This window comes from Sus scrofa, chromosome X, assembly GCF_000003025.6.
Source record: "Sus scrofa isolate TJ Tabasco breed Duroc chromosome X, Sscrofa11.1, whole genome shotgun sequence".
NCBI classification, from domain to species: Eukaryota; Metazoa; Chordata; class Mammalia; order Artiodactyla; family Suidae; genus Sus; species Sus scrofa.
In genome coordinates this window covers 46003558-46122857 of record NC_010461.5, presented here as the reverse complement: position 1 = coordinate 46122857, position 119300 = coordinate 46003558, and the positions used below count along the sequence as shown (strand labels likewise).

General features: G+C 48.3%; 1 protein-coding gene and 1 pseudogene across 11 annotated transcripts; one reads left to right on the top strand and one right to left on the bottom strand.

Annotated features, from left to right (window-relative positions):
- Positions 25697-26547, bottom strand: LOC100523761 (annotated as a pseudogene).
- Positions 27880-111472, top strand: IQSEC2 (IQ motif and Sec7 domain 2). Of its 11 annotated transcripts, XM_021079683.1 has the most exons (17): positions 27880-28754; positions 55232-55261; positions 68201-68296; positions 88648-88909; positions 89780-90181; positions 92582-93477; positions 95183-95344; positions 95818-95940; positions 97502-97668; positions 101401-101540; positions 102564-102689; positions 104836-104935; positions 105154-105282; positions 105540-105701; positions 107828-108001; positions 108505-108554; positions 109158-111472. In XM_021079683.1, exons 1-17 carry the CDS (start codon positions 28048-28050, stop codon positions 110121-110123), a joined length of 4692 nt encoding a protein of 1563 aa, XP_020935342.1. In that variant the 5' UTR covers positions 27880-28047; the 3' UTR covers positions 110124-111472. The 11 variants fall into 11 exon arrangements, with proteins under 11 accessions (XP_020935342.1, XP_020935343.1, XP_020935344.1 ...); XM_021079684.1 differs by lacking the exon at positions 68201-68296 and having other exon boundaries at positions 27881-28754; XM_021079685.1 differs by lacking the exon at positions 105154-105282 and having other exon boundaries at positions 27883-28754.

Sequence of the window (119300 nt, the reverse complement as noted above, 5' to 3'; positions counted from 1 at the left end):
CATCCGAAATGTAATAGTTTGTATCTATTACCCCTAAGCTCCCAGTCCATCCCTCTTCCTCTTCCCTCCTTGGCAACCACAAATCTGGTCTCTATGTCTATTTTGTAGATAGGTTCATTTGTGCCATATTTTAGATTCCACATGTAAGTGATATCATATGCGTATTTGTTTTTCTCTTTCTGACAATTTAGTATGAGAATCTTTAGTTGCATCCATGTTGCTGCAAATGGCATTATTTCATTCTTTTTTATGGCTGAGTAATATTCCATCATATATATGTACCACATCTTAATCCATTCATCTGTTGATGGACATTTAGGTTGTTTCTAGCTATTATAAATAGGGCTGCAATGAACATTGGGGTGCATGTATCTTTTTTTTTTTCTTTTTAGGGCCACACCCAAGGTATATGGAGGTTCCCAGGCTAGGGGTCAAATCAAAGCTACAGCTACCAGCCCACCCCACAGCCACAGGAACTTGGCATCCAAGCCGCATCTGCAACCTACACCATAGCTCACAGCAATGCCGGATCCTTAATACACTGAGCAAGGCTGCATCCTCGTGGACACCAGTCAGACTTGTCTCGGCTGCACCACAGCAAGAACTATGTGTGTATCCTTTTGAATCATTGTTTTGTCCAGGTACATGCCCAGGAGTGGGATTGCTTGATCATATGGCAATTTTTTTTTTTTGTCTTTTTTAGGGCCGCACCCGTGGCATATGGAGGTTCCCAGGCTAGGTGTCTAATCGAAGCTACAGCTGCCAGCCTACACCACAGCTACAGCATCATGGGATCCGAGCCACGTCTGCAACCTATACCACAGCTCACGGCAACGCCATATCATTGACCCACTGAGTGAGGCCAGGGATCAAACCCGAAACCTTATGGTTCCTAGTCGGATTCGTTAACCACTGAGCCATGACAGGAACTGCTGGTAATTTTATTTTTAAAATTCTGAGAAATGTCTGTACTGTTTTCCTCCCCCCGCCCAACATCCATGGCATCTGGAAGTTATTGGTCCAGGTATCAAACCCTTGCCACAGCTGTAACCTGAATCACAGCAGTGACAATGCTGGATCCTTAACCTGCTGAGCCACTAGGGAACTGTTTTCCATAGTGGTTGCACTAACTTACATTCCCACCAGCAGTATAGGAGGGTTCTTTTTTCTCCATGCCCTCTCCAGCATTTGTTATTTGTAGACTTTTTAATGATGGCCATTCTGACTGGTGTGAGGTGGTACCTAATTGTAGTTTTGATTTACAGTTCTCTAATAATTAGGGATGTTGAGCATCTTTTCATGTGCCTGCTGCCCTCCATATGTCTTTGGAGAAATATCTATGTAGGTCTTCTGCACGTTTTTTGATTGGGTTGTTTTTGTGCTGTTGAGTTGTATGAGTGGTTTGTACATTTTGGAGATTAAGCCTTGTAGGTCACATCATTTGCAATATTTTCTCCCATTCCATAGGTTGTCTTTTTGTATGTTTTTTTTTTTTAATGTCTTCCTTTGCTGTGCAAAAGCTCGTAAGTTTGATTAGGTCCCATTGGTTTATTTTCACTTTTATTTCTATTTCCTTGGGAGATTGACTTAAGAAAACCTTTGTATGGTTGATGTCAGAGAAAGTTTTGCCTAACTTTCTTCCTGGAATTTTTTTATGGTGTCAAGTCTTAAAGCCATTTTGAGTTTATTTTTTTGCATGGTGTGAGGGTGTGTTCTACTTCATTGATTTACATGCAGTTGTTCAACTTTCCCAGCACCACTTGCTGAAGAGATTGAGTATGATCATATTTGTTGATGTTACTATTAGCATAGAAAATGTATAGAGAAAGACTATATAAAAAACTATTAATAGTCATCTCAGGGGTGTGAGATTATGATGGACTTTTCACTGCTTATATTAAATGTTTAAGTAATGTTCAAATTTTAAAATGTGTATGTATAACTTTAATAATCAGGAAAAATGAATATATATATATATATATATATTTGTTTTAATGCCCTAACCACCTATATCCTTTACTAGTAATGGTTCTTGATTGCAAACAATGCATTGTATCAGCAATGGCTTTGGTTAACTGTAGCAGAAAATGAAATTACTGGAAAGTGTGGCCGAGTCACTTACTGTTTGCTGAATATCCATGTGCTCCCCCACATTTCCAGTCCTTTTAGCGTTAGATGGGACCATGTGACTAGTTCTGGCCGATAGGCTGTGCATTTAAGAACTGGTACTCAATCCTGCTCTCTCTTCTTCTGCTATGGCAACCAGGGGGCCTCAGCTGCTAGATGAGACAGTCACAAGGTGTCAGCCTGTGTCCCTGAGTTACCTCTTAGAGAGGAGCCGTCTTGAAAAGCCACTGGACTTGCAGTAGATTTTACAAGAGCAAGAAATAAATTTGTATGTATTAAGTCATTGAGATTTGGGATTTATGTATTATCAAAGCATAAGCCACCCTATCATGACTAATACAAAACGGCATAAGGTAATCCACAGGATCCATGAGAGGCCTGGAGAACCAGGCAGGGTCAGGAACCGAGTGGCATATGACACAGCAAAGATTTTGCTGCCAGAATTGTTTGATAGGATGACGCTGTTGCCTCCATTGCTAACTTTACACCACAGTTGGACTCTGATATCCCTTGACACTACTGGTACACTATCAAATTTTTAACTCTGCAGTAGTAGGTTGAAAGTATCATTAATTAACCCTGCATACCTTTGTATGCCTCCTTCAACATTGAAAGTTCCAGGCTGGATCATGTAATTTGCCATGCTGAGATCATGTGCCCATTCACTAGCCACCTGGGGATGGGGAGAAGAAATATAAGCCCCCTCCACCTGGTTTCAGTAGTGCATGGCAGGGCCCTGCCTCCAAAACTATCTTGGGATTCCACCCAGGTAGGAAGAATGTTTGAATGCTGAGCAGCCAAAATACAAATGTTCACTCCAGTCTTCAGATCCTTCACTGACCAACTTTCACCTCCTGACTTAACTGAAACTTGCCTCCCTCTCCTGAAAAGTGGAAATCTACCCAATCTGCCATTCTCCAGCCAATAATGTCCTCAGTCACATGCCTTGTTGTTTTTCTAGCACATCCCTAGATCAATACAATTCTCCACCTTCTCGCTGTCAATCCTAGGCTTATGCAATTGCTCAGATGAACACCACTTAAAAATCATGGTCCCCAACCTCTACTGGGTCCTGGAAGTCCTATTTCCTTGCTCTGTTCTCCAAGTCTCAACAGTAGGTTTGCTAATTCCTCATTTCCTCAGTCCTCCTACATCTTCCCCTCTTTTTCCCCATCACTTCACCTCCTACTGCACTTAAAAATAGAAAACACCCAAAGCAACATTACAACTCCTCACCACAAGCTACCTGCAAACCCATGAACATCACCACTTGACCTATCCTTGCTCTTTCCCTCCCATCACAGTGGAATAGGTGCTTTTTTTCATGCTGTCTGACACTTCCATTGTTACTCTTTGACCCATTCCTCACTCAGAAGAACCTCGATACATGTTTCCCCTCTCCCTCCTGTTTCTTAAGTCTCTCTCTTTCTCAATTCAGCCTTTAAACATGTTCAAGTCTCTTGTACCATAAAAAATTACCATATTTACAATAGCATCAGAAAGAATATTTAGGAATAAATTTAACCAAGGATGTGCAAGACTTGCATACTGAAAACTACAAAACACTACAGTATAAAAACGACCTAAATAAATGGAAAGACATCCTATGTTCATGGATTGAAAGATTTAATATTAAAATAGCAATACTACCCAGAGCCATCTACCGATGGAATGCAATTCCTATCAAAATCCTACTGATCTTTTTTTCAGAAAAGGAAAAGCTGAACCTATACTCATTTGGCTATGAAACTCACATAGTCAAAACAGTCTTGAAAGAGGAAAGCAAAGTTGGACTTACACCTCCCAGTTTTAAAACTTACTACAAATTGACTAGTCAAAACATGTGGTACTGGCATAAGGATAAACATATAGATCACTGGACTAGAACTTAGAATACAAAATAAACCCAAACATCTATGGTCAATTGATTTTCAACAGACCTGCCAGCACCATTAAATGGAAGAAAGAACAGCCTCACAACAATGGTTCTGGGAAAACTGGTTAGCCACATGCAAAAGAATGAAGTTGAATCTTTTACCTTACACCAGAAACAAAAATTCACTCAAAATGGATCAAATACCTAAATGTAAGAGCTAAAACAATAAAACTTTTGGGTGAAAACATAGGGGTAAATCTTTGTGGCCTTGGATTTGGCCATAGATTTTTTGTTGTTGGGGGGGGGGGACTATACCCATGGCATGTGCTAGTTCCTGGGCCAGGGATCGAACCCACACCACAGTAGTGACCCAAGATGTTGCAGTGACAATGCCAAATCCTTAACCATCTGTGCCACAAGGGAATTCCTGGCCATGGATTCTTATATATTACACCAAAAGCACAAGCAACAAAAGAAAAAGGACAAATTGGACTTTATTTTTAAAAAGTCTTTTTTTTTTTTTTTTGCATCAAGGGACACCATCAAGAAAGTGAAAAAAATGACCTAGGAGAAAATATTTGTAAATCATCTATCCAATAAGGGACTTGTATCTAGAAAATAAAGAATTCCTGGAGTTCCCATCATGGTGCAACGGAAATGAATCCAACAAGGAACCATGAGGTTGTGGGTTCAACCCCTGGCCTTGCTCAGTAGGTTAAGGATCCCACACAGACGTGGCTCGCATCCAATGTCACTGTGGCTGTGGCTGTGGTATAGGCTGGCAGCTGTAGCTCTGATTGAACCCCTAGCCTGGGAACCTCCATATGCTGTGGGTGTGGCCCTAAAAAGCAAAAAATAAAATAAAATTCCTACAACTCAACAACAAAAGACAAACAACACAATTGAAAAATGGGCAAAGAACTTGAGTAGAAATTTCTCCAAAGAAGATATACAAATGACCCTGAAGCATAGGAAAAAAATGTCCAGTATCAATCATCAGGGAAATGCGAATTAAAACCACAATGAGATACCGCTTTATACCCACGAGGATGGCTGTAATAAAATAAAGGAAAATAAGTGCTGGTAAGGATATAGAGAAATTAGAACTTTTGTACATTGCTAATGGGAATGTAAAACAGTGTAGCCACCATGGAAGTTGGTTTGACATTTTTTCTAAAAGATAAACATAGAATTGCTACATGACCCTGTAATTCCACTCTTAGGCATATGCACAAAAGAACTGAAAAAAGGTATTCAAACAAATACTTGTACATAATAGTACTATTCACAATAGCCAAAAGGTGGAAACAACCCAGATATTCATCAGCTAATGAGAGGAAAACAAAATTGTGGTATATCTATAATGAAGGAATATTATTCAGACATAAAAAGGAATATAGTAGTGATACCTTCTTAAATGTGAATGAACCTTGAAAGCGTTATGTGAAGTGAAATAAGCCAGACACAATAAACCATATATTGTATGATTCCACTTACATGAAAATGTCCAGAAAAGGCAAATTTTTACAGACAGCAGAGTTTGGGCACGGGGAGGGAATGGGAAGTAACTGGATAATGAATATAAGGTTTCCATTTGGGGTGAGAAAATGTTGTGTAACTAGATAAAAGTGATGGTTGCACAACATTATCTATGTACTTTCAGTGAACTGTACACTTTAAAATGGTTACTTTTAGACACCTATGGTCAATTAATCTTCAACAAAGGAGGCAAGAATATAAAATGGGAAAAAGACAGTTCTTTTGAGAAAGTGGTGCTGGGAAAACTGGACAGCCGCATGTAAATCAGTGAAACTGGAACACAACCTCACACCATGCACAGAAATAAACTCAACATGGCTTATAGACTTAAACATAAGACAAGACACCATCAGACTCCTGGAAGAGAACATAGCCAAAACATTCTCTGACATCAACCTTACAAATGTTTTCTCAGGTCAGTCTCCCAAGGCAACAGAAATAAAAGCAAGAATAAACCAATGAGACCTAGTCAAACTGGCAAACTTTTGCACAGCAAAGGAAACCATTAAAACAAAACAAAACAAAACAAAACGACAGCCTATGGAATGGGAGAAAATAGTTTCAAACGATGCAACTGACAAAGGCTTAATCTCTAAAATATACAAACAACTTATACAACTTTTTTGTTTCTTATACAACTCAAAAGCAAAAAAGCCAACAATTGAAAAACGGGCAAAAGACCTGAATAGACATTTCTCCAAAGATATACAGATGGCCAAAAAGCACATGAAAAAATGCTCAACACCACTGATTATTAGAGAAATGCAAATCAAAACTACTATGAAGTACCACCTCACACCCGTCAGAATGGCCATCATTAATAAGTCCACAAATAACAAATCCTGGAGAGGGTGTGGAGAAAAGGGAATACCCTTGCACTGCTGGTGTGAATGTAAATTGGTACAACCGCTATGGAAAACAGTATGGAGGTACCTCAGAAAACTACAGATAGAACTACCATATGACCCAGCAAGCCCACTCTTGGGCATATATCCGGACAAAACTTTCCTTGAAAAAGACACATGCACCCATATGTTCATTGCAGCACTATTCACAATAGCCAAGACACAGAAACAACCCAAATGTCCATCGACAGATGAATGGATTAAAAAGATGTGGTATAGATACACAATGGAATACTACTCAGCCATAAAAGAACAAAATAACGCCATTTGCAGCAACATGGATTGAACTAGAGACTCTCATACTAAGTGAAGTAAGTCAGAAAAAGAAAGACAAATACCATGTGATATCGCTTACATCTGGAATCTAATATATGGCACAAATGAACCTCTACACAGAAAAGAAACTCACGGACTTGGAGAAGAGAGTTGTGGTTACCAAGAGGGAGGGGAAGGAAGTGGGATGGACTGGGAGTCTGGGGTTAAAATATGCAAACTATTGCCTTTGGAATGGATAAGCGATGAGATCCTGCTGTATAGCACTGGGAACTATAACTAGTCACTTGTGATGGAGCATGATGGAGGATAATGTGAGAAAAAGAATGTATGTATGTATGTGTGACTGGGTCACTTTTCTGTACAGTGGAAAATTGATGGAACACAGTAAACCAGCTATAATGGAAATAAAAAAATGGTTACTTTTGTGCATTTTACCTCAATTTTTAAAATAATTTCCTCTATTTCTTAAAAAGTTAAACATAAATTTACCATGTGACCCAGAATTTCCACTCCTAAATATTACCTAAGAGAAATAAAAACATATGCCTGCATAAAAAATTGTACTTGGATGTTCATAGCATTATTTATAATAACTCAAAGATGGAAACAACCCAAATGTCCACCAACTGGTGAATGCAAGGACAAAATGTGATATATCCATACTACTCGGCAATAAAAAACAATGAAGTGATGATACATGCTACTCTGTGTATGAATCTTTAAAAAATTTGCTCAACAAAAAAAGTCAGGCATACACACACAAAACCATGTATTATGAGTCCATTTATATAAAATTTCCAAAAGTTGCAAATCTATAGAGGCAGAAAGTAGATTAGTGGTTGCCTGGGGCTGGGGGTAAGGATGAGGACTGACTATAAATGGGCACAAGATACCTTTCTGGGGAGATAGAAATGATCTAAAAGTGGACTGTGGTGATAGTAGTACAATTCTATAAATATGCTAAAATTAATTGAATTATATACTTAAAGCAGGTGAATTTTATGCTATGTAATTATACCCCAGTAAGGCTGTTTTATTAAAAAAACAATAACAATACAATAAAATTCCATCCAATAGAAGTGAAATACATATTCTCCTCAAGCCCACGTGGAACATTTTCCAGGATAGGTCATATGTTAGGCCACAGAAAAGACTTGATAAATTTAAGATGATTGTAATCATATCAAGCATCTTTTTCAACCACAATGGTATGAAACTAGAAATCAATTACAAGAAGAAAACTGGAAAATTCACAAATATGTGGAGATTAAACAACATGCTAGTGCTTGTTCTCTTGTGGCACGGCAGGTTAAGGATCTGGTGTTGTCACTGCAGTGGCTCAGGTCACAGCTGTGGTGTGGGTTTGATCCCTGGCCCAGGAACTTTCACATGCAGCCGGCACAGCTAAAAACAAAAAAACCCCACCATGCTGCTGAATAATCAATGGCTCAAAGAAGAAACTGAAAGAGAAATAAATGTCTTGAGACAAATAAAGTGGAAAGACAACATACTTTAACTATGCGATACAGCAGTTCTAAGAAGGAAGTTCATAATGATAAACACCTCCACTAAGAAAAAAGATTGTGGCGTTCCTGTCATGGCTCAATGGAAACGAATCTGACTAGCATCCATGAGGACGCAGGTTCGATCCCTGACCTCGCTCAGTGGGTTAAGGATCTGGTGTTGCCGTGAGCTGTGGTGTAGGTCACAGACGCGGCTCGGATACAGAGTTGCTGTGGCTGTGGCTGTGGCTGGCAGATGCAGCTCTGATTTGACCCCTAGCCTGGGAACATCCATATGCCACAAGTGCAGCCCTGAAAAGACAAAAAAAAAAAAAAAAAAAAAAAAAAAGATCTTGGGAGTTCCCATTGCAGCTCATTGGTAACAACCCCAACTAGTATCCATGAGGACATGGGTTCAATCCTTGGCCTCACTCAGTGGGTTAAGGCTCTGGCATTGCAGTGAGCTGTGGCATAGGTCTCAGACATGGCTTGGATCCTGTGTTGCTGTGGCTGTGGTGTAGGTCGGCAGCTGCAGCTCTGATTTAACCCCTAGCCCAGGAACTTCCATATGCCTCGGGTATGGCCCTAAAAAGCAAAACAAGAGAAAAGAAAAAGAAAGAAAAAAAAGATCAAAGATTGTAAATTTTAAAATCTAACTTTACACCTCAAAGAACTAGAAAAAGAAGAATAAACCAAGCCCAAAGTTAGTAAGAAGGAAGGAAATAACAAAGACCAGAGTGGAAATATATGAAATAGAAGCTAAAAAGACAATGAAAAGAATCAATGAAACTAAGAGCTGGTTTTTGGAAAGATAAACAAAATAAACAAACCTTTAGCTAGACTTACCAAAATAAGAGAGAGAGAAAACTCAAATAAGTAAAATTAGAAATGAAAAAGGAGTCAGATGTGCACAGGATAAGTGACTACTATGAACAAGTATATGCTAATAAATTGGACAACCTAGAATAGATAAATTCCTGGAAACATACAATTTACTAAGACTGAATCAGGAAGAAATAGAAAATCTTAACAGTTTAACTACCAGCAAGGGAATTGAATTAGTAATCAGAAACCTTCACCAGACCAAACAGCCTCACTGGTGAATTCTACCAAACATTTAAAGAAGAATAAATGTCAGTCCTTCTCAAATTCTTCCCAAAAATAGGAGAAAATGCTCCCAATCTCATTTTATGAGGTCAGCATTACTCTGATACCTGTCCAGATAAGGACACTAGAAGAAAAGAAAATTATATGTCAATACCCTGAATTCAACACTACATTAAGAGGATACTACATGCTCAAGTGAGATTATTTCAAGGATAAAAGGATGGTTCAACATTCACAAACCAATCACATTAACAAAATGAAGTATACAAGTCATATGATCATCCTAATAGATGCAGGAAAAGCATTTGACAAAATTCAACATCATTCATAAATAAAAATTTTCAATAAACTGGGTATAGAGAGAATGTCCTGCAACATAATAAGAGCCACATATGACAAGTTCACAGATAACATTATATTCATTATACTCTTACAGAAAAAGCTTTCAGTTTTTCCTCTAAGATAAGGATGATCACTTTTGCCACTTTTATTCAACATAGTACTAGAAGTTGTAGCCAGAGCAATTAGGCAAAAAAAAGAAAGAAAGAAAGGGTATTCATATTGGTAAAGGGAGAAGTAAAACGGTCTCTATTTGCAGGTGACATGATAGATCCAAAACCCTAATGATTCTACATACACACAACAACAATTAGAATTTATCAGCAAACTCAGTAAAGTCTCAGGATACAAAATCAATACACAAAAATATTCAGCTATATTTCTATACACTAACAATGAACTATCAGAAAAGAAATTAAGAAAACAATTCCACTTACTTTTTTTTTTTTTTTTTATACACCATGCCTGCAGCAGGTGGAAATTCCTGGACCAGGGATCGAATTCATACCACAGCAGTGACCTGAGCTAATTTAGTGACAATGCTGGATCCTTAACCCACTGCACCACAAGGAAACATTCTCATTTACAATTGCATAAAAAAAATACAATAAATAAAATACCTAGGAATAAATTTAACCAAGGAAGTGTAAGATCTGTACCCTGAAGGCTATAAGACATCTATGAAAGAACTAGAAGAAGACACACAAAGAATGGAAAGATATTCCATGCTCGTGGATTGGAAGAATTACTATTATTAAAATGGTAATACTGGAGTTCCAGTCGTGGTGCAGTGGTTGACGAATCCGACTAGGAACCATGAGGTTGTGGGTTCGTTCTCTGCCCTTGCTCAGTGGGTTAAGGATCCGGCGTTGCTGTGAGCTGTGGTGTGGGTCGCAGACAGGGCTTGGATCCTGCATTGCTGTGGCTCTGGCGTAGGCCGGTGGCTACAGCTCTGATTCGACCCCTAGCCTGGGAACCTCCATATGCCGTGGGAGCGGCTCAAGAAAAGGAAAAAAAAAAAAAAAAAAGTGGTAATACTACCCAAAGCAATATACACATTCAGTGCAATCCCTATCAAAATTTCAATGGCGCTTTTTTCATGGAAACAAAACAAACAATCCTAAAATTTGTTGGAACCGCAAAAGACTCTAAATAGCCAAAGCAATCTTGAGAAAGAAGGACAAAGCTGGAAACATCACCCTCTGTCATGGGCAAACAACTTGAGAACATTGTTTGCATTCCTGTCCATATTTCTTGTTCACTGTTTTCTTCTTTATCTTTTTTCCCTCTGGTCACATCTTAACTCTTGCATTTTGCCATCCACTCCTTCCTTCTTAACCCACTGTAATTTGCCATCTACCCCCATCTCTCCATGTTCTCTACAAGACTGCTAGTGTCCTTGTTGCTGCATCAGCCTTATTTTTATGTAATATTTGGCACGTTGACCACTCCTTCCATTTTGGAAGATGATTTGCCCTTGGTTTCTATGAAATTACACTCTCCTGGTTCTACTCTTTACTCTGTCTCAGTGAATTGTTCCATCATTCAGCCAGCTACCTCAGTCAAAATCTAGGCTTTCTCTTTGACTATTAACTACCACATGCAATCCATTCACTAATCATGCTGATTTTCACCTCCTAAATATTCTCTTATTCAGAGATTCTACCAGGGGTTCATGGACTCTGGAAGGTTTCAGAGAATTTATGAACATACTGAATTGTAGGCAAAATTTGGTAAGACTGTGTGTGTTAGCATTTTTCTGGGCAGAATGTGAAAGACATAGCTTTCATTACATTCTCAGACAGGTCTGCGACTCAACAAAACAGTTAAACACCATTGCAATAACCTCATCCATTTATCTTCACCTATACCCCCTCCACTCCACTCTGACCAAATGTAGTCACTACAAAGAACTGTTTTTCTGCAACTAGAGATTTTCATACTAAGTGAAGTAAGTTGGAAAGAGAAGGACAAATATCATATGATATCACTTACGTATGTGGAATCTAAAACATGGCACAAATGAACCTATCTACAGAACAGAAACAGACTCACGGACATAGCAAACAGACTTGTGGTTGTCGGGGGTGGGGGGGGAGGGAAATGGACTAGGAATTTGGGATTAGTAGGTGCAAACTATTACATTTAGAATGGATAAACAACAAGGTCCTATTTCATAGCACAGGGAACTATTTACATTCTCTTGGGATAGAACATGATGGAAAATAATACAGGAGTTCCTGTAGTGGCTCAGCGGTTAATGACCCCAACTAGCATTCATGAGGACCTGGGTTCGATCCCTGGCCTTCCTCATTGAGTTAAGGATTTGGCGTTGCCGTGAGCTGTGGTGTAGGTTGCAGATGAGGCTTAGATCCCATGCTTCTCTGGCTGTGGTGTAGGTTGGCAGGTGTAGCTCGGATTCAACCCCTAGCCTGGGAACCTCCACATGCTTTGGGTAGGGCCCTAAAAAGATAAAAAAAATAAAAAATAAAAAGAATTACTTAAAAAAGAAAATAATATAAAAAAGAATGTATGTATAACTGTCACTTTCCTGTATAGCAGAAATTGGCACAACATTGTAAATTGACTATAATAAAAATATTTTTAAAAGAACTATTTCTCCATATAACAGTCTCTCTGCTCTCTTAGGTCCACAAATAAGGAGGGAATATTGCTGAAGACATGGACCAAGGCTAGCAGGGATGGATGCACTCTGTTTCAGGGGGCTCCTGTGTGCCACTGTGGCCTGCTCCTCTCCCATCTTTCTTCCAACAGATCATTTACTCTTTGTCTTTTCCTCCCTTCCCCTCATCTCTCCTTCTTCAACTTCTCCTTTTCTCTTTTATGCATTCTTTCTCTTCCCCAGATTCTCCCTCATGATTTATTAACCTGTTAATTATAGGATAATCATATCTTTGACCACAGTGCTTGAAGCCTCTTAAAATCAAGACTAGAGAGGCAGCATTCACCTAGCTCATTAGCTCTTACATGCAGAATCCCCAGCACACTCTCCATAGATGAGGAAAGGGGAGTTGGGGTGGGGAGTGCTGAGCTTGGAGATATGAGGTCAATAAGTAGGGAGATCCTAGGAGTTCCCGTCGTGGCTCAGTGGTTAACAAATCTGATTAGGAACCATGAGGTTGTGGGTTCGATCCGTGGTCTTGCTCAGTGGGTTAAAGATCCGGCATTGCCATGAGCTGTGGTGTAGGTCGCAGATGCAGCTTGGATCCCGCGTTGCTGTGGCTCTGGTGTAGGCTGGCGGCTATAGCTCCGATTAGACCCCTAGCCTGGGAACCTCCATGTGCCTCAGGAAGGGCCCTAGAAAAGGCAAAAAAAAAAAAAAAAAAAAAAAGTAGGGAGATCCTAGCCCCAGGTATAGCTGTAATGAGTTAGGAGAAATATGTGGGCCAGGTCAAGGAATCATAGACCTTATAGCTTTTTTTTTTTTTTTCATAGACCTTATAGCTTTTTTTTTTTTTTTTTTTGTCTTTTTTTGCTATTTCTTGGGCCGCTTCCGCAACATACGGAGATTCCCAGGCTAGGGGTCGAATCGGAGCTATAGCCACCGGCCTACGCCAGAGCCACAGCAACGCAGGATCCGAGCCGTGTCTGCAACCTACGCCACAGCTCAAGGCAACGCCAGATCGGTAACCCACTGAGCAAGGGCAGGGACCGAACCCGCAACCTCATGGTTCCTAGTCGGATTCGTTAACCACTGTGCCATGACGGGAACTCCCCTTATAGCTTTTAATTCAAACTTAAAATCTGGAAGAAATTTTAAAAGGTATCTAACCCAATCTTCCTCTCATCCCATCCTTCTTTATTCTTTTCTTTTCTTCACCCCATACATCCATCAACAATTTTTTTGCTCCATCTTAAAATTTATTCCATTCTGTTCCTTTGATTTATGTGTCTATTCTTTCTTTAAAACCATTGTCCTATGTACTGTAGTTTTATAGTACTGTAGCTATCTTAAAAATTGGGTAGAGTGAATCCTCCAAATTTGTTCTTGAGTATTGCTTTGGTTGTGCTAGGTATTTTGCTTTTCCATATGAACTTTAAAAGTATTTTGCCTATATCTACAAAATAGCTTAGTGAGGTTTTGACCAAAATTATGTTGAATCTGGAGTTCCCGTGGTGGCTCAGTTGTTAACGAATCCGACTAGGAACCATGAGGTTGCGGGTTCGATCTCTGGCCTTGTTCAGTGGGTTAAGGATCCGGTGTTGCCATGGCTCTGGCGTAGGCCGGTGGCTACAGCTCCGATTCAACCCCTAGCCTGGGAACCTCCATATGCCGCTGGAGCGGCCCAAGAAAAATGGCAAAAAGACAAAAAAAAAATTATGTTGAATCTATAGATCAAGTTGGGAAAAACTTATATTTTAACAATATTGAGTCTTCCTGTCCATGAACATGGAATATTCCTCCATTTATTTAGATCTTCTTTGATTTCTTTCATTAGTGTTTTGTAGTTTTCCACATTCAGATACTGTACGTATTTTGTTATATGTATACCTATTTCGTTGTTTTGCAGCTATTGTAAGCAGTACTTTTTTCTTGAAATTTCAAATTATAATTTTTATTATTGGCATATAGGAGAGCAATTGATGTTTGTGTATTGGCCTTGTATTCTGTAGCCTTGCTATATACACTCTCATTAGTTGCAGAGAGGTGTTTTTTCATAGATTGTTTGGAATTTGCCATAATCCTACATATTTTGATAAATTGCATTTTCATTTAACTCAAAATATTTAAAAATTTCTCTTGAGACTTCTTCTTTGATCCATATGTTATTTAGAAATATGCTGTTTAATCTCTAAACATTTGGGAATTTCCTGGAAATTTTTGTTACTGATTTCTAGTTTAATTCCACTGTGGTATGAGGGCATACTTCGTAAGATTTCTGTTCCTTTAAATTTGTTAAGATATGACAATTTCCGTTGTTGCTCAGTGGTAATGAACCTGACTAGTATCCATGAGGACACGGATTTGATCCCTGGCCTTGATCAGTGGGTTAAAGGATCTGGTGTTGCTGTGAGCTGTGGTGTAGGTTACAGATGCGGTTCAGATCTAGCATAGCTGTAGCTGTGGTGTAGACCAGCTCCGATTCTACCCCTAGCCTGGGAATTTCCATATGCCATGGGTGTGGCCCCTCCCCTCCAAAAAAGACAAAAAAATTATTAAGGTGTGTTTTATGGCCCAGAATATGGTCTTTCTTGGTGAGTGTGTATTACAAGCTTGAGAAGAATGTACATTCTGCTGTTGTTGGAGGGAGTCTATAATTGCCAATAAGATCAAATTGATTGATAGTGCTGTTCAGGTAAAAATAGATACCAAATCTTTCCTCTTATCTTTCTCCATCATCAGTATCCTAGCCCAGGCTATCATGGTCTCTTGCCAAGACCTCCTAACTGGTCTCATCACTAGCTTCCTAACCTGTTTCCAGTTTTGCCCCCACTATAATCCATTCTCCAGACATCAGACAGAATGATCATAGTCAAGTCACTCTCAGTTCAGAACCCTCCAAAAGCTTGTTATTGTACCTAGAATAAATACCTTACCATGCCTGATGTGGTCCTATACAGGCTTGCTCCAGAATTTCTCTCCTACCTCATAGTACCAGTCTGCCCTCTTGCTCTCTCTAGTCAGACTTCTTGAAATCCTTGAATACATCAAACTCATTGCCACTCTTGGGCTTTTGCTCTTGTGTTTCATCCTCCCTGGGATGGTGTGCCTCTGGATCTTCCTGCCTTCTTGTCATTCAATCTAGCCTTAACTGTCACCTCAGAGAGACCTTCCTTGACTACTCTATTTAATCTTGTAGCCTATAAGTGCCAATGCAATCAAGTTGATTGATAGTGCTGTTCAGGTAAAAATATATCCCAAATCTGTTCAGGGATTTTTCCCTGACTATTCTATTTAATCTTGTTCCCTAGTCACACTACCTTTGGACATCTTTTTTTCATTCGTCTTCAGAGCTTTCTGAAATGATCTCATTCCTGTCTTTGTTGGTTGTTTGTATCTGTCATCTTTCTCTAAAATGTGAGCACTGGAAGAGCAGAGACCCTCTTCAACACTGAATTGTCAGCACCTAGAACAGTCTGGCACCTAAATATTCACTGAATGGCTGCACTTCTCTTTGAACATTTCCAGTAACTTGGAGCCGATTACTTTGATCCATGAGGCAGCCAATGCATCTTTGGATGATTTTGAATGTTAGAAATTGCGTCTTTCTACTGAGCTAAGTACTGGATTCTTGACCATATAAACAGATTAGAAGAGGGGAAAAACGTATGATCATTACAAAAGATGCTGAGAAAGCCTCTGATGAAATTTAACATCTGAGAGTGACTGAAAAAAGCTCTAAGCATATTAGGAATAAGAGGGAACTTCCTTAAGCAGATTAAAAAGCATCCTCTAAAATCCTACAGCAAACATATGTAATGATTAAACATCAAAACTTTTCCTTTTAAGATAAGCAACAAGACAAAAATACCCATTATTGGCCCTTTTGTTCAGCATTGAATTGGAGATCCCTCATATTAAAGGAAGGAAATGAAATAGCAGGAATAGGGATTTGGAAGGAAGAAACAAAACTCTCATTTTATTTTATTTTGTTTTTTTTCTTTTTTAGGCCTCACCCGCAGCATATAGACATTCCTAGGTTGAATCAGAGATGCAGCTGTCAACCTATGCCACAGCTACAGCAACTCGGGATTTGAGCCACATGTACGATCTATACCACAGCTCATGGCAACACCAGATCCTTAACCCACTGAGCAAGGCCAGGGATCGAACCTGAATCCTCATGGATATTAGTCAGGTTCTTAACCCGCTGAGTCACGACAGGAACTCCAAAACTGTCATTTTAATCTGCTTTCTCATATCTTTCACCCACTGGTCTTTGGTTTCCTGAAGGCCCACAGACCAAAGCAGTCCCTTCTTCATGACAGTCCAGGTCTTCTTCTGGCTCTGGGCCTCAGTCACTTCATCTTGAAAATGAAGGGTTGGACAAGGTTATCCCAAAAGCTCCTTGTGGTTCCATCTTTCCATAATTCTTTGAGCCCATACCATCTCTCCTGCAGGCTAAACATCTCTGTTTTCCTCAACAGTCACCAATAGTGATGACTTCCAGAGCCCTCCTTTTCTATCAACACACTCCATCTGCGGGAGGGGACGGACACCCGGACTCATATGGAGTTCCCAGGCCAGGGATCAGATCTGAGCTGCAGTTGTGACCTATGCCTTAGCTGCAGCAAAGCTGGATCCTTAACCCACTGTGCTGAGCTGGGCATCAAACCTGCATGCCAGTGCTCCAGAGATGCCACCAATCCTGTTGTGCCACAGCAAAACCTCCACAATCCATTTTTAAAAGAATATATGGTACCCAAAACTGGGGCAGAAAGTGAAAAAAGGATAGGGCCCAAGAAGATTGAAGTTGAGGGAGTTAGATTGAAAACACAGTATAGAAATGAAATGGTAGAGAGAGGCAGCAGAGGGAATGGATCAGGATGTGGGGGTGCAGAGGACAGCATCTGAGGAGAAGTTACCTGGTTGGGGGAGAGCTCCTTGACCTCTTTCCCTGGGGTAACAGGAGGATCCCCGGCATGGTTTGGGGGACAGCAATGGGAACCGAACTTGTGGTTCTGTGGCACTTGGTGGTTCTGTCAGTCCTTCCTTCCAGCTACCCTTGGGCTCCAGGACCCTCCCTCCCCATAGCTGGGGCAGAGGGAGAAGGAATGACAAAAGCCAGCTCAGGATGGGAAGGGAGGCTGCACAGAGCCAGGTCCCTGTCCAGGAGGCAGGAGCAGCCGCCACAGTGGGAGGGAGCAGCAAGCCAACAGCTGAGTGAGACAAGGCCTGGGTTATTTTTTTTCCAGTTTGTTGGCATGTGGGTGGATTTTTCTCCTTTTTTCTTTTCTCCTGCTCTCTGCCGTTTCCACAGAGATGTGGGAGTTTGCAAATTTGTCTCAGTGGAGGGTAGAGGCAAGAGCTGATTTGGGGGGTCCTTGTTAGGGACCAGGGGAGCAATTCAGGCAGCAAGAAAACTAGGATCCATTCCCTGATGATATCACTGGGGTGAGAAAGGCTCTCACTCCCTCTCTCCTTTTCCCGTGAAGCAGCAGGGGTGACTTCTCACCTCTGTTCAACTCTTGGCTCTAAAATCCATCCCACTTGGTTATTGCAAAAGGCTCTCTCCACTTCTTCCCTTGCTCTGCAATGCCAAAGGACCTTTCCCTCAGGGCCTTGGACAAACTATGGGCACACCTGAAACTCTTCTGCCTCAAGGCTTCCCTCCTTTCCAGTATGACCAGGGATTGGGAGTGGGGGCTGAGGAGCTTTCCTTTCTTCCTAGTTATACATTTAAAGATTAAAAAAAAAAAGAGTACTTATAGCACATGCTAAGTGCCAAATGAGTGTTTCAGGCTTTCAGAATTAAGGGCTGAAAGAATTGAGGTCTGGGTAATTTACGGAAGGCTTCTAGAAGGATGCAGGACCTAGAAAAACTGAGACAGTAGGTGAGGGCATGCCAGGCAGAGGCAAAGAGCGCAGGGCTGTGGGTCTGGATACCTAGATGCTGATCCCGGTTCTGCCATTAACTTGTGATGTTGAAAAAGGAAGTTACTTCTCTTCTCTGGGGCTGTCTTTCCTCATCTGGAAAACAGGCTGAATCTCTAAAGCTCTACAGATTTGTGGAGTCTGAATCCTGATTCCTGGCTTGGGGGTTATGCGCCATCTAATGAGATCATGTGTATCCAGAATGTGTTGAACACTGTCGAGGGGTTATATGACCAATGGTCGCAGTTTGCCTGGGACTCAGAGGGTCCCTGGGAAGCAGAACTTCAGTGCTGAGACAATCCTGGGCAAACCAGGATAGTTGATCACCCTTGCTAGGAGACCCCATCCACTACCTGTCAGGATCCTTATTGCTATCATTATCATCATTATCATTATCATTACCACTAGAGGGCAACACTCTCTTATGCCTGAAAACAGGTCTTGCCCCCCCCCCGCCCCCCCCGCCGCCAGCCGAAAGGTACAGAACTATCCCCTCATTCCAGGACCGACCAAATCCTCTCAATCCTTCTCCTGCAAAGGAGAACACGAAGGAACAGAGAGATCTGTGACCCTTGAATCTCAGGAGTCTCCTTTTGGCCTTGCCAGCTGCTCGTGCTCTGATTTTACCAACTGTGAGCTGGCTTTCTCCTTCCTAAAGAATTGATTTCCATATTAACCTTCCAGCTATTATTACATCAAATTGTAGTTACAATTTACCTATCTACGTACTCCATTCAATTGTTGATTCATGCATTCAACAAAACTGGAGTGCTTATTGCTTACCTACCATTTTGCAGGCTTTTCGCCAGACTCGTGGTACTGTGTGTGTGGGGGGGGCACAAAACAGACGGAATATCTGCCCTTGTAGAGCTAACAGTCTAGTTGAGGGAGGTGGGAGGGAAGCAAACAAAGAACCACACAAATCAATACGTAATTACACGCTTGCTAAGTTCAAGGAAGGAGAAGGACTCACCGAAAGCGTATATCAGAGGGATCTGCCTCATCTGGGAGTGAGAGAAGGTACCGCTGATGAACTGACATTTGAACTGAGATCTGAAGAATGAATAGGCGGTAAGTAGGCAAAGGCAGCAGAAAAGAGCTTTCTATGCCAAAAGAACAGCAGGTATGCAGGGCCTGAAAGGGGAAGAGCCCAGCTCCCAGGAGGAGCTGTTTGCTTCTTGAGGGCACAGCCTGTCTCTTGTTCATCTCTTGTTATAGCTCCAGGCCTGGCATACAGACATGCCAAATAAATGTCTGTGGAATTGAATTGGATGAAATTTTGTCATGGAAATTATCATAGGTTGGAGGTCAAAAGATGTAACCTCTGGTTCCACCTGTTCTGGGCAATTTGATTTTCCAACTGCTTACGGCACACAAACCGTGGGCTGGGACCTGGGTCTTTTCCAGGTGGGGGGACTGAAAGGCAAACGAAAGGGTTTCTGTCCTTCAGTAGACAGGCTCCTTCCACTCTCTGGGCCTCTTTTTCTTTGGTTCTAAAATGAAGGATTGAGGAGTTCCCGTCGTGGCACAGTGGTTAACGAATCCAACTAGGAACCATGAGGTTGTGGGTTCGATCCCTGGCCTTGCTCAGTGGGTTAAGGATCCGGCGTTGCCGTGAGCTGTGGTGTAGGTCGCAGACTTGGCTCAGATCCCACGTTGCTGTGGCTCTGGCGTCGGCTGGTGGCGGCAGCTCCAATTGGACCCCTAGCCTGGGAACCTCCATATGTCGTGGGAGCGGCCCTAGAAAAGGCAAAAGGACAAAAAAATAAAGTAAAATAAAATAAAATAATAAAATGAAGGGTTGAGGTTATGGACCTCTAAGGCCCCTTCAGGCTGTCATAGTCTTGACCTGCCCCTCCCAGAATACCTGCCGGTTAGATGGGGTTAGATGGCAGTGGGAACAGTGGAGCAGATGCTTCCATTTCTCCTGCCCTCTGGGGTGCCACATAGAATAGGATGGGGGAAACACAGACTTGGGTTCTGTTTATGGATCATTCTCCCTTTTACAAAGCTCTCTCGGGAGCAGTTAGGGTTCACTGCTTTTGGTCAGAATGTTCCAGAATTCCATGAACTTTTGGTCCTTTCTTTCCTGTTTTCTCTCCCCATCTGCCCCCCTCCCCAGCCTTCTTTTCTACATCTAGAACTGTGTTTTGCAGATGTCATCTTATCCAACCAGTGTTTACATTCCCTATGCAATAGACCCTCCAGATGAGGCTGTCCAGCCACTATTCGAAGACCTCCATTGACAGTGAACTCACCCTCCTCACTAGGCTTTGCCTATGAGAAGTTACTTCCCTCTGGGAATCTGTCTCCCTGTAATTTTCACCCAGTGCTTCTGGCTGTGCCTTTCGGAGCTAAACAGAATAATTCCTCTACATTGCCCCCACTCCCGGACAGCCTATTGGACATTTGAAGCCAGAAATCACATCTTCGTAAGCCTACTCTCCTCCGGGCCAAATATCATCTGTTCCTTCAAATGTTCTTCATTGGTTCAAATCCCCTTAGCATCTGTAAATATAGTTTAGTTTATGTAAGATTTATATCCCACCTACTTGATGGAGGATATTAGGCGACTCATCAGTTACAACATGAAAGAAAGACAATTAGGGATAAAAATGTGGAAGAAAACAGACCAGAGACCATGTAAAGGAAGCACGAATAGATGTTGCCAGGTACCTAAAATGAACTGGATTATAATTGGACTCTGAATTTGGCTCAAAGTTTTATGGCAGCTAGGACAAAATTGGAAACACATTGGGTTATGTGGTTTTATGTTCTGACAGAATCGAGCTTACAAATCATCTTCAGAGAGAAATTTTTTCCTAAAAGGAAACCCAGACTAGCCTATTAGGATTGCTTTCTGTGAGACTGTTGGAGACTGACAGGCACTTTGCATACATCTTGCCCCTTCCCCCACTAGGGAAAAAGGGGCTAGAAGGATAATTAATTAATTAGTGAAATGCTGTCTCAGTTTTAAGCACCGCTCTCTTTAGGGATCCCCACAGGGATGAATCTTCCTTTTCTGTTCCTTTTTTCTTCTTCTATGTTCCTCACAGATGGTCATTTTCCTACCGTTCTGCTCTTTACAGTTGTCAGTCTTAAGTCCCTTTGGAATACCCGTCCTCAGGAAATAGCCCAAGTAAGGACTTGTAGCCTAGTGGTCACACAGCAATTATGTGCGAATCATTTCTCTCTGGTCCCAGCATCCTCATCTGAAAAATGAGGTAATATCTAAGGTCCCTTCAGCTTGAATAGTCTGAACTGTAAACTCTTCGAGGGAAAGACCAATGATTTTTTTAAAAAATTTTATTTTCCCATCTTGTGTCTGGCAGCTAACAGTATAGGAGGAGATCTGCTTGTGGATAGAGCTGTGAGAATCCAATAGGAAAAACCAATTCGAACAGATGCCACCTTTGAATCTGAGGAAAATATTTCATGGCTTTCACCATCATGAGGAGTTCTTGTTGACTTGTTACTGGCAGCGGTGAGGTGTGGTTTTGGGGGTTCTTTCCTGCTTTAGCTCTGCATTCCTTGACAAAGCTGGCCCTGGGGTAAGGGAAATTGGAACAATCACACAGGGGGCTGAGGCTTCTGGGAAATGGCTCTGGGAGGCAGCAGGCAGGAAAAGAAGCCAGTGCCACAGCCTCTGCTGAACAACAGCTAACCAATACAAAAGTCACCGTATAGTGTGAAATATTTGGTACTCCTAATATCCATGTGGAACCCCCCTCTCCTCCTGCTCTAAAACCTTCCATGACTTTTCATAGCCTATAACAGAAGGTCCAGATGCTCTAGTTTGGCTTGGGCGTCTTCTCTAAACGGAATCAACCCATCTCTTACAACGCACACACATGCACGCAGGCAGGCACGCATGCATGTGCTTCTCCTTCTCTCCTCAGCCAAACTACGTGTGGTTCCTTAAGCGCACAATTTTCCCGACTCGGTTCCTTTCGCATCCATGGCACATGGCTCCCTTCAATAAGTGTTTCTCAACTCTACCACTTCTACCTGTAGAAATCCTAAGCTCAGCTCAAATACCTTTACATCTATAAAGACCTCCCAGCACCTCAGTCTTGGCGTCTCCAACACCTGTGCTTTGCATAGCCTGTCTCTTTGTGACTTACTAATGTAATTCTCTGACTAGACTGGGAGCTCCCTTAGGGCACGGGCTGTGTTTGATTCACCCAGACATCTCCATCTTCCTTCCCTGCTTTGTCTTTCTCCAGAGCGCCTACCACCATCTGGGTTAGTTTCCTGGGGCTATGGTAACAAAGTACCACAAACCGGCTGGCTTAAAACAACATTCACTCTCTCACAATTCTGGGGGCTAGAAGTCCAAAATCAAGGTGCTGGTAGAGCCATGCTCAGGTCTATGAAAGCTGTAAGGAAGAATCCTTATGTGCCTCTTGCTTAGAGACCCCAGTCTTTGCCTCCATCTTCACATGGCGCTGTGTGGGTGTGTATGTGGGTGTGTGTGTGTGCCCAAATTTCCCTTTTCTTTTAAGGACACCACTCATTAGATTAGGACCTATGCCAATAGAGTAGGACGTCACTTTAACTTGATTATATCTGTAAAAACCCTAATTTCCAGAATAGGTCACATTCATGGGGCAGACATCAAGTTTGGGGAGATACTATTCAACCTGGTACATCATATGACATGTTCTGTGGGTCTTATTCTTTATTGTCTCTCTCCCCGACTAGAATGTCAGCTCTATGAGGTTCAGAACTGTTGCCTATTTTCTTCATTGCTAGAATACTGATTGACACATAGCAGACAGTCAATAAATGTTTTGTGACCGAAACTTTGTACCTATCTGCCTCTGACTCTGCAAGGGTATCTGAGTGAGAGAAGCAGGGATAGGGACAGGAATGCAGGCATTGCCTAGAACATCATAAATGCTCTGTAAATGTTTGCTGGATAAGAAGTTCCCTTGTGGCACAGTGGGTTAAGGATCTGGTGTTGTCACTGCTGAGGTTCAGGCCACTGTTGTGGTGCAGGTTTGATCCCTAGCCCAGGAACTTCCACATGCTGTGGGCTTGGCCAAAAAAGAAATGTTTGATGGATGAGTATTAGTATTTGATTGATATGTCAATTTAACCTTTATGGAGCACCTATGTTGTACAAGGTACTGGGGAAAGATACAGAGAAGTGAGAAGGAAACATCTGAGCATCCTGGCTATGCATATGTATGACCTCTGGGTTTCACTTTCCTCATCTGTAAGATGGAGGCAATGCCATTATCTACCTCATAAGATTGTCATGCAGATTAAGCATGTAAAGTACTTAGCACAGTGCCCAGCACAGGGTAAGCACCATAGATGTGATATTATTACTATAGTTACTGTTACATGCTAGACTCTATGCAAAGCGTTTTTAAAAATCAGCTTTATCGAGACACAATTCACAGACCATAAAATTCTCCCTTTTAAAATGTACAATTCAGTGGTTTTTAATTAACAGGGTTGTGCAACCATCACCAGCGTCTAATTTTAGAAAATTTTCATTCTCCCTCCCCGAAACCCCAGAGCAGTCACTCCTCTTTCCCCAACCCATGCCCTCACCCCTGACAACCGATACTCTACGTTTTGTCTCTATGGATTTTCTGATTCTGGAATTTTGTATAAATGGAATCATGCAGCATGTGGACTTTAGTGTCTCTTTTAGCATAATTTAGCATAAAGTTTTCAAGGTTCATCCATGTTTTAGCATGTATCAGTACTTCATTCCTTTTCTTAAAAATTGGGGTATAGTTGATTTGCAATATTATATGTTTCAGGTGTACAATACAGTGATTCACAATTTTTAAAGCTTATACTCCATTTATAGTTATTATGAAATATTGGCTATATTCTCTGTGCTGTGCAATATATCTGTTGCCTAGTAATTTTATACATAGTAGTTTGTATCTTTTAATTCCCTATCCCTATCTTGCCCCTTCATCCTTCCCTCTCCCCATTGGTAACCACTAGTTTGTTCTCTATATCCGTGAGTCCATTTCTTTCTTGTTATATTCACCAGTTAATTCTTAGGTTTTCCATATAAGTGACATGATACAGCTTTTGTCTTTCTCTGTCTGACATTTCACTAAGCACAATACCCTCCAAGTCCATCCATATTGTTGCAAATGGCAAAATTTCATTCTTTTTATGGTTGAGTAGTATTTCATCTTGTATATATCCCACATCTTTTTTTATCCGTGCATCAGTTGATGGAAACTCAGGTTGCTTCCCTATCTTTGCTATTGCAAATTACACTGCTATGAACATTGGGGTGCATGTATCTTTTCAAAGTAATGTTTTTGTTTTCTTTGAATACATACCCAGGAGTGGAGTTGCTGGATCATGTGGTAGTTCTATTTTCAGGAACTATATTGAGTTTTTTGAGGAACCTCTATATTGTTTTCCACAATGGCCGTACCAATTTACATTAAAGAAAAGGGTTCCCTTTTCTTTAAAATTTTTTTATTATAGTTGATTTACAATGTTCTGTCAATTTCTGCTATACAGCAAAGTGACCCAGTTATATGTTTATATACATACATTATCTCCCGTCATGTTCCAGCACAAGTGATTAGGTGTAGTTCCCTGTGCTATTCAGCAAGATCTCGTTGCTTATCCGTTCCAAATGCAATAGTTTGCATCTACTAATCCCACATTCCCAGTTCCTCTCACTCCCTCCTCCTTCCTCTTGGCAACAAGTCTGTTCTCCCTGTCCATGAGTTTGTTTCTTGGGTTCCCTTTTCTTCACATCCTCGTCAACATTGTTATTTGTGGTCTTTTTGATGATAGCCATTCTGACAGATGTGAGGTGATATCTCATTTTGGTTTTGATTTGCATTCCTCTGATGATTAGTGATGTTCAACATCCTTTCATGTGCCTGTTGGCCATCTGTATGTCTTCTTCGGAAAAATGTTTATTCAGGTCTTCTGCCCATTTTTAATGAGGTTGTTTGGTTTTTTTGATATTGAGTTGTATGGGCTGTTTATATATTTTGGAACTTCATTCCTTTTTATGACTGAATAATATTCCACTGTGTGTCTATACCACATTTAGTTTACCCATTCATCAACAGAGGAACATTTCATTGTTTTCACTTTTTGGCTATTATGAATAATGCTGCTATTAACATCATGTATAAGTTTTTGGGTGGACCTATGTTTTCATTTCTCTTGGGTATATTCCTAAGAGTTGATTCTAGGGTTACATGGTAAACCTACATTTAACATTTTGAGAAACTTCCAAACTGTTTTCCAAAGCAACCACACCATTTTACATTTCCACCAGCAAGGATTGAGGGTTCCAATTTCTCCGTACGTTTGCCAATACTTCTCTTTGTCCTCTTTTAACTATCTTTGTGGGTATGAAGTGGTATCTCTGTGTGCGTGTTTGTGTGTTAAGAAACTGATGTTTATTTTTCAACAGCTTTATTTCCATTTTCTGTTTAAGAACCTGTGGAAGACCAGTCTAAGACCACCCAGTGGTCGTTCCTACCCATTCAGTGGCTTGGGCAGCAGGAGCAGTCTTCAGTGGAGGGCTGAGCATTCTAATCTTCAGCAGAGAACTGCTGGATAGGCACAGAGGGCACTTACATGCTTTCAGACCAGCCTGTGCTCTCAGGATGGGTAGCAGTAAACTCAGGAGCTGGAGCGGTCCGTTTACCCTGAAAATCCTGCTCAGTCACAGCCATTCCCGCAGTGGCCTGTTTATCTTTTTCCATCTCTTTAGGGTCTCTGTAGAAGCTGAGATCAGGCTTGACCTCCTGTGGTGCTCACGGGAGATGATGCCACACACACGCAGAACTTCTCGGGCCACCATCTACCACATCAGACTTGCTGAGGGGGCTCCCTTGTTGTTGCACGGGGTGGCAGTGTCCACATGGCACAGAGGAGAATCTGTGTCACACAGAGCAACAGTGGGCATGGTAATATAAGACGCCTCTGTGAGAAGCTGGTAGTCAGCCGTGATATCAGTGACCACTGGAAATTGTGGCTCACAGAAGGCTGCCTGGATCTGGTTAAGGAAGATTCCAGGAGCGAAGTGGCCAGCAATAGGAATGGCCCCGGTGGCAGCAGCAAACTTCAGCACAGGTTGCTGGCCAGTATTCCTGGAGGATATGACACTGACATCAGCTGGGTTTTCAGTGGTACAAGCCACCAGCAGAACCTTCAGATTTATGATGTAGATGCCATCACTTTGCCTTTTGTATACATACTGTTCCATTTGTCAAAGTTGGTGCCAGCTAAGTGGGTTCCTGCTGCAAGGAATTTAAGGACCCCCTCCTCCTTCAGCTGCAGGACATCAAGGGCACTGGACATTGTGAAAGTTTCTCTTTAGGTTAGAACGGAAAGCTTGTTGTGGTTTTGCTCTGCATTCGCCTGATGGCTAATGATGTTGAGCATCTTTTCCTGTGCTTACTGGTCATTTGGACATCTTGGAGACTAAATCTATTCAAATCCTTAAAGGGGCAACATTTTAAAAAACGGGTTGTCTTTTTGTTGTTGAGCTGTAAGACTTCTTTACATATTCAGATACCTCATTTGCAAGTATTTTCTTCCATTCTCCAGGTTTTCTTTTTTATGCCAAATGTTTTTGCATGCTTTTTTCCCAAGACCACCCCTGTGAGGTAGGTGTTATTGAAAAGGAAATGGAAGTTCGGAAAGAAGCTGGAATTTAAATCCAATTCTGCCTGACTGAAAAACTCATGCTTTCTTGCTTTCTCTTCTACCCCGACCTGTTCACAAAGATGAAGGAAGACATGTTTCTGGCTTTAAGGAGCTTGGTCTAGCAGAGGACATGAAACAAGAACAAAAACGAATGCGCTATAAAGCAGAGTTCCACTTGTCCCACAAGCGTGGAGGAAGAGAGCACTTATGGCTAGGGAGATCAGGGCTGGCTTCAGTAAGGTGGCATTTAAATCTTGAAGGATGGGTACAGTTTCTTTGCATGGAGGTGAGCATTTCCAAAGGAGAGCAGAAAATGCGGGTTGAGCGCATGAAGGGAGCTTTGCTCCTAAGACTGGCTATGATGGGGAGTTCCAGGGCTTATTGGGGGGGGGGGGAAGATCCCGGGACTGCCTGTGATGTGGGCTAGAGAGAGGTCACCTGAGATAGGAGGTCCAGGAGTTGGACGGGATGGGGAATCTGACACTTGGAATTGGCAGACCTAAGGGATGGGGAGTCTGCGGTATGCCTGGACCTGGCATGGCGGTTCCTGGAATGTTTTAGAGGAGGATCTTGGGCCTGGTGGACCCTAGGGACATTGGAACAGAGTGGGATGGAGGGCTTCTTTAGGCTGCATTAAGTACGACCCTGGAGCCGGTAGAATGGAGAAATCTCCCGCAGCCGCAGCCTGTGATGCGGCTGGCCCGGGTGCCTCGGGGCGGGTCCGGCTTCGACTGCGGGCGGCGGCGGCGGCGGCAGGTGGGACGCGCGGGGGCGGGCCGGGCGCGCGGGGTGGGAGCAGGGGTGGGGCAGGGGCGGGGGGCGGGCCGGCGGCCGGGGCGGTCCCGCGCGGCCGCGCTGCGCAGTGACTCCGCAGCGGGCGGAGCGCCGTGGGCCGCGTCCTCGGGAGCCGTGGCGGTGGCGGTGGCGGCGGCGGCGGCGGCGGCAGCGGCAGCGGCAGCCTCAGCTCCTGCTCCCCGTGCCGCCGGCCCCAGCGCTGTCTCCCGGGCCCCCCGGGCCCCCGGGCCCTCGAGCCCGGTGCGCGCCCTCGCGTCCCGCCGGCCCCCTCCCCCGGCTGGGCCCGGGGGAGGGTGGCGCCGTGAGCGAGCGGGGACCGGGCTCTCCTGCCCCTTCCCCTGCCCCTGGGCCGCCAGGATGGAGGCGGGTTCGGGTCCCCCGGGCGGCCCGGGATCCGAGAGCCCTAACCGGGCGGTGGAGTACCTGCTGGAGCTGAACAACATCATCGAGAGCCAGCAGCAGCTGCTGGAGACCCAGCGGCGGCGCATCGAAGAGCTGGAGGGCCAGCTGGACCAGCTCACCCAGGAGAACCGCGACCTGAGGGAGGAGAGCCAGCTGCACCGCGGGGAGCTGCACCGGGACCCCCACGGCGCGCGGGATAGCCCGAGCCGCGAGAGCCAGTACCAGAACCTGCGCGAGACCCAGTTCCACCACCGGGAGCTGCGGGAGAGCCAGTTCCACCAGGCGGCCCGGGACGTGGGCTACCCGAACCGGGACGGCGCCTACCAGAACCGAGAGGCTGTGTATCGGGACAAGGAGCGGGACGCCTCTTACCCACTCCAGGACAGTGCCGGCTACTCTGCCCGCGAGCGCGACGTGACCCAGTGCCACCTGCACCACGAGAACCCAGCCCTGGGTCGCGAGCGTGGCGGGCGGGAGGCCGGGCCAGCGCACCCGGGCCGCGAGAAGGAAGCCGGCTATTCGGCGGCGGTGGGCGTGGGGCCCCGGCCACCGCGGGAGCGGGGCCAGCTGAGCCGTGGCGCATCCAGGAGCTCCAGCCCGGGGGCCGGCGGCGGCCACAGCACGAGTACCAGCACCAGCCCGGCCACAACCCTCCAGAGAAAGTAAGGAACGCGTGTTTGTCTCCCCCGGCTCTTCCCCGCTAGTTCCCTCTCTAACTTGTACGGCTGGTAAAGTAAGAAGCCGGTGCCTGATTCCATGTCCACCTCTCCTGTCCCAGCCTGTCGGGAGAAGCCAGGTCCCTCTCATGCAGCCAACACCCCTTAGCTCTTCCAGAGAGGGTTGGCCCGACGAGTGCAGGCATCTCTTCTTTCTCAAAACCGTGGCCAGTGAGGGCCAGGAGCAGTCATCACCCCCTCCACTTCTTCACCCTCTCGCTGTATCCTTGCCAGAGGATGGCTTTTCGTTTATTTATTTATTTATTTAGGATGTTCTGGTCGGGATTTTTATTGTCTGCGACGGTGTAGGCTCAGAGCCCCAAGGGAAAGACACCCCCCCCTTCCCCCCCTTCCGGTTCAGGTCTCCTCTGCGGGTCCTGAGCACAGGCCTGATCTTATCTCCTCGGGCGGCCTCAGCTCCATCCTTGCCCAGAGAGGCAGGTGGGGACTAGAATGGCTGCTGGAGGCTGAGACAGCTCTCTGAGGGGAACTGCAGCACATCCTGGCTGGGGGGGGGGGGAAGCAAAGATGGAGGCCTGGCCCTTGGCTAGTTTCTCAAAGACCACCCCCTCTCCACCCTCAAGAAAAACACCACCCAATTAAAAAGCGTGCCAGAAAAGGAAGTCTACAGAGCTTCCTTCTTGTTGGATCAGTGCCAGTTTCTGTGCTGGGGTCTGCGCGTCTGCCTATTTGGGACACCTTGGCAATATCTCTTGTGTTGATGGGGCATGGGCTGGGTCCACTTCTTCCATGCAGATAACCATGGTGAGCTGGTTGGGATAAATGTCAGGTTGAGAGAGTCAAGGACATGCGGGCTCACAAGGCTGCCCCAAAGGCTCCCTGATTTCTCTTCTGCTGGATTGGAAAGAATACTGAACTGGGAGTTAGGAAACCTGGGTTCTTCTTCCAGCTCTGCTGCAGGTTGGCTTTGTGACCTTGACTGAGTCCCTTCCTCGTTCAGGTCCCTATCTTTTTAAAAGGCAAGGTCTGCCTTGAATGCTCTTTAAGGGCCCCTCCAGCTTAGATTTGATGGTTCTGTGACTAATCCAGCCACACTACAGAGCAAGTCTGAAGTCCTCTAGCGAATGGACAGCTTTCCCCCTCCTCTCACGGCTCAGCTGGTCCTACCATGTGCCACAACCAGTGGAGTGTCTCCTAGAGGCTGGGCTGGGGGTGGGGAAGCCTTCTGCCTCAGGAAATCTGCCGGGAGACAGCTCTCTGCAACTCCCCCGTGGTGAGGCAGCAGGCTGGGGTGCTGGGTTGAGATGGCTGGGCCCCAGGAGCAGCAGCTGCAGCTCAAGGGCTCGACTGGGCTTCACTGCAGCGCACCCTCAGCTGAGGTTTGGTGTGGGCTGCCCCAGAGGGAGATGGGCTCTTCTGCCCAGGTGGAGGGTTGCTGGGAGCCCATTCCTGAAGGACTGACTGTGCGCAGCTTGGGGCCCCACACTGGAGGGAGGGGCCAAATGGACCAAGCAAGGCCCTTTCAGGAGAGGGCCACGGTGGGGTGAGGGCAGAGGGAGACTGGATGGGCATTGTGGTCCTTGAGCCTGGCTGCAGAAGACTTTTCTAGAGTGGTCAAGCCTGTGACAGAGGAAGCAGCCTCATTATGGGTGGCTCCAGGGAGCAGAACCAGGAGCAATGGGAGATTTGGGGGGATATAGCAGGAAGAACTTTCCAACCTGGCTGTCTGGTGATGCAGTGGACTGCCTCGAGGGGATTGGGGAGGGCTGGAGAAAACATCATTCTGGAATCAGTGTAAAACCCAATGAAATGACCTGGGTCTTCCTCAATTCCAGGATCCCATTCCCCTCAGATTGCTCCATCCTCTAGACATGGGTCTGAATCTCTTGGCTGGCTGGAAGCCTGTTTGCTCTTGAGCTCTACGTTTCTGCCATCCGGGCAGGCCTGCCTCTCAGTCCTTCCCTCTTTTTGTGCACCCTTCAGGCTGTTTGTTGCGTTTCCTTGCTTCGCATTTCCTACTGGATTACGAACGGGATTGAGATAGTACTTTGAATCTCTCCTAACCATATATTAAATATTTGTACGTCCATTGTAATCTCTTTTGGGTCCTCACAACAGGCCCTGTGCAGTGGGCACTGGCAACTCCATTGTAGAAATGGGGAAACTGAGGCCCCCCCAAAAAAAATTAAGGGACCTTGCTCAAGGTTACACTGCCAGTTCCTAATGCAGCTGGGACTAGAACCCGAGTCCACCTGTCTCTGAGGCCTGTTATTTTTCCACTCGAGCTTTTCCAGCCCACAGGAGTCTCTTGGCCTCCGGACCTGGCCAGGTCACCCACTGGGAGAGGCCAGGAGAGCCTTAGGTATCTAGAGGATTTGAGCAGGGGGAGATGGATCTGGGATGAGTGATAGAGGGGGAGTGGACAGGGGAGGGCAGGAAGCCTTGTCCTCCCTCCTTTCTGCACCCCTCCCCATTCCAAGGCATCAGGAGGGCCTGTTGATGCAATAGCCATTGTTGTCACCAAAGCTGCTGCAAGTGACTCCCCTGCTAGGCCTGTTCTGGGTTTGTAAGGAGTGGGTGAGAGGCTGCCGCTGGAAGCCAGGGCAGGCAGGGTGGGAGTTGAACAGCAGAGGCTGCAGCATTGGGGGAGGATAGGTAGAGCTGGTACAGGCTGGGTGCTCCTGGTCCCCCGGCTCCCTCTGGTGGAGGAAGAGGGGAGAGAGGGGCCTGGGCCCAGCTGCCGCTTGTTGAGGGGCCCCTCTGCTCAGGGACTTGCTCCCGTCCGCCCAGTGACCCTGTGCATCTGTCACCACCATCCACATTTTATAGCCCAAGCAACCGAGGGCTCAGAGGAGGGAAGTAACACACCAGAGGTCACAGTAGCCGCGAGACAGACTCCCTGAGCCTGGGAACTTGTCCTCTACCGCAGTTGATAGCAGCTGTCACGTCCACCCCCACCCGTGTCATCCCCCCAAGGATTCCCACATCCTCTAGCACTGTCTCTTCTGGACAGGTTCCCGGATGCCAGTCTGCCTTCTGCTGTGCTCTGGGTGTGGCCTTTCTAGTGCAGCATAGAGCGAGATGAGGCCCAACCTCCTTCTGGCCGCTGGACCTCGGTACATGAGGTCTTTGCTTATTTGTTTGTTTGTTTGTTTAGCAGCTGCTGGTCTCTGCTGATGCTCAGATCTTTCTCCCTGAAATTGTTGACACTCCCCCCCCCCGCCCCGTGATTAGCGAAGAGCTGTGTTTTCCTTGTTGATCTTGGCCTGCCCCCCCCACCAACCCCTTGCAGTTCTGGTGCCTGGAATGATTTATAGGCGTGCTGGGGGCCACTGCCGAGTGGCTCCACACTGAAGAGAGCTGCATTTCCCACGCCTTTTGCCCGGGCCCAGCTCTGGCTCTGCCGTAGGCGGTGGTGGGCTGAAGCTGGTTTGGTGGTAACTCTCCATCCTTGGCCCACCTCTCCCCGCCCCCAGCCACCCACCCCAGCAAGCTGGCTTGCGATGGAGGATAGCAACCAGCAGGGCCGGCCTGGCGTTCTTGACAGCCAGGGCAGTGCGTGGTCTAGGCACAGCTGCCCAGCTGGCTTCCTGCACTGGGGTGTCAGTGTACTCCCTGCAGGGGGGACGAGGGCCCTCAGAGGGAGGGAGGGAGCCCAGGGAGGGGCCCTGGGGAAGTCTGTCTCCTTTGGGGTCTTGGGTACTTTTCTCTCCCCTCCAGTGTGTTGGGAGCATTATACTCGTGTGGGAGGCAATGATAACGTCAAATTGAATGAGAATTAGAGGAGTCTTGCTTCTCCGTCTAGATCTGGGGCAAGAATGGGGCTGTTGTCATCCACAAACATTTCTTGGCTGTGTGCACGGAGCAGGAGGGGCCACCAGCCTGAGCAAATACCATACTCTCTGGGCTTGAGAGCTCCCCCACACCCAGCTAGAGACATGGGTCGGGGGCAGGCCCGACCCACCATTGGTGCTGGTGCTCAGGACAAAATGAGTAGCAGGGTTCGGTGAGGAGCTGGGAGGGGGACTTTGAAGAGACTGGGTATCTCCTGATGTCCGATGGAGGGGGAGGTGGGAGGAAGACGAAACCTAGGCTTGCCCTCTGCAACTCTTTCAGCTGTCCCACCTCTGCCTCCCGTGGCTTCTGAATTTGTTGGGAGCACGGGAAAGGTCTGGAGCATGGAGAAGGGGCTATACATGTGCTGAATGAGCCTCAGCCTTCTATGTGCCAGGCACCACCCTGTGTGGCTTTATGTAACAATAGCCAACATTTTTTTTTAAACTGCATTTACTGGGTGCCAAGCACTATTTGTTCTAAGTGCTTTCCATGTATTAATTCATTCAATCTCCACACTAATCCTTTGATGTTTATATTGTTATTAAGTCCATTTCACAGATGAGGAAACTGAGGCCCAGAAAGGTTGGATAACTTCCCCAAGGTCACTCAGTGAATAAGTGGCAGAACTGAAAAGGGGCTAGAAGGAGCCCCGGTGGCTGGGCTCCAAAGTCCATCCACAGCACTCTCACCCAGCCTTCAGTACTGCCTCTTATCTCATTTGCATAGAGTCACTGCCAGATGGGTGTTTGTATTATCCTCATTTTTCAGACAAAGAAGTGAGGATCAGAGAGGTACGGTGACCTGCCCAAGGTTACACAGCCATGTGGGGCCCAGAACTATCTGGCTCCCGAGCCTTTCATCCACTGTTGCCTCCTGCAGGCAGGCAGGGTATGAAGATGTTAAAGATTCTCTGGGCATGGCTCCCAGCTTTCCCCAGCAGAGCTCCTAGGATCATGGCTGGCGTCCGGCTCCCTTTCCTGATCCCCTCGTAGATTTTGACCACAGTCTTCTAATCCGTGTTCTCCTGCTCTCATTCCATCAGGCCCTTGATGAGACGCAGCCAGGCCAAGCTTTGTGCAGGGCGCCCCCAGCACTTTCCCTCTGTCTTGGCCTGCAGGAGAAGGTTCAGACTCCTCTGCCTGCCATGCACAGGCTCCTTAGGATCTCACCTTTCTCCTTTCATTTTTTTACAGTCCCCCTCATGCAGGCCGTGTTCCAGCCAGACTGGTCGATTGTGTCCCATTGTCAGCCCACTCAGCCTCCTGAGAGCCTCTGGGTCTTTGCTTATGCTGTTCCCTTCTCCTGGACTATTCCATCCAGTGCCTGGGCTGCACTCTGCTGTCACCACCTCTCCCGGGTTTGCTCACTGCTCTATTCCTGACCCTTGAAATGAGCACTTTGTCCCCCTTTTATACCACTATTTATTTCCATCTTGTGTTGTGTCTACTAGCTTGAGAACTCCTCCAGATGGAGTTTTCATGCACATCTATCAAGTGCATGTTGTGTCAGTCCCTCTGCTAGGTGCTGTGGGCATGAATGAAGGAACGAGAAGCTTGGAAACACATAGCACAGCACACAGTGGCTGCTCAGTAAGTGTTGTGTAGACAGATGAACATCAGATTAAGTCCTGGTGCGTTAATGGTCAGGGGTGCCTAAGGTTTCTTCCTTCCAGGACTCCTGTAGAGAGACATGACTCAACCTCAGAGTTCTCTTGGCTTCTGCATGGCTTTTTCCGCCTGTTCCCTGGAGCTGTTTGGCCTCTGCCCTCTGTGTTCCTCCCACTCGCCAGCCTCCCAGTTCACAGGATGTTGGAGTAGCAGAGTCAGATGAGACTTTAGAGACGTTTAGGCCAGTCTGCGCATCATTACCTGTCCTTCCCATGCCTGGCCATGTCGTACCATGGTCTTCTCCCTCCATGCAGGATCTTCTGTCCTGAAGGGAGCAGAGAGGGGTGCGTAGGACCTGTGTGTCATCGGCCCCATCCAGTGGGAGGTTACTTATGTATCCATCAAATCTTTATTGGGCTCTGACCCTGGGCTGGGCACAGAGTCTTGGAGCCAGAATAAGAGGTGGTCCCCCTGGCTCATTCCCCGCTGTATTTCCTGGCAGAAGAATCAACACTGGTCACAGGGAAGAATGATGAATAAATGACTTATTCCTCTTCTGTGGTAAGTCATGTAAGGTGGTAAGTCATTTAGGGCAAGATCATTTGCTAGTTACTCTCACTTCCTTGTGAGTGACAAGGTCTCTCCAGGCATCCATATTGAAAGCACTCATACAGGGACGCCTATTCTTTTTTTTTTTTTTTTTTTTTTCATTTTATTTTTTGTCTTTCTCCAGGGCCGCACCCGCGGCATATGGAGGTTTCCAGGCTAGGGGTCTAATTGGAGCTGTAGCCGCCGGCCTACGCCAGAGCCACAGCAACGCGGGATCCGAGCCGCATCTGCAACCTACACCCCAGCTCATGGCAATGCCGGATCCTTAACCCGCTGAGCGAGGCCAAGGATCGAACCTGCAACCTCATGGTTCCTAGTCGGATTCGTTAACCACTGAGCCATGATGAGAACTCCAGGGGGATACCTCTTCTTAAGCCCTTAGGAGCTGAGCCCTTTGGGACATCTGCATTTGGAGAAAGAGGTGTCGTGGGAAGGAGTACTCTAGGCAAGACACTTAACATTCAGAGCCTCAGTTTTCTCAAGTAGTAAATGGAGGTAAAACTGTATTTTCTGATATGTAAGATTCCTGTTACCCATCCACCCCCATCCCCCTTCCCCATAAAAATGTATCAGAAAGTTTCCCGGCTGCCTAGCACATCCAGCAAGGTCCTGATCAGGATGGAAAGCTGAGGAAGAAAGATGACAAATAATAGGTGAGGCTGCCCTGCCCTCTAGAGGTGAAAAGTAGCAAACCAAACAACCCAGCCGAGACCTGTCGTTGTATCCCATCCTTTTCAAAACAAAGATGACAAGCCAGGGCCACATAACAGAGCAGGGTGATTTCTATAACATCTTAGAGGGAAATTTATCACAGTTATCACCTGATGTGTGCCATTTCACTAATATCAAATGTATATCTTTGAAGCTACGTGATTTTTATATCTTTTGTTGTGGTTGTTGTTAAGGGATAATAAGATTGCATATCTGGGCTTTGTGATTTCCTGGTGGTTCTAGGATGTAGTATACTGCATTCACCAAATGAAACCAATGTTTTCCTTTAGAGGACCACTTCAGAATGATTGCCACTATGTCTGGGATACAAAGTATCTAATTCCTTCCTTCCCCTAAGTTTGGTTATAAAAGCGGGAGGCATCTCACACGGCTGTACATCTGATATGCTAGACAATTCATAAATGACCCATCTTAGGATCGTCGGGAGATTTCAGTGAGATGACATATTTAGAAGTGTTCAGCAAAGAGTGTGTGTTTACTCAGTGATAGGCACTCGTGTTATTACTAATAACTTTGCAAAATTCTGTGCCATAGACAGGCAGGAGGGAGAGGCCATGTGGGAGCTCACTACATTTCAGAGCCAGAGGGGGGTCTGTCCAGGGAATGTTATGCCCCAGGGATGTTCCACGGCTTGTGCTGTTGCAGGCAAGGAGTTAGTTCTGTGATTGATACACACTTCCTGGCTTCGGGGTGCTCACAGTCGTGTGGGGAAGACACATGTGACGTGGCGTCCTGTGTGCTGTGCCCGAGAGGAGTACGACAGGCCACAGGTGCCCAAAGGAGGGTCATTTACCCGGACTGTTGGGGAGGGCGTCCCGAAGGGAATGGCACCCAATCCCGAGGCTTGGAGGATGGGTAAGGGTTGGTTAGGTGAAGAAGGATGGCATAGGGAAGGATGTCGGTCAGTGGGAATTGGGAGCAAAAGGGAGGTTAAGGCAGAGGGGACAGCATGAGCAAATGAACAGCACCGTGGGACCAGCGGGGTGTGTGAAGCGGGTGGCTGGGGAGCATCCTTACCAGGTCAGTACAAATAAGAGCACAAACAGGGAGACAGGGAGGGTCCGGAGAAGAGTCTGAAGACTTGGCCAGCCCAGGTGGTGAGGACACTTGAGTAGCGAGATAAGGAGGTTTATTCTGTTGGGAATAAGGAACCAACACAAGAGCTTTAAGCTGAAGGGAGAGATATGAATCGTAGAGTGTGAAGTGATACATTGAGAGCCATGTTTTGGAGAGATCCTGCTAGAAGGCAGTGTGGAAGATAGACCAGAGGGCATCCAGGGGTGAGGCCAGTGCGACAGTCTAGATGAGAGGTGATAAGGTCTGAACTCGGGTAGTGGGAGTAGAGCTACAGCAGGGAGAAAGACAGTGACCACACATTGTTAAGCGTTGTGACAGAGGGGAGTGTAGCCATTCGTGATCAGTAGGGTTTTAATAATACCAGCATGAACGTCAAGAACCTTCCAGCTGGAGGGACCCTTCAAAGTCACCCAGCTGAGGAGTTCCCTGGTTGCCTAGTGGTTAAAGATCTGTCATTGTCTCTGCTGTGGCACGGGTTCAGTCCCTGGCCCCAGAACTTCTGCATGCCTTGGGCACCCCTCCCCAACAAAATCACCCAGCTCATGCTGTTCATTTTACAGATGAGAAGACTGAGGCCCAGAGAGAGAAAGGACTTGCAGGAGGCCATGCAATGTGTGAGCAGGAGAGCTCTGATTAGAAAAGTCCCTCCTAGTGTTAATGCCAGTGTTTAAAGCATTGTTCCTTACATGTGCTATTTTATGCCTTGAAATTCTATGAAGAGGGAGTTCCCAGCTCAGCGGTAATGAACCCAACTAGTATCCATGAGGATGTGGGTTCACTCCCTGGCCTTGCTCAGTGGGTGAAGGATCTGGTGTTGCTGTGAGCTGTGGTGTAGGTCACAGATGTGGCTTGGATATGGCATTGCTCTGGCTGTGGCGTAGGCCGGCAGCTGCAGCACCGATTCGACCCCTAGCCTGGGAATTTCCATATGCCTCAGGTGCAGCCCTAAAAGAAAAAAAAAAAATCCTGTGAAAGTTGTAAGGATCATTATCTTTGCCCCACAGATGAGAACACTGGGCCTCAAGGAGGCTGGGTGATTCTCTTGGGAAGGAAGCCAGAAAGAGGAGACATCACCTTAAATAAAGGATCTCTTGCTTCACCGGCAGCTAGATCCTCTGCTCTGGTTCAGCCCCTCAGAAATCAGATCGGCTAGATTCATAGCTGGGATCTATGGTTTCCTTTTCTTGACGCAGGCCCAGCCTTCTTTCTGCTGCTTCCGCCTTTGAGGTCTTCATTTAATATAACTGAGGCTGCTGAGAGGCAGTTTCTGGCCTAACAGCCAGGCCTGCCATCCCCCTTTATCTGTTTTCATAAAAGAGGGCAGGCCTGTGTCTGTCATCACTGTGTCTCCATTGCATTGGGCAGGGTGTCTCCAGCCTGGATGCCTTTGTTTGGAGGCCTTGTGGCATGATATGTAAAGAAGGAGCTTTGGAGACAGACAGACCTAAGTTTGAATCTAGGCTCTGCTGCAACCCACTGGATCACCTCAACTAGGTCATCTTACCTTCTTCTCTGAGGTTTAGTTTCTTCATCTGTAAAATGGGATGACAATGCCCATCTCTTAGGATTGACTGAAATCATTTGAATGGCATTCCCTGATACTTTTAGGTGCTCAGTAAACAGTTATTTCTGGGGAAAGAAAACCAACGACATAACCCATGATTTTTGCTGAAACATATGCTCTTACACCTCGTTCCAAAATCATATTACCTGGGATTCTTTAGTTTTTATAGGCAATAACTCATCCAAATATCTGGAGAGCCCATCATTAAAACAGGACAACTCAAAGTTTAACAAAACAAAAACAAAGCAAATCAAAACCAGTCATTTCCTCCTCCTTCAGGAAATCTCACGTGGACAATGACTTGAAGAATTCAGGGCTCAGCAAAGGTTTGCTTCCCCTGAAAACCGGTGTATTTCCTCCTTCCTAATATGATGCTGTCATGGCTCATTGTATCGTGCTCTCTGCCTCAGCTACCAGTTAATTTGAAGTACAGCTCTAGCATCTTTGTTGATCTCTTTTTCTGAGTGCCTATTTTCTAGTTTAATTTTTGTTCTTTCCTTATCCGTGTTATTAGAGTAAGCCACCTCAAATCCTTTGTGACTCAGGCAGGTATAAATAACTAATGGGTGTAAATAGTTGACTGAATGGGAGGCTGGCGAGGCTGGACCTGTGATGATGGGGTTTGAAGACGACCAGAGGGTGGGGCAGGCTGGGGCAGCCGAGAAGGCATTTGTAATGGATGATTGTGGTACTGTGAGGAGTCGAGGGGTTAGTTAGGGGAGAGTCGGTCCTTCAGGTGCCTGTCTTTTTTTTTTTTTTTTCCTTACTTTAAAAAAAAATTAAACTATATAGTTGATTTACAGTGTTGTGCCAATTTCTGCTGTATAGCAAAGTGACCCAGTCCTACACACACACATACACACACACTCCCTTTCTTGTATTATCTTCCATCATGGTCTATCCCAAGAGACTGGATATAGTTCCCTTTGCTATACATATACAGTAGGACTTCATTGCTTATCCATCCTTTTTTTTTTTTTTGCTATTTCTTGGGCCGCTCCCGCGGCATATGGAGGTTCCCAGGCTAGGGGTTGAATCAGAGCTGCAGCCACCGGCCTACGCCAGAGCCACAGCAACGCAGGATCCGAGCCGCGTCTGCAACCTACACCACAGCTCTCGGCAACGCCGGATCGTTAACCCACTGAGCAAGGCCAGGGACCAAACCTGCAACCTCATGGTTCCTAGTCGGATTTGTTAACCACTGCGCCACGACGGGAACTCCTCTTTTTTTTTTTTTTTTAAATGGCCACATCTGAGGCATATGGAAGTTCCCAGGCCAGGGGTTGAATCAAAGCTGCAACTGCTAGCCTATGCTGCAGCCATGGCAACACCGGATCCAAGCCACATCTGGACCTAAGCCACAGCTTGTGACAACACTGGATCCTTAACCCATTTGGTGAGGCCAGGGATCTAACCCACATCCTCACGAAGACACTAACCGGTCTTTAACCTGTAGGCATAGCAGGAACTCTGCTGATCCATTCTGAATGTAGTAGTTTGATTGCCTGTCTTGCTCCTGCTCTAGAAAGAAGCATGGATTGGAGAACAAGATCTCACATGGCCTAGAGTTATCAAACTCCCCATTTTGTATGGACCGTGCAGGAGACTCAGGTCCAAAGAAAGAGGTGGAACTTCTTTTTAATAACAAAAAAATTTTTTTAAATAAATAAAAAATAAAAAAAATAAAAACAAAATCAGGAGTTCCCATCATGGTGCAGCAGAAACAAATCCGACTAGGAACCATGAGGCTTTGGGTTCGATCCCTGGCCTCGCTCAGTGGGTTAAGGATCCGGCGTTGCCGTGAGCTGTGGTGTAGGTGGCAGATGTGGCTCGGATTCTGCGTTGCTGTGGCTGTGGTGTAGGCCGTCGGGCTACAGCTCTGATTTGACCCATAGCCTGGGAACCTCCATGTGCCGTGGGTGTGGCCCTAAAAAAAGCAAAAAAAAAAAAAAAAAAAAAAAAAAGGAAAGAAAGAAAGAGAACCTATCTGCATATCTCTATGTAGACCAAATGAAAACCTACCTCTGCATAGACCGAGACAAAGTCCAAAGGGGGAAAAAAAAACTAAATCAAAGCAGTACATATACATAGTTTTAAAAGGGCAAATAGTACATAAGGACATATATAATAAAAAGCCAATATCTCCCTGACCCCTACTTCCCAACCCCCAGAGGTGACCACTTTGAGCATTTAAATTTTCTGGTGGTAATTTCATATCTCTAAATAAACATACTTTGATGGTTATTTCTTCATTTATCAACTTTAAACATCATTTGTCTGTTGACTTCTTCCCACTATGTCAAATGAGAATTTAGCTTATTTACAACACTTGACTTTTTTCTCTCCCTCCCAAGCTTTAATAATTATGTTGATATTTTGGTTCCTCTGTTAGTTTCCTTTGTAGCTCTGTTAAATACTATTGGGACTGTAGTTTCTTATTCCATCAGTTTTCCATTGGTATATGTTGATCACTCAGTTTGTAAGACATAGTTATTAGTGCCCCCATCCTTCCCTCTATCTCTCTTCTACCTTTCCACATTCCACTTTCTGTGTTCTGTACTCTTGCATCCAAAAAGGTTGATTCCATTTGCATTCTGTTTTGTAACAATAATTAGGTCTTCAGTGCTTTATCTGGACAAATCGATTTTAAAAGTTGACCATAATACACGGTGTTTATGTGATTCTGACTGTGTCATATTATTCATTGCAGAGCCAAATAGTGTACTATAATCACACCTCACTTCCCTCAGGTCTACTGTCCCCACCTCTGTACTTCCAGGAAAATGTTCCTAGCATCAAGGTCAAATGAATTTTCCTTTCTTAGGCTCTACACATTGTTCAAAATCATGCCCCTTTTTACTTTGTCTCATTTTTGGACCAGGACTTACTTTCTTTCCACCTTATTTATTTACTTAACTCAAACTTACTGTTGTGTGGAGTTCCTTGAAACCACAGGATAATCATAGTACATCTTCTGGGGACATTTTACTTGAAGATTCTTCAGGAGGGGGATTTAAAAAAAAAAACCCACTTCATTCTGATATAGAATACGTATACAGAAAAGTGCTCATATCACTAATGAATATAGTTTGGTCAGTTTTTATAAGCCAAACACACCTATGTATCCAGCACTCAGCTCAAGGTTTGTTTTTCATTCACCCTAGTGGGTACTCAGTGGGCCCTTTCAACCTAATGTACCTTGTCCTTCCTTATACAATTTCTTTGGTGGTTTCCTCCTCTTCATTTTCTCTTTTCCCTCTTTCTGGGATGTCTCTTAATTGGATGTTGAACTTCCTTGATTGATCTTCCAGGCTGCTTACCTTTTCTGTCATATTTTCTATATTCTAGTTTGTTGAATGAGTGAGATGTCTGTATATCCAGCTGGCTTGTCCATTTGCTGGCTTTATTTTAGGTGGACCACCTCCTGGCAGTTGTAATAGGGGCCCCTCAATGCCGCAAGGAAAAGCACTTTATTCAGAGAGCACCAACATCCACTAGGTGCCCTAACCAATCCCAGAATAGTTTAATTCTTTTAGCTGGAAGTTCTCTGATATTTTACCTAGGGATGAATTCTAGGCAGTTTTGTATTTTGGATACAGGAGTTGGGGGGGGGGGGCGGGGAGGGCACAGGGGAGGATTTCATATGCTTGCCTTCAGTTTATCCTCCTATTTTAAGCCCCTGATCGCTCCTATCCTCCCTCTACCATCTCTAAGTCTGGACTCACTCTGGGCCTCTGCTGGCCTGACTGGCTCCCTCTCTGGCTGCAACCCCCTGAGTGGTGTTGCTGGCTCTCCTTTAACTGTGAACACTCTTCTCTTTGTTTTTTGCTCCCAGAAATTAGTTAAAAATCTCTCACCCTCTCCCATCCTCTTCACTGTTACCATTTCATCCCTTATTTTATTCCTTCATATTCATTTTAGTGGGGTCCGGAGAGAGGGAGGAGATAAACATTTATGCTCTTAAGGTCCAAACTAAGGCTAAAGCTACTTTTAAAAAGGGTTGTTTTGCTTTCTCAATCCAGATTGAGCATGGAAGTCATTAGTAAACCTCCAAAATACCCAACCCTATATGGCCTCATTTTGGAATGTGTTGCCTCTGGCTCCAGCCCTGTCCTGAGCATTCCTGTGGCAGCCTCGCGAGCAGCCCTTTTCCTCAACCTCTGCCATCTAGACCATGCAGCCAAGAGAGCCCTCAGCTGAGGAACTGGAGACCTGTGTTCTGACCCCTGCCCTGCCACTGCCTCCATCTGAACCCTCCAGCCAGCCCCTCCACCTCTCAAGATGACCTCACCCTGGCTTAAGAGGGTCTGGGTCTGCTGTGAGCTGTGCTTTGGCAGGATTGGGTGGGTGCTTAGAGAACAGCCTAGCCTCCTTTGCTTAAGCAGTGGGAGCAAGTGGGCCCAGGACAGGCCCCAAGTGCACAGGAGGGGGCTCTGAGGCTGAGCTGAAGCTTCGGCAATAGCAGGCTGCTAGAGCTGCAACCCCTTCCGCCCACTTTCTTTCCCGTCATGGCTGAACCTCCATCCTTCTGCCTCCAGCAGAGGGAAGCAAGAAGGGAGGGCTGGAGAGCCAGTTCCATTTTCCTCCTCTTCTCTCTCTCTCCCCTCCTCTCTCTCTGTGTTATAGTGCTGGGCTGCTTTGGCCTGTAGTACCTGTGCCTAACGCCACCTTCCCTTTTTGGTGACCCCTGCTTCCATCCTTCAGTGATTGTCTCCTCCAGCAGCATCCGCTGGATGCTTATGCTGTGTGCGTGGGGGAGATCAGAGCCGGGTGAGGGAGAGAGGCCAAGCTCGCGGGCTGCTGTGGGAGACGAAGTGCTGCCTAGATCTGGCATGACCGAAGGAAGCCACAGCAGGAGCAGTGAAAAGCATTGGTTTTGGAATCAGACAAGCCTAAACTTGAATCTCGGCTTCTACTACTTATTGGCCATGTGACTCTAGGTAAAGCACATTGCTACTCCGAGCTCCAATTTTCACATCTACGTGATGAGAAAAAGAAAAACGACCTTGCACAGCTATTATGAAGATAACACAAGTCCTGTACCTGGACTGTCGGTGCTTAATAAATAATCACTGAATTCTTTTTGGATTATGAGAAGGCAGAAATGCCAAGGACCAAATAAATCCTGCTTTGGTGATCGAAAGGAGTGGGAGGTTAGGAAGGCAGCATTTGACCTCCTTGGGCCGGGCCCCCCAGGGGCTCCCTGGCAATTATACAGTGAAGGTCACACTCTTGCCTGGTGTTTCAAGGCTGTTTTTGTTGTAGTCTCTACCTGTATCTTTTCCTTAAAATAAAAGCATGAAGTGATACCTGCCTCTTTATTTTCTGAAAAAGACACTTTAAAAGCAGTGGGCAAATGTTTCCTTGGAAGTATGCAGCAGTCTTTATCATCTTCATCATCATCATCATCATCATCATCATCATCATCATCATCATTGTCCTCCCAGGACTTTTCCATGAGTAGTGGTAATGAAGGGCTATAGGACGACTAATCATCAGCAAAAAGATAACTGGCAACTGCAACCACCATGGCCTTCATTTTGTTTCCCCACCACCATCTTGGCCTGGGGATCATGTAGCTCCAGATCCATTCAATGCTGTGTGGATCCATGGCTGAAAATGGTTACATTATCCAACAAGGTTTCTGATTTGTCCTGTGGTTGATTTAGTTGTTCTTCTCTTTAACACTCATCGGTAAGATTTTCTTGGCTGTCACCCTTACCTCATCCACATGACTTCTGGACCTGCTGTTTGTCATTTCTAGGTCGGATTCTTGGCTCCATGGGCCCCTGAGGAAGGAGGCTTCCTCTCCATCTGAATTATCTTTCAAATGATTTTATCTTTCGCCTTCACATCATCATGACTGAGGTGGCAGTTGAACTTGGGAGGCATCTTTCTAACCACTTTATTCCCTTCCTGACCCTGCATTCAAGCTGTACTGAACTGTCTGCGATACCTTCGGCAGAGTGGACTTCTTTATGGTTCCATGCCTGTATTCTGGCTGTTCTCTTGGCCAAGAATACCTTTCTACTCCCGGTTATGTAGCAACTATATACTTGACTATTGAGGAACATCTTCACTCTCTCACTGTTCCAGGCACTTGGAAACAGGGAACAAAACAGACAAAACATCTGCCCTGCAGAGCTGACATTCTAGTGTATGAATGTAGGGGGCAGGAACAGAAATAAACAAGAAGATACAAAATGTGTCAAATAGTGGTAAGTGCTATGGAGAAAAATAAAGCTGGGCAAGAGGATGTGCAGAAGGCTCGGTCAGCCCTACCACAGCCAAAATTCGCATGGCGCTTTTATCAAGTAACCTTTTCTTACTTAGATATTTTCTGATGTTATTGTGTATTCATTATGGTCATAATCCTTCCAACAACTTTATCAGTTTAGTGCTATTATTATCTTGTTCATATTGGTGAGCAAACTGTGCCTCAGAGATATAAATCACATAATTAGGAGGGGCAGAGCTGGCATGGTCTGACCCAAAGCCTGTGCTCATAACCACTAAGCCACTGGGCCCTCAGCAAGGCTCACAACAACTCTCTGAGGTTGGAATTATACCTACGTTATGTTTGGGGAAGCTGAGCTTCAGCGAGGGAATGGACTCATCCATGGTTGCACAGCAAATAAATGGATTTGAACCCAAATCTGTCCAACACTCAAGGCTAGGCCTTTCTAACAATGTTGAGACCTAGGGACCTATGGCTTTCCCTGCCTCTGTATTTCTGCAGCCCATGCAAGGTACCCCGTTGAGGCCACTGGCCTTTCCCCCTTCTCTTTCCACCTATAGTTCATATGGAACCTTGAGATATGCGTATGGACACCCAAGCCCACATTCAAGCCCTGTCTATTTTCCCTTCCCATTGGCCATCCATCTGCTAGGATGGACCTGGATAATAAGATCACACAATTCCTGCAAGTAAGCTCAAGAACCACGGCCAGGGGAGTTCTCTTGCGGCACAACAGGTTAGGGATCCAACCTTGTCACTGTAGCAGCTTAGGTTGCTGCTGTGGCTCGAGTTCAATCCCTAGCCCAGAAACTTCCACATGCCATGAGTGTAGCCAAAAGGAAAAAAAAAAAAAAAAAAAAAAAAAAAAAGAACTAGGAGTGGCCAGGGAATTCTAGGTACTTGGAGTGCAATCTAGAAGGGAGAGGGCCAGAGATCCTGATGGTCATGTTCCCATGGCCCCACAGACTCATTACCTCACAGAGGGGGCCTCTAAAGTGTGGTGTCCAGGAATTGCCATTGTGGCTCAGCGGTAACGAACCTGGCTTATATTCATGAAGATGCAGTTTTGATCCCCAGCCTCGCTCAGTGAGTTAAGGATCTGGCATTGCTGTGAGCTGTGGTGTAGGTCACAGATGCGGCTCTGATCTGGTGTTGCTGTGAGCTGTGGTGTAGGTCACAGATGCGGCTCTGATCTGGTGTTGCTGTGGCTGTGGTGTAGGCCAGCAGCTGTAGCTCTGGTTTGACCCCTAGCCTGGGAACTTCCATATACCGCGGGTGCAGCCCTAAGAGTAAAAAATAAAAAATGAAAAAAAAGAATGGTGTCCAGCGTAGGGGCTGATGTTTCCCAGTACAGTCTATGATATTGCAATCTGTGATAAGCGGGGCTCAGTGACCCTCCTCCTTTGGCTTCCCAAGCTGGATCCTGCTTTGCAGTTGGGGTAGGGGCAGGTGCAGGGCTGGTGTTCCATGAGCCTGGACTTTCCCAGCATGTGCTGTTGCAAATGTAGACAGACCCTTAGGTCTCCATCACAGTATTTTGCTCCTAAATACCTCAGGATACTTATCCTCATTTCTTAGGAACTTAGGAAAAATTATACACTTTATGCATTCTTCCAGTTGAAAATTTAGAGAAACTTGGAAAAGTAGAGAAGAAACACATTACCCATAATTAGGACACACGGAGGCAGCTACTCTGAACATTTGATGTATTTCCCTCATTTTCTGCATTCTTTTCATGTAGTTGAAATGATACAGCACATATAATTGTTTCTCGCTTTGTTTGTTTGAGCATTTCCCCATGTAATTGCATATTCTTCAGAAGCATCATTTTTCATGGCAACTGATATACCATAGTGTACTTAACCATCCTCTCAACGTAGGACATAGACACTGCGCTCATTTTTTTCACTGGTTTAAATCATGCTGCAGTGGGCATCTTTGCACACACAGCTTTGAGGGAACTTACAGCTTTGAGGGAACTAGCCTTGTATAGGAACAATTGTATTCAACTCATTTCCTTTTCTAGATGGTCCCTCTGGCTGGGTCTGATTCATACTTGTAGTCATTCATTTATTCATTCATTCCATCACCGCTTGTTTACTCTGTACCTCTGTGGACCAAACCCTGGGAACTGGGGACACAGTCATGACTAAGATGCAGCCCCACACTGCCAGGAGGTTCCAGTCTGCAGGGAGAGTCAGGGATGGAAACAGACACGTTCAAGACAGTTTGATCAGGGCTGTGATGGGGGCAAGAAAAGGATCCTGTGGGAGAACAGAGGAGGGGCTCTTCATCCAGCTTAGGGACATTACAATAAGCTTCCTGGAGGAGGTCTTGCCTAAATGAGTCACAGAGGATGAATAAGAGTTGGCTGGAATAAGAAGGGGAACTTCCTGTTAAACACAACAAATTGAATAAACTTATTTATCTCTGCTGCTTCCCCAAATCCCACTGAAATATGAGTAAGGGAATAAAAAAGGTAGAAACACAAGGTCTGGGATGCTGACCAGAAGTAAACGCCTTCCACCCAGAGAGTCCCAGAAATGCTCAGGAATCAGAGGTATTATGAAACGCAGAAGGCACAATGAGGCATAGAATCGAAAAGAAGGAGAATATTGAAAGTCTGTGAACAGATCCTTTTGGCCCCTCCACGACGAAACCCTATTCAGTCTGGGACACCCCTCCCTCCCTGCCCCCACCAGCTCTATTTCTCTAGATGGAGGTTGATTCTTTGGAGAAATCGAAGTTAAGAGGCTCCAGGCTTGGAGATACCAGGTACGGTGGAGGATGGAGTGAAATGGCTGCAAGCGAGGGGACTAAAGCAGTGGAACCTCAACCTCCTCCAGCTTCCCTACTTCTAGCACACCAGTCAGGAGGACACGAGAGAGAAAAGGATCCTTCTCTGGGGAAATGGAAAAGCCCCCAGAAAAAGGCCTTCAGAAAGCTGACATTTGGGAGTCTTCCAAGAAAAGAACAGGCCCATTAACTCTGTAGTGAGGACCACCACCTGGCCTGCTCCATCTATACACAGAGCTTCCCTTCAACTTGTTAGTGTCGTGGGACCTGATCACCAGGGATCACCAGCCAAGGACTCTTAAGATAGATATATTTCATTTTATGTAGATTAAACTTCAATGTAACTGGCATTTAAAAAAAAAAAAAAAAGCAACCTGGGCATCTACCCAGAGAAAACCACAACTCGCAAAGACACATGTACTCCGATGTTCATTGCAGCACTATTTACAATAGCCAAGACATGGAAACAACCTAAATGTCCATCAACAGAAGAGTGGATCAAGATGTGGTACATATACACGATGGAATATTACTCAGCCATTAAAAAGAATGAAATACCAGCATTTTTTGCAACATGGATGGACCTAGAAACTATCATGCTAAGTGAAGTCAGCCATACAATGAGGCACCAACATCCAATGCTTCCACTGACATGTGGAATCTGAAAAAAAGGACAGACGGAACTTCTTTGCAGAACAGATGCTGACTCACAGACATTGAAAAACTTATGGTCTCCGGAGGAGACAGTTTGGGGGGTGGGGGGATGTGCCTGGGCTGTGGGATGGAAATCCTGTGAAATAAGATTGTTATGATCATTATACAACTACAGATGTGATAAATTCATTTGAGTAATAAAAAATTAAGAAAAGAAAAACAAAAACAAAAGAACAAGCCTAGGTAGCCAGAGATGATCAGATAGTACAAGGCTATTTGGGGAAGGCCATCATCCTGCAAGAATGACCCAAAAAGCAAGCAAGCAAGCAAATAAACGAAAACTTGGAAGGAACAGAGGTAATGAAGGGAGGAGAAGGAACCTGGGGAAATTAAAGCTAGTGAGAGCCAGCATAAAAATTTCATCACCAGGATTAGAAAATAAAAGGTCGTGGGATAACAAGGTGAAGAGATGGACAACAGAAAAGATGAGAACATGGGAGGATCAGTTGAGGAGCTCTACCATCCAACAATAGGAGTCCCAGAAATAGAGAACGGAGGAAATGACAGGAAGGACAGGGTTAAAGACGTGACACAAGAACATGTCCCAGAACTGAAGGAATGAAAATCCCACTGAGTAACCAGCAAAATAAATGATAAAGAGACCCTCACCAAAGTTCACTGCCGCGCAGTTTCAGCATACCAGGGATAAAGGGAAGATTCTAAAAGCTTCCAGAGAAAAAAACCTACCATACACAAAGGATCAAGAAAAAGAAGGGCATTGGATTTTTCAACAACACTAGAAGCTAGGAGACAATGGAGTGGTGTTCTTAAAACGCTCAGGGACCATAAATTCCAACCTAGAAGCCTATCCTCACTTGAATTATCAATCAAGGGTGAGGGCCTTATAAAGACAGTTTCAGACACTGGAGGGCTAAAGATTTTCCATCCTATGTCTTTCTCCCAAAGCACTTGGAGAGTGTGCTCCAGCAAAATGCCGGTGTAAACTCAGTATAAAAAAAAAAAAAAAAAAAAAAAAAAAAGGCCAGTGAATCTAGGAAGCAGGAAATGAACACAGAAGAGAGGTGAAGAAGAAGAGAGCAGATCTTAGGGCAACCGTTCTGGATTGCATCGAGGACCATGTCTGGAAGGAAAAAAAAAAATCTGATGGATTACCTGATGTGTCAGAACTTTTAGAAGGGGTTGCACTTCTCACAGGGTTTGGGGGGAATTGATCAGGTCTATGAAGAAAACTGATCAAGCAAAACAAGACAAAAAACCAGTTATCAATATCAGGGAAAAGAAAAAGTTATATGGGAAAGGAAATGTATTTCTAGCATATGATGTGATTTATTCATTAGTATTGATGCAGTCATAATAATGTAAGCCACTAATATTGATTTAACCAAAACTTTATACTATAACTACAGTGGTAAGAATGAGAAGAAAGGACATGTGTACCTGCCTAAGAACTGGGGGCTGAAAGTGGTGGTGTGTATAAAAGAGCCTCATCTTCTCCCTGCACATAGGAATTCAGTACGTGATATACAAAACTAAAAAAATAAATCAAGAAATAGAAGTATATATGTGTTCTTTATTTTATTTTATTTTTGGCTGTGCCAAAGGCACGTGGAAGTTCCCAATCCAGGAATGGCACCCGTATCACAGCAGCAACTCGAGCCCCTGCAGTGACAACTTAGTGGGATCCTTAACCCACTGAGCCACCAGGGAACTCCATCTTTTTTTTTGCATATGTTCTTTAGAAATGAGGAGGCAGGAGCTCCTGTCATGGCACATCGGAAACGAGTCCGACTAGGAACCATGAGGTTGCATGTTCTATCCCTGACCTCGTTCAGTGGGTTAAGGATCCGGCGTTGCTGTGAGCTGTGGCATAGGCTGGTAGCTATAGCTCTGATTAGACCCCTAGCCTGGGAACCTCCATATGCCATGGGGGCAACCCTAAAAAGCAAAAAAAAAAAAAAAAAAAAAAAAAGAAAGAAATGAGGAGGCAAATCCCCCCCCCCAAAAGTAGTTAAAAGACTTGAAAACAGAGTTCCCGTTGTGGCTCAGGGGTTAGCAAACCCAACTGGCATCCATGAGGACATGGGTTCAATCCCTGGCCTCACTCAGTGGGTTAAGGATCCGGTGTTGCTGTGAGCTGTGGTGTAGGTTGCAGCTACAGCTCCGATTCGACCCCTGGCCTGGGAACCTCCATATGCCGCAGGTGTGGCCCTAAAAAGACAAAAAAAAAAAAAAAAAAAAAAAAAAGAAGACCTGAAAACAATTCGTATGAGAGTGGGAGCTGAGGGTGAAGAAGGGTAGAGTGGGGAATTTGTGGGCGTTTTTTGTTTTAATCTTTGCAGTACTGTGTGACTTGAAAACCTATCTACATGTATTACTTTGGTAAAAAAAAAATTTTTAAGGGCACACAAAAATATTTCAAAAATGGATTAGCAATATGAGCATATACTTTAGAAATATGGAAGAAAACTCAGAACAAAGAAAAAAGTTGAAAAGGCAACTTTCATTTTTAAGATCTTTTCACATTTCGACTTTTAAAACTATTTCACATATCCCTTTAATAAAATTTAGAATAATTTTTAAAAACATAAAGAGGGGCGTTCCCATTGGCGCAGAGGAAGCAAATCCAAGTAGGAACCATGAGGTTGCAGGTTCAATCCCTGGCCTCCCTCAGTGGGTTAAGGATCTGGTGTTGCCGTGAGTTGTGGTGTGGGTTGCAGACACAGCTCGGATCTGGTGTGGCTGTGGCTGTGGCATACGCCGACAGCAACAACTCCGATTAGGCCCTTAGCCTGGGAACCTCCATATGCTGCGGGTGCGGCCCTAAAAAGACAAAAGACAAAAAAAAAAAAAAAAAAAAAAAACCCAACCAACCAAACAAAAAAACATAAAGAGGAGGAATAGTGTTCCAGGGAACAAATGTGCCAAGAAAGTGGATGGGAGGGCAGAGTGAGATTTAGACCTTTGGAGAGTTTGGGCTTGACCAGCATGGAAGTCAGTGGGAAAAGTATGGGTAGGAAAATTATTGAATGTTTGAAGCAGCAGAACCACATAAACTGATTTGCGCTCGAGAGATGTTCCCTTCAGCAACCAGTGGGAAAGGGTGGTTGTCCGTTGAAGAGAGTTGCAGTTTGGCAAGTTGATGCTTGGGAGATAAGGTGATAAGGTGCCTGGCTGCCCCCTGGGCTGGGTCTTTAGAGAGACTTGAATGATGGGCCAGGATACCCACCTCTTAATCCTTAGGACACTTCCAGGAGGAAGCCTGTACACAGTTTCTCTTCAAGTTTCCTTGTAAAAAAATCTACTTTCATTCGTGTCAGATCCCTTTTCTGTTGGACACTTGATTTTGTAGACATGTTGCTCAAATTCGGGCTTGAAGACGTCTCTCTTTTTTCAGGTCACTTTGCATATCTCGTTTCTGATGCATTTTTTTTGCTAGTTTAGCTCTCAGAGGACAACCTCGTTTATCTAATTCCAGATTCTTGGGAGACAGGCCCCTTATTGTTTCCTCAGGTACTGTTTATAAGTGGCTTGGAGGATCAAAACGAGAGGCAGGGAATCTAGTTAGGAGGCAAGAGCAGAAACCCCAGTAGGGCAACTCGAAGGCCTATATTCTTTTCAGTTATTCTGCCCTGTTGTCTGCCTAAGTCCCCCAAAGTTTTGAGAACTGTTGATATTTTGCCATTTATTCTTCCATCTGCCACCATCTGCCAGATTGCCCCCCTTGTACCTGGAAGCAGCAATTTCAAAATACTTGGTCTCATTACATGTTTTTGGTTCAGAAAATATGGTCACTATACTCATAGGCTTGGATGGGCATAGACATAGCCAAAGTTTTTGAGAACCCTGGGGTTCAAAGTGGCCTCCCATTAGGAGAGGCCATGGGAATAGCAGGAGAAAGGCATCTCCTCTCCTAACATAGATTGATAAGGGGAAGCCTGGTACTCTGGGTCTTTGCTTCTACTCATAGACAGCTGAACCTGGTTAGTAAAAGAGGAAAATTTGGTGTTTTGTTTTGTTGCTTTTTAGGGCCACAGGTGCGGCATATGGAAGTTCCCAGGCTAGAGGTCGAATCAGAGCCACAGCCACAGCAATGTCAGATCCAAGCCGTGTCTATGACCTACACTGCAGCACATGGGAATGCCGGATCCTTAACACATTAAGCGGGGCCAGGAATTGAACCTGCATCCTCGTGGATACTAGTCAGGTTCGTTTCTGCTGAGCCACAATGAGAACTCCCAACTTTGGGATTTTGAAAAAACTAAATATCTTAGGGCCTGAAGACTGGAACTCAGCTAACACAGCTGCCTTGTTTTATAGATGAGGAACCAAGGTCCAGAGAGCAGTGATTTGTCTTTGTTGCCAGTTAGGGAGTGAGCCATAACAGAGCCCAGCATGCTTTCAACATCTGTGCTACCTCCCAGAAGAAGAGCGGCCCAGCTTCATGGAGTAACAGGTGGATTGACCATTGGGCATTAGTTCTGAAGTAGGATAGCACAGTGTCAATGATGATTGCTCTCTGGATGTAATTAATAATTTGTATACTAAGCACATAAGGGCCTGGAAAGCCCAGAGGTGGCGTGCATCCCCACGTTGAGGGTCATAGGATGCCTTGTACCATCAAACTAGTAAGAATCTGTCCACAGTGAGAACTGGCTAATTCACTCTGCCTCATGGCTTAAGCTCTTTTGCTCCCCTTAGCTGCCATCTTGAGGACTGTAACATCATATAGAAGTGCTTTGGGGGAGTTTCCGTTGTGGCACAGTGGAAACGAATCCGACTAGGAATCATGAGGTTGTGGGTTCGATCCCTGGCCTTGCTTAGTGGGCTAAGGATCCGGCGTTGCCGTCAGCTGTGGTGTAGGTCACAGACGTGGCTCAGATCTGGTATTGCTGTGGCTGTGGCCGGCAGCAACAGCTCCAATTTCCAATTTGACCCCTAGCCTGGGAACCTCCACATGCCGTGGATGCAGCCCTAAAAAGACCAAAAAAAAAAAAAAAGAAATGCTTTTGGGAGCAGAGGTACATATCTGGTAACCTCTCCTGAGAAAGAGCCTGGGCGGCAGGGTCTGTCTTGACATTGGAAATAGGGTAAGGGAACTCACCTTAATGGTGCACAAGTACCTGGCCCTGAGCTACTGGGGCAGTGGACCGTGGTGGTGAGCGCATGAGCTTTGGGGCTCAGGCCAAGCTCCCCTACTTGTGTGCTGTGAGGCAAATCATTTCAACTTCTCTGAGTCTCGGTTTCACCTTCTTCCAACTGGATGAGTAATTCCTGCTTTGCCAGGATCGAAGGAGGTGATGTATGGAGTTCCCTTGTGGCGCAGCTGGTTAAGTGTCTGATGTTGTCACTGCAGCAGCCCCAGTTCGATCCCTGGCCTGGGGATTTCCATATGCCACAGGTGCAGCCAAAACACCCCCCCAAAAAAATGAAAACAAACAAACAAACAAAGGAGATAATGTACAAAAAGAGCTGCCACTGTACCTGGTACATAGTAGTACCCAGTGGTTGTTCACGTCCTAATGGAGATGATTATATATGTGGCTTATGTTCTAAAGTAGATTGGGCAGGGGGCCAGTGTGAGCAACTGAAGGGTTTATATTTCTGAGTCAGGGCCTGGTAGAGATTGAATAAGTGTGTGCTGGGGGTGTGGGGGGTGGTGGTAAGGAGACCAGCCTGCTTGGAGCAGAGGGTTTTCTTAGGGAAAAAAGCTGAGAGGCTTGGCCTCAATTCTATGGACAGTTGGGGAGTCATCGAATTAGGCTCCTCTGATCTGGTACGTGCGCACTATTGAGCTAGGTCTCCAAAGCAATCTTGTTGCTTCAGAGCGAGATGGAAAGTTTTAATAAATGTGAAAAGGTGCTCTGAGGCCCCGGTCCCCTGTCCCTTCAGGGGGCTGTGAAGGCCCATTGTCATTGGCTGAGCAGGCCCCGGGCTGAGCCTCACAGCCACCCCACTCCCATGCCCCCTCCCATCCCTGTCATGTCATTTTGCAAGTGAAAAAGCTGAGGCCGGCCATGGGCCATCCTTCAGGGAGTGCCTTCCCCAGGATTATATGGCTAGTAAGTAGCAGAACTGGAAGCACGGGCCTCACCCACTGTCTGCACTCCTGCACCCCATGGGCTGGGGCAGGGGTTGGGGTGGGAAGGGGGATGGGGTGTGGGGCGAGATGGGGGGGGCACTCCATTCATTCTGAGCTCCACCTCCCCTCCCCTCTCACTTTGCGCACAGCATAGACGACTCCCCCCGACTCAGGTCCCCTCACTAAGGTCTCTCCTTGGTTCTCTCACCTGAGGACCAAGCCTGTGACATCTTCATCTCTGCTTCCTCCACAGTCCTCAATAGGGGAGAGGAGGAGGAGGAAGAGGACAGAGAGGACAGGAACGCTGCTTCACACGCTCTCCCCGCTCCTTCCAAGTGCCCTGGTCCTTCTTCCTCCCCTTCCCACCCCCACTGTCCCTCTCCTACACACACACACACACACACACACACACGCACACGCACACGCACACGCACACACACACACCCTTTTTAGGGAGGAGCAGCCAGAGGGCTGTGGTTCTGATTTCCCTCATTTGCTCAGTCCCCTCAAAGCTGTCCCCAAAGCCATTCTCTTCTCTTGCCCTTCCTTTGCCTCTGAGGTGGGGGCTCACTATGAAGAAGGCAGACCAGTGTAGTAGAAAGGAGCCCAGCAGCTGACTCACTCACCCTCTCAGCCTCATTCTCTTCATCCGGAAAATAAGCAGGTTGGACCAGGCAATTGGCAAAGCCTTTTCTATGTTGTTAATAATACCTGGCATTTGTCTGCTGGGTTCCAAAGGGCTTAATCATCCCAACAGCCCTGCGAAGATTGGCCTTGTGTTACAAGCGGGGAGACTGAGGCTCAGATTCCAGGCAGGGAGGTGACTTACCCAGATCTGGTAAGTGGCAGAGCCACTATCTGAGCCAGGTCTCTCTGTGTTTAAACCTCGGGCTCTGCCTCTTCCTGCAGCTACAGGCTGCCTCTCAGCCACTCCAAGGAAGACCCCTCACCATGAGCCCACGAGGCTAGAACATGGTTGGTTCCTGGCACCTACTCGACCTCACCCCCAGCCACCCTTCCCCTCACTCACTCCACCCCAGCCACGCTGTCCTCCTCTTTGTCCCAGCAACTGGCCAGGCCCTCCGCCATCTCATGGCCTTTTGCACTGGCTATTCTTTCTGCACGAAATGCCCTACCCCTCATTTTCACGATGCATATTAGCTCTCAAGGCTGCTGCATAGGGCAGAGGGAGAGGGGGAATAGAGGGTATGTGCTGACTCTTGGTTTTTTCCTCTCTTTCTCTTTCAGATCTGATGGTGAGAATTCCAGAACAGTCAGGTCAGTACCTCCTTTTTTTGATAGTAGTTGGGAAATGGGGCAGGGACTGGGGTGGGGACCTCTGGTTTGTCACTTCAGGATCCATGGGAGGGGCAGGGGGGCCAACTCCAGGGGTTTTGTCCCACTGGCATTAAGGGTGGAGATGGAGAGGAGCAGGAGGGCCAGGGTGAATGTGGCAGGTGCGGGGACGGGGTCGTAAATGGTTCCTTAGTCTTTCTGACCCTAGCCGACTCGGGGGCTTGGTTGGACACTGAAGAGGCTCATGTGAGCTGCCCAGATGGGAAAGCTGACCTGCAAAGAGGTCGGCTCTGGACCCAGGACCTTCTCCATCTCTCCTCCCAGGGGAAGAGGGCACGATAGAATTGCCGTTTCCCTGATCTGGTGTTTGCCCTTTTCCCTGAACTGTGCTAGCCCTGAGTAGTGCGATTCGGATGGGCTTTTGATGTGACACATTCTAGGCATTAGAAATATGCATTATGGTAACAAGAGCACTTTTTTTTTTTTGCATGCTTGGTGAAAAAGGCTTATAAGCTTCAGTGAGTTTACAGGGTGTGATCGATCTGCCATTTGAAGAGGTGGGGGTAAAACTGGGGTAGAGACAAGGGCTGTTAGTCGCATTTCCCAGGCCTTAACCCATCAGAAGCTTGGTGAAAACACAAGGGTCAAGGATAGGGACTATGTGGGAGTGATGGGGGGCTCAGGATAGAGCCCAGTTGGCCAGCATCCAGGCCAGGGGCTATGGACTGGGCCTGTGAAATGAGATGGGTCCAGGCAGCAGCAGCATGAGAAGGACACACTTGGTCCCAGCCAGGGCTGAGACTGAAATACAGCACCGATGTGAAGAGTAGAATCCTCTGAGTGGATCAGTTGGAGGCATGTTCCCTTTCCACCAGGCTCCTGCAGCCCCTCATCAGGGTTCCCCGGCTTGATGAGCCGAGCACAGATTGAATTTCAGCCCAGACTCATGCCCTCTCAGCTGCAAACCCTTGTGTAAGGCACAGCTTGCCCGGCCATATGCAGCGGCCCAGGTCCTGGCATCCAGGCGGTGGATATGGGAGGGGGGCCGAGGAGCTCAGCATACAGACGGTGATGCGTGATGAGACACACCGAGTCTTAGCATCCCAGGCAGAAGGGACGGGATGAGCACACCGGTGCCCTGGGCCAAGGTAGGGGCTGTGGGATGGGAAGCACGCTCTGTTAGGCCAGCAGGAAAGCAGGGGAAGCGTGATAGATGCCAGTCAGGCCCAGTGTTCCAGGCAAGGGGTAGATGACGGGATGTGATTAGTGTGGCCTGGGCACAGCCTATCCTAGCATTTAGGAAGGCATTAACCTAGCAGAGGACACTGATCCCAATGTCCCACTGTGGGTTTGGAGAAAAGCAAGTTGAGCTGACTCCAAGCATAGGCCCCCAAGGCACCCCCGTTGACATGCCTGCTACTTATCCAGGAACTCGACTGACAATGTCCCTAGCTCTTCCCAGCAGAGGAGTTCCTAGGACCTAAAGCTCAGGGTGTTTCATAATTATCATAATCCTAAATCATATGATGACATACTTTACAACTTACAGAAGTTGCCAGGGACTTTCTTTTGTTTGATCCTCCCAGTGACACTGTAGGTGGAACCTGGACTGGCCTTATCATCATTATTTTACAGTTGGGGAAACTGAGCCCCGGGCTGGTTCTAGGTTTTGCCCATAGCCACGCAACTGATTTTTGGCGGAGGCAGGATTCAAACCCAGGTCTGCCTGGCAACAAGCCCAGAACCCTGCCCACGCCCATCCCTGCAGGAGCTCTCGACAGCCTTGCAGATAAGAATAGTCCTCCTCATCCTCACCCTAATATTAGTAGTCATAGCAGTTAGCATCTCCTCTTGATATACTAAGAACTCTGAACATGATCTTATTTAATGCTCACGAGAGCCCAATTAGACGCGGACTGGGATCCCCGATTTACGAATGAGGAAAATGAGGTTCCCCAGAGGGTCAGTGTCTTGCCCAAGGAAGGAAGAGCAATGGGGCAGGGCGGCATCACTCTGACTCATACCCTGGACTGTCTGCTTCCAAAGCCAGCACTTGTCTCACTAAGATGTACTTCCCGACAGCCACCCTGGACTCCAGTCAAGGAGGCTACAAGGGGCCTTGAGGACACAGCAACTGCCGGGGAGCAAGTGTCAAACTTGGGCTGTGGAAGGGGCCTAAGATACCACTCATGGGGCAAAAATCTTGCAAACATGGTGGAATAGATCCTTTACCTTGGAACCAGGGCTGGGTGGGGTCTTCTGAGGAGGCTCTCAGGACCTGCATGGAAATTCTTGAGCTCACTTCAGTTAGGGCTCAGGGAGAGCTTTCTGGAGACAGTGGGTGTCTGAGCTGGGCTGTGAGTGACTGTCACGCAGACTTTGTAGAAGGAGGGTGTCCCTGGAAATGAAACAAGCAGGCATCGGGGGCGGGGGGGAAGGAGAGGGGGCCAGTCAGTCAGGCTAAAACAGATCTGGGCAGGAGAGGAACAAATGTCAAAATTCAGAAGGCTGGTCTGGTCAGGCCTGGGCCGCAAGACACCTTCTGTCATCAGTGAGAGCTAGGGGAAGCTGGGCTCTGCAGCACAGAAAGGGCAGCACCTGGATCTAGGCATCGGGTTCCAGGGTCCTGATCTAAACATCGTGTGTGTGGAGGGGAAAGCTTAAGAAGGTAGAAGAAACACCAAGTAGGAGTTCCCGTTGTGGCTCAGCAGTGACGCATCTGACTGATATCCATGAGGACGCAGATTTGATTCCTAGCCTCCCTCAATGGGTTAAGGATCCAGCGTTGCTGTGGCTGTGGTGTAGGCCGGCAGCTGCAGCTCCAATTTGACCCCTAGCCTGGGAACTTCCATGTGCCGTGGGTGTAGCCCCCCCCCCCCAAAAAAAAAAGGACCAGAAGAAGAAGAAGAAGAAGAAGAAACACCAAGTAGAGGAGCTATCCCTCCACTGTCGTGGGAGTAGAACAGCAAGGAGTGGTCCCAGGCATGAGGACTTCCAGGTATGGGGTGCCAGGGGAAGTGTGGAGTCTAATTAGAGCTGAACAGCTGGTATCTCGAGAGGACTGTGAGCAGAGGAAGGTGTCTGGACCTCCTATAGATCCATGAGAAGTTGTCAGACCTACAGGCACCTTAAACCCAGGTCCAGAAAGGGACTGGCTATGGCTCAAGGTCACACACTAGCTCTCAGCAAGGCCTGCTTCCCAGCTGTCTGTTCTTTGCCAAGTCACTTGGCTTCTCTGATCCTAACTTTCCTCATCCTTAAAATGGAGTCAATAATTCTGACTTCTTTGGGTTGAGGAGAGAACTTAAAGCGATGCTCAGCATAAAATAGTGGCTCAACACACGGCAGTGCCCTGCCCTCCGCTGTCACTGTCCACTAACCCAATCCTTTGTCATTTATGGGATAGTCAAGCTTGAGAAATGTGGAGAGGGGTAAAACTTGGAAACGGAGGGGCAGGGGCTTCTGCCAGCAGCAGAGGAGGTCAGTCCAGTCCTAAAGGCATTGCTGATGCAGTAAGGGTCAGGCTGGGGCGCTGGGGACTGGGCTGGGGTTGCCAGGCACGCAAGGATGAGAGCCAGAGGAGGTGGCCTGTTGCTAGGGAAGGAGGGAGGGGGTGGGGGAGCTGCTGACACCCGCAGAGCCAGGGACGTCCCCATGGCAACGGGAGCCGCTGCTGCCGGAGGAGAAGTGGGAGGAGGAGCCAGCGCTGGCTCAGTTCCCAGAGGAGGCCTCCCACTCTGGGCCTCAGTGCCCCCATCTGTCCAACGGGAGTTTGGATTCGATAGTCTCTAAGATTCTTCCTTGTTTTGACCTTCTGGCAATCCAGGGTGGCCGAGACCTCACGGACCTTCCGTGGCTCCCCCATCCACATGTCCAAGACACCACCAGTCCCCAGGGCTGCCCCAGCTGCATCCAACTCTTCCCTCCCGCGCTGCCTCCTGTTCTGCGCAGCCTGCTTGCCCCTCCTGCCCAGCTCTCTGTTCCCACCTCTTCCTTTGCCTGGAATTTTGTCATAGTGCCTGCTGAATGCTCTCTGCCCCCCCCTGGGGGGGGGTTGGGGAGGGAAGCAACCTGGGGAAGCCTTCCCCGAGTTGCCCCCTGTCCACCCTGACTGCTTCCTCCTTCCTGGGTTTCTTTGGCCCCCCAGGTCTGAGCTCCTCCTGCTCCCCTCAGTGATCATTGCTGCAAATGCATTGCGCTGCTTCTGAGAGCTGAGCTCCCCTTGACAGGTTCAAACCTTTACAGTAAATCTATGGTGTCACATCGCGAATCTCTGTTTCTCCATATGAGCCAGTGCTCTGGGAGCTTATGTGGCTGGTCTGAGCTCCCTCAGGTCCTAGGTGGTGGAGCCAGTCTTGGAACTGCGTAATTGCTGCCTCCTCAGGCCTCGGGTGGGGTGTGATTTATCAGCGTCAGCAGCCATTTGCTTAGTGACAGCTAGAGCCCATATATGCCGGCCACTGTGCTGGGCACTTTACCTGTATCCTCTCATTTCATCTTCACAATAATCTTATAGGCTATATAATCTAGTCACTTTATAGGTAAGGCAACTAAGACTCAGAGAGTTAAAATAATCCTCCCCCGCCCCGATAGAACTAGGATAGGAATCCAGACCATTAAAGATGCGGTCATGGTCACCGTGCTATACCAGTGTTAACCCAGTGGTATTCCAGAAGCACGTACAGAGCATTCTCTCTGTACCAGGCCTGTGTTGGCTGATCTGTGGGGGAGGGATGGAAGCAGGCTACAGACATAGATGAGCCAGCTCTGGCAAGCCCAAATGGGAGTTTGTTGATGAGGAGAAGCCAATTGTAAGGATGAGAGGCTGGAGGGGGTAGAACTGGAATCTGACAGTGGGACAGAGGAGGAGGGAAGTGGGGAAGTGGCGGGGGGGGGGGGGAGATGGGTAATTTTCCCAAAGGAGGTACCTTTCCAGGAAGCTCATGAGGGGGAAGGGGGTCCTCCTTCCCCTTCCTGTTTGCGTGCCCCTGCCCCTGCCTTGTCCAGCCCCAGGAAGTTGGTGACCCCTAAGCTGGCTGCATGCCTGGTTGGCACCAAAATAAACTTGCCTTCTCTCTTTTCCCCCTCCCCTCCTCTCTGTCCCCTCTGTCCTGGCTTTAATTAGCAGCCCTAGGGATGAGTCACTTGGCAGCTGGGGAGGGAGGCTGCTCAGAGCCCAGCCGAGCCTCTCTCGACTCCTGGCCCGAGCCTGGAGCCTCGCAGGCAGCACCACTGTGTTCTTGCCGTGGCTCCAAGTCTATGCAGGTGTGAGGAGCGCAGGGGCAGCTCTGCATGCTGGCGGGTGTCCATGCCCAGCTGGATGTCTGCATAGAAGCATATCTGGTTGTTGCTGCATTTGTTTCAGTGTCCACTGAATGTCAGTGTGTATGCGTGTGTGGCTGTCGCATATGTCTGTGGTCGCAAGTGTCAGGAAATAAGGGAGCATTTGGGTGAACAAACACAACGCTTTATAATTGCATTCGCCCCCCCAAGTGTTCTTTATGCGTTTTTGCTTATGCGAGCCCTGCACTTATATCCCCAATTTTCCTTTGTCTTAATTTGAGTACATTTCGTTGCAGGGAACAGAAACCTACTCAAACGCACTCGAGAATAAAGGGTGGGGAGGGGACTGTCGTGAGGCCACATCTCACAGAATCTAAGAGCAGTAAATGACGTGTAGCCAGGTCTCACGCCAACTGGAAGTAGGACCAAGAAGTCAAGGACCAAGATTGCTCTCTCTGTCTGCTGTCTCTCTCTCTCTCTCCATCCCCTGGACCCACATCTGTCTCTCTCCATCTTTCATGGCTAGCGCTAGCCTGGTCCCTGTCATCTCTTTCTCACTGACTCCTCTCTCTAGACTGACTTCCTCTGCTCTCAGGCGGCCTGATGTGGCCATCAACCTGGAAGTTACATGACCTTCCAGCTTTGGGGTCCACCTGTATATGACTGCAGCGTTTCTGTCCATCCTATGGTAACACAAGGCAGCAAGGGGCTTGTAGGTGGCAGTGGATTCTCTCAGAAGTGGGTGAGGGTTGGAGTTCCCGTTGTGGCTCAGTGGTTAACGAATCCGACTAGGAACCATGAGGCTGCGGGTTCGATCCCTGGCCTTGCTAAGTGGGTTAAGGATCCCACATTGCTGTGGCTCTGGTGTAGGCCGGTGGCTACAGCTCCGATTAGATACCTAGCCTGGGAACCTCCATATGCTGCAGGAGCAGCCCAAGAAATGGCAAAAAGACAAAAAAAAACAAAAAACAAACCAAAAAAACAAGTGGGTGAGGGTAGAGGTCAAATACTTAGTAGCTGGTGTTTCTTCTACAGTGATTGCAGCTTTTATGTGTTCACAAGTGAGGTCAGAGTCTGGGGAGCAGTCTGTTTAGAGGCCCACAGTTGTAAGCTTGCCTTGTCCATCAAGGTTTTTGTTCCCACTCTAATGCAAGCCGACCTTTGCTCACTGTGCTTTTAAGTTCCATGCTCTTGCATCAAAACATCTCGTTTTATCTAAAAATTTCCCCTCATTTTGTGCCAAAATAGCTTTTAAGTGCACCGCGAATATTACCATCACTATCAGTGTGCGGTGGTTTTCAGAGCCTCAGAACAACTGGCACAATGCTATTCATGGTACAGCTGCTATCAAGTTCTTGGTTGTTTCAGGAATTTCCACATTTTATTAGTGCAGTGGCCACATTTATAGTTATCTCTAGTATATAATTACAAGCGCACATTATCAATATCATCAGCTTGACGCTTGAGCTTACTTTTCCATTAATACAAACCCTGCAGTTTTTACATTAATTACAGAGGGAATTAATGACCCCTTAGACAAATTTTCACCTATGAGTAAAGAGTTTGGAACCAGCTGTGCGCGTAATGACTATTCTCCAGACGCAGGGGCAATGCCCATGGCTCTGACCTCGGCCCTGGCCTTGCATCCTCTGGCTGACACTGGAGGCTGCCCACCACCTCTTTGCAGAGCTCCTTCTTCTGGCCTGGCACATAGCAGGTGCTATTGTTATTTCTTAACACACATGATAATTTTCTCATTATCATTAAAGCCATCTTCCACGTGTAGATAGCAAACCTGAGTGGGAGAGATCATCGCAGAGTCAGGGCAAAGCCTCCTTCAACTCTTTCAACTAATAATGGCTTTGATTCAGAAAATGTGTACTATGTATCAGGTACTGTTAGGGAGCAGACACTGTATTATCTTTAATCTTCCTGGCAGCTCTGCCAAGTAGCAGTGATTGTATCCATTTTAAAGTTGGGGAAACTGAAACCTAGAGAGGGAACTTTTCCTTGTCTGAGGTCATCCATCCATCCATCCATCCATTTAGTCATTCATTCATTCACTAAAGGATAATTTCTCATATGCCAGGTACCGTGCTAGACTAAATGTGGTTGATACAATGATGAATAATGGAATCCTGCTCTGAGGAAGCTCATCATCTGGTAGGAAAACAGATAAGGAAACAGACAATTACAGACAATTACAGGGAAGTGTAGGGCGCTGTGGGAGAACCTCAGAAGTGTACCCAGCCAGCCTCTGGGTCAAGGAGGCTTCTTCAAGATGACTTCTAAGCTGAGACTTGGTGGATGAGTAGAAGCTAGCCTGGTAAAGGGTGGGGCGAAGTGGAGGGTGTTGAAGGCAGAGTTAAAAAAAAAAAAATATGTGCCCGGGCTGTGGGGGCAGTGTTTGGTACCTGCATTCGTGGAGAATTAGCTGTATCTGCAGTGGGATGGGGCTGTTATGAGAAATAGTGTGGAAAGGGGGCAGAAGGTGAATTGGGAGGCTGAGATCAGGACCCTGGTCAGTTAGATGCAGAGCCGAGGAGCTACAGGATCCAGGAGCAGAGTTTTCGTGCTTCCCTGCCTACCTGGTCCCAGGGCCTGCCTGGGTAGGCATGGCCAGCGGCAGACTGGGATTCCAGTGGCCACAGTGCCCTCTAGTGTCCACCAGCCCATCTTGCAGCCTCCACTTCAGGGTGGATTGTCTGACTACCAACACCTGCTAACCTGTGTGACTGGGTGCCCTGTGCCAGATGCTGGGGACCCTGGGATGCATAAGACATGGCCCTTGTCCCTACCAAGCTCCTGGCCCAGAAGGAGCAACAGCATGTGAACAGAAAGCACTGGAGAAACTCAGGGTGGGAAGGACACAGGGGAGGCATCTCAGAGGCAGGTCCCCAGAGGGCACCACCTCTGAGTAGACTCGTTTGGAACAAGGGGGAGCTAGTGAGGTGGTGAGTTGGCAGTGGGGCAGAGTGGTGGTGAAGGGCCTTTGGAGCAGAAGCAGAGATGAGGGTGGACAGCAGAATGTGGCAGAGAAAAGCAGACACTTCTGTCTGCGTGGAGCACAGGTTGAAGATGGTAGGGGGGCTGAGACCAGCTGGAGGGGGCTGAGGGGCAGCTCACAGAAGGTCCTGGGTTGCCTAACCCTAGCTCATAGTAGGCACTTGGTGAATGGAATCGCCCAAGGAGCTTTTGTGTCCTTTTGGGATCACAGACCCCCTCTGGGGATCTGATGAAAACAGTATTCTTAGAATCGTGGCACAGCAGAAATGAATCTGACTAGGAACCATGAGGTCGTGGGTTCGATCCCTGACCTCACTCAGTGGGTTAAGGATCCAGCGTTGCCGTGAGCTGTGGTGTGGGTCGCAGATGAGGCTCGGATCTGGTGTTGCTGTGGCTGTGGCGTAGGCTGGCAGCTACAGCTCCAATTGGACCCCTAGCCTGGGAACCTCCATATGCCACTGGTGCGGCCCTAAAAAGCAAAAAACAAAACCAAAAAAAACAGTATTCTCTCCAGAAATACGTCCTTACCAATATTTTTTCATACAACCTCAGGGGCTTCAAAGATACTCCCCGCCCTGGGCCTATCCACTAACCACAGGCTTCCAAATTCCTCTCATCAGGGCCTCCGAGAACTCTGTGTGATTGGGCCCCCGCCTACACCCCCAGTCTCCCCTTTGCTTTTTCCACTCAGCCATTTCAGCCTCCTTGCAGTTCCTGGAAATACCACCTCAGGTCTTTTGCCCAAGTTGTTTCCTCTGCGTGGAAGGCTCTCCCCCTGCCACCTCCACTTTTTTTGTCCAGCTTCATTCCATTAGCAGTTGAAGAACGTCTGTCTCCCGTCACTTGGATCGGAGCTCCATGAAATCCGGACATTGTCTGCCCTTAGCCACTGCCCTGTCGGCCCCCAGCTCAGTACCTGGCTCACAGTGTCTGCCCTGTGTCTGGGTCATGCTCCTCACCCTTAACTCCTTCTTTCCTTCGACCCCTAGTAGGTTATCACACGAATCTACCCAACAGGTTCAGATATGTCTGAATTCCAAGAGTGGCCCGGATGAAGAGATTATCTTCCTAGAAATCTTCCCCTGCCCGAAATAAACAGGCTTGCCAAGAAGAATCTCCCCTAGCCTCCCTGAGAGTGGATCCTCCTCTCTCAGGCTCAGCCGGAGGCTCTTCAACATGTGCGTATCTGTCTCACTGAAACCTCACGAGAACCCATGAGGCAGGAATTGCCACTCCCCTTTTACAGATGAACAAACTGAGCCTCAGAGGGGTTACCCAGCTGAAAAGCAGTAGTGCTGGGACTTGTACCCTGGCTCTGCCAGGTGCCAACGTGTGAGTTCTTTGCCTCACCAGCGAGGGCAAGCAGCTTGCCCGAGGTCACACAGCATCAGTCTTAGGGCTGGGCCTAAGTCTGTTTCTCGACTCTAGCCAGGCTGAGGTGAAGGTTTGGGCACAAGCTGCAGCTGCCCCAGGAGCCAAGAGAGTTAGTGAGGGAGAGAGGGGGGAAAAAAGCAGAGGATTAAACCAACACTCTGAGGACCAGGGGGCTTTAGGGGGTGGGCAGAGGAAGAGGAGGCCAGGAAGGACCCACAGATGCCAGCTTTGTGGTGATTCAGAGGACCTATCTCTCTCAACAGCTTTGGCTTTCTTGAGAGGAACCAGCTGCCCCGGCAGGGAGGCAGGAAGACAGGAAGGCTGGCCTATTGCTTGTCAGCTCCTATTCCTTCTAGATCACTGGCCCCCTGGCCCCTCCCAGGGCCGCCTTCTGCTCAGAACCGCCAGGGGCCAGGGCTCTGGGGCCATGAAAGGACAGGAGCCCTCTGAGCTGGATCTGGGGTACTCTTAAGGAACCCTGCACCCTTCAGATCCTCAAGCCTCTCCTTTCTCCAGCTTTTCACATAAGGAGGTGAGAGAGATTCCTGTGGTAGGTCGGTGGGGAGTAGGGCACCTGGATTCTAGTCTGACTGGCTATGTGAACTTTAGTAAGACTCTTCCCCTCTCCAGGCCGCAGTTTCCCCCTCTGTAAAAATCAGGTGGGGCAGTTTCCTCGGAAGAACAGCTTCTTGATTGTGAATGGCGTTTCTTCTGATCTTTGCTTTTGTCTTCAGGGAGCATTTCTCTTAGCCAGCCCAGAAAACAAGAAGAGAGTGAGAGCTAATTGCAGTGGTCAAGAATATGGGCCAGGGCCTCATCTTCATTTCCCAAACTGGGTGATTTGAATTTTACTTGATCTGGAGCATCCCAGCATAACCACCACACCGAGTTTCTTTAAACTGGGTGGGAGATGAGAATATTTGTGGAAAGCTTCTATGGAAAGGTTTCTATGTGCCCAAGGCATCCATATGGCTGAGGGGGCCAGAGTCCAGATTTGAGAATGGCCAGACCAGGTCCCGATCTTGGGGTTCTGCTACTTAATAGCTGAGTTGAGTTACTTAATGTTTCTCCGTCTCAATTTTCCCTTCAGGAAAATAGGACCAGTGACATGTCCTTGCCAGGGTGCTTGGGAAGGATCCAACAGAGGTACATGTAGGGAGCCCAGCCTGAGGTTTGGCCCAGGGGAGCCACTTTGAGCTCTCAAAGCTGTTTCCTCTTACTAGGAGTTCCCAGCCCTCCTGGGGGAGCAGGGGAAAGAGCAAAGTTTCCAGTTGCAGTCTGGCGGGTAGCCCAGCAGGCCTGGCCCCGCCTCCTTGGTTCCTCCTTCTAGGGAAGGGCTGGGGAGGAGGGGGTGGTGACACGGTGGAGGCACCGCCCTGGCCAGGGGGCCTGCCCTCGGGACAGGTCCAGACCCATGGAGCCCCCCGGGAGGAGTAGCAGGTAGGAACCTGGCCCCCACCCCCAACCCTGCACTGCAGCCTGACCCCCTCCTTGCTGCCCAGGCCTGGATCTGGTCCCTGGGCTGCTGATTCAGCAGCCTCCTGGCTTCCTGGTTCCTGGCTCCCCTCTTGGCCTCTTGGAGGCCTTTGGCTTATGGGAGGGAGCCAGCTCGAGTGGGTGAGCCCAGGGGCATCTGGGTGCCCAGCTCGGTAAGGACCCTAGAGCCCTGAGCAGCGCAGTCCGTGGCCCACAAGGGGTGTGATTGCTGGCTGCCCTGGCACCTTGCCTGGCTGCGGGGCAGCCCGAAGCAGCTGAGATTCTCTGATACTAACATTCCAGCAGCCTAAGGGTCTCTGAGTCTCAGGTTCAAATGAGTCAAGGACTTGGGCTGGTGACTGGCACCCAGATAGCACCTGAGAAACATTCTGCTGGTGACGATTATTCTGATAAGAAGAGTGTCAGATTCCAGCATTCTCTGTAAGGTTCTAAGATTTAGGCATCCTTCAGTTCGCAGCAAGTGAGATAGTGGGGCAGCTGGCCTGGCCTGCAGCCACATCTCCCAGCCTTTACTTGGGCTCTTGAATGGCCAGGCCCTGACCACGACTGCCTTCGGGGGTGGTGGTGGGGGGCTTGTGAGGGACAGGGTCTGGCTGACCTGGCATTCACTGCCTGCATCTGCCCTGTGCCGGGTAGGGCAGGGACCGGGCACTTGGCCTCAGCACCCTGTCTCTCCTCCTCCTTCCCATTCTGCTGGCTTTAATCGCAGGAAGCAGGAGGCAGAGGGGCCTTTGGACCCTGCACTAGGGGTGGGGGCACAGCGCTGGGGAGGGGGTGGAGCTTGGGCCCTGCCCCAGGCTGGGGGCACAGCACTGGCCTTGGAAGCAAAGAACCACCCCGTTCCTCTGGCTCTCTGGGCCCCGCTCGCCCACTCAGCCCATCCTGTCACCAAGACCACTGAGACCTTGTCAGCTCTCCTCCGCCCTCGCCTCTCCTCTCCTTTTCTGGCACTCTCTGCCTCTCTCCGTCTTCTCTCTGTGTCTTTTGTCTCACCCTTTCTCTGTCTTCCTCTTTCTCTGTCTTTCTCCTTTTCTGTCTCACCCTTTCCTTGTCTCTTTCGGTTTCTCTCTGTCTCTCTCTCTCTCCTCCTATGGTGTCTCCTGCACCCTCTGCACCCCTCACCCCGCCCCCATGCCTGGGTTCTTCCCCTCTTTGGACCCAGAGCGGCTTCCCTCCCCATCCTTCCCTGCCTTCTTATGAGGGGTCTTATTCTATAAGGGGGGGAGTCCCTCCCTGTACACCCATTCCCTTTCTCTTTCCTCCCTCTCCCCGCTTCCCTACCCGTGTGGCGTCTGGTGTGAGGAGGGCTCCCTTCCCCCTTCCCTACTGTGGTGTCCCAGTGTCTCCGTGGCCGAGGTCCCCACGGAGTCACCTGGAACACAGGAGGCCCAGCCCAGCTCTTTCGTCTCTGCTGCCCCCTGTTGTCGTTGTGTTCTGTTTGTGGTTCGAGTGCCGTCCTCTCTTTCTTGACTTTGTGGTTTTTTCTTTTTTCTTCCTTCCTTCCTTCCTTCCTTCCTTCCTTCCTTCTTTCCTTCCTTCCTTCTCTCCTTCCCGATCTCCCTCCCTCCTTCCTTCCCTCCGTCCCTGCCTCCCACCCCTCCTCCTCCCTTCCCTGTCCTCTGCCACCCATTCCTCCCAGTTGCCCCTTTCCCCTACCCCATTCACTTTCACCTCCTTGTTCCCATTCCCCACCCCGCCTCTCCCCTCCCTCCCTGTCTCTCTCTCTGTCTCTTTCTCTCTCTGTCTCTCGCTGTCTCTCAGGTCCACAGCGTCTCATACTCTACACCAGTATTGCTGTCCTACTCAGGTCCTTGACTCCATGAAGCTTACCCCCTCAGGCAGGCTGGCAGAGAGCAGGTAAGAGCTAGACCCACCCCTCCCCCGAACCCTCCCCCCTCCAGACAAGTATGAATATCATTGCCAGCCCCTCCCCTGTCTCCCTCTAGCCCCTGGAGTGATTGTGGAATGGGTGTCTGAGCGAGTGAGGAGAGTGACTGGGGGACCAGGCCAGGAGACCAAACAGGACATTCATAGTGTGCTTTTGTAGTTTGTCCTTCCTTAAAAAAATCCTCGTCTGGATACCTTCCCCCCCAAAGAGGGAGTGGTTGGTCCTAGAATATGTAACATCTGAGGTGTTTCGAAGGATGAGTAAGAGTTTGCCAGTTGGATAGGATGGGGAAGGGTGTTGAGGCAGGGGGAACAATCTGTCTACACTCTTGGAGAATGAGATTATTTCCAAGTTAATTTGAAAACACATTTTACAGTTTCTTATTACAGTGCAATAAAATGAAATATTAATAGCAATGGCAAAAAGGCTAGGCCCATTTGAAAGTTTAAAAATACTTGTGTTAGGAAATAAGAATGGAATTTAGAATAAATGTCAATGAGAATATTATAGATCAAAATCTATGGGATATGACCACGGGGGTTCCAGAGAAAAGCTGGTAGTCTTAAATGCTTTTATCAGAGGACAAGGCAGTTTAAATTAAATGAACTAATTATTCCACTCAAGAATCTAGAGAAAAAAAAAAAAGAACAACTGAAACACAGCAGAATCAAGTAATTACTATAGATAAAACCAGAAATGAATGAAATAGAAAACAAAAGATTCGATAAACTAAGAGGTGATTTTCAAAAAGACCAGTGGACTAGACAAACCATCTTCTGACAGATATGATGGAGAAAAAGGCAAGCAAACATAAATCAGATAAGGTATGATGAAGGGGATTTAACCATAGAGTCTGAGGATATGAAAAAGTCATAAGAAAATGCTTTGTGTAATTTTCTACCAATAAAGGTGAAAATATAGATGAAATGGGTGGTTTTCCAGGAGAATATACATTACCAAAGCCACTTAAGGAGTGGCAGCAAACCTGAATAGAGTAGGACAGTATAGGAGAAATTTAAAAGGTGGTCAAAGTTTTCTCCTCAGAAATGGTACCAGGCCCATTTGGTATCATGCAAGTTCAGGTATCATGGAAGTTCTATCCAGTCTTTAAAGATCAGGTAGTAAGAAAAGATGGACAGCTTCGTAGTTCCTTCTAGAAGGCTGGTATCTAGAAGGCTGGACAGGTTTAGACAAAAAAAGGAACACTGTAGCCTAACCTCACATATTAATAGAGCAACACATATTTAAAATTACAGATTCTCCAACTGAATCCACCAGTGTATTGAAAGAAAACTGTATTGTGACAAGTGAAGGTTTGTCCCAGGAGTGCAGAGATTGCTCAACATTAGGAAAGCTGTTATTGTGATCGATTATACTAATAGTTATGCAATCTTTTCTTTTTAATCTATTTCCTTAAATGATGAAAAAAATCATCTGATAAAATTGCACATCCAGTCTTGTTTTAAAACTATTAGTAAGCGCCTTCGTTACCTCTTGTTGCATTGGGTTAATTTTTTTAGACAGCCGTAGATAACTAGCACAATAAGCTAGGAATGAATAAAAACTTCCTTGGTAAAGAATTTCTGTCAGAAACCAAAGACAATCATCAAATATAACAGTGAAGTGCTAGATAAATTTCCATTTAATTCAGGAACAAAATAAAAATGACTGCCATCACTGTCACTAACAAACGTTCTTCTGGAAGTTTTAACCAGTGGCATTAAAAAGAGAAATAAGTGGTATAAATATTAGAAAGAGTAAGAATTAGCATTATTTGAAGATGATATGGTTGTCTACTTAGGTAATCAAAGAGAATAAAAGGAAAGGAGTTCCCAGGTGGCACAGTGGTTTAAGCATGTAGCGTTGTCACTGCTGCAACAGTGCACGGGTTTGATCCCTAGCACTGGATGGAGCTTCTGTATGCCACATGCACAGCCAAAAATAAATAAATAAATAAATAAAGGAAAAATTATTAGAGCTAATAAGAAGATTCAGTTAGAAGGGTAGACACAAGATAAATATACACCCAAACCATTAGCTTCTCTGAATGCTATCAATGACTAATTAGAAGACATAATAGAAAAGGATTCCATTCACAATAGCAAGCAAGCAAGCAAGAAAGGAAATTCCTAGGAATTTACAAGAAATTTAAAATACTTCTCCATAGAAAATTATAAAATTTCATCAAAGTCTATGAGATGAAGAAATCAAGCGTCATATCACATTCTTAGATGGGAAGAATTCAATATGGTTTAAAATGACATTTTCCGTTCAATTTGATCAAAAGATTTCTCATTAAAATTTCAGTGCCATTTTCTTTGGGAATTGGGAAATTGGATTTTAAAGTTCATTTGGAAGAGTGAATGCCCATGAATTACTAAGAAAATTTTGAAAAAGAAGAACAATGGGAGAGGGGACTTGCCCTATTAGATAAAGCTGTAGAAATTACAGCTATTATATCATCACAGAAACAGAGGAATACATAGATGGGACAGAATAGAGAATTCAGAAACAAACCCGTATACTCATATGGGAATTTAATTTATGACAAAAAATACATTTTAAATCAGTGGGTGGTCAGTAAATGGGATAGGACCATTAGCTACCATTTGGGAAAAAAATTAAATTAAACCCCTGCCTTGTACAAAAACAAATGCAAAAAATAAAGTCGTAAAAGTGCCAGAGGAAAATGCAGAATATTTTTATAACGGGGTAGAGAAGCCTTTTGGAGCATGTCTTAAAAGCCCAGGAGCCATAAAATAAAGAGCAATAATTTCAACTACATTAAATTTAAGAACTTCTGTGTGGAGAAAGATATTATATACAAAGTTAAAACATAAACAACAGGCTAGGAGAAAGTATTTGCTACATTGATATCAGGCAAAGGTTAATATCTCTATCTATGGCCATGTCATCTTTTGGAAATCAATAAGAAAAAGATGCACGACCCATTTAAAATGGAGAAATAACCTAATTTGACAGTTTAGAGAAGAAGTAGCAAAGGAATGAGAAAGGATACTCAAGCTTACAAAATAGCTAAAGAAATGTAACTAAAACAACAACAAAACAGTAATTTTAAAGTACCAAAATTTAAAAGATTGAAAGGGTTGTGAGGAAACAGGACCTCTCATATTCCTTGATTTGGGTGCACATTGGTCCCATTTTTTCACGGGACCAATTTGTTAGCTGCTACCAGAATCTTCAATGTGCACATCAAGCTGAGGGCTATGTCTTGGAGCTAGAGTTCTCTAGAGTTTTACTACCAGGATAGACCCCAATTTGGCCAGCCAGAGGCCTTTTCTGAAACACCTCAATCCCAGCTGCCAACATGAGCCATCTTTAATCACATGCCTTGTAGGATAGCATTCTCAACCAGCTCTTAATGAAAAGGTTGCATGATGTATGCTTCTCTTAATGAAAAGGTTGCATGATGTAAAGACAGGATTATATGAGTAGGAATAATCTTTATTTTTAGCTGGTCTATAAAAATGTTAAAAGCCACGGAAATAACTTTTGTCTGCATTTTAAACAAAATGTGCATTCCTTTGCCCGGCAATTCAACTTTTAGGAAATCCTTCAAACCACTTTCAGACATATGCAGCATTGTTTACAATAGCAAACAATTAAAGCAACCCATATATCCATCAGTAGGGAATAGCTTTTTCTTCATGATCCACCCATACCACGGGTTGCTCTGAAGCTGATCAAAAGAGAAAGATAGATCTCTCTCTCTCTGTCATGGAAGGACCTTCAAGGCTTATTATATGAAAAAAACAAATTGCAGAACAGGTCTTATAGTATGAGCCCATTTCTTGTAAGGAGAAAAAAAAAAAAAAAACCCATAACAACCCTGGAAAAAAATGTCATGCATACCCTGTCACAATTTCAAAGTTACTGGCCTTTTTTCTCCGTCCCATTTCCTTGCTTTTATCCAGTCACTTCCCTCCTCTTCTGTACCTTTTTCCTGTATCCATCTGCTCAGATGTTGCTTTTCCTTTTAATAACTTGTTCAAATACCCCCTCATTCATCCAGCAATACAGGAGGGGACATGTACAGAGTCTTGAAAGAGTAATAGCTTTCCTTTATCCCCCAACCCTGCCAAAAATGGTTGCCTACTTTTTGGCTCTTCCAAGCAAGATGACCTAATGGGGGAAAAATAGTTGGGTCAGTACCTTTATTCAAGTCCAAGTTCAGCTACTTAACAGCTCTTGATTTTCAGCAAGCCTCTGAGCTTCTGTTTCCTCATCTGTGTAATGAGGATAATGCCTATTTACCTCTCAGGGCTGATTTTAGTATTGGAGATGGCACATGTAAAACTTCTGGATGACTATCAACTCTTGAAGGGCAGGGACTAGCCACGTCTTGTTTTCTTTGTAGCCAGTGTGTAGCCTTGGATTGGATTGGATTGGATCTAAAAGCTGTACGTGTCTGGGGATGGTTCTAGAGCAAAGGATGGGCCTGACCATGGTGGAGCTTTGGGATGAGGAAGCTTAGAGTAGTATGTGGGATGGAGGGGATTGAACCCTAAGAAGAGACAGCTAGGTCCCCTAGTCTTGGCATGAAGATGACACAGGAGGGAAGATAAGAGTAGGTGGCACTGGGAAATGGAGCCCAGGCAGGGCATTCTGGCCCTGGTTCTTGGTCCTGTTCTGCTACTGATACCATCTCCCAGTCGCACAGTCCAGTGCAGGGAAGCATGGTGGATCAATATGTGCATTGGTGCCAACATGTCTCAGTTTCAATCCCACCTCTGTCACCTCACTGACAGGGTGACCTTAAACAACTCTGAAGATTTGAACTCTGAACTCTGAACTTAAACATCTCTGAGCTTAGTTTCTTACCTATTAAAAAAGAACACACTACCACCAACATCCTGGGGTTTATTTATTGAGTAGTAGAAGCAATCATAAATAGAAGGCACCTTGTTGAGTGACTGGTACATAATGAGTACTCGAGAAAGGGTAGCTGTTATTAGCATTCATTTCAGTAGACCCTTGGGGAGTTCTCCTGTGGCCAGAGCCTGTGCTGGGTAATGGCTCTTGCTTTCCACAAATTCCCAGTCGGGGAGACCGAGCAGGACTACGACAGAGGAGAACATAGGGTCAGGGGCTGTGGAAGCCCAGTGGAAGGGATCTGGCCCCACCTAGGGCTGGTGCAGGTCAACGCAGCCCAAGAGCTGAGTCTTAGAGGATGAATAAGAGGTAGCCAGAGATGGAAGGGTCAATGTGGAAGAAAGTTCCAGGCAGAAGTAACAGCATATGCAAAAGAACCTGAATGTTATAGAGCCAGAGGTTTGTTAAGAACCTGAGTTGCATGGGTCCCAACTGGCTTCAGGTGACCCATGAACCTCCTGAAACTGAATGCAAAATGTTGTGTGTATATACCTATGTGCATTTTCTACTGGGGAGATGGCCCATGGCTTTCATGAAATGCATAAAGGGTTTTGTGTTCCTCCAAAAAAGATTAAGAACCAGTGCTGCTGGTGACAAAGTATCATGTGAATGGATTCTTAAGAGGAGAGAAATTTGGTAAAATTTGTGTTTTAGAAACATCACATTAGTAGTCAGTAGGAAAAATGCATTGTATGCATGGAGGCCAGCTAGAAGGCCTAAACTGGGATATTGGCATAGAAGAAATGGATTGGAGCAAGGCTCCTATGTTGGACTACTTCGGTGGGCATCATTCACAAAGAAGCATTTTAATTTCAAATTATGGAATCTAAACCCTTTGAGAGTTATTAATGAGATAGACCTAACAGAAGGTGAGAGAAAGGGAGGAGGCAAGGAAGAATCAGAGTTAGCAGAGGGCCAGAGGGACATGAGTCCTGGGTAATAGTGCAGGAGGAAAAGGGAGCCTCTGTTAATGCTCACCCAGTACCCGAAGCCTGTGGTCTCAGATATAATTAGCAACTTCCATCTTACTCCTGGTTCTCAGAGATCCTGAGTGACCCTGGAGACACTTATTTCTATATATTTTGGAGAGGAATTACTTCTGGCTTATGAGTCAGGTAGTTTCCTGAAGAAAGTAGTATTTGAGCCAATCATCCAAAGTCCATAAAGAGTTTGAGAGGCAGAGATGGGAGAGGATGCTCTGAGAGCGAACACAAAGGCCTGGAGGTGAGAAATGGTGAGACTGAACACTGGAGGGTACAGCGGCTAGACATACCTCAAACAGCTGTCTGGGGAGCCCAGGCTCCTTTTTAAAATTTTTAAATTAGATGTTGGGAGGCACCTGGAGATTCTCATATCAAGTGAGCTAAGTCAGAAAGAGAAAGACAAATACCATATGATGTCACTTATATGTGGAATCTAAAATATGGCACAAATGAACCTACCTACAGAACAGAACCAGAGTCAGACATGGAGAACGGACTTGTGGTTGCCAAGGGGGAAGGGGAGGAAATGGGATGGATAGGGAGTTTGGCAAACGATTATATTTAAAATGGATAAACAACAAGGTCCTACTGTACAGCACAGGGACCTGTGTCCAGTCTGTTGGGATAGAACATGGTGGGGGATGATATGAGAAAAAGAATGTTTGTACATATATGACTGGGTCACTTCGCTGTACAGCAGAAATTGACACAACATGGTAAACCAACTGTACTTTAATTAAAAAATTTGTTTGGGGTATAGTTGATTCACAATGTTGTGTTAGTTGCTGGTATACAGAAAAGTGATTCAGTTATATATATACATATATCCATTCTTTTTCAGATTCTTTTCCCATGTAGGTTATTACAGAATACTGAGTAGATTTCCCTGTGCTGTGCGGTAGGTCCTTGTTAGTTATGTATTTTATATATAGTAGCATGTATATGTTCATCCCAAACTCCTAATTTATCCCTTCCCCCCAGGCTCCTTTTTTGTGGTAGGCAGCTGGAGAGCCACGAGCAATTCTTGAGGAGGGAAAGTAACACGGTCAAATTAGCATTAGAGGGAGAGGTAAGCTAAGGTAGTGGCCATGGGGATGGAGCAGGGGAGGTGGATTTGAGAGGTGATTGGGAGGAAGAGAGGGCTGGAGTCAGAGACTGAGGAGATAATTGGGGTGAGGGTGGAGATGACTGAGGGTGGAGCTCAAGGTGAGTTGCCTGTGTTCAGACCTGGCAGTGGATTCATTCATTCAACAAATATTTGAGTGCTAGACACTGAGCTGGGCATTAGGGATAGAGCACTGAACAAAACATTTGCCTGTCCTGTTGGATCTTACGGTGGGTATGACAAATAACAAACAATTAAATGTATAGAGTGTGTCTGATGCCACACCTCTCTGGAGGATGATATTCCAGCAAGTGCAGAGGCCCTGAGGTGAGAGTGTGCTTGTTATGTTTGAGGGGCGTCAGGGAGACCAGTATGACTGGAGAAAGAGTGGACGAGGGGCGAGAAGAGGAGATGATGAGTAGCCTTTTAGAGCTTTTTAGGGGGTAGAATCAGCAAGATTTGGTGACTGACTTGCTAAGGGAGCAGGAAGAATCTAGGGTGACTCCCAGTTGTGTTTGGGGCTTGAGCCACTGGGTGGTGGTGCCTTTCACGAAGGTGAGAAATGCAGGTAGACTGGTTTGCAGTGGTGAGATGCTGGGTTAGACATCCCTGTGAGCTCTGAGGGCCATCTTGGTGGAGTTTCCCGCAAGCATATTGGGCTTGATGGGTCTGGGACCCAGGAGAGAGACCCATGCTAGAGAGAGAGAGAGAGATGTGGGGGTCCTCAGCCATACCTGAGGTTATGGAATGGAATGAGCTCACTGACAGAGAGTGTGGGATGAAAGAGAAGAGGACCAGAGCAGAACTGGGGAAGAGGTACCAACACATAAGGACTAGAGAGAGGAAGAGGAGCTGGGGGTGGTCTGAGAAGTAGGAGGAACACCAGCAGGGAGTGGGCTCACGGAAGCAGAGGAAGGAAAGAGCCGTCTGCACATAGGAGGGGCTTGTTAAGAGTGGCAAATGTTACAGCTGGGGGAACCAAGATGCGGGTGGGAGAGAGTCTATTGGCTTGAACCAGTGGGAGGTCCTGGGCGACCTTACTAAGAAGAGTTTCTGTGGCATGGTGGGCGCATGAGGCAGATTGCTGTGGGTTGAAGAGCCCGTGGGAGGTACTGAAGTGGAGATGGCCAGTGTAGACGAATTTCTCAAGAAGCTTAGCTGTGAAGAGGAGAGAGGGACAGTGATTTCTAGAAGGAGATGTGGGGGCAGATAGAGGGTTTTTTTATTCCCAGATGGGAGAGACTTGAGCTTCTATAAATGTTGGTAGGAAAGAGGCAACAGAGAGGGAGAGGTTGAAATACTGGAGGGAGAGGGGATGATTGTTATGGAGGAGGTAGCAGGGGTGGGCTCCAGATCCTGGTTGGAGAGACAGCCCTTCAATAGTATAGGGGCCCTTTCTTTCTCACAGAAGGAAAGCAGAGGTATTGGTGACTGGGGGAATAATACAAGGGCATTGAGGGAGTTGGTGAAAGAAATGCTTTGGAAAAGTTCAAAGCAACGAATGGAGATCCCTGACCGAGGGCATGGATGGTGGAGCTAGGAGGAGGCAAAGAAAACCTCTGGTTGGAAGTCAGGGAGGACTTCCTGCAGGAAGCAGCATTTGAACTGGGTCGTGACGTTCAGACAGAATTTCAACAGGCAAAGCTCTGTACAGCAGGAAGAAACAGAGTCAGCAAAGGCATAGAGACGTGGAAAGGCTGGACATGCTGATGGAACAACGAACAACTGGTTGGATGAAGGCTGGGCAGGAGTGAGCCAGATAACATGGATGCCACTGATACCGACAGTAACAATAATCGTTACCTTGTATCAAGCACCAAACCTACCCTGTGGCAGGTGCTTTACATACCTGAATTCATTTAAATCCTATCATACCCTGCAGAATAGGTATTTCCTCATTTTTTACGGATAAGGAAAATAAGTCTCAGAGAGGTGAAGACATGGGCCCCAGTTCACCTAGCCGGTAGGTGGTGGGACTGATATTCAAACCCAGGTCTGTCTGACACTAAAGCCAGTGCTTTTTCCACCTGACAGGAAAGGCCAGGTGAGGCCATATGGTGGGGGAGCCTTGAATGCCAAGTTGAGGAATCTGAACTTTATCCAGGAAGCAATGGGGAGCCAAGGTGGGTGTCTGAGCAAAAGAGATTCACACTTGAAGGTGGACTTTAGGAAGTCCAGGAGAGCAGGGAGAAGAAATCAGGAATTGACTGCAGTGGCAGGGTGAAGGGTAGCAGGGGCCTGGCCTGGATACCAGGGGAGTGAGCAGAGGACTGGAAGATCATTCGTTCCTTGTGACGGCCTTGAGAGGTGTGGAGTTTCCTTCTCCTTTTATAGATGAGGAATGGGAGACTCAGAAAGGGGGAGCTACTTGCCCGGGACCTGAACCCTGGTTTTCACGTGGCTTTGCTGACTCAGTGACTCGGTGGAACAATGTGTCAGAGGGAGCTCTGAGTATGAGGAGGGTGTGCGTGCGTGTGTGTGTGTGTGTGTGTGTGCGCGCGCGCGCGCATGTGTGTGTGTGTGCATGTGTGCGAGCGCGTGCACGTGTGCTTGTCTGTCAGATGGACAACAGTGCTTTCCCTTGCCTGTCCTCTTTCCTTCCCTTGCCTGTCCTCTTTCTTTCCCATGTCTTCCCAACCCTCCAGTATCCTGGATTCCATATTTCCTGCCTCCCCATGAGCTGAGGGGGTCTGGGAGTGGGGTGATACTGTTTCATTGACTATCTCCAGAAGATCAGCCTTTTCACTCCCAAGACATCTGATCCTGTTCCAGCCCTCCCACCCGTCCAGCTCCAGTGACTGCCACAGGCAGACCAGCCCCTGGTACTGCTCTGCAGGACCCTAAGAACAGGGGTTTGTTGCTGCAATGATTCCTCCCTGCCTCTGTTGGCACTTCTGTGTGGATGCAAAGGGTCACCTTGGTAATTAGGTCCAGTTCACGAGCAGTTAACAATACCCACCACCATGTTCCAATGGCTTTTGTTGGCCAGCCACTTGACACGTGTTCCAGTCCTTGCGACCGTCATGTAGGGTAGGCATCATAAGCCCCATTTTTACAGATGAGGAAACTGAGGCTCTAAGAGGGGCATTATTAACATGCCTGGGGCATGGCCTGGAAGCACTTGTAGTGCTGGCCTTGGAACCCAGGTCTGTTTGCTTCCAAAGCTGTGGGCTTTTCACACTCCCCTTCTAAGTAGCTCCTATATTCTTCACCCTGAAGCCTTCAGGAAATACAAATCTTTGTCCTTCAAGGGCAGGGTGGATTTCTAGAGACAGTGCCGAGTTCACCCAAAGGACCTGCTGGGGTGAGTCCGAGTCTTGGAGCTCCAAGAACTCCGGGTTTAAATCCTGACTCTACTGCTTACCCAGCCCTGTGACCTTGGGCAGATAGCTAACCTCTCTGAGTTTCAATTCCCTCATCTTTAAAATGTTGCAGACTTGTTGCAGGAGTTAAATGAGATGATGCATGCAAAGTGCCAGCACGGAGCTGGTTGCTACTATTTAAATTAAAATGAAGGTTGGGCACCTGTCAGGTCAGAAAGGGAGTTTGCATTCTCTGGGTGTAACCTTAAGCCTGAGCCCAGCCCTAGCGTCGGGGAGGGCCATTCCCCAGGGGACCTGCCACAGGCTCCTTGGAGGCTGAGATGGGTGTGGCCCTGGATCATCAGTCACACTGGCCTCCCCATTCCGAACCCCATCCTAGACCCGCCACCCTGGTTCCAGCCCTTCAAGTATCTCCCCTGCTCTGCAAACTAATGCCTCTGCCTCTCTCTGTCACCCGCCGCCTGTGGCCTCTACCCTGCCCTTCCTGGCCCCAGGGAAGAGGAGGAGGAGACTGAGGAAGAGGAAGAGGAAGATGCTCATCAGTTCTGCTGTCCGGCCTCCGAGTGCAGTAGTCCCTCCTCTCGGTAACTGAGAGGACAAGGGTCATTTTCTATGCAGAAGCAAAAGCCTTAACCAGCTCCCCCTCGCCCCGGCCTTGCGATCTCCCCTGGGACCCCCTCCCTGCTTCAGGAATCAGACAGGCAAGCATCGTGCCCTGTCCTCCTCCACCCCCTTCTTGGAATCCACCCCCCGCTCCCCACTGCTGTCTCCCCTGGACTCCGGCCCCTGAATTATAAAGGCTGGAGTCCTAGGTCTGACTAAAACATGGGAGCAGCAGAGCTTGGAGCTTGGAGCTTGAAACCTGGACCCTCCCGCACCCGCACCCCACTTCCCAGGCACCCTGGAGCCTGCCACTCCTGGAGAGGTCTCCAGATGACATCCCAAGGACCTACCTCTGTCCTCTGTGAGCACAAACAGAGATGCAGGGTGCCTAGGGCCTAGAGGACCAGACGGGGGCGGAACCCAACCTGCTTGTTCCCTTGCTGTGGCCATCGCTGCCATCTCTTCCAATGCTTGAAGGCCTCATCCCTTGCCCCCTGCCACTCCCATAGTGCTCTGTAAATATGATCAGGAGGAAAAGGCCTTTCAGAGTGTTTGTCGCTGTGTACAAAAGAATTTCCATCAATAAAAGCTGATCTCTTCTCTCTGTCTGATGTATGTTCTACCCCATCCCACTTCCCTCTCCCCATCCCCACCAGGGCCTTACCTTCTTTCCTATCCAGGGCTGGGAACAGGGGCTGGGAGAGAGTAGGGTTGGATTTCTGATATTGTCAGTACCCAGGAGGCACTCAATAAATGAATGAATGGTGTGGCGCTCTCACCACGGGCAGACCTAGCGCCTTCTTCAGCTGAGGTGGTGCAAGATGGCCAACGTGGACACTTCGCTTGGCCTCTCTGCTACCATGTGCAGAGAGGAGGAAAGGGTTTTCCCATGTGCAAAAGGAGGAAAGGGGAGAGGGGGTGGACCAGAGTACCTCCAAGGGCTCCTCCAGCTCTGACATTCTGTGAATCTGAGATGCTACAATTTTCAGAAATTATGATTACATAATTTTAGGATAGGATAATTCCATGACACATTCCATCCAATTCTGCGGTTTCTATTTCGATAATGCTGTGATTTGGGGAGTCTACAATACTGCGGTTTTAAGATTTCATAATTCTACCATTTAAAAAAATTCTGATGGTGCGGTTTTAATATTCTGTAATGTTAAGAGTCCTTGACTCTATATGTTCAAGGATCTGAATGATTCTCCAACTTTTGAGCTCTCTGATTCTGAGGGAAAGCCATTGCCCCCAGATGCAGTGACACTAAATATTTCCAGTGCCTACCAGAAGCTGTTTCTAAGCATCCCTGGAGGCTGTCAGCAGGAAGGTGGAAGGTGTCCTTTATGGGCTGTAGGACTCAACGCCTTCCATGATGAGTCTGTGTTAGGAGCAAAGCCAGAAGACTCCCAAGTGGGCTCATGCCCCTGCTTTCCCTTTCTGAGCTTTTGGCATTCTGCATTTACCTTCTGGTTCTGCCGCTTACTCTGTGTAGCACCTTGAGCTAGTCTTTCCTTCTCCTTGAGCTTCATTTTCTTCCCGAGGACAGTGAGACTATATCTACCTCTCTGAGTTGTCATGAAGACTAGCAAGAAACACACACACACACACACACACACACACACACACACACACAAGAAACCCAGCAAAGGGTCTAGTGCGTGGTTGGCAGAAGTGCAATGACTGGTGGCTCTTGTTTTGATGAAGGTCCAGGTGAGAGTCCCTCCTCTCTTTTCATTCCCTCCTCCCTTCAGCATCCCCATCCTTTCCAGAGGCTCGCCTCACTCTTCACTCACTGCTTAACCCACTTAGGCACTCAAGGCAGCTACTCACTCACTCATTCAAATTCTCATTGATTTCTCCCCTCTGTCTGTCCCTCCCTCTTTCTTCCTCTCTCCCATATTTACTCTTCCAGAAGCCATTGCTCAAGCACCTACTGTGTTCCAGGCTTCAAGCTAAACGCTGTGAGGGACCAAAAGTAAGACGGTGGCTGTGTTCTCCATAAGTTCTCCGTCTCCTAGGGGAGATGAGAATTTCTTTGGGAAAGTAGGCAGGTGTGAAGGGCAGAAATGATTGAGCAGGGATGGTTTCAGTAATGAGCCAAGTATGTTCCTGGCCCAAAGAGGAGGGAGATATTCAAGATGAGCTGGGGGCGGGTGGTGTCCAAGGATCGCTGGAGGAAGAGGGGCACGAATGGATGGCTGGGAAGGCTTTGAATAGATGATTTGAGAGGTGAGGAGGCGTTAAGGAGTCAGGGACAGCATGGACCAAAACCTGGTGGAGAGCTCCAAGATCGTGTTTGGGAATGGTACGTAGATTGCTCTGTTGCTGGGGGTTTGAGTCCAGGTGACCCGTGGCTAAGGAGGGGGCGACCATTCTACTCTTCATTTGATTGGAGAGAGAAGGGAAGTTGGGCGGCACGGGGGCGCAGCTGAAGGTCAGATAGCCATCGTGGGAGGCCCGGGGGCGTAGACTCCTGTGTGGGCAACTGAATTGGCTGAGGGCCTGCGTAACGGGAAGGGAGAAAGTTCCTATCAGTTGTGAGGGAAACATGCGTGCCTGTGCACGCATGCACCTGTCGGCGTGAAGCCGGTGGGTCGAACAAGAGGGCGAGGCCATGCTTTCTTGTGTATCTGAGGGAATGTGATTTTGTGAGGCTGGGCATGAGGGGTTCTGTGTGTGTGAGGTGGCTTGTGTGAGGTGGTGACTTTCTGTGCCTGGCAGTTTCTCTGCATGCGCCCAGTGGAGATAATCACCAGAACATACATGAGGGGCTTTGGAGCATGTGGGGGCTCTGGCCTTGAGGGTGACAGTTGGTCAGGCAGGATGGTCACACAGGCACGGATGACTGCCACCTTTGCTCTTAGGGGACCGAGGTGGCTGCTGGGTCCTGGCCTGGCCACAGGTAGGGTTCCACAGAGATAAGTCATACCAGGCCACTACGCATGGGAAACAGAGCAAGGTAGGGAATGAACACTTCAAGAGAGAATGTCAAGTTGGCTAGGGCCGAGGATGGCCTGTGACGTGAGTGTGCACAAAACATAGAGTGGGGGCGGGTAGCTGACCCTGTCAGGTTCTGTTGGGGGTGGGAGTGAGTCAGAACCAACTTCCAAGGAGGACTGGCCTACTCAGGGCACCGCAAGACGTCAATGAGCTCACCCAAACGGATGAGGGCTACAGGTGAAGGGGAGAGGGAGGACGTGCTGGGCAGAAGCAACCAAGGACGAGTTTGGACACAGGTGTAGCAATGTGGATCAGCTCGCCATAGCCTGGGAGGCGCAAGGAGCCCGCTGCTGCCGACATCCAGGAGCTTAAAGGTGCCAGGGGTGGGGTGGCTTGGGGGACTGCACAGTTTCGGCTGAAAAGCGACAAGTGGGACCTCGTTCTGGAAAATAAGGGATTGGGGTCCTGTGTGACCCTGGGGAAGTCACTTTGACTTTCTTGAGCCTTCATTTGGATCTGTGGGAGTAGATGGTTAATAAAATCCATCGCGGTTCTAGCCTTGGACAGCCAAACCCATGAGTCATTGCTCTCAAAGTCAGGCACTTCTCCCATCTAACCTCAGTCTTTCCCGCTTCCTCCTGGGTTGCTTCCTTGCTCACACACTCCACAGATATTTACTCAGCATCTGGCCCTCTGTGTGCCACTGTGGGAAGGCACAGGGAGCTGGAGAATGCAAGGACTTGGCCTCAAAGGGGCTGCTCAGTGCTGAGCTGGTGGTTATGAGCGTGAGTGGTGATTTGACTCCTGGCTTCCCCACTGCTGGGCTTTGAGACTTTAGGCAAATTACTTCATCTCTCTGCATCTCAGTTTCCTCATCTGTGTTTTCCCCTTCAGGGAGAACCACCTGGACCTTGCAGAGTTGCTGGGTCTCCCTAAAAGTAGGTCCTCGGTAAATGACAACTATTATTTTTAGGGCTGCCAAGAAGCAGAACCAGGATTCAAACCCAGATCTGTGTGCTTCCAAGCCTGTGACTGTCCGCTGGGTACCCAGTCAGCCCCTCTGATAGCTTTCTCTTCCTCTGCCAGCCCCTGTGCCAAGCTGAGCTGGCCTTAGGTTTGGAGTCTCTGTGACACTGGGATTGGGCAGTGGAAACAGCTTGCCAAAGAGCTATCAGAGGAGAGGGAGGTGACTGGAGTCCCTCCACCCCTCTGCCCGCCCCCCTCCCCCGGCCACCGGGTCCAGTCTCCTGTCCAATCTTCCCCCAGAACCCAACGTCCCTGGCCTCATCTAGGTACACTGACCTCCTCATCTTGTTTTCTTGTCTCTCACTTCCGGTCCCCCCCTTTCAGCCCAAGTTGTCATGGGGATAGTCCTCAGCATCCCTAGCTTCCTCTTGCCCTCATCTTATGGTATCCATAGCAACAGCCCCCATTCATTTCCATGGCAACTGCATCCTGATCCCATCCCCTGCTGGCTGCCTGGCTCCGGGCAGTGCCAATAAAGAGAAGGAGGGAGAGAGATCTCCCATTAGGAGCAGCAGCTGGGGTGGGCCAGTGCCCCTGCCAAGCGCAGGCCACCTTGAATCCCTACAGCCCATCCTGCCCCGCTTCTCCCCATCTTAGTGCCTTGGCTCACAAGGTCCCTCACTCCTCATCCCTACTTACCTCCTAGGCCAGGCCCCATTGAATAGCTCCCTGCTCCCCCCTACCCCGCAGGAAGCCTTCAAGGCAGCAGGGAAACTAGCACAGGCCCTGGGCTTTGAATCCGTGTTCTGCCACTTGCTAGCCCTGAGACCTCTGGCATCTCTTTTCCCCTCACTTCTCCTCACCTGCAAAAGCAGAATCCTAATCTTCACATTTGCCACGCAGTTAAAATAACGTGTGGAAAATGCCTGATGCAGGGAAGGTGCGCTTATAAGTGCGAGTTTATTTTTATTCTGCTCAGCGCCCCCCCGCCCCTCCCCCCCAGCAGGAGGGAGCTCTCTCCTGAGCACCCCCAGCACTTCTTCCGTTCCCCAGCCCTGAGAACTTGCAGCTTTATGCTGTGATTATTTGTGGAATGTGGTTTATTTCCCCCTCCACAGAGGATGCTCTCCAGTTTCCCTCACAGAATAGCCCAGCAGACGGTGCCCATGGGTGCTCGGGTGTGCATGCGCGAGTGTCAGTGTGCGTGTTTTCTTGGCTCCTGCTCTGGGCTAGAAGGAGTCCAGGGGAAGGTAGGTCTCCCTGGCTCTTTCTGAAGTCCAGGAATTCAATGAGGGAATTGTATTTTGAGCTCTACGCAGGTGAGAAACTGAGTTGCATAGAGGTAAAGGGATACGCCCAGGCTCACACAGCTGGTGCATGGCTGTCAGGACCTGAACCCAGGTCTGCACAACATGTTGCGTGTTGGGAGGGGGGAGAGGGAAGAGAGGTTTTCCATGTGGTCGGCATGTTCCTGAGTTGAGGGATTCCACAGCCCAGGTCCTATTTCTTCGGCCATGGGTGTGAGTCAGGAGCAATGCCCTCAAGTCTGACCTCCCTGCCACTCGTCCCTTTGCAGCCAAAACAGGGGGGAGAGCTCTTGAGAGGGAAATTGCCAACAAATAGAGAGCAGGGGGCAACACGGGGCCAGAAATGGGAAGAAGCCAGGAGATGTTAAGAGAAGACAGCCCGGGCCCAGGGTTTGCGTCCTGAATTTCTCCGTTAATAGCTGGGTGACCTTGAGCAAGTTTACATCACCTCGCAACCTCAGTGTCCTCATCTCTAAAATGGGGCTAAGGATGCCTGCCTCAGTAAGGGCACACCTGAGCTAAATACTGAAGGGTGAGCAGGAAGTAGCCAGGTTGGGGTAAAGGGGCAGAGGGTATATGAGGCAGAGATTGGGTCAGGAGAACTATTTGTGGCTATGGTAAGGAGTTGCAGGTTATCGTATGGATAATGATGCCTGTAAAACCTATGTTAGATCACATCCCTCCTCTGCTCATCTCAGTCAGAGCCAAAGCCAAAGTCTTTATCATGGGCTCAGTGATGCCCTTCAGGATTTGGCCCCCATCACCTCTCTGGTCTTATCTCCTGTCACTCCCTGCTTGTTCACTCCACTCCAGCTGTGCTGGCCTCCTGGCCGTTCCTCAAACAAGACCGGCACAGTTCTACCTCAGGACCTTTGCACTGGCTCTGCCCTCTGTCTGGACTGCTCTTGCCTCAGATAACCACGTAGCCTCACTCCCTCACTTCCATCGCGTCTCTGATTATATGCCATGTATTCAAAAAGCCCTTCCCTGACCACCCCATCACCCTGCTGTATATTCCTTCCTAGCACCTCTCTCTACCTGAAATGATAGTATATATTTATAGTCTCCTTCTCCCACCTCCCTGAGGGAAGAAAGCTTACGTGTCTTGCTCACGATTATATTTCCAGCACCTAGCACTGTGCCTGGCACGTATAAAATGCTCAGCTGTCGTTTGCTGAATGAGTTATGAGGAACTGTGGAAGAGTTTTTGCGGGGAAGCAAAACGATCAGATTTGTACTTTGGAAAGCTCTCTCTGGCCACAGGATGGAGAATGGACTGGGAAGAAGAGACTGAGGTCAAAGTTTAGGTGAGAGGGTTTACTAGCGCAACCTCCAGAGCTCATTCATTTATTTCTTCCCTCCAGAAGCTTTTATTGAGCAGCTACTCTGTTCCGGGCCTTGTGCTCGGTGCTAACTGGGAGACAACCAGATTCTCTTCCTGTCCTGGGATTCTGGGAGTCGTGAACACAAATAGCTGTCATGCTTTGCCAAAGCTAAACTGCTCCATAAAAAGAAGGACAGACATGTGCTGTGTGTGGGAGCCCTGAACAGGATCAGCAATCATTTTTGGCTGGAGGCGGGCTTCAGGAGGGCTTCTTAGTGGTGGTGTATGACCTGAATCTTGGGAACTAGGGTGTGGGGCGGGGGGTTTCTCAGATTGCAGATGGCAGCAGATGATAGGGACAGCATTCCAGGTGCAAAGTACTGTATGAGCAGCTTGGGAGGTGGAAAGTACAGGAGTGTTGGGGAGAAACAGGATTTGGGCCAGGCTGGAGGGAAGGGTGGATGGGGTGGGGGGCTGGCAGCCAATCCTGCAATAAATGGTTTAATGTTTAAGAGTCTGAGCTCTGGAATCAGAGTGCTTGGATTTGAATCCTGGCTCTGCCATTAATAGCTGTGTGACCATGGATATGTTACTAACCTCTCTGGGCCTCAGTTTCTTTTCTTTTCTTTTTTTTTTTTTTTGGTCTTTTTGCCATTTCTTGGGCCGCTCCCGCGCCATATGGAGGTTCCCAGGCTAGGGGTCCAATCGGAGCTGTAGCCGTCGGCCTACGCCAGAGCCACAGCAACGCGGGATCCGAGCCGCGTCTACGACCTACACCACAGCTCACGGCAATGCCAGATCGTTAACCCACTGAGCAAGGGCAGGGACCGAACCGCAACCTCATGGTTCCTCGTCGGATTCATTAACCACTGGGCCACGACAGGAACTCCAGGGCCTCAGTTTCTTGATGTGTAAAATGAAGATAAACAATACCTACCTTACAGAGTTGTTTTGAAGAGTAAACAAGTTATTAAATGTGAAGGGGTAAGAACAGTGCCTAAACGTGCGAAGTGCTCTCTAAGCACTAGCTGCTGTATCTTGGAGACGCCTCAAGACACCACAAGAAGGAATCTGGGCCGTTTCGTGTGGGCAGTGGGAGCCATGGATGGTTCATGAACGAAGGAGACAGTTGATCAGTCTGGAAGCCATGTGCTGGGGTGGGGGGAGAGGATTGAAAGTTTGGTGGGCGGGATCCTGTAGTCCCAAGGGGGGCACTGGGCTGGGTCTGACCCCCAAAGGGGGACTTCACAGCCCCAGAGACCCAGGAGGAGAGAGAAATTGGGGTGCAGGGCAGCCCCTCATTCTGTTTCTGTGCTGCTCCTGACGGTGTTGCAGATTAACACTGGGGAGGAGGGCAGTGAGTGGGAGCCCACACCACAGTGGAGCCAGCACCAGCGGGCTGCAGCCCAGGACCTAGTCATGGGTGTAGCCTCCACACCATACCCAACCCCCAGCCCAAAGTGCTCTTCCACCAGGCTGACAAGCCTGTTGTAGCTTAAGCTCCTGAAATGGTAGAGAGCTCCCCCCTACATCCACCCCAGCCCCCCCAACATCCTTCCAGCTACCCCCCCACTCTCCCCGCCCCTGTTCTGTGCCCTGGCCTCTGTCGGGGGAGTGGCCCTTTCACCCTTTCACCAGCCATGAGCCCCCTCACCACCGTGCCTGCCCAAACCCAGACCCTTCTCTGGACCCCAGGCACACCCATTCCCCCCACAATCCCTCCATGCCTCCCCTGCCTGTCCCCCGGCTCCCGATACCCCCCTCCAGTGTTCCCGGCTTTGTGGCTTCTCACCGCGCCTGCCTGCTGCCTGGCTCAGGGCGCCTGGGCTCTGTCGCCACCTGAGTTCCCTGGCAGCCTGGTTGCCATGGCACCGTGGGAGCAGGTCTGACAGAACAACAGCTCTGGATTACCAGGGCGGGCAAGACCCAGTGCCCAGCTCCTACCACTCTTCAGCCTCGAGACCCCTGGCCCCACCTCCCCCAGCTGAGCAAAGGAGGCCATGAGGAGAAAAAGGAAGTTGCCCCGCAGGGCAGCTCTTTACCTGTGAGGACGCTGGATGGGAGCTGCCTCCCACTGTCACTGAGCCCGTGCCCTGGCAGCTGGGGAACTCTGGGAACTGGCCAGGCCGCAAGTCCAGGCTGCTGAGGGCAGGGACGGGGCTGAAGGGGGCAGGGCTGGGCGGCACGGGAGAGCCTGGCTGTGCAGGATACAGGACTGGGCCTCAGGCCTGGGGACAGGGCTGATCTAGGATGGTGCTGGGGATCGGGCTGGGAGGGATGCACCTCTGGGGGACCAAGCTGTGAGCAGAAGAGGTCTGGGGGAGGGGTGGAGGTGTGAGGGAACTGGTCCATCAGGGGAGGGAGGCTTTGAGGGTGGAGCTGTTGGGGGCTGGGACCATTAGAAAAAGGGGCTTGAGGGACAGGACTGGGAGGAGACCCGTCTGAGGATAAGGCTGTGAGGGAACATGGCTATGAGGGGACCAGGCTGTAAGAAGACCTGGCCTGAGGGAAAGGCGTCTAAGAGAATGGAACTGTGAGGGGATGGGGTCTGTGAAGGGGGCGGGGAAAGAGGGCATTTGAGGATGGAGCTGTGAAGGGACAGGGCTGAACGGGAGAGGATAGGACTGTGAAGGCAAAGGGCCTCAAGGAAGGGGACCATGAGCACAGTGAGGAGTCAGCTTGGTGCGTGGGGGAGGGGGGGAAGCATGGTTAGGACTCCCCTCTTGCTTTTAAGTATTGGGGTCCCTGTGTCTGTGAGGAGGCTGGGGGAGGATGAGGTTGTGGGAGGGGATCTGGTCCACCCACTCTCAGTCTGGCCTAGCAGGCCTGTCTCCTCTTCCCACATCCTGGCTCATCTTATCTCATCCCCACAGTGTGGAGGGTGATGCCCCAGGCAGTGACCTGAGCACAGCGGTTGATAGTCCTGGGAGCCAACCCCCCTACCGGCTGAGCCAGCTGCCCCCCACCAGCAGCCACATGGGGGGCCCCCCTGCTGGGGTGGGCCTGCCCTGGGCTCAGCGGGCTCGCCTCCAGCCAGCCAGTGTTGCCCTGAGGAAACAGGAGGAGGAGGAGATAAAGCGCTCCAAGGCCCTGTCGGACAGCTATGAACTCTCCACGGACCTGCAGGACAAGAAGGTGCAGATGAGATGCTTCTGGCTGGGAGTGGGAGTGGGGTGTGATAGGACCAAGGGAGGGATTTGGGGACATGGCACTCGAAGGTGGCGGCGTCCAGGGAGGGACAGTGAGACTGGAACAGGAGAAGACTGGCTCCAGGACCCTTCACCCTCCTGGGGCCTCACTCCCCCATTCACCATCCATCCACTGAGCCTTGTATTCACGCTGCAAATATTGAGCTCCGTGCCGAGCACTGGAGATGTGGAGATGCATGAGACTTGGACCCAGTCCTCAAAAATCTCAGTCTCATGGGAGAAGCACACACCTAAGTTGACAATTTCAGAACAGCGTGTACCATATATCACATATATCCCACAAGATACTGTTTAGCCAAACTGGGGGACACAAAATATTATGTACAGAAAAAAAAATTGGGAAGACATTCCGAAATGGTAATTTGTAATTGCGCTTATGCCCAGGTGTTGGGACTTTAAATGAACAAATTTTCCTTCTTCCCTTCCTCCCTCTCTTCCTCCCTCCCTCCCTCCCTTCCTTCCTTCTTTCTCTCCCTCCCTTTCTCCCCCATCCTCTCTGTCTTCCTCCTTCTTCCTCCTTATATTCAATTTTTCTTCCTTCCTTTCCTTTTTTTTTTTTAAATACTGAACATCTACTCCTTGTCAATTAAAAAAAGAAAGGAAAGCCACACTCCAGTCCCGTGTGACACGTGCTGTCTGAGCTTTGAGTGAGAACACGACACTGAGCCCAGCCTGGCGCATGCAGGCAGCTGTTAGCAGTTAGCTGGGACTTGGGTGGTGGTGTGGTTGAGGCCCAGGGAGATGAGGCTGTGGTGAGTTTCTGACCTTGTCCCCCGCCTCTGCCCTCCCCTGCCAGGTGGAAATGCTGGAGAGGAAGTATGGGGGCTCCTTCCTGAGCCGCAGAGCCGCCAGGACCATCCAGACAGCCTTCCGCCAGTACCGCATGAACAAAAACTTTGAGAGGCTCCGCAGTTCAGCTTCAGAGAGCCGCATGTCCCGCCGTATCATCCTTTCCAACATGCGGATGCAGTTCTCCTTTGAGGAATACGAGAAAGCACAGAATCCCGCGTACTTCGAGGGCAAGCCTGCCTCGCTGGACGAGGGTGCCATGGCTGGTGCCCGGAGCCACCGGCTTGAACGGGGGCTCCCCTACGGAGGCTCCTGTGGAGGGGGCATCGATGGTGGGGGAAGCTCCGTTACCACATCTGGAGAGTTCTCTAATGACATCACAGAACTTGAGGACTCCTTCTCCAAACAGGTCAGCATCCCTGAAAGGGGCCTTGTCCTCCCCATCGCCGTGCTCTGGCAACTCCTACGCCTTTCCCCCATACTCTGCAAACCAAACAAGCTGCCCGACAAGCCTTTGATAATAACAAATAGCTACCATCTGAGTAGGGACTGTGAGGATGATGGGGAAGAGTTGGCGAGGGAAAAAAATGGTATCATATAAACAAGCAAGGTAAAAATCTGGGTGGATCGAACCCATCAGACCATCAATATTGTCACTCTTTGGAACATGAACCATTATCAGATTAAGGCCTAACAGGTGATGAGCTCCTACTCTGTGCCAGGTGCTGTATATGCTTCATAATGACCTGCGAGACGGGGGTCGTTTTCCTGGTTTTACCGATAAAAGTGTGGCCAGGAGAGCGTGGCCCTGAGAAGTGAAGTGCCTTTTCCAAACTGGATGGGAACTCAGCTCTGTCTGGTTCCAAAGCCCACCACCTTTCCCCTTTCACCACCTCTCACATACCTCTGGGGGAGACAGATGAACCAGCCGGGATCCTGGTTCTCAAGGATCACCCAAGCCAGTAGGACATAGCAGGCATATGCATACGACTGTCTCCTGAAAGAGTGTGCTCAGAGTCGTGAGAAGGAATCACATTTGGTACCGTGGGAACCCAGAGGAGGGAGAGGAAACTTTCTTCCCTCCTTTCAGACTTTGTGAAAACAGCATTGGAGCTGGGCTTGAACAGTTAAGAGCAAGTTAGAGGTAGTCAGGAGAGTGTGGCTTGCATGGGCATCACATCAGCAAAAGCAGGGAAGGGTGGGGATGTGACAGGCAGTGATAGTGGTGGGAGATTGTTCTAGCTTGGGGTGTGTTAGCATAGCTGATCAGGTACACATCCCAGTTCTGCTGTTTTCCGGCAGTGTGACCTTGGGCAAACTGATGAACCCCACTGAAACACGATCAATAGAATGGAGATAAGAAACCTTTTTAGAGCTGTTTGGAAGGGTCACTTCAGCTAGGTAGTAGTATATCTGAAAGCACCTAGTACATGGTAGCTGCTAAGTGCATGATAGTTTCCTTCCTGAATCCAAGGAGGTATTTGGCAAAAATTGTTGAATGAGTGAATTAATGAAGGAAACCTTATAAAAGAAGAAATCATTCTGCTCTAACCTCTGTGATCTGGCCCTGCCATCAGCCTGGGCATGCTTCCCTGGAGTGAGTGAAGGGGTTTGTGGGGCATGCGGGGGCAGGAAGAGGAAAAGAAAGAAGTATTAAAGGGAAGATCTAAATCACTCATCTATTCATTCATACAACACATTTAATTGAACATCTTTTCTGTGTCAAGAGATGTGTTGAGCTGAGCGCAAAAGAGAGAAACCTGGACTGGACCCATCCGTCAAGGGGGTAATGCAGGATTGGGCTCACAGTCTGGTGGAGACATCAGAGGAACCAGGCCTGGGCCCCACCATCAGCCTATTAGTTATCTACCGCTGCATAACGAATGACCCCCAAATTTAGTAGTTTAAAAATGAACGTAAAGACCGAACTTGAACCACAAAGATTTATTATCTCATATATAGTTTCTGAGGGCCAGGAATCTGAGAGCAGCTTGGCTGGTGGTTCTGGCTCAAGGTCTCTCACGAGGCTGCAATCAAGCAGTAGGGTGGGACTGTGGTCTCTGAAGACTTGATCGGGGCTGACTGGTCTGCTGCCAAGCTCACTCACTGTTGGCAGGAGGATTCAGGGCCTTACCACGTGGGCCTTTCTATAGGACTGCTCATGGTGTGGCTTCCTTCAGAGTGAGGGGTCTGAGAGGGAGCACAGCAATCGAGAGTGCTCAGGATGGAAGCTGCAGTCCTTCATCATCTAATCTCACCAGTGACATCCCATCACCTCTGCCAGATACCGTCAGTGCCACAGACCAACCTCGGGCCGGTGTGGTACATGAGGGTGCGAGTACTGGGAGGTGGGGATTATTAGGGGCCAGTTTGGAGGCTAGATACCAGTGGAAGGCAGAGTTACCAGCTGTGGTCCAGATTCTCAAGGCAAAATATTATGAATTTCCTAAGAGAGAACCAGACAGAGGACTCCAGGAGCCCAGGAGAAGCTGGGATTTGAGTTTACCCTGGTGAATGGCAGAGGCAGGGACGTGGATCAGGGAGGAGGTGGCATTTGGCTTGGGTCTCTATGGACATGAAGGAAGTATTGAGAGAAGGGAACTTGTGGGCTTTCCTTTCAGCTCCTGTGAGCTCACAGTGGCTCCCTGGGAGTTATTTTATATCCTGCAGAGAATCTGTGGAGGTGGGGGAGGGGAAGCCATCTTCTTGGCTGCCTCACCAGGAAGCTTTCCCCTTTTGCTTTGCCTCCCTCCCTCATTCCCACCCTTCCACCATCCCACCATCCCTCATCTTTCCTTCCTTTACACAGGTAAAGTCTCTGGCTGAATCCATTGACGAGGCCTTGAACTGCCACCCATCGGGGCCCATGTCTGAGGAGCCGGGGTCAGCCCAGCTGGAGAAGCGAGAATCGAAGGAACAGCAAGAGGACAGCTCAGCCACATCCTTCAGTGACCTTCCCCTCTACTTGGATGACCCAGTCCCCCCACCATCCCCTGAGCGACTGCCCAGCACAGAGCCCCCACCCCAGGGCCGGCCCGAATTCTGGGCCCCGGCCCCTCTCCCACCAGTTCCTCCGCCAGTGCCACCAGGGACCCGGGAAGATGGTAGCCGTGAGGAAGGCACTCGCAGGGGTCCTGGGTGCTTGGAATGCCGGGATTTCCGGCTGAGGGCTGCCCACCTTCCCCTGCTTACCATCGAGCCTCCTAGTGACAGCTCCGTGGACCTGAGTGACCGCTCAGATCGCGGCTCTGTCCACCGTCAGCTGGTGTACGAGGCTGATGGCTGCAGCCCCCATGGGACCCTGAAGCACAAGGGGCCACCAGGCAGGGCCCCGATCCCACACCGCCACTACCCAGCCCCGGAGGGCCCAGCCCCAGCCCCACCAGGGCCCCTGCCCCCAGCCCCCAACAGTGGCACTGGGCCCAGTGGTGTGGCTGGGGGTCGGAGGTTGGGGAAGTGTGAGGCAGCAGGCGAGAACTCTGATGGTGGAGATAACGAGAGCCTTGAGAGCTCCAGCAATTCCAACGAGACCATCAACTGCAGCTCTGGCTCCTCTTCGCGGGACAGCCTGAGGGAGCCTCCCGCCACCGGCCTGTGCAAGCAAACTTACCAGCGGGAGACCAGGCACAGCTGGGACTCCCCAGCCTTCAACAACGATGTGGTGCAGAGGCGGCACTACAGGATTGGCCTCAACCTCTTCAATAAGTACGTGCTCCCATTACTAGCCCCTAGCCCCTTCCTCCTCTCTGCTGTGGGCACTTTGACCCCTGGAGGCAGTGATCCTGCTGCCGCCATCCTCTCATCTTCTGAATGGTGTTTCTCTCCAGCAGCTCAGGGAAAAGGATTGGCCACAGGGTGGCAGGAGTAGAAAGCTTCCCCCCAACCCATGAGAGGTAGTTCTGGTCCTAGTACTGCTTCTGACTGGCTGTGTCACCTTGGGTGAGATGCTCCCCTCTCTGGGCCCTAGCTCACTGCCTATAGGATGGATTCTGAATCTTAGGTTGCCTACCTTCGCTTTTTGGTAGGGAGGTGATGTGGTGGTTAAAGAACCCTGCTCTGAGAAACAGGAGAACTTGGATCAGATTCACTGGGTACCCCTGGGCAAGGTGTGTTCCTTCCTTGGGTTTCAGTGTTTCTCTCTATTAACTCGCAGGATGTGGCTATTTGAGGTGCTGGGGGCAGGGTGCTGTGCTGGACTAGTCAGTGACCGGGACCAAGGTCTTTCTAGGTACCTAGTCCTATGCCAGGTGCTGCTTAGCAGTGGAATGGAAGTGTGACATTTGATTAGAAAATGAGGAGTTCCTGTTGTGGCTCAGTGGGTTAAGAACCCTACTAGTATCCATGTGGATGCGGGTTCGATCTCTGTCCTTGCTCAGGGGGTTAAAGATCTGGCATTGCCGCAAGCTTCGGCATAGGTCGCAGATGTTTGAATCTGGCATAGCTGTGGCATAGGCATAGGCCAGCAGCTGCAGCTCCAATTCGACTCCTAGCCTGGGAACTTTTTGCTAAAAAGGAAAAAAAAAAAGATTAGAAAATGAATGTCTTACATCTTTGTAGCCTGTTAGACACGGCCACCTATATTTAGGTCTCACAATAACTCAGCAAGGTGGGTAGTAGTGTCCTATTTTATAGAGAAGAAACTGAAGCTTGGAGAAGTTAAGAGAATTGTCCCCAAGTCACGCATGGTAAGTGACGGATCTGAGACTCTGATGGCACCAAAGTCTTCTAGATTCTAGCCTCATGGGCCCCTAAGGCTCTGGGGTTCAAATATGGGACCACTCAGACCTAGATATAGCCTAGTGGGAAGTAAGGAGCAGCATGTCCACAGACACACTCACAGAGGCCGGGTGATAACCTGTCTGGGTGGTATGTAAGATGCAGACAAAGCAATCTTTTCATGCTTTCCTACTCTGAGGGTCTGTGACTCAGAGAGAAGAGCTTAGCCTGGAGCTGAGTCCTTCTCCCAGGGGTCCTCTGTGCCTGCAGGGAATATCAAAGTTCCTGGCGTAGAGAAGACTCTCATTAGATCTTAATTTTCTTTCAAAGGCCATGACTGGACCCAAAATTAGTTCAAGGAATGGGACAGAGGGAGTTCCCATCGTGCTCAGCGGAAATGAATCTGACTGGTATCCATGAGGACGTGGGTTCGATGCCTGGCCTCACTTATTGGGCCGGGGATCTGGTGTTGCTTTGAGCTGTGGGTGTAGGTTGCAGACGCAGGTCGGATCCCGCGTTGCTGTGGCTCTGGTGTAGGCCAGCAGCTGTAGCTCCGATTCAACTTCTAGCCTGGGAACGTCCAGATGCCGCAGGTGTGGCCCTAAAAAGCAAGCAAACAAAAAACCGGAATGGGTCAGAGGGCAGAGTTCCAGGAGGACAGTAGTCATCTCATATGCCTCCCCTCTTTCTGCAGGAAGCCAGAGAAGGGTATCCAGTATCTGATCGAGCGGGGCTTCCTGTCAGACACACCAGTGGGAGTGGCTCACTTCATCCTGGAACGGAAAGGCCTGAGCCGGCAGATGATAGGGGAATTCCTAGGGAACCGGCAGAAGCAGTTCAACCGAGATGTGTTGGAGTGAGGACCCCAGGCTGGGGCAGGCTGGGCCAGGGGTTCCTGGAAAAAGAAGGCAGGAGGGAGGGAAGGGGCAGCCTGTCTTTGTTGCTCAGATAAACTTTGCAAAACAGGATGAATAGACCTTCCTGCTCCCATGTCCCTCTGCCCTAAAGAGATCTGATCTCTCTTGACTCTAGTCCTAAAGTCTTCCGGGTAGCCCCAGGCAAGGCATACTTGTCCGACAGCCTGCTTTGAACCTCAGTTTTCCCATCCCTGATATGAATGGGTTAATGGAACAGACCCTTAGTAACCATGTGTCTGGCCTGGATTTTCTGGGATGGATGCCATTGCAAACGTTCCATCTTCATAAGTACCAAGCAAGTCCAGATTTGGAGGTCTCTCAGTGGAGATATTTGTTCATTGGAGAAGATCAGGGTGGGTCAGAGGTTTTCTGTAGGGGAATTGAGTGTCACACCACCTTCTTTGGTCCTCAGCTGTGTGGTGGATGAGATGGACTTCTCCTCCATGGATTTGGATGATGCACTCCGGAAGTTCCAGTCCCATATCCGGGTTCAAGGCGAGGCCCAGAAAGTGGAGCGACTCATCGAAGCCTTCAGGTGTGCCTGCTACCCCATCCTGCAGCTGCCCTTCCTTACTTTGGGGGGCAGTATAGGATGTGTTTACAAGTCACCTCTCTGGGCCTCGTACTTGCCTCACCAGAAAATGGAAATTAGAAATCCCATCTTGGGAGTTCCCGTTGTGGCACAATGGAAACAAATCTGACTAGTATCCATGAGGATGCGGGTTCAATCCCTGGCCTCGCTCAGTGGGTTGGGATCTGGCTTTGCAGTGAGCTGTGGTGTAGGTCACAGATGCAGCTCAGGTCCCGTGTTGCTGTGGCTGTGGTGTAGGCCAGCAGCCATAGCTCCAATTTGACCCCTAGCCTGGGAACTCCCAAATGCCGTGGTATGGCTCTAAAAAGCGAAAAAGAAAGAAAGAAAGAAAGAAAGAAAGAAAGAAAGAAAGAAAGAAAGAAAGAAAGAAAGAAAGAAAGAAAAGAAAGAATAGAAAAGAAAGATTGATTCTATCTTGCAATAGGATCAGAGACAATGTGCCTAAAGTATCCAGCTCATGGAGTTTTTGTCATGGCTCAGCAGAGACGAATCTGACTAGCATCCATGAGGACGCAGGTTCAATCCCCAGCCTTGCTCAGTGGGTTAAGGATCCAGCATTGCCATGAGCCGTGGTGTAGGTCGAAGATGCGGCTCAGATCTGGCATAGCTGTGGCTGTGGTGTGGGCCAGCAGCTGTAGCTCCGATTCAACCCCTGGTCTGGGAACCTCCATATGCCATGGGTGTGGCTCTAAAAAAAAGAACAAATAAAGTATCCAGCTTGGCATCTGGAACGTGGGCATCCAATTAAGTGATGACAACATGAGCAACAACTAATGTTTGCTGAGCACTCACCAGGTATAGGGTACTGAGCTGGACACTTTACATGATTATTTTACCGAATGCTCACAACGGCCTGGTGAGGTAGGTGCTTATATTATTACTCCCATTTTGCAGATGAGAAATTGGAAGTTTAGAGAACTTAAGTAACTTGCCCAGGGTCATACCAGGATTTGAACACAAGTGTGTCTGACTCTATGACCTGTGCCCTTAACTATTATCCTCCTCTTTGACTGCTTCAGGGATTGGGCATTTCAGACCTGTGTATAAATCCTGGCTCCACCACTTTGGGTGTTTTTAGAGGAGAAGCAGAAGTTACTGAGAACTTGTTTCCCAACATGGGGGAAGGATTCGCTTTGTAGTCAGAAAGATCTAGATTTTCATCCTGGTTTCACCACTTAGCAGCTCTATTACCTTGGGTGAGTTACCTTACCACTTTGGGCCTCAGTCACTTCACCTGTAAAATGGGGCTGCTAATAGTCACCTTGCAGGACTGTGATAGGATCACATGAGGCAATGTCCATAAACCCCCTGGCAAAGCTCCGTGAAAGGTAGCCGTTGTTATTTATACCTGCTAGTCTTGAGGAAACTCTGAAGACAGAGGACAGACCCAAAGGGTTTGGGGGTGTGTCTCAGAGGAGAGAGTTGGTGGTGTCAGGTGGGAGGATGGTGGGTAGGTGGAGATTACTGGTGCCTGACTGTGGTCCTGACCCTTCTTGCCCTGCAGCCAGCGGTACTGTGTGTGTAACCCAGCCCTCGTGCGCCAGTTCCGGAATCCAGACACCATTTTCATCCTTGCTTTTGCCATCATCCTCCTCAATACTGACATGTACAGTCCCAGCGTCAAGGCTGAACGCAAGATGAAACTAGATGACTTCATCAAGAACCTGAGAGGTGACCCTAGACCTCCCCATCACCTTTTCCTCTTTCGCCTGGGAAGGGCAAGTGGGCTGGGTAGTGGGAGTGGGGAAGGATGAGGGAGATCACATCTGCTCCCTGGAAATTTTTTTTTAAATTTATTATTATTGATTTACAACATCCTGTCAATTTCTGCTATATAGCAAAGTGACCCAGTCATACATATATATATATATATATATATATATATACACACACATCATGGTCTATCCCAAAAGACTGGATATAGTTCCGTCATTGCTTATCTATTCTAAATATAATAGTTTGCACCTACTAACCCCACACTCCCAGCCCACCCCACTCCCTCCCTTCTCCCCCTTGCCAACCATAAGTCTGTTCTCTGTGAGTCTGTTTCTTTCCCTCTTTCTTTCTTTTTTGGCTGCCCTGTGGCATATGGAGTTCTTGGACCCGCAATCAGATCCAAGCCACAGTTGCAACCTAAGCCACAGCTGCAACAACACTGGATCTTTAACCCACTGTGCTGGGCCAGGGATCAAGCCTGTGTCCCAGGGCTCCCAAGACACTGTCGATCCCGTTGCACCATAGAGGGAACTCCCTGTTTCTATTTTGTAGATAGTTTCATCTGTGCCATATTTTAGATTCCACATATAAGTGCTCTCATATGGTATTTGCCTTTATCTTTCTGTCTTACTTCATTTAGTATGAGAATCTCTAGTTCCATCCATGTTGTGGCAAATGGTATTATTTTGTTAATTTTTTATGGCTGAGTAGTATTCCATCATATATATATACCACATCTTCTTAATCCATTCATCTCTCAATGTGCTTGCTGGAAATTAACCTCACTTTCTGCCAAGGCTGGATAGTCCTACAGCAGTCACTTGCTAATTCACTTGAATAGTCATTTGTCCATTCACTCATTCCCTTACTGAATATTGACTGTGCAACACCCGAATAGGAGCTAAAAGCCCTGGCTCTCATAGAACTTACACTAATTCACTCAGTTACTCATCATTCCCTCTCTCCCTCCCTTCATTTATGCCCATAAAGACTCATTTAATTATTTTAGACACCCTTTTCTCCAGTTGTGCATTCATTTATTCACTCCACCAACCAGCCATCCAGGTAGCTGACACTGAGTGCCTCATGTGTGCCCGTCCCTGTGACGGGTGCCGAGGACCACGGAGGGGCATCTGCTGCAGTCTCTGCCCCAAGAGGGCTCCTGGTTTGTGGGAGAGACTGTCTAATAGTACAAGATAACCCAGCACAGACAGGAAGCAAATTGTGATGTCAGGTAGGCCAAAAGTACAGTCAGAGCTCAGAGAAGGGGGCGCCCACCTCCAACATGCTTCCTTGAGGAACCGGTATTTTCATTTTAAGGTGGGTCTTGAAAGCACAGATAATGTGACTGAATGGTGATAGAGGAGGCTTACTTAGCAGTGAGAATAACAAAGGCATAGAGGTAGGAAAGCGTAAAGTTGTTTGGGGAACAGTCCAGAGTGGGTGGACAATCCAGATGGGAAGGTCAGTTGAAACCAGCATCTGAGGGCCTTGAGTGCCAGATGAAAGATGTTGCTTTAACCTTTTTTCTCAGTTTATTGTATTGATGTCAAGCCCTGCCTCTCATCAAAGAGCAGCCTACTAAAAAATAGCACAGATGTTAGAATTACTTATTTATTTAGTCGTTTTAGGGTGGCACCTATGGCATATGGAAGTTCTCAGGCTAGGGGTCAAATTGGAGCTGCAGCTGCTGACCTATACCACAACCACAGCAATGCCAGACCTGAGCCATGTCTGCGACTTACACCATAGCCCACGGCAAGGCCGGATCATTTAACCTGCTGAGTAAGGCCAGGGATCGAACTCACGTTCTCATGGATGCTAGTCGGTTTGTTACTGCTGAGCCACATCGGGAACTCCTCGAATTATTTAAACCAAAATGAAAGGCGGAAGTATAATTGAAGAAAAACAAACAGACAAGGCAAATTTGCTGACTGTTGGGGTTTGCATGATTGGGCTATAAGCTCTCTGGCAGCTGAGGTGGAAAGGCTGTTCCTTTAGCACCTGGTGTCCAAGGAGGAGGCATGGCATTTCCAAAGGAGAAAACATTTTCTCTAGCAGAAGGTTAGAGAGAAGAGTGAGTGGGTTTCACTCAGCAGACACTCAGGAGTGGAGAGGGAGTTAAACAGATCAGAGGCCATCTGGAGCTCTCTTTCAGAATCCTGCCATTAGTCATACATTTGTTCATTCATTCATTTTATCCATTCTCCCTTCCCCTCCTCGTTTCTGTGTTTGTATGTGTGTATACATATTATTTATATACACACACATACATATACATATTTTATATGTATGTATGTATATCTTCCCCCCTCCAATTATTAAATAAATAAGCAAACAAGTGAAATAAAAACCTGCTCATTCCAAAAATTTTAGAAATATAAAAAATATAAAAAATTATTTAGGAGTTCCCGTTGTGGCCCAGTGGTAATGAATCTGGCTAGTATCCCTGGGAATGTGAGTTCACGCTGCTGCTTGGATTCAGTCCTTGGCCTGGGAACTTCCCATATGCCTTGGGTGCATCTATTTAAGAAAAAAAAATAGAAAAAATTTAACCATCCAGGAGTTCCCGTTGTGGCTCAGCAGATTAAGAACCTGACATAGTGTCCATGAGGATGTAGGTTCAATCCCTGGCCTTGTTCACTAAGTTAAACATCTGGCATTGTTGCAAACTGCAGTGTAGGTCACATCTGCGGCTCAGATACCGTGTTGTTGTGGCTGTGGCTGTGGCCGGCAGCTGCAGCTATGATTCAACCCCTGGTCTGGGAACTTCTTATGCAGCAGGTGCAGCCCTAAAAAGAAAAGAAAAAAAGTAATAAAATAAAAAATTTAACTATCCTAAATCCTGCCTCTTAGAGGCAGCCATGGTGGATATTTTGGTGTATTCTAGCCTTTTTTCCTGTTCATATGTAACTTTTTATTCAGTTAAGATTATGCTGTCCATGAAATTTATTATCCTATTCTCTTCATTTACTTTGCGACAGGAATTTTTTCATGATTTTTTCGGTAAACATCAAATCTTTAATAGCTGTAAATTATTACTTAAGTATTCCTGTGCTGTTAGAACTTGGGTCGTTTCAAATTTTTCCCATAAGTGCATTTGTACATATATCTTTGCGCATATTTCTGAATAATTCCATAGGGTGAATTCCTTGAAGAGGAATCACTGAATATTTAGGCTTGCCAAACTACCTTCCAAAATATTTATGTTAATATATATATGCCCACTTCCCTGAACTCTTACTAACACTGGATATTATCATTTAACGTTATTTTTACTAGTTAGAAAGGCCAAAAAAAAAAAAAAAGTCTGATTGTTTCCATCACAGTGTGCTTTAAGTTGTTTAGGCAAAATTCCCACCCAGGAGTTCCTGCTGTGGCACAGTGGGTTAAGAATCCAACTACAGTGGCTCGGGTCACTGCAGAGGCACACGTTCGAATCCCCAGCCAGGCACAGTGGGTTAAAGGATCTGGTATTGCCTCAGCTATAGCATAGGTCACAGCTGTGGATCAGATTCAATCCAGTCCCTCACCCGGGAACCTCCATATGCCACAGGTGCAGCTGTTAAAAAAAAAAAAAATCCCCATCCTGGGGTAGAAAGCAACTGGATGTGGGGTGTTGTGGAGAATCCCTGCCACCCCTCCCCACTTTTATGCTCTGTATTCCTGTGTATGCCCTCCACCCAGGGGTTGACAATGGTGAAGACATCCCCCGAGACCTGCTGGTAGGCATTTACCAGCGCATCCAGGGGCGTGAACTACGCACCAACGATGACCACGTGTCCCAGGTGCAGGCTGTGGAGCGCATGATTGTGGGCAAGAAACCGGTAAGTGCCTTTGGGAGGCTGCAGAGGGGACAGGGTTTGGGTGGGGGATCTGTGCCCTTCTCTGAGTCCCAGGCTCCCCTCAACTGCCAAATGGAGTGGGTGGTGATGCATTCCTCAGGGGTGTGGAGGGTCAGATGGGGTGAGATGCTTTATGGGGATACATCTAGCACCTTGCAGGGCATATTGCGGGTGCTATATAAATATTAGCATTCTTCTCACCTCTAGTTTTGCTTGTCCATTCAAGTGAGCATCCAAGATAATAGTTCACGGATGGCCAAAGCCAAGAACGCACTCTAATCTTTCTAATCAACAAACATTTATGGATGCCTTTTCACTGAGCCCAGCATTTCACTTGGCAGTGGTGACACAGATATGAATCTGATGTGGTCTCTGGCCTTAGAAGTACTCACGGACCGGGTGGGGAAGTGTCAGACAAAGACACAATATCTTTGCCTTAGGAGTTCCCTTGTGGCTCAGTGGGTTAAGAACCTGACTAGTATCCATGAGGATGCAGGTTTCAATCCCTGGCCTCACTCTTTGGGTTAAGGATCTGGTGTTACTGCAAGCTGTGATGTTGGTCGCAGACACAGCTCAGATCTGGCGTTACTGCGGCTGTGGTATAGGTTTCAGCTGCAGCTCAGATTCCACCCCTACCCTGGGAGCTTCCACATACCACAGGTGCAGCCCTAAAAAGAAAAAAACAAAAAACCTTTGCCTTAGAGTTAGGTTAGTTTAGGGGAGAGGTCATTTTCATTCTCCCTGGGCTGATCAGGAATGGCTTCTTGGAAGAGAGAACCCTGGAAGTGAGATTTGGAGGAGGGGTAGAGTGTGGCCATACAGAGCTCAGAGAGAAAGGCATTCCAGACAGAGAGAGAGCCGCAGGGACAAAGATAAGCCTAGGCTCCTTGTCACGGAGTGACAGTGATATGGACCAGAGGTGAACTTCCTCTTGCAGTGAATGTTAAGATGCCTAAAGCTGGTGGGCTGGCCTTGCTGATACCTTATTTCTTCATGCCTGTCCAGGTCCTGTCTCTTCCTCACCGCCGACTGGTTTGCTGCTGCCAGCTCTATGAGGTGCCAGATCCAAACCGCCCTCAGAGGCTGGGGTTGCATCAGCGGGAGGTCTTCCTCTTCAACGATCTCCTTGTGGTATGAGCACTGAGGGGAGGAGAAGGAGGGAAAGTGATGAGCTTGACCTAGGGTCTGGGGTGAACCATGTTAACACTGGTAGGTGGAGGCGTGGCGGGTAAGGAGCCCTGCCATGTCATCTGGGTGCCTCTGCCCCTCCTTTCCTTCGCCACTTGGAGGACCCGTTTGGAAGTAGTGACAGCCACACGGGGGCAGAAAATGTGAGGACCAGGGCTGATGACTGGCTTACAATCTGGGAAATGGGAGAAAATGTCCCTGAGCATCTCAGTAGCCCCGAGGGTTGGCTGGAGGAAGGTAAACCTGTATCCTGGGGTCCGTCTGAAACCTGCTGGTGGTCAGGATGCTTGAAGTGATTCTTAAAACCGAGCTTATCACCAGGGTAGATGTGTCTTTTAGAGCTGGGACTCTTAGGAGTCTGCAAGTGATAAGTGAAGTTTGGGGGTCTTCTGTTCAGCCTCTTTCCCAAGGCAGGAGCCAGCTTCCTCTGCTTGCACAAGTGCAGGCACAGAAGGCTGCCTTCCTCCAAGGCAGCCAGTTTCCTGTTGGGACAGCTCTGACTGCTAGAATCTGTCTCCCAATGGTTTTCCTCCAATAACCTTCACTCAGCTGCCCTTGGGATCACCGAGACCAACTGTTCTCCCTCTGCTCTGAGACAGCTCCTGAGGGGTTTAAGGACAGTGACCTATCCTCCCTTCATCTTCTCTCCCTTTTTTTTTTTTTTTTTTTTTTTTTTTTTTTTTTTTTTTTTGCTTTTTAGGGCCACACCTGCAGCATATGGAAGTTCCCAGGCTAGGGGCTGAATGGGAGCCATAGCCGCTGGCTTACCCCCATCAGCCACAGTATCACTGGATCTAAGCCGCATCTGTGACCTACATCGCAGCTCATGGCAACGCCGGATCCTTAACCCACTGAGTGAGGCCAGGGATCGAATCCACGTCCTCATGGATACTAGTCGGGTTCATTACTGCTAAGCTACCATGGGAACTCCTTGGTCTTCTCTCCTTTAGAGCAGGTCTCTCAACCTTGGTACTGTTGACATTTGGGGCAGATAATACTTTGTTGTGGGAGCTGTCCTGTGCATTGGGGCAGGTGTAGCAGCATCCCTGGTCTTTACTTACTAGATAGCAGTAGCGCTCCTTCAACTAAAAACGTCTCCAGACATTGTTGAATGTCCCCTGGGTGGGGGGCAAAGTCACCCCTTGTTGAGAATTGCTGCTTTAGATGAAGCCCCTCCAATGCCCTGAGCCTTAATTTCCTTTTCTGTGGGGAAGACCTAATCCCTATCTCGGGGTTGTCAAGGGGATGAAATAAGAGGTCAGAGGTGGACTAGCCTAACCCAGAGGAGGACCTGGCCCACACAGGTGCTGAGTGAATGTTTCACCATCCATTGTGCGCTGACACCTATGGGTGTCCATCCCTGTGCTAGGCTCTGGGTTCACAGAGATGAGGGAGACTTGGCCCTCGTTCTGGGGAGCCCACAGTCCAAAGGGCTAAAAAGATGCTTCACCTGTGTACTGTAAGCATCCTGAGATGGGATAATGTACTTTGAAACAACACTTGCAGATGGTCTGAAGTGTTTATAACCCATGTTAGCTGAATCTGGAGTACCCGAGTACTTGAGAAAGACCTTGGGTTATTGAGAAGACTCGTTAACTCTATACATTGGTTTATTGGAGATTGCTGATGTGCGATGGGTCTGGTTGAGGTGGGCGAAATGCGTGAAAACTAGATTCCCCTGGGCACCGCCAGTCCAGCAATCACACACTCAGAGCGCTCTCCTAAAGCCTCATGGTGAAAGACACTGAACCAGCACTCTGGAAGCTCAGAGAATGGGGTGGGGTGGGAGAGGATGTCTATGTGACATGTTAGAACAGGCTTCCTAGAGGGAGCAGCATTAAGTTAGTTCCTGTTAAAAATCCTAAGTGCCTGTTGTGCATCATCATTATATCAGGAACTTGCATTTTTCTCCCGTCTCTCCTGTTCTGCTCTGCAAGCTTCATTTCTCCCCAACTTGTGGGTATGTGTGTTTGTGCGTACATGTCTGTTCATGGTGGTGGGAGGGGAGGACAGCTACAAGAAATAGGTGCCATGTGGAAATTCCCCACCCCAAACCCTGCCTCTTGTCTTTTTCCCACCCCTGCCAAAGGTCACCAAAATTTTCCAGAAGAAGAAGATCTTGGTGACGTACAGCTTCCGTCAGTCCTTTCCTCTCGTGGAAATGCACATGCAGCTCTTCCAGAATTCATGTGAGTCCCTTTTTGGATCCCAGCATCCCAACAGTCTTTGCCTTGCCCCCACCCCCACCCCCACCCCACCCCCGCGCCCCATGCTCATCCTTCCTCCACACCAACCTCTCCTTCTTGGACTCCTTTATAACTGGGCTAAGGTCTCCAAAGCACCTACTTGGTCCCGGGATGCAAGGCAGGCCAGGGTGGAGTATGACTTGGGTCTCTGCCCTGGGAAGCTCATGGTCTGGCAGAGAACCTCAGCACGTACGTTTTCTGGTGGGCCGGAGAGATGGTGATCCCGCGGCGCATTGAAGGACTGAGCCAGAGGAGCTTTGATGGGTGGCCTTCTGGGCAGCAGAAGCAATGTGAGTAGAGGCAGAGGTGTGAAGGAAGGGGTTCCAGAGAGCAGCAAGAGTTCAGTCTACCTTTACACCTGGGGTGTAAGGGAGTACCAGGGCCATGACTCCCAAGAGTTTGGGGGCTTTGGAGCAAAGCGGAGCTGCTGCTGCTGCTCATGCAGAGAAGAGGCTGGATCAGAATTGGACATGAGAAAAATTATTTCACGTATGAGCCACTTTGCTTCACTTCTGACAGAGGTACCTCACCTCCCCCTTCCACACAGATTACCAGTTTGGGATCAAGTTGCTGTCTGCGGTACCCGGCGGGGAGCGCAAAGTCCTCATCATCTTCAATGCCCCCAGCCTCCAGGACCGGCTGCGCTTCACATCTGACCTGCGCGAGTCCATTGCTGAGGTGCAAGAGATGGAGAAATACCGGGTGGAGTGTGAGTAGCCCAGCCACGTCTCCTTCCTCGTTGCCTGAGACCATGCCTTGCAGACACTGGGAATCTTGTCCTTTGTAAAGCTCAGAGTTGAGGGTTAGCTTGTCCAACCTTCCTACCCTCATTCCAGGAATGCTTCAGCCTCTGCTTGAATACCTGGAGTGGTGAGGGGCTCATTACCTCTCAACCTCAAATTATTATTCCAAGCCCTCATTTTGAGCCAACTCTTCCTTCTATTGAAAGGCAGCAGGGAGAAGAATCAGGGTATTGGAGGTAGGAGTTGTGGTTTCAGATCCCAGGTATGCTACTTATTATCTGGGTGAACTGGGGCCAGTTGCCTGACTCTCTGAGCCCCGATTTCCTTCTACATGGAATTGAGGTGGTGAAATCCTCTTCATAGAGATGTGGAGATTTCAATGGGATAAGGTGGAGAATTTATCCTACATGTTTTGTTTTGTTTTGTTTTTGTTTTGTTTTGTTTGTCTTTTCTGCGGCATATGGAGGTTCCCAGGCTAGGGGTCTAATCAGAGCTGTAGCCTCCAGCCTACACCACAGCTACAGCAACGCCAGATCTGAGCCTCATCTGTGACCTACGCCACAGCTCACGGGAACGCCAGATCCTTAACCCACAGAGCGAGGCAAAGGATCGAGCCTGCATCTTCATGGTTCCTAGTCGAATTCATTAACCACTGCGCCACGACGGGAACTCTGATTTATCCTACATGTTCATTGGACATGCGTGTTGAACATCCTAGGTGTCCAACAAATGTCACTCCCCTTCCCAGCCTCTCTTTTCTCCACACATTCTGCATCCCAAACTGAGTTCCGGTGGACCCATCCTCCTGGCCTTCAGGGACTACCTCGAACCATTTCAATCCTATATAATGGAAATTAATGGGAGTTCCCATCGTGGCTCAGCGGTAATGAACCTGACTGGTATCTGTGAGGATGTGTTTTCGATCCCTGGCCTCGCTCAGTGGGTTAAAGGACCCAGTGTTGCTGTGAGCTGTGGTGTAGGTCGCAGATGTGGCTTGGATCCTGCGTTGCTGTGGCTGTGGCGTAGGCCAGCAGCTGCAGTTCCAATTGGACAGCTAGCTTGGGAACTTCTATGTACCGTGGGTGCAGCCCTAAAAGGCAAAGAAAGAACAGAAAATAGGGATTACATCTCATTCCTCCCAGTGCCCTCTACGTTTTCTCTTCTCAGGCTAAGCAGTGGAAGTTAAGTAATACCGTGTTAAGGAAAAAGAGGCAGGTAGAGAGAGACAGAGAGAGACAGAGGCAGCTGACAGCTCCTTGGTGAGAGGCCTTCACAGCTTCAGGGTCTGCTCTGCTTCTCAGCAAGGCAGGGACACTCATTCAGCTCACCAGATCCTTGAGACCCTGGAGACCTTCTGAAAGAGGGGTGAGCATGCCAGGCTGAGGGGAGGGCAATAAGTAGAAGTCTCCGTGACCTCCACAGGGAGGCACAGGCTCTGACCTGCTTCCAGGGTGTGGGCTCCCCCATTTCCAGCTGTATGACTCTGGGCAAGCTCTGTGTTTCTTCCTCTGAAAGCTGTGGCTGCTCATACTTACCTCTGAACTGGTGTGAGGATTGAGAGATCAGATACGCATCGCCCCCAGCATACTGCTGGCACATAATAGAGGATCTGATTCCTGTTGCTTTTCTGCTCCTGTCCTTCCAGGAGCCCCCTGCTCTGGAGCAAGGTATCTGAGAATGGAGCAGGCTCTGGAATGATTGACTGCCTCTTGCCATAGGCTTGAAGGGCCTTCCTGCCCCTCCTGGGAACAAAGCAGCCGCTGTAACACTCTGTTTTGAAAGGCAGGAGTGGTTTGAGAGACTAGGCAGGGGAGGGGAGATGCAAGGGGACACGAGCTGGAGGAGCAGGCACCGAGAGGGACAAGGGAAGATTGAACCAGAGGAGATGATGCGTGAAGGGCTGGGCGCTGCAAGACTTAGGAGATGTAACTGAGGTTGGCTGTCCATGGGGCAGAGCAGGACTCTAGTTTAGATTTTTGGCTGTCTAGAGCGAGTGAGGAGACGGGAGGCCCAAAGAGGGCTGGGGTCAGTCAGGTGGCCTCTCACTCCTGTCCCTGACCTTTGCTTCATGTCTCCCCCCACTGCCACGCAGCGGAGCTGGAGAAGCAGAAAGGTCTGATGCGGCCTAACGCCTCACAGCCCGGAGGGGCCAAGGACTCCGTGAATGGCACGCTGGCCCGAAGCAGCCTGGAGGACACGTATGGGGCAGGCGATGGGCTCAAACGGGGCGCGCTCAGCAGTTCCCTACGAGATCTCTCTGATGCAGGCAAGTCTCCCGGGGCCCCCTGCCCTGGCTGGGGAGCCACGGGACTGGGTGTCCTCTTTGCCTCCTATCACTGACTGCCAGCCTTCCTTGCACCCGCCACACATGCACACACCCTGCCTTCATCCAGAGCCCTGGGCGCCACGCCGCAGGGGGCCTGGGAACCAGGTCAGAACAGGTGGAGCCCAGGGTTTGGGCCAGGGAGTGCAAAGTGGGGCCACAGTCTCAGCCCCCCTCTCTCTCTCTCTCTTGCCGCTCCACCTCTCCTCTCTTTCCTCTTCTGTCTCTCCTCCTCCTCCTCCTCCTCCTCCTCCTCCATCTTTTCCTCCTCTCGCTCCTCCTTCTCCACCTCTCCTCCTCCCCACCTCCCCCTCTTCAATGGGGGAAAGGGAATAGGGGTGTCTGTCCCCGGGAGGGGCCCAGACCTGGTGCCCAGCTCTGGAGCCCAGCAGGGTGGGGAGGGGGGGTTGCTGCTCTGACGCTGGGCTCCTTGCTTGTGGGTGCAGGGAAGCGGGGGCGGCGTAACAGCGTGGGATCGCTGGACAGCACCATCGAAGTAAGTGCCAGCTCCTGCCCCACTCGTCCTCTGCATGAGCCCTGCCCCCGCCACCCGTGGAGCCCCAGAGGAGGAGGGGACCAGTTGCTCCCCCCTCTTCCCTGCCGGGACCCCTGCGGCTGCCTCTCCCAGCCAACCACTCTCTCCATCTGTCCTCAACTCTGTCTGTCCTCACTCTGCCTGTCTCTCAGTCTGTCTTCCACTCTCCCAAGCCCCCTCTCAACCCCAGGGCCGACTCCGAGTAGTGATGTCTTTGGAGTTGGGCCGAGAGAAGCTCTTACCGCCAAGTCCTGCTCTTTGAGCCTGTGCAAGTCACTCTGTCTCTCTGGGCCTAACGTGCTCCCTGCCTGCAAAGTGGGGATGAGGAGGCGGTACTGCTAATTCTTCCTCTCCCAGCTGAGGCTCAGATGAGATAGTGGATGTGACAGCAGAGCTCTGCAAGCTGGGGTGCTCCATGTACAAGTACAGGACTGTGACTTGGTTTTCATTATGCCGTGGGGGGTCCTGTCTCCCCAGCTCCAGCCCTCAGGGACCGGGTGGAGTGTAGGGTTGGGGGTTTAGGACATCTAGACTGGCCTGACTTCCTCCCCTCCCCCCTTCCAGGGGTCTGTTATTAGCAGTCCACGCCCTCACCAGAGGATGCCACCTCCGCCCCCACCCCCGCCGCCAGAGGAGTACAAGAGCCAGAGGCCCGTCTCCAACTCCTCATCCTTCCTGGGCTCCCTATTTGGAAGCAAGCGGGGCAAGGGGCCCTTCCAGATGCCACCACCGCCAGCAGGCCAGGCCTCTGCCTCCTCTTCATCTGCTTCTTCCACCCACCACCATCACCACCACCACCACCATGGTCACAGCCACGGTGGCCTGGGGGTGCTACCTGATGGGCAGTCCAAGCTCCAGGCCCTGCATGCCCAGTATTGCCAAGGACCAGGCCCGGCCCCGCCGCCCTACCTCCCACCCCAGCAACCCCCTCTCCCCCCTCCACCTCAGCAGCCCCCGCCCCTGCCACAGCTGGGCTCCATTCCACCACCTCCCGCCTCGGCTCCTCCTGTGGGGCCACATCGCCACTTCCACGCCCATGGCCCAGTCCCAGGCCCCCAGCACTATACCTTGGGCCGGCCAGGCAGAGCTCCCAGACGGGGGGCCGGAGGACACCCTCAGTTTGCTCCACACGGACGCCACCCCCTGCACCAGCCCACCTCCCCATTGCCCCTGTACAGTCCTGCCCCCCAGCACCCTCCTGCCCATAAACAGGGCCCCAAGCACTTCATCTTCAGCCACCACCCACAGATGATGCCAGCAGCAGGGGCCACTGGGGGCCCTGGATCCCGGCCACCAGGGGGCTCCTACTCCCACCCCCACCACCCCCAGTCACCCTTGTCACCGCACTCACCCATCCCACCCCACCCCTCTTACCCACCCCTGCCCCCACCCTCACCCCACACCCCGCACTCGCCCCTGCCGCCCACCTCCCCCCACGGTCCACTGCACGCCTCGGGGCCCCCTGGCACGGCCAACCCACCCACTGCAAACCCCAAGGCCAAGCCAAGCCGGATCAGCACCGTGGTCTGATGAACGGAGAATGTGAGCTGGGGACTAGGGAGGTCTGGGGAATCCGCAGGAGAGGGCCCTCGCACCCTCTCCGCTTCCTCAGTTTTTCCAAAATATATATAGACATAGAAATGTCCTCCTCCCCACTTCCTCCCTGCCTCGGGACCCCTCCTCTAACCCCCAACAGTCTCCATGGGGTTTCCTTCCAGATTCCAGGCTCCTTGCCACTTGAAGCCTGAATGCAGGGCTCTCGAGCTCTGGGGAGTGGTGAGGACCTTTCGGAAATCCTTGTCCTCTTTTTCCTCTCCTCACCCTCCCCCCTCCTCTCCCCAGAGGTCTAGTTGGGGGGGGGCCTCAGACCTCCGAGCCGGTGTGAGCTCCCCCGTCAGCTCTGGCTGGTAGGGAAGGGCAATGAAGGCGAAGGCTTCCCCAGGGCGCCTCTGGCCGCGTGGGGGCTAGGAGGGAGCTCTGTAGAGTTGTGGCCAAACCTCAGCTGGCTCGGCCCTCTCTCTGACCTCAGGGCCAGGCCACCCACCTCCTCCATGTGTGTCGTCGTCTCCACCTGCTGGAGGATGTGGAGTGTCAGTGCACTTGGTGGGTGGGCCCCCACTTCTGCTGGTCCCCAGGACAGGCAGGGCTTCCTCTTCTGGAGCCAATCTCTGCCCTGTCTTCCATGGGCTCCAGCCCAGACCTCTTCAGCTTCAGGACCTTGCCTCTCCTTGCAACGTTCCTATCCTGATCAAAGTCCAGACAGGTTTGGGGCGGGGGGCTCAGGTCTGGGATGAGAAGGGCGCGCTGCCCTCCCTCACCCATGTTGCATGCCCCCCATCCCCTTACACCTACCCCCACCTACAGCTGAAGACAATGCACTTTACAGATATTGCCCACACACACCTCGCTTGGGCAGGGCACCCAGCATCAGCCCTGGGGAGAGGGGCTCCCAGAGGGCCACCACGAGCCTGAGATGTCCTTCCTGAGGCAGAGATGGAAGCCATCAGAGCAGGGGCTGGGAGCCAGGATGCCTGAGTCCTTCTGTCCACCAAACTCTCCGCTGCCTCTCCAGCCCCTTTACAGCCCTGTTTATTTATTATAAATATATTTTTTACAAGCCCCAGCTCCTCTTCTTGCCCCGCATATCCAGCTCCTTTCTCAGCTCCTGCCTCCCTCTCCCCTCTCCACCATGGGCTGCAGTACAGACAGACAGACAGACCCTGGCTGTATGAAGGGCCAGGGACCCCAGGGCTTGGGGACGGGGGAGGGCAGCAGTGGGAGGGGCTGTATGGAGAGGAGCTGGGGTTTAGGCATTGTCTTTTTTCCTCCTTGTACATAAGAATGTATATTTGATGCCTCATAAAAGACCTTGTGCTCACCTCCCGCCTCTGCCTCCTACTTGTGCCCCCTCCCCCCACAGCGGAGCCCCGGAAGAGAGAGGCCTTAGCCCAGGGAGGTGAAGTGCTGATGGTAGAAGCTCAGGCAGCTGGGTGGGTGAGATGCTGTGGGTGGGTGGGTGGGATTTGGGATGAGGGAGGTTTTCCTGTTTCATTAACGATCCGTGTGACAGAGTTGCAAGGGTCTGGGCGTTGGAGCTGATCCAATTCAAATTGTGGGGTTTTCCCTTCCTAGTGCACTCAGGAAAGGCACCCTCTCTGAGTCTCCATTTCCTCAGTTTAAAACGGGGTGATAAGCCATTGCCACACAGGGTTGTGATGATGGCATGAAGTGACAAGTGTCCCGCAGCCAGCATGGTGTAGGTGCTCAGCAAGTTAGTTCCCTTCTCATTCTTTCACAGGTTGGATACTTCCTCTACGCTTGTGGTATCTATTCTCACCCTTCCTGTGGCTGGCCTGGCTTTGCCCTGGAGCCCTCCCCCGCTCCCCACAGCTGGCCACATTTCTGTCCTTAAGGGCATGATGTGTGGGGGTGGGGGTGGGGGGGTGACCTGGGCCAGGAAGCTGGGGCTAGATACATTCATTTTAAGAGCTCTGTGTAAGATGGGAGTTCCCACTGTGGCGCAGCAGAAACGAATCTGAGTAGTATCCATGAGGATGTGGGTTTGATCCCTGACCTCTTTCAGTGGGTCAGGGATCCAGTGTTGCCATGAACTGTGGCGTAGGTTGCAGAAGGGGCTCGGATCCTGTGTTGCTGTGGCTGTGGCATATACTGGCACCTGCAGCTCTGATCCAATTTGATCCCTAGCCTGGGAACCTCCATATGCCGTGGGTGTGGCCCTAAGAAAAAAACAAAAAGCCGAGCTCTAGAGCTCTGTCTGTGTATTTGGGATGTTAGATGACAAGTAGCTGGGCTCCCTTTAGTCTACTGAGGAGGGATCAGGCCCAGAGAAGGGAAAGATCTTCCCCAAGGTCACACAGCAAAAAGGCAGGTTGGGGGGATGGTTCCTGACTTCTAGTCCAGGCCCTTTTCCAGTCCCCAAAACTACCTCCCCGTGAAGTGGACATGTTCCCAGCACCACTGATCATGTCCTGGATCTCAGGAGCGCCTGGGAGGAATGGGGTGAGGGGATACTGGCTCTTGGTTAGGATCAACAGGGTCCCCAGAAGCAGCAGTCAGTAAATATCATGGGGTCGGGGGGAATGGCCTCTAAGAGGGAGCAGTTTGGATGGCCCCACTTTAGCAGCTTGTTCCAGTGTCTTTGTTTTCTCCCTCATATGCCCATTTAAGCAAAAGCAGCAGCTGGGGCCATCTAAGCATTTGGTCCGGAATCAAGTCCAATCAGCGCTTTTTGTGTTTCTTCCCTGGTGGACCAGGCTGGACTGCCTTTGGTTGTTCCCACTTCTCCCACCTTCAGCTTGCTGCTGGTTTTGTCATCCAGAAGCTCAGCTTTTACACAGTCTTGACTGTGTTGCCTTTGGCAAGTCACCTTGTCCCTCGGAGGCTGGTCTTTCACCTATAAAATAGGGATAATAATCTTGCAGGGCAATTGTTTATCCATGCATTATGAAATGCCTTCCCCCTGCCAGACGCAGTCAGCCACCTACAGAAACGAACGCAAACTCCTTGCCTTGCCTTTGGAAGTCCTCCAACATGTGGCCCCAGCCAATTTCTGTAGCCCCCTCATTTTTCGCCCACACTTTGGCCGTCTACTCACCATTCCCTGAAAAGACCTGTATCTAATTTCCAAGCTCAGTATTTTACCTGTGTCTCCCCCTTGCCAGATGTACTCCCCCCAACATCCCTGATGAAGGTTTTCTCACTCTGGTGAAATGGGCTTAAAGGACCTCACAAAATGTACCCTTGCTCACATTCTCTGAGATCCCACATGTCATTATCTATCTTCCCTGCTAGGCCAGAGCTGGCACAAGCATGACGCTGGTCTGAATCACTTCCGTCCAGAGTATTGCCCAGCACAGCGCTTGGCACATCACAGATGACGCTAAAATTCTGTTGATTTGAATGAATGACTAATTCTTTCTAAGCTAAATCTCAAAGTTATCTTTGCCTTGGTTGATTTAGTGATTGATGCGACCTGCAAGCTTTTGGGCCCCTCTGGTACCTCCTCATGCTTCTCTTGGCTGTTTCCTATGTTCTCCTCCTCCTTCCTTCCTCACTGCGGTCCCAGCATTGGGCTTCCCTGCCCCACCCTCCCTCTCTCCCTGGAGACTCACCATCCAGACTGTGGAGGGATGTTTGGCTCCTCGGCTCCCTGTTTCCTGGAGGATCTGAAGACAAGAAGTTCATGTGCTGTCCTCAGAGTTCTACTGCCAATCTCTTTGGCAATGTGGATGAGGATGGATAACATAAAACAAAGGACAAAAGTCCTAGGATCTCATGGGGTGCTTACCTTTGTCTTAGACCAGTGCTATCTGAGAAGTCTCTCTGTGATGGTGGAAATGTCCTAAACCTGTGCTGCCCAGTAGGATAACCCCTAGCCACATGTGGCTACTGAGCACTTGAAATGCAGCTAGTTGCAAATGAAGAACTGGATTTTAAAGTTTAAATTTCAATAGCCACATGTGGATAGTGGCTACCATATTGGACAGTGCAGGACAAGACTCTCAGAAGTAGACAGCCTGGGGGAATAATGTCAATACGATATAAGCATAGGCCCAGAAGGGGGGCACAAAGAAAGGGGAAACCAGAGTTCCCATTGTGGCTCAGTGGGTTAAGACCCTGACTAGTATCCATAAGGATGTAGGTTCAATCCCTGGCCTCTCTCAGTGGGTTAAGGATCCGGCATTGCCGTGAACTGTGGTGTAGGCTGCAGATGCAACAGGGATCCCACCTTGCTGTGGCTGTGGTGTAGGCCAGCAGCTGCAGCTCTGAGTCAGCCTCTAGCCCAGGAACTTCCATATGCCCCAGTTGCATCCCCAAAAAGAAAAAATAAAGGGAAAACCCCACTTAGGGCCGGGGGTAGGGGATCAGGGAAGTGTTTCTGGAACTGCTCCTTTATCTTGAGTCTTGAACGGTGAGTAAGAATTAGCCCGGTAGGAGTCCCCGTCGTCGCGCAGAGAAAACGAATCCTACTAGGAACCCTGAGGTTGTGGGTTTGATTCTTGGCCTTGCTCAGTGGGTTGAGGATCTGGCGTTGCCGTGAGCTGTGGTGTAGGTCACAGATGGGGCTCGGATCTGGCATTGCTGTGGCTGTGGTGTGGACCGGCAGCCGTAGCTCCGTTTGGACCCCTAGCCTGGGAACCTCCATATGCTGAGAATGCGGCCCTAAAAAGACAAAAAATAAATAAATAAATAAAAATAAAAATAAAAAGAGCCCAGTAAAGAAGGGCATTTGTCAGAGGGAGCAGCACATGCAAAGGCCTGGAGATATGCAACTATGTAATGCTAGTGGAATAATGAGAAAGAAATGGGAGAGGGCAGCCCAGCTAGCTAGTGGGCATGTCACATCCCAAAGCAGAGGCGGGTAGTCCTCATCCTCATTCCTCTGTTACTAACAGGGTTTCTCACCCAGGCCAGACCTCCGGGCCTGGGTAGGAACTAAAGGAAGGCCAGGTAGGCACACATTGGGCTACATAAATGTCTCCATTGTAAAGTTACTTTTTCTCTTTGTAATTTAAGAGTGTCTTGAGGAGAGATGAATTGAAATTATGTAACTATCCTGTTACTCCTCAAACTTTCACCCACCAGTTTTAGCATTCGCTGATGATTCCTGAGGTTGCCAAATGGTGATTGTCAAATGCCATCATTCTATTGACATGGATCAGTCGGCTTTTCAGTATAAGAGAGCTTTCCCTTCTATGTTTATTTATTTATATTCTCAGGAACTCATGGCTGTCTATCATATTTGATGGGTTATAGCAAGTTAATATTATTTATTTTGATATTCAAAATGTCCCAGATTTGGCCAGCAAGAGGCTCTCCAAGCTGGCTCTTTTTGGCAGGTCTCCATCTTTCCTTGAGTGCTTCCTTATTTTCTGGCACCACAAGATGCTCCAGGCGCATCTTGTACTTTCCTGCCCCAGTCTGGAATCAGCCATTTTTTTTTTCTTCAAGGAGCTCCTGTTCTTTTTGGTTGAGAATGGAATTTAGGGACCAAGATTTGGTCACCAGGTGTTATAGCTATGTTTTGCAGAGAGTTGCTTTTTTTTTTTTTTTTTTTTTTTTTTTTTTTTTTTTTTTGCCATTTCTTGGGCCGCTCCCGCGGCATTTGGAGGTTCCCAGGCTAGGGGTCCAATCGGAGCTGTAGCCACTGGCCTACACCAGAGCCACAGCAACGCGGGATCCGAGCCGCATCTGCGACCTACACCACAGCTCACGGCAACGCCGGATCGTTAACCCACTGAGCAAGGGCGGGGACTGAACCCTCAACCTCATGGTTCCTACTCGGATTCGTTAACCACTGCGCCACGATGGGAACCGGAGTTGCTTTTTTATTTGGAAAAAGTATGAGCATCTATTGAGTTTCTAACACCATCATTCTTTCTAGGAAGAGCTTTCCCTTTTCCCCCATTTTATTTATTTATATCTGTGTGGAGTCATGGATTTTTATTTTAGTCAATGAGTTATAATCCACTACTACCCTAATTCATTTACAATTATTATTTTTGAATATATCATTTTATTGTTATGCATATGTATTAAGCATATAATATGCATCTATATTCTCTCTGTACATATATATATTCACATAGATATCTTGATATCTTGAGGAGGCTCTTTTAATAATCTAGTATAGAGATAGTAAATGGCTATCATGGGGAGCAGAAGATTAGAAAAAGGCATGGGGAAGAGGGGATAAATTCCAGAGCTCTTTAGGAGTTAGAACTCACAGCTCAGGAGTTCCCGTCGTGGCACAGTGGTTAACGAATCCGACTAGGAACCATGAGGCTGCGGGTTCGGTCCCTGCCCTTGCTCAGTGGGTTAACGATCTGGCGTTGCCGTGAGCTGTGGTGTAGGTTGCAGACGCGGCTCAGATCCTGCGTTGCTGTGGCTCTGGCATAGGCTGGTGGCTACAGCTCCGATTGGACCCCTAGCCTGGGAACCTCCATATGCGCGGGAGCAGCCCAAGAAATGCCAAAAAGACCAAAAAAAAAAAAAAAAAAAAAAAGAACTCGCAGCTCATACCTATTTCAGAACTGGAAGGGACCTTACCTTATTTTACAAATCAAGAAAGTGAGGCACAAAGTCACTCTCATCCAGTTCATCTGGAAAACATGGGTGGGGTGAGCATGGTCGAGAGCACAGCCAAGACTTCCAATCCCTGCTCTGTACCAGTTCCATGCCAGACCCTCTCTCCCAGGTGGGTGAGTAAGGCCAACCCAGCTCTCAGTCCAGGGTGAGCTCCCTGCTGCTTCCCAATTCTTAACCCTGCAGTGCCCAGACTCAGGCTGGCCCCCAGAAACATCCAAGGGTTGAGAAAGGAGCCCATTTCCTGAGCACCTTACTATGGTCGTGGGCAGGAGCACCATCTGAGACTTTTACAGGCAGAATTGTACAGCGGTCAGACCTGGGTTTGAACTCTGCCACTTACTAGCCATGTGACTTCCGTTAAGTTTATGCTTCTCTGAACTTCAGTCTCCTCATCTGTAAAAGGGGATAACAATACCTATTTCATAGCAGCTGGGCTTTGATGAATGGTAGTTATCATCATCCCTAATCTTCATAACTACCCTGTCAGGAAAGGATTACATAGCCTCATTGGGTAAATGAGAAAAATCAAGGTTCAGGGAGGTGAGGTACTTGGTAGATCTCAGTGGGTGAATGCCAGCTACAGGAAAGCAGGGATCATGTCTGTTTTCATCGCCATTATATTCCCAGGGTCCATCAAATTGCTTGGTGAATAGTAAGAATTTAGTAAATGTTTAAGAATGAATGAATTGGATCTGACTGGCTTTCAAAGACTATACAATTTCTATTTACTCTTCCAGGATGGTGGGAGTGGTATCTGGACTAAGGACCTCAGAAAAGGCTATGGGAAGGCTAAGCTTAGACCCCAAATCTGGGTCCCCTGATGCCTAATTCATGCTCTTTGCCCTTCACTGAGGCCCAACTTCCTTCAGCCTAGGATATGGCATATTCTCTCGCCTTCTTTATTCTCACCTTCTCCTGCCTAGTTCTGTTACTGGTGGGAGCAAATGGTAGGAAGAGCATTTAACCAAGAGTCAGCAACTTCCCATGTAACAGTGGGCAAGTCGTTTAATCTGTCTGGAACTTGATTTCTCATCTATGGAATGGGTAAATTGACCTACATCTTTCCCAAGGCAAGTATTAAGGGAAATAATTGGTATGAAAGAGATATGTGGGCTGTTAGATGCTTACACACTTGAGAGGGTAGTGTTACTGTTATTAGCATCACCTCATCTAGCTTTATTTCCCATCCAGACAGTTGTTCAATTGGGTCATTCATCTGTGTTTCTGGTGGAGAGGGGCTGAGGTTTCCCTGACACCTAGAAGACTAGATAGGAGATGTCACTTCCTATTTGTATTATTTGGGACAAGCTTCCTCATAAGCCAAGTAGGGATAAAGACTCCAAACATTCAAGACAATCTAAGGATTCAGGTGATTAAAAAAAAAAATCTGAAATCATGGGGCACAATGCCTAGCACAAAGGAGATTCTTAATGAGTTTTGACATATTGTTTGTCAACTCTCAGAAATAAAAATAACAGTTTACAGATACTGAGGGCCTTCTCAATGCCAGGTTCTGTATGACAATCCCACAAGGTAGGTGTTATCAGCCCCATACAACATCATTCGGTTTCAGAAGTTGGGACTTACCAAGGTCACATAACTAAAAATGGCAGAGCTGGTGGGACCCCAGGATGTGAGCTCCTACCAATGTTCCCTGCTCCTTCGGAGAGGATACCCTTACCTCAGTCCTGAGTTGGCAATATGATATATACCTAACTGATTAGGAACAGTTAACTAAATGAAGAAATGACTCTCTCCACCTTCTTCAAACATATTCAAGCTTACAGCAGAAGCTTAAATATACATGGGAAATGTTTGAAAAGAATATATAGTATTTTCAATATATACCAAGGCTGCTCAAAAATATATTCATTTTTCTTTTGTTTACTCAACATTAACTTTCTGCTTGCCATGTCAAGTGCTAAGGATGTATAAGGGCACATATTCCCTGCCTTTAAGGAATTCAGTCAGATGGGGAACACAAAATAAGCACTTAATCAGCATGTACACAAGCACTCTAATATGTGCACAGTAGGTGTTCGAGCTGTACACTGTAGGCCCACAACTGATGAATAACTTGATGACCCTCAAATGCAGTAGATGCCTGATGTATGAGCTAAGTACTGGTTTGATACTCAAAGTAGTTAATAATAAACCTACTCAGAAACCGCTCACAAACATGTACACATAGTAGGTACTCAAATTCATGACAGGAACTGTATACAACAAATAAAACCCCCTTGCCAAATATTTGCTAAGTACACTGTAGGCTCCCAAATGGGCAAACACTAAGTGCTTCCCACGGTGGGCACTGGTAGGTGATAAATATACTGTTGCTAAAATTCGATAGTTAAAATATATATAATACTCTCAGACTATTTTGTAGGGGGATATGTCATAAATACGGACACAATAAAAGCGCATACAGAACAGTTGAAAGTGTTCATTAAAATGCTGACAATGACTCTGGGGTTGAGAAATGGAAGCCCCATCTCTGAGAGCCCCATCTACACGCAAACTCGGACAAAATAAATATTTCCTTCCTCTCTTCGGGACCCAGGATTCTAAAAATCCGCAATCCCTGGGAAGGGAGCAGCC

Coding starts and splice junctions, on each gene's coding strand:
- IQSEC2 (XM_021079683.1), top strand. CDS start 28,048: ATGGAGGCGGGTTCGGGTCCCCCGGGCGGCCCGGGATCCGAGAGCCCT. Junction 28,755..55,231: donor GCCACAACCCTCCAGAGAAA/GTAAGGAACGCG, acceptor TTTCTCTTTCAG/ATCTGATGGTGAGAATTCCA. Junction 95,345..95,817: donor TTCAACCGAGATGTGTTGGA/GTGAGGACCCCA, acceptor TTTGGTCCTCAG/CTGTGTGGTGGATGAGATGG.